At 54.5% G+C, this 113350-nt stretch overlaps 4 protein-coding genes across 10 annotated transcripts; 2 read left to right on the top strand and 2 right to left on the bottom strand.

Moving 5' to 3' along the window:
• Positions 1 to 655: 655 nt before the first annotated feature.
• LOC101937019 (serine/threonine-protein kinase SBK2) lies at positions 656 to 4532 on the bottom strand. Of its 4 annotated transcripts, XM_005280756.4 has the most exons (4): positions 4384 to 4532; positions 2648 to 2815; positions 2004 to 2206; positions 656 to 1437 (listed from the first exon to the last, which is right to left on the bottom strand). In XM_005280756.4, the coding sequence occupies exons 2-4, from the start codon at positions 2811 to 2813 to the stop codon at positions 844 to 846; spliced, it is 963 nt and encodes a 320-aa protein (XP_005280813.2). In that variant the 5' UTR covers positions 2814 to 2815; positions 4384 to 4532; the 3' UTR covers positions 656 to 843. The 4 variants fall into 4 exon arrangements, with proteins under 4 accessions (XP_005280813.2, XP_042703057.2, XP_042703058.2 ...); XM_042847123.2 differs by lacking the exon at positions 2648 to 2815 and having other exon boundaries at positions 4384 to 4520; XM_042847124.2 differs by having other exon boundaries at positions 2730 to 4479.
• A 32712-nt stretch (positions 4533 to 37244) lies between these two features.
• ZSWIM9 (zinc finger SWIM-type containing 9) lies at positions 37245 to 58760 on the top strand. The gene is made up of 5 exons (XM_065571826.1): positions 37245 to 37387; positions 38788 to 39069; positions 39721 to 41076; positions 53961 to 54227; positions 56304 to 58760. The coding sequence occupies exons 1-5, from the start codon at positions 37260 to 37262 to the stop codon at positions 57655 to 57657; spliced, it is 3387 nt and encodes a 1128-aa protein (XP_065427898.1). The 5' UTR covers positions 37245 to 37259; the 3' UTR covers positions 57658 to 58760.
• Positions 58761 to 59749: 989 nt separating this feature from the next.
• Positions 59750 to 82032, top strand: LIG1 (DNA ligase 1). Of its 3 annotated transcripts, none has more exons than XM_008175713.4 (27): positions 59750 to 59903; positions 60459 to 60605; positions 61359 to 61436; positions 61543 to 61735; positions 62239 to 62374; positions 63765 to 63863; positions 64569 to 64769; positions 65305 to 65428; positions 66062 to 66160; positions 66718 to 66774; positions 66865 to 67037; positions 67873 to 68039; positions 68623 to 68699; positions 69132 to 69223; positions 74052 to 74151; positions 75897 to 75982; positions 76581 to 76696; positions 76785 to 76880; positions 77083 to 77193; positions 77359 to 77430; positions 77577 to 77721; positions 77852 to 77934; positions 79091 to 79243; positions 79934 to 79987; positions 80472 to 80615; positions 80917 to 81009; positions 81711 to 82032. In XM_008175713.4, the coding sequence occupies exons 2-27, from the start codon at positions 60589 to 60591 to the stop codon at positions 81789 to 81791; spliced, it is 2847 nt and encodes a 948-aa protein (XP_008173935.2). In that variant the 5' UTR covers positions 59750 to 59903; positions 60459 to 60588; the 3' UTR covers positions 81792 to 82032. The 3 variants fall into 3 exon arrangements, with proteins under 3 accessions (XP_008173935.2, XP_065426825.1, XP_065426824.1); XM_065570752.1 differs by having other exon boundaries at positions 59772 to 59903; positions 60401 to 60605; XM_065570753.1 differs by lacking the exon at positions 62239 to 62374.
• A 188-nt stretch (positions 82033 to 82220) lies between these two features.
• ATF5 (activating transcription factor 5) lies at positions 82221 to 85554 on the bottom strand. Of its 2 annotated transcripts, none has more exons than XM_005280759.4 (3): positions 85259 to 85554; positions 83887 to 84183; positions 82221 to 83461 (listed from the first exon to the last, which is right to left on the bottom strand). In XM_005280759.4, the coding sequence occupies exons 2-3, from the start codon at positions 84050 to 84052 to the stop codon at positions 82746 to 82748; spliced, it is 882 nt and encodes a 293-aa protein (XP_005280816.2). In that variant the 5' UTR covers positions 84053 to 84183; positions 85259 to 85554; the 3' UTR covers positions 82221 to 82745. The 2 variants fall into 2 exon arrangements, with proteins under 2 accessions (XP_005280816.2, XP_042703056.2); XM_042847122.2 differs by having other exon boundaries at positions 83887 to 84132; positions 85259 to 85456.
• Positions 85555 to 113350: the final 27796 nt, after the last annotated feature.

Here is a 113350-nt window from a genome sequence, read left to right on the forward strand (position 1 = left end):
CAGCCCCTGCCCGCCTGCCCCATACGGCCCCGGGTCTCAGTCCCTGTCCTCCTGCCCCATACGGCCCCGGGTCTCAGCCCCTGCCCGCCTGCCCCATACGGCCCCGGGTCTCAGCCCCTGCCCGCCTGCCCACTACAGCCCTGGGTCTCAGTCCCTGCCCTCCTGCCCCATACGGCCCCGGGTCTCAGCCCCTGCCCGCCTGCCCCAGGTCTCAGCCCCTGCCCGCCTGCCCCAGGTCTCAGCCCCTGCCCGCCTGCCCCAAACAACCCCGGGTCTCAGCCCCTGCCCGCCTGTCCCATACGGCCCCGGGTCTCAGCCCCTGCCCGCCTGCCCCAAACAACCCTGGGTCTCAGCCCCTGCCCGCCTGCCCCATACGGCCCCGGGTCTCAGCCCCTGTGCGCCTGCCCCATACAGCCCTGGGTCTCAGTCCCTGCCCTCCTGCCCCATACACTCCCATAGTGGGCAGCTGGCCCAGCTCAGAGAGTCCATGGCGGCTGGGCCAATAACATCAGCCTGGGGCCCGTGGGACAAACGCAGCAGCTGAGGAGCGGGGATGGGCCATGGGTCTGATCTGGGGCTTTGTGGGTCGTGGGGGGCGGTGTCAGGCAGGTGGCCCCATTGCTCTGATATGGTGAAGGAAGCTCTGAGCCGTTAGTGTTAGGATCGTGATTTTATTACCCCCCTCCTCCCTCGCCTTCTCTGCAATCTCCCAGGCCAGGCCCCCAGCACCAGCCTCTGGCCATGGTCCCTGTTAAGCAACGTGTCCTGCAAGTCCTTGGTCCCTGCGTCCCCTTGGCCATGGTGGGTGCCTGTGCCTGGCGGCAGTGCCCACGGGGCTGGGGCTCAGCGGCAATGGCTGCTCCCCAGCAGAGTCCTGTCTGCACGGGCAGCGCCCGGCTCCTTGGGCTCCAGCCAGGGGCACTTGACCTGGGCCATGGCAACGCTGGCTGGGCTGCGCCGGATGGGGTCGGGGTCCAGCAGCCCTCGCAGCATCTCCCGGGCCTCGTAGGTGAAGCGCCCCCAGTGGGGTGGGCGCGGGCGGACGCGGGGGCTGCGATGCCAGCGCTCAAAGTCCCGGTAGTGCCGGTCGGTGGCCGTGTGCCAGGGGAAGAAGCCGGTCAGCACACAGAAGAGCAGCACGCCCAGCGCCCAGGCGTCCAGGCTGGGCTGGGCCGGTAGGCGGGCCAAGGGCCCCAGGCGGCACAGCTCGGGTGCTGTGTAGGGCAAGTTCTCAGGCAGGGCCTCGATGGCAGTGCCCTGTGGGCAGCTCAGCCCGAAGTCGGTCAGCTTGACACGCCGGCACTCAAGGTCGAGCAGCAGCACGTTCTCAGGCTTGACATCTCGGTGAACCAGCCCTTTGGTCCCCATGTACTCCAGGGCGCTGGCGAGCTGCAGAGCACAGCGCTTGACCTGCAGCTCCGCGATCCCGAACCCCACCTAGGGAGAGAGGTTACACACAGTGCCCTGGAGGGGAAGGGCTCCGGGTCCCACTGCCCACCTCCGGGCCAGCCAGTCCCTGCCCTGGGGTGGATGGGAGCCGCCCCCCCTAGTGGGGAAAGGCCCCCTGTCGCATTCCCTGTGCCTGCCCTGGGGCTGGATCTGAGTTGGTGCCCCATAAAGGGGAAAGGGCCCATGTCCCAATCCCCACCCTTGAGCCAGCCAGTCCCCGCCCTGGGGCTGGGTGGGAACTAGCATCTCACAGAAGGGAAAGGGCCTGTGTCCCATTCCCTGCCCCCTGGGCCAGCCAATTCCCATCCTGGGGCTGGGTGAGAGCTAGCGCCCCCTAGAGGGGAAAGGCCCCATGTCCCATTCCCTGCCCCCCTGGGCCAGCCAGTTCCCATCCTGGGGCCGGGTGGGAGCTGGTGCATCCTAGAGGGGACAGGCCCATGTCCCATTCCCTGTTCCCCTGAGCCAGCCAGTCCCCATCCTGGGGCCGGGTGGGAGCCGGCGCCCCCTATGCCCATCCCCAATGTGGCTACGTCGGAGGCTCCGGCTCATAGTACCTGTGGCTGCAGCAGGGAGAAGAGGTCCCTGGCAGGGGCGAGCTCCTGCGCGAAGACATAGTGGTGCTTGGTCTGGAAGGCGATACCCAGGGCGCTGGCGATGCAGGGGTGGGCGGCCAGGGTCAGCGCGATGCAGTACTCGCTCAGGAAGTCCCGCAGCTCAGTGTCCCGCTTCTCAATGAATTTCAGTGCCATCGGGCTGCCTGGGGGGGAAGGGACATGGGGAGGGGTCAGGGCTGCTGTCCCCCCCCACACCAGATCACACCCCTCCCCCATGCTGGATTAGACCCTTCCCCTGCACCCAATCAGACCCACATATTCTCTGCCCCCCCACCTCATGGATCAGCCCTCCCCCCACATTCTAGCTCTGCCCCCCGCTGCCCCATGCTGCTCTGTGGGGCCAAGGGCTGTCAGGCTGTAGGATCCCAGGGCCCAGCAGCTAGCTGGGGTGTGGAGTCTGGGGACAGAGGGGCGCAGTGCTCCATGCCTGGCCCTGGACAGGGCTCGCCCTCCCCAGCCGGTGCCCATCAGTGTGTGAGCGCGGTGCTGGCACTGCTGGGGGAACAGGAGCAGGGGGGTTCTGTGGGAGGTGGGGCCACATGGACACAGACTGCCCCTCCCAGCCCTGGCGGCCCAGGCCCTACCTTGCCGCTGGTGCACAGCCAGCAGCACGTGGCCATAGGAGCCGCTGCCCAGCTCCCTCAGGATGGTGTATGACTGGGTCACCTCCAGCCAGGGCAGGTTCTGCGCCGTCAGCTCCATCATCTCCTCCAGCTGCTGCTCCACGCCCCACGGTGTGGGCAGGGTCATGGCTGCGGGATGGGGAGGGATGGAGTTGTTACCACCGGGAGCAGTGTCCAGATGGCCCCCCGGGGACACGGACATCAGCAGCCCAGCACTGAGACACGGCCCGCGTCGGCACCTTTGCTTTGCCGTGCTGGCCCACGTCTGGTTTTCGACCGGAACACCTGGTGGCTCTGGTCAGCACCACTGACTGGGTCATTGACTGTTCAGTTGGCGACGGAGCCTCAGAGGAGGGGCAGGGCATGGGGCAGGGCAAGGGTGTTCAGTTTTGTGCAAGTAGAAAGTTGGCAACCCTATGCCCATGCCGTGCCCAGCTGGCTAAAGCACCCTGCTCCGTTTGGGGACGGCTGTGAATTCCCACTGGGTGCCTGGGCCCCTGCACAGCGGATAATCTCCCCCAGGGCTCTGGCTCACAGGGAGGAGCAGGAGACTGGAGCCCAGGGGCTCAGTCTTGGGGGAGGTGAGGCCACGTGGCCTGCCCTGAAGGGAGAGTGAGACCCCTCGGGGGTTTGGCACTCAGGGTTCCTCCAAGAGACAATTTAAAAGCTGGGGCCTAGCACTGCCTCTGTGGATCCATGACAGCTGCTTATACAGGGACCCCTCGCCCGGTGCTGAGATGCGACTGCCTCTGGGGAGGGGCATGGGGGCTGTTTATACAGGGACCCCTCGCCCGGTGCTGAGATGTAGCCACCCCTGTGGTAGGGTGCAGGGGCTGTTTCACACAAGGTTACGTCCCATTGAATAACGGCCCCTCCCAAGCCCCATGGTGCCTGACAGCAGCTTCTCCGTCCCTCTCTGCATGGGCCTGGGGCGCCAAGTCATGGCTTCCTGTAGCTGCCCAGTTGTGGACCAAGGGGACGTAGCCCCGCACTGGGCTCTCCTTCCAGCCTGTGGAGGCTGGGCAGACTCCACGTCCCACTGATGCTCTGCCTCTGGGGTAGAACAGCCCCCTTGCCTTAGTGACACCTCTTCCTGCCTCACTGAGCCTGAACTGCCCCAGGCACCTCTACAACGGGGCCAAATTCATACCGGCAGCAAACCGTATATAACTTCCAAGTGAAGGCAAGGCCTTAGTCAGAGGCAGAGCCAGGGATGCAACCCAGGAGTCCTGGCTCCCAGCCCTCCTGCTCTAACCACTAGACCCCACTCCCCTCCCAGAGTTAGGGAATAGAACCCAGGAGTCCTGGCTCCCAGCCCTCCTGCTCTAACCACTAGACTCCACTCCCCTCCCAGAGTTAGGGAATAGAACCCAGGAGTCCTGGCTCCCAGCCCTCCTGCTCTAACCACTAGACTCCACTCCCTTCCCAGAGTTGGGGCGAGAACACAGGAGTCCTGGCTGCTACCTGGACTTGCTCAGGTGAGGAAGTGGCCCTGGTGTCAGTGCCCCCCAGCGCCATGTGCAGTGAATGCGGGACCAGAAGCCATGGACGCCCCTCGGCATCTTCAGGCTGGGAGCTGCCAGCAGCAAGAGAGGGGCAACATCGAGAGGCAAAACCACCCAGATGAATCAATGCAGCCCGTGGGCTTGGGGGGTACCAGGCTGCAGGGGGGCCAGATGGAGAGGGACCCCACTTACCTGCCTCCTGGAGCCGAAGCCCCACAGTATGCACAGGCGAGCCGCTGATTCCAGCCCTCTACCTTCCTGTCTGTCTGTCTGCTGGCCTGGGATGAGCCTTTTATCCAGTCCACCCCGAGCTGAAAAGGGTCCCGTGGTGGCTGGCAGGTCCCAGCTGGCAGTGCGGCCAGAGGTCGGGTGCGGTCAGTGCCGGGGGCTGGCACTCGCTGGGCCAGGATTAGCAGGCACTTATCTGGGTTATTTTTACCAGCTGGCACTGGATACTCCAGCCCCCCAGCCCCCACTCTCATTTACTGCTCCCCTCCCTCTGGCCCCCCAGTACCATCTGTTCAGGATTAGCTTGTCCCAGGTGTTCCTGGAAAGTCAGCTCCTTACGGCAGGGGAGCCCCCCCACCCTGGAACCCCACTGGGGAGCTGGGGAAGGGGGAGCAGGGCAGAGACCCTGCTGGAGTCAAGCTCCAGGGAACACCTTACCCCCAACAGAGCCCAAAGCACTTTCTGCCACTGTATACGGGGATCCCTTGCCTGGCACTGAGATACAGCCACCTCTGGGGTGGGGCATCGGCGCTCTTTATACAGGGACCTCTTGCCAGGCACTGAGATACAGCCCTTCTGGGCTGGGAGCAGGGGCTGTTTATACAGGGACCCTTCACCCAGCACTGAGATGCAGCCCCTCTGGGGTGTGGCGTGGAAGCTGTTTATACAGGGACACCTCACCCAACACTGAGCTTCAGCCACCTCCAGGGTGGGGCATGGGAGCTGTTTCTACAGGGACCTCTCGTCTGGCACTGAGATGCAGCCACCTCTGGGTTGGGTGTGGGAGTGGTGGACTAGCATCCGGACAGGCTACGCGGGCATAAGGAGGTGAAGATGGGGACATTTCTGAACAAGGAAGGTAGCTGGGATTGTCCAGGACATGAGATTCATGCCGAGACATCAGAGAACGTGTCCCCCCAACCCTGCAATGTGGGGACCCCACAAACAGTCTGGGCCTGTGGTGTTACTTTTGGTAAGACAGATATGAGGCCACATGGGGGCATTGGGGGTAAGCACTGACTGCTGGGAATTGCCCCCGGCCAGCCCCCCATCCCAACACTGCGTTGCCCTGGGTAGGATCTATCAAGGGGGATGGGAGCCAGGACTCCTGGGTTCTATCCCTGGCCCTGCTGGTACAAGCTGCCACCCCTGTACCTTCCCCATGCACCCTGCAGATCCTGCCCTGCCTGCCAGGTATGCTTCCTGCTGGAGACTTTGGCTTGTGGGGGGCAGCGTGGGGGCCCTGCCAGTCTGGGGAACTGCAGAGGTTGGGGTCAGGGGAAGCTCTGGGGCTCTCATGAGCAACTGAGCCTTCCCGCCGCCAGGATCAAGTCCCGGGCGGCTGCTCCTGCCTCCCTCGGTTGTTTGCCTGAGTCTCTGAGTGGGAGGAGGGCAAGGGAGGCCTGGGGGCAGGGCAGGGACGGCTCAGGCGGGCAACAGAGTCTTGGCCTGTTCCTGTTCCCCAGAACCACGGCAACATGGCCACAACAAAGGCCTATTCTGGGATCCCCTCAGGGGCTCTGTGCTTGTGCCATGGCGACGGCCCCAGATACAGCATGTGGCATCTGCTCTGGGCGGGGGGTGGTGGCAGGGACAGCATGTGACTCCCCCACCACCAGCCCCCCACCCTCTGGGCCACACGCAACCTCCTCAGCACGGGGCCTTCCCCCTGGGAACAGGTTGGCTCGGGGGCACCATGCCCGGTGGTAACAAGGCCAGACTGGGCCGCACTTTGCAGGCACCACAGGCCAACGAATCGGGGGCTCCAGACCTGGTGAGGCACGGCCACTCTCCCGCCCCCAGCTCCCAGGCATGGCAACCAGGGCCATGCTCCTGCTCTCTGCCCAAGGGCCAGACCCCACGGACACCAAACTGCCTTGGGGTAGCGCAGGGACTTTATACAGGGACCCCTTGCCTGGTCCTGAGATGCAGCCACCTCTGGGGTGAGGCAGCTGTGCATACAGGGACCCCTCGCCCGGCACTGAGATGCAGTTCTACCTGGCCTGTGGAGGTTTGTCCAGGCCCCAAGTTTCACTCCCAGATTCCAGGGGAAAACTCTCTGGGTTAGGTAACCCTCCACAACAGTCAGAGTCCTTAATGTTAGTTTTTCGACACCAGCCATCAGGTCCAAGAGGAGCAGCTGGGGCCAGCAGTGACTGTGAGGGGCGAGTGCCCTGTGACAAAGGTGGGAATTGTCTGTAGCATTTTATGAACTGCCTGTGTGACTCTGTACTGATCACCTTGGACAGTATTCAAGACAGAGAGCCGCCAGGAGGACTGGCTGGGTTGGTGTGGGCCCTGCAAAGGCAGAGCCGGGCTGGCTGGGCTGGCGTGGTGCCAGGGAAGGCAGAGCTGGGTTGGCGTGGGCCCTGTGAAGGCAGAGCCGGGCTGGCTGGGCTGGCATGGTGCCAGGGAAGGCAGAGCCAGGTTGGTGTGGGCCCTGCGAAGGCAGAGCTGGGCTGGCTGGGCTGGCGCGGCACCAGGGAAGGCAGAGCATCAGGACTGGTGTGTGTCTCGGGCAGTATACGACAATTACTGTCACAAGGGTCCCTGATTTCACGAATCCCTCCCATATGTACGGGAACGAGGGGTAATCTGAGATCATGGTGGTGTCCCCCCTTCTGTTCGTACCCCTACCATCCAATGCCTTTCTCGTTTTTCAGGGACAGAAACATTTACTTGTAACCCTAACTCTCCCTCCCCGACATATACATGAGTTTCCCCTAAAAGGGACAGTGTGAGATTAGTACTTAAATCAACCCATCTTAGGTGAATGTTTGGGTCTTGCAGCGGGGTCCGTGGTGTGCTGTCTGTTTCTGAGTTATTGTGTATCCGTAAAGCGATGAGGATTGTCCCAGATATCCTGGAGCATGGCTGTCATTGTCGAGGGGAGGCGTAGATGCATCGCAGCCCAGCATTTTCTCTGAAATCGGTTGCGTTCTCACCACAACGAGGAAGGTGAATAGTTTTAATCCATCTCCCGAACTGCCACGTCTAGTGCAGCTTCGTTCTCCATTTGGGACATCGCCCTGCTCTTCCCTCACTGCCCTTCCGAAAAACCGAAGGTATATTCGGGCCTGGTTGTGCGGTGAGCACCCGCAGCAAGGGAGTAACAGCAACACGATCCTGCCCCTAATAATCCTGTGAGGATGACCATAAAAACACACCACGTCCACGGGTCCTGGTATGCGATTGGCATCAGGGCGTTGTGTCTGAAAATATAATCGTAATAGAATTAGTTCATGCAACCAGCTTGATTTGTGAAACGTGAACGGAGGGCAGGGACTTGGGAAGCAAGGGCAGAGGATCAAACACGTTCTAAATGCGGGTCAGGATTATCCCCGAGGAGTAAATGGCTCTTACCTCCACGAGGGAGCGGGGTCGTCCATCTCAGCCTCTTTGAGACCCAGCACTGCTTGGATTGATAGGACCAAGTGACCTGTCCCCGCTGCTCCCCGAGGTGACTCAGCTGCAGGCTGCACCCGTCTGGGGGGCAGTGACGGATCCCAGGGCCTGAAGACCGCTGGAGAGGAGGCTCCTATTCATTTCCCACTCAGAGACAGGGCCGGCGCTTCCACTAGGCGACCCTAGGCAGTCGCCTAGGGCGGCAGGATTTGGGGGGCAGCATTTTGCCATCCTCAGCAGCGGGGTCCTTCCGCTCCACGTCTTTGGGGTGCTTCGGCGGCAGGTCCTTCACGCGCTCCGGGACCCGCCGCCGAAGTGCCCCGAAGACGCCAAGCGGAAGGACACCCGCCGCCGAATGCTCTGAAGAGGAGCGCTGCCGCCTAGGGAGGCAAAAACCCTGGCGCCGCTCCTGCTCAGAGACCCCGTAGAACGGCCAAAGGGACAATAAAGAGTAGAAGGTGAAGCTAGCCCTGAGCCTCTGTCCCATCCCCATCTTCTCAAAAGTGGAGCTTTCTGAGTATTAGTTGGGCAGACGGGCTGTAGCCCTGACCCAAAGAAGCTTTCTGCACCATATGGGGCAGGTAGAGCTCTGCCTGGGCGCAGGGGGGATGGGATGGGGGTCAGGCCAAGGAAAAGGGGGGGGGAAGAGAGTGAGGGGAATAGCGTGGGGTCCAGCCCCGCCAGCAGCAGGATAAGCTTCCCCCACCCATGCGCCTCAGCCCTGCCTGGTCAGTTGCTGTCACCAGTCAGTCCTTGGCCTCCCAGGCTGCCAGTGATGGAAGCAACTCTGGATGGTGGCTCCGGTGACACGGACACTAGGCCACGGGGAACTGGGTGTGGCCCTGTGGGGCCTGAAGGAAAGGCTCGCAGAGGGCACTTAGGGGACTCTCCTGCCCTTCCCTTGAGCGACAGCACCGTGTCCTAAGATCGTAAGTCCAGGATGAGGTAACGCTTGAAATTTTTTTGCCATGGGGTCAGGGGAGAAAGAATCCCCCACTTTGCTTTCTGTCTGTCCACAAGGCCATGATTTGCAACATTGTGGAATGCTTCTCTATCACTCTTTCATAAATGATTTTACTTTAAATCAACACTAAAAATAAATGAAGAAGCTGGATCTGGCTGATGCAGGGTAGGCTGATGTTGCGTTTTGGGGACATTTACCAATACTGGCTCTGACTTGGTTTGTGACAGGGGAAGCCCTTAATATTTTAGAAATGTTGGAAAACCTAGTAATTTTCCAGGCAAGTGGTGGGATCCCATCAAAGTATGCAGAGGAGCTATTCAGGGAAATGGTGCGTGAACAGCACATCAATGAGTGCAATGGTGTAGTAAGCTACCAGGGACAGGGGGAGGGGGGGTCTACAAAAATTCTCTCTATCCAGAAATCAGAAAAAGTGATCTAGAATTCATGCTCCAGGAAAAACTTCCGAACATCACTTTCCAGGAGAGGAAGGAAATCAGGAAAAAAATTAACAAAGGTTTGGATTAGAATGCAATCTCCTGCAGGCAGCAGAGTGGATTCTCCCCAACCCTCCTTCCGAACCAGGCAACAGAAAAGCCAAGACGATACAGGGCAAAATAATGCCTGCTGCAGGATGCATCATTTAAAGTTGCCTTGCAAAGAAGCCAGGATAAAAAGGGATTCAAAATTCACATTGTTCCTGCTAGGTGGGGTAACAATTTGCTACCCAAAATATGCATCTGAAGCATTAGATCAACGTATCCAATATAACTAAAAGCTCTGGCAGCCCCACCCCAACACCCCTGCATGGGATGCACAGACTAGGGGAGGATTTAAAAGGGAGCAGAACAGCTCACTTGTGGGCAGACCAGGCAAGAGGAAGACCTCTACCTTGCAGGTCCTGAGGGAAGACAGGATCTCCCCTCCTGCAACTGCCTGAGGGAAGGGGGGACCTGTCTCTGTTATACCCGGAGAGGGAGGCATTTCCCCCTCATGCCTACTAACCAGTTGTTGGGTGTTGATTCCCTGGATTTTGTTTATGGACTACCCTGGAAGGGGAGAAGCTTGGAACTGACCTGGCTGGAGGGCCAAGTCCTGAGACGAGGCAGCTGCCACCCCAAAAGGGAGAGAGCTGCTTAGAAAGTTAGCCCTTTCAATGCACCAACTGTAAATATGGCTGGTTGGGGCTGTCCTCTATTGGTCCTTACTGAATACAGTCAAGTCATGATCACTGGCCCCAGGGCAATCACTAATATCCAGTCCAGTCATCTGTTCATCTTTCTCCACCACAATGAGGCCCACAATATAGTCACCCCTAGTTGGATCCAAAACTTTGTGTTAGAAAAGTAGCTATAATTTTTTTTAATTCCCAAGGATGATTTACCACTGGTACGTGAGACCTCCCCCATCTGTCTCCCAATAGGAAGTCCCGCAGGCTAACCCAACTGTCTCCCTACAAGTCACAGACAGGTGCTAAAGGAGAAACATTCCCTGCTCCCTGGTTTGGATTCAGTGAACTGTACCAGCCCCGCACTGGTTCCCCTGCTGGGCTGCGTTAGTTAGCTGATTGACCCCTGTCCATTCAAGGTCCTGGGGTTCTCTATAACCAAGAACTTTAAACAGGTAATGACATGTCTAATGTCAAGTGCCACCGAGCCCACCACTTTTATCCTCTCTCCCCTTCCTTTATGGGTTGTAACCAGCGACACTAACATTCCAGTCATCAGACACATCATCCCACCAGGTTTCCCAGTTCTATCCACTTTCCCCTCCTCCAGCCAGGCAGAGCCGGGCTGGCTGGGCTGGACTCACTACAGGGAGCCACGGGGAGGGACGGGGTTGCGGGTGCCCAAGTCCCAGGCTGGGAATTGTGGAGGACTCCCGGGCCTGCCTCTGTGGAATGGTTTGGGTCCTTGGGGCCTGGCACACTAACAGGGTCACTCCCAGTAGGCTGGTAACAGGACAGGCCCCATGACTCTGTGACCGCTCCCTACAGAGCCTCCCCCCGCGACCCACAGCACAGGCCCACAAGTGCCACACTGGGACATTGGGGACCCGAGAAAGTTGTGGAACTCCGATAGTGGGGTGCAGGATAAGCTGGGCCTAGCTACACCTTCAATCAGACAGACGTGGTGCTGGGTTCCCCCTGCGCAGAGACTGGGTGCTGGGTAGGGTGACCAGGTGTCTGTTTTTTTATCAGAACACCTGGTCGAAAAGGGACCCTGGCGGCTCCGGTCTGCACTGCCAATTGGGCCGTTAAAAGTCCCGTTGGCGGTGCTGGGGAGCTGAGGCAGGCAAGTCCCTACCTATCCTGGCAACGCGGTGCACCCCGGAAGCGGCCAGCAGGTCCGGCTCCTAGGTGGGGAGGGGGGCATGGGGCTCCATGTGCTCCCCCACCCCGAACACCAGCTCCGCACTGCCATTGGCCGGGAACCGCAGCCAATGGGAGATGTGGGGGTGGTGCGTGCAGGCGAGAGCAGCGCGCAGAGCCACCTCCCCCGCCTAGGAGCCAGACCTGCTGGCCGCTTCTGGGGCGCAGCATGGAGTCAGGACAGGCAGGAACCCTGCCTTAGCCCTCCCGCTGCGCCGCTGACTGGGAGCTGCCGGAGGTAAGCCCATGCCCCAACCCCCTGCCCCAGCCCAGAGCCCCCCCCCCCAAACCCGGAGCCTCTCCTGCACCCCAAACCACTCATCTCCGGCCCCACCCCAGAGCCTGCACTCCCAGGGGGAGTCCTCACCCTCCCCTGCACCCCAACCTCCTGCCCCAGCCCAGAGCCCCCTCCTGCACCCTGAATCCTAGAATCCTAGAATATCAGGGTTGGAAGAGACCTCAGGAGGTCATCTAGTCCAACCCCCTGCTCAAAGCAGGACCAACCCCAACCAAACCCCTCATTTCTGGCCCCACCCCAGGGGCCACACCCCCAGTTAGAGCCCTCACCCCCTCCTGCACCCCAGCCTAGTGAAAGTGAGTGAGAGTGGGGGAGAGCAAGCCACTGAGGGAGGGGGAATGTAGTGGGGGGGGCAGGGCTTTGGGGAAGGGGCGGGGTGTTGTAACAACCAGGCAAAGTACTAACAAACTTCAACAGGACTTGATTTTTAAAGTGGGAAACCTCTTTACCAAGCTGCTGCTGCACCCCCTGTAACTCTCACTCAGCCTCCTCAACTCCTCCCTCCTGTTTTCTGTCCTTTCAGACTCCCAACAGCCAGTGCTCCCACTTCTAATAATTACAAGCAGCATCTAAACATCACACTCCTTCCTCTCTTAAGAAACTTTCCCAGTTAAAATAAACATTGTTGTTCTAACCACAGGAACAAATATGAAGCAAGACACCATACTGTTGGCAGAAATATTACACTGAAAACACTGTAGATACTACATAACATAGTCTCTAGTCCAGACAGGTGGTCGTCTGGGTCTGCCAGGCCGTCTCTCATGCCCCGGTTCCAGTGCAATGTCTTGTGGTGGTGGTTCTACGGTGAAGTCATCCAATGCAGACTGGGTGTTGGCATAATCTCCTCTTGGTGCATAGGCAGGTGCAAGATAAGAAGCATTCCATACCCGCCCATCAGAAAGTTGATAGGTGTAAGGTCACTTCTTCTCTATGATTTTAAGAGGAGCTGTGAATTTATGGTCCCCTTTGCGTAAAATTCCAGGTTTTCGTATTCTAACAAAGGAACCACACTCAAACTTTGGTCCCTTAGCACCCCGCTGCTTGTCTGTGAAAGCTTTAGACTTTGTTTGGTTCTGTTCAACGGTCTTTCTCATATCATCCTTGTTTGGGGCATCAGGTCGTGCCTTTAACAATCCAACAATGTTCAGTTTAGTATTCATCTGTTTCCCATGCAGTAACTCTGTGGGTGATCTTTGCGTTGTGGCATGTCGTGTAGCCCAGTATGCTTGCAAGAAATCAGTAGTGAAGGGTATCCACAATCGCCCTTCCAGTTTAGCTGTTTGCAAACTCTCTTTCAAACTTCTGTTAAACCGTTCGATTTCCCCATTGGCTTGAGGGTAATATAGAGATGACCTTCTGTGTAAAATGTTCCTCTATGCTAGAAAAGTTTCAAACTCCAGGGAAGTAAATTGACTACCATTATCTTAAACCAGTTCCCTGCTAAAAACTGAAGAGAGGAACTTAATTACTGTAGCAGAAGAGATTTGTGATGTAAACACTACCTCAGGCCATTTACTGAAATAGTCTATTAAAGTGATGGCATAACAACAGTCAATTGGAGCAGTATCAAAAGGTCCTACCATGTCAATCGCCACTTTTTCCCATGCAGATTCTGGAAGAGGAACAGGCTGTAATGGAGGGGTACATGTCACTGCTGTCCTATCATGCATTTGGCAAGTGACACAGGATTTTATGAGTGCTTCAGTTTGAGAGTCCATCCCTGGCCACCAATACAGATCCCGTAGTCGCTGTTTGGTTCAGACAATTCCTTGATGAGTATCGTGTGCCAGGTGTATGAGTTTTGACTGTAATTCTTCTGGCACAAGGAGCCGGTGTGTACCTCCTAGCACACAGCCATCGAGCAAAGAAAGTTCATCTCGAACTCTAAAATAAGACAGCAAAACTGGATCAAAGTTTTTAGGGTTACTGGGCCATCTCTTTGTCAGAAATTCCCGTAGTTTTTGTTGAATTGGACACACTGAACAAGCAGCTTGGAATTGTTCTCGTGTAACTGCAGTGAGAGTGCTTGTAATAAGCACAACTACTACATCCTCATGCTCTGGTGGACCATCTGGTGAAGGCAAAGGCAGGCGAGAAAGGCAATCAACTACCACATTTTGGTTTCCCGGCTTATATTCCAGTTCATAATTGAAAGAGAGTAGTCTTGCAGACCATCTAGAAATACGGTATCCTGCTCTTCCCAGTCCTTTCGTGGTGAGCAATGTCGTCAAAGGGCTGTGGTCTGTGCGCAACTTGAACGTGCGGCCCCACAGGTAAGTTCTCCATTTTTCAGTAGCCCAGACACAAGCAAGTGCTTCTTTTTCGACTGTAGAATATTTTCTCTCAGCATTACTTAGTGTCCTTGAAGCAAATGCAACAGTCCTCTCAGTGTTGTCCTCATGAAGTTGTGTGAGAATAGCCCCAAGTCCATAATCAGAAGATCAGTAGTTACAATTGTGGTCAATGCAGGACTGAATAGTGCCAGTACTAGACTATGAACTATGAACAATCAAGTCTTTCACCATTTCGAAACTAGCTTGTGCATCCGTTGTCCACACTAAGGTTGAACTTCTCCGTAGTAATTCCTGTAACGGTTCAATGACATATAATTGGGAATGAATTTTGCATACCAGGAGGTAAGACCCAAGAAGGAACATAAGGTTTGCAAATCTGTTGGAGGAGGTGTTGGCGTCACTAGGCATAGCTACCAGGTAACTCAGGGGGGTGGAAGGCCATAAGTGCCGATGAAACCCCCTTGCTCTGGGTCTAAGTGAGCCACAGTGACTCCATCTTGTGAACTTTAACCAGCCTCAATGCTAACCAGCCTAAAAGCAGAATATGTAATGGTCAGCTTTTTTTAGCAGACAGCGGCAGTTTTGCTCACACTAGCAGAAGCAGTAGTGATAAAGAAGGAGGAGAAGGGAAGGGGGAAATCTATTACGTCAGGGCCTACAAGGCCAAAGATAAACATGCGGACGAGAACTTTTCTAACACGCCACAATGTAATGCCTGCTGTAACTGCTGTCAAAAAAAAAAAAGTAAAAAAACAAAACAAAACAAAGGCTTGCTGTAGCAAGGCGGTGGGACACCCCACAGCCCCGCTGAGGGCCGAACCTCCCCTAATCCCAACGTGGGCGGAGCCACCGAGTCCGGCGCCCGCCCCTCTGAGGTCATGGCCCCGACCTGGAAGTATAAAAGCCCGCCGGCAGAGCTCAGTGGAGCCCAGGCCGGCGGAGAGAGCAGACGTCCGTGGCCGAGCTCCCGCTTGGGAAACAGCCGCAGGCCGCGACCGACCTGCTGAGTCACCGGGCCGGTCGAGCCTACTTCTTGCCAGGTACCCTGAGGAGGACTGGCCAAGCCTGCCCCGTGCCAGGTACCCCGAGGAGGACTGGCCAAGCCTGCCCCGTGCCAGCCACCCCGAGGAGGAGCCAAGCCTGCCCTTCGCCACCTACCCAGAGGAGCCAATGCTGGTGGAGAGCACCGACGACAGCAAGATGGCCCAGGTACCATACGAGGGGGAGTGTGGAAGTAGCCCGGGGGCAGCCGACCCCAGTCTGGCTGCTGCACTGCCAGAGCCGATGTCAGTGTGTTGCGGCCAGGATCCCCACTGACAGCAGCGAGTTTCTGTCGCTGCTAGGGCCCCGGGCTAGAACGCAGTGGAGTGGGAGGGCCTACGTCCCCCCTGCCACCCACTCCTTGGGTGGCAGACTCCCCCCTTTTTCCCTGGCCTAGAGAGGCTGGGGGCTGCCCCAAATTGACCCAGACCCTGCTTAAAGGCCTGGGCACCTGACTAACTGTTTGCTTGCTGCCCCGCCCTGACCTGGGGCCTGGGCTGCTATAGACTTTGCCTCAGCCCTTGCTTAAGGGCCTGGGTTTCGGACTGCTGGACTCAGCCCCTGCTTATGGGCCTGAGCCCCTAACTGTGTGCCTGTTGCCCCGGACTATCGCCGGACCAGAGCGAGGCGGTGAGACACCCCACAGCCCCGCTGAGGGCCAAACCTCGGCCCAAACCTACTACACTTGCACACAAACAGCTTAAAATATAAAATAAAAAACTTGCTTGTATTTGCTGCACTTAATTTAAGACATGCTGGTCTCCTAGTGCCTATTCAAAGCTCTTAAATAAACTTGGTTTGCTTCTCCACCCTGGTGTGTCTATTGGTGCGACGCACACCGGGCAACGAACCCTGTTGCCCCCCTCAGGCCCTATGGGCCGGCAACAGAGGGGCTGTTGAAATTGCCAGGATATGATCTCGATCGGGTTTTAGTCCAGCCTGTGAAACTGTATGCCCCAGAAAGAAGAGTTCAGTTTGTCTAAATTTGCATTTGGACCTATTGAGCTTGAGGCCTGCTGTGCAGACTGCAGGTTATTGTCATGCTCCTCAGAAGTATTTCCAAACACGATAATATCATCCAGATAGCACTGAACTCCATGTTGATTCTTTAGAATCAATGACATCATTTTTGGAAGGCACATGCGGCAGATGCGAGACCGTATGGAACACGTGTAAAACGGAATAGTCCCTCATGTGTAATAAATGCTGTGAGGTCTCTGCTATCTTCATGCAACATAACCTGGTGGCATGTGCTCTGCAAATCAAGAGTAGAAAACATCTTTGCTCCACGGAGTTCTGCAAATACTTCTTCTATGTGAGGAAGAGGATGGCTGTCAATCACAATAGCTTTATTTGCCTTCAGCTGTAGCTGACTCAATCTGAGTAGCGATGGTTATTGCTTTTTCTAGTGTCAGTTGTGGTTCTAGAAGTAAGCGTTCTCTTACACGAAGCATGGTTGTTTTCTCAATGAGCTGGTCTCTAATCATCTCATCTGCCATATTCCCAAAGTCACAAGTTACAATCAGACTCCTCAAGGAAGCAATATACTGCATTATAGTCTCCCCTGGTTTCTGCTCACGCTGGCGAAATCTGTAGCGATTAGCTACTACATTCACTTTTGGCACAAAAAAGTTCTTTAATGCAGTGAGTGCAGTCTCATATTTATCATCCGCAAGGGGAAAAGTGTAAAATATACGCTGCCCTTCTGTGCCAAGGCAGTGGATTAGCAGAGCACACTTTCTTACTTCAGAATCACCGTAGCACTGATTGCAAGCAGATAAGTCTCACACATACGGATCCAGGCAGTAAAAGCAATTGGAGGCTCACCTGGGCTTTGCAGAAAGGGTGCAGGTGGGTTCAGAGGCAGAAGATCCATCCTTGTCACCAACCAGGCAAGGTACTAACAAACTTCAACAGGACTTTATTTTTAAAGTGGAAACCTCCTTACCAAGCTGCTACTGCTGCACCCTCTGTAACTCTCACTCAGCCTCCTCAACTCCTCCCCCGTCCTTCCTGTTTCCTGTCCTTTCAGACTCCCAACAGCCAGTGCTCCCAGTTCTAATTTTAAAATTTTATTAAGATGATGTTAAAAAAAAATTGTGAACAGAGTTTGAGCATAGAAGTTTCTGGTTATCAGGGAACAACATACAGATTATCGAGGGTGCAAAGTTTGGCTTAAGATCAGGTGGCATGAGGAATACATAATCTGCAATATCCCCGACTGGGGGTAAAAGGTTGATGGGTCAAAGTACAGACATTGAGATATGAGGGTATGAAGTTCATAGAGTGGTTGTGTTCGGGTGTGGAGTATAATGAGTGGATATGATGATGAGGATGGATTGACCCTCATTTGGTGAGATTTAATGTTTAGGGAGTTAATGGTTCCAGTTCATATGATCCAACGGAGAAGGTCACTTGGGTCCCTTTCTCGTAGTGGGAGAACGATGTCACTCTGGCTCACGCCTCCTGCTACTGTCGGTGGCCGGTGATGTGCTCGATGTAGATGTCCCTGGACCATCGGATGGCGTCTGAGACCATGAGGCGCCACATGAGACGTGCGTAGCATCGACTGATCCCGCAGGTCCGCAGCACACGCTCGTTGCAGGGGTCCCAGGCACCCAGGGCTCCGACAATCAGTGCGTCCATCTGCACCTGATAGCCCTTCGCTCTCAGGGTGTCAGCCAGGGGGGCGTACTTTTCCAGCTTACGAGCTCGGGCTTCGCAAAATTCCGGAGTCCTGTTCTCAAAGGAGACCGTGACGTCGACGAGGATGATCTTTTTCTGCGCCTCATCGGTGTCGACCACGTCAGGTCGTAGCTGGCTGTCGGTACTGGGGATGGTGCAGTTCACGGAGATCTCCTGCAGGCGTGGCGCGATGGCTTTCACCAGGCGGTTCTGGATGGCGTTGTGGCGCAGCTGCCAGGCTCTGGAGTGGGGTTTGCAGCTGCAGAGGACGTGGGGCAGGGTCTCATTGGGGTAGCCGCACTTCCTGCAACGCTTGTCTCAGTTCCCGTGGCGGACAGCTCCGTTGAGCGGGACGCAGTTGAGCCGGGCACGGTGGATGAACCGCCAGTCGGCGAAACGGGTGAAGCCGCCCCCGGCGAGGAAGTGGTTGCTGGCGTCCCACTTGCTGGTCAACTCAAAGGCTTTACCCTGGTCCGGTTTACGCTTCAGGGTTTCCACGTACAGCGCAATTACAAGCAGCATCTAAACACCACACGTGGGTAGGATGTTTGGTTTTGTGTGATTAGAAATTGGCAACCTTAGTGCTGGGATCCCCCTGCTGTCGGGGACTGGGGGCTGGGTTCCTCCCTCCCCCCTTCCCCCCGCTATGCACAGACTGGGTCCTGGGTTCACCCCTCCCCCGCTGCACAGAGTCTGGGTCCCATCCACCCCCCTTCACGGAGATGTGCTGTGCTGTGCAAAGGCGCTGAGATGGGGCGTTGTCGGGGCACAGTGACACCTAGTGGCCGCTGGAGGAAGCACAGAATCAGATGTGGCAAACAATAGGGGGTGGCTTATAAGGTATGAAATTTTATTAAGATGATATTAAAAAAAATAGTGAACAGAGTTTGAGCATAGAAGTTTCTGGTTATCAGGAAATAACATACAGATTATCGAGGGTGCAAAGTTTGGCTTAAGATCAGGTGGCATGAGGAATACATAATCTGCAATATCCCCGATTGGGGGTAAAAGGTTGATGGGTCAAAGTACAGACATTACTAAAACAAACAACAAGGGTAATGTAGAGAATGGTCCCTGTCCCCTTCTCGCTGCCCTTCTTCTCCTCCCAGGTCACGAGGGAGGCGTTCCACCCCCCCACCCCCGTGAGAAGGGCAGCAGGCCACGTGTCTGGACTTCACTGCCATTTCTGCGCGTCTGTCTGTCTAGCTGCGTAATAATAACATGGGGCATTTGTAGAGCACACACTACAGGGCGCACTGGGCACAGGCAGGGCTGGGCAGACACCCAGGCCAGGCACAGCGTGCACCGGGCACAGGCAGGGCTGGGCAGACACCCGGGCCAGGCACAGCGTGCACCGGGCACAGGCAGGGCTGGGCAGACACCCAGGCCAGGCACAGCGTGCACCGGGCACAGGCAGGGCTGGGCAGACATCCAGGCCAGGTACAGCGTGCACCGGGCACAGGCAGGGCTGGGCAGACACCCAGGCCAGGCACAGCATGCTCCGGGCACAGGCAGGGCTGGGCAGACACCCAGGTCAGGCACAGGGCGCACTGTGCACTAGGCAGGGCTGGGCAGACACCCGGGCCAGGCACAGCGTGCACCGGGCACAGGCAGGGCTGGGCAGACACCCAGGCCAGGCACAGCGTGCACCGGGCACAGGCAGGGCTGGGCAGACACCCAGGTCAGGCACAGGGCGCACTGTGCACTAGGCAGGGCTGGGCAGACATCCAGGCCAGGTACAGCGTGCAACAGGCACAGGCAGGGCTGGGCAGACACCCAGGTCAGGCACAGGGCGCACTGTGCACTAGGCAGGGCTGGGCAGACATCCAGGCCAGGTACAGCGTGCAACAGGCACAGGCAGGGCTGGGCAGACATCCAGGCCAGGTACAGCGTGCAACAGGCACAGGCAGGGCTGGGCAGACATCCAGGCCAGGTACAGTGTGCACTGGGCACAGGCAGGGCTGGGCAGACACCCAGGCCAGGCACAGTGTGCACCGGGCACAGGCAGGGCTGGGCAGACACCCAGGCCAGGCACAGCATGCACCGGGCACAGGCAGGGCTGGGCAGACACCCAGGCCAGGCACAGTGTGCACCGGGCACAGGCAGGGCTGGGCAGACACCCAGGCCAGGTACAGCGTGCACCGGGCACAGGCAGGGCTGGGCAGACACCCAGGCCAGGCACAGCGTGCACCAGGCACAGGCAGGGCTGGGCAGACACCCAGGTCAGGCACAGCATGAACTTGGCATGGTCAGGGCTGGGCAGACACCCAGGCCAGGCACAGCGTGCAACAGGCACAGGCAGGGCTGGGCAGACACCCAGGCCAGGCACAGCGTGCACCGGCCACAGGCAGGGCTGGGCAGACACCCAGGCCAGGCACAGCATGAACTTGGCATGGTCAGGGCTGGGCAGACACACACATTGTGCAAGGCACTGGTAAGATCTCATCTGGAGTCCTGTGTGCAGTTCTGGTCCCCCGTGTGCAAGACAGATGGATTGAGATGGGAGCAGGTGCAGAGAAGGGCTGCTAGGGTGGTTGGGGGATGGAGGCTGGTCGTACGAGAGGAGCCTGGAAGAACTTGGCTGGTTTAGCTGGCACAGCACAGGCTGAGCAGGGATCTGATTGCGCTGTATGAATCCATCGGGGGAACGCCGGGGAGGGAGAAGAGCTACTGAAGCCAAAGGCCAGTCATGGAACAAGAACAAGTGGGGATAAACTGGCCTGGAGTCACCTTAGGCTGGAAATGAGAAGGTTTCTACCCCTCACAGCAGGGCAGTTCTGGGACAGCCTCCCCGTAAGAAGTGGGTTGTGGGGGAGGGACACCCTGACTGGTTTTCAGGTGGCGTTTGGTAAGTTTACAGGAGGCTGATATGAAGGGTTGGCTGTGATAGCAGGGACTGGCAGGGCTGGATTATGACATTCTGAGGCCCGAAGCTATGTCAAGTGAAAGAGGCCCCATATCATAAAAAAAAAAAGAATTTATTATTTTCACAGAAAGGACATTGAATATATAAATATAAAGCTTTATATTTGCATATATACAAAGGCAAAGTTGTAGAAATAGAATAATAATCTTCATTTTTCAGCAGCCCTCTCTGTAACGATGGCATCATGACAAAAACAAATTTTAGACAAATTCTTTGAACTAATTTCATATGTAAGTAAAGTAGAAGTAAACAATACAATATAAAAAAAACAGTAAATAATACTGTGACGGGTTGGACCACAGAAACCCCCTTGGGAGCTGCCACCCGATGTGCAAAGACTACCCCTGCTTCTGTTTTCCCTGCCAGCTCAGGACTCTAGCACCCTGTCTTGCTGAGCCAGCCACTCCTGTCTGGCTCTAACAGACCCAGGGTCTGAATCACTTGTCCCAAAGCTGCAGGTTTACCTGAAAACAGCTCACAGTAGTGTGCTTGTCTTTAGCACTCAGATGCCCAACTCCCAATGGGGTCTAAACCCAGATAAATCCGTTTTACCCTGTATAAAGCTTATGCAGGGCAAACTCATAAATTGTTCGCCCTCTATAACACTGATAGAGAGATATGCACAGTTGTTTGCTCCCCCAGGTATTAATACATACTCTGAGTAAATTATACTAAATAAAAAGTGATTTTATTAAATACAGACAGTAGGATTTAAGTGGTTCAAAGTAGTAACAGACAGAACAAAGTAAGTCACCAAGCAAAATAAAATAAAATGCGCAAATCTATGCCTAATCAAACTGAATACAGATAATCTCACCCTCAGAGATGCTTCAGTAAGTTTTTCTCAGACTGGACACCTTCCAGGCCTGGGCACAATTCTTTCCCCTGGTACAGCTCTTGTTCCAGCTCAGGTGATAGCTAGGGGATTCTTCATGATGGCTTCTCTCCCCCTCTGTTCTCTTCCACCCCTTTATATATCTTTTGCATAAGGCGGGAACCCTTTGTCCCTCTGGGTTTCCACCCCCCCCTCACTGGAAAAGCACCAGGTTAAAGATGGATTCCAGTTCAGGTGACATGATCACATGTCACTGCAAGACTTCATTACTCACTTGCCAGCACACACATATACAGGAAGACTCACAGGTAAACACAGTCATCTGTGGATAATGGTCCTGTTAATGGGAGTCATCAAGATTCCAAACCATCATTAATGGCCCACACTTTACATAATTACAATAGGCCCTCAGAGTTATATTTCATATTTCTAGTTTTAGATACAAGAGTGGTACATTTCTACAAATAGGATGATCACACTCAGTAGATTATGAGCTTTGTAATGATACCTTACAAGATACCTTTTGCACAAAGCATATCCCATTTGCACTATAGTCACTTATTATCAAATTTTTATAAAAATATCCCAGTTACATTATATTCACTTATTATCATGTTTTTATAAAACCATATAGACTGCACAACATCACAAATACAATTTACTAGAAGAATTCTCAGGAAATTTTTCTTCTCTGTTGGGGCATCTAAATTGTGGAATTCCTTGTCTGAATTCGCAATGAGACTCTCACAGGATATAAGATGGCAATAGATGATACAGCAGGCAATAGAGGATAGAGGATGCAGATAAACCACAAGCTTAAAACTTGTCGGAGAAAAACAGAGTTCTCACTATTTGTTTAGGTATAGCAAGTCAGATGCTTTATTAACTCTCACAATTGCGCAGAGGGAGAGAGCTAAGCAGGTCTCTCAACAGGTAAACAATTACAGCAAGCATTTATACCTTTTGTTACAGACAATAATGAGCAACAGTTGCATTTTGTTTATACATAGGTCATTCTGATATCTTGTTTTGCTCACTAATGTAGACTCTTAGTCTACATTCCATATTATCTACACAAGGTCGCAGCAATTTCTCACACAGTTCTTTCCCACTTGCCTCACACATTCCTCGCTTCTACAAATCTCGCGTTATTAGGGTTACAGTTAGCCTAACTCTTGCTAACTAACTGTCATGCATTGCATCCCCTTCCTGTCAGTTCTTTCTCTGCTTCCACAACCCCCCCTTTTGTACTACTAGTACAACAAACATTTTCAAATCTCTATTTGCATTAAATCTCGGAATTCAGATTCTACATCAGATGCTTCAACCTTAGGGGTTTTGATTGGATGTAATGACAATGCATGATGAGCATGGACATGAAAGGTATTACTATTATTACATCCTTTACAACAACAATAACATACTCCTGCACAACACAAGCAATAACATTCCCATAGCAATAATATGATGGGGTTGTTGTACAATCTTAGTCATATAACACAATACATCATACTTAGTACATAAGGTGGATACTCTATAAGCTGTCTGAAAGGCATACTTTTTAACTTGATACATATTTTGAAGCATGTGAATTTGCCCTTGTACTTCAGAGATTTTCTGAACCTCTGGTAACAGTGAAAGCAAATTTTGAAATCGATCAGGTACTAAACTAGTCCAATTAAAGGGTATCTGGAACCTAAGGACTACTTGCAAAATTCTATCTGCAGGCCAGTAAATAATATGATTGCCTGCAGTGGTAATGAGATTAAAATGTATGTCTTGCAATGTGGTGGCTTTAACATACACACAGCTATCATTAGCTTAAAAAAATAAGTGTCCTGTCAGGGTAGTTCCTTGTCCCCTACCCTCCCAGCAAATGTAGTCATGAAGAGTAACAACTTCTCCTGGCTTCAGTTTACGGATACATTGAAGCTGTGGGGGTTGTAACGGCCAAAATGTCCATTGACTCCCTAACCCCATCCAAATGTCAGATGTAATCCCAGGAGCACTGACTAAAAATCGATTGGGCATACCAGGAGGTCTAATTTCCCAGATGTCTCGGTGAATTACCCAATCCCACATGCATCCTCCCCATGGACCCGGCAGGATTCGGTATGTGGGAGCCCACACCCCCTGAACCGGTCCATATGCTTGGAAGGAGCACTGAGAACGTCCACACTTCCACCCAGAAAGTTTCCAAGTATGTCTCCATGGCCACAGATCAGATGGTACTCCTGATGTGTCTGTAAGGGCAGTGGGCCAAGCCTGATGCTCTAGATCACATGTGTCAAACTCAAGGCCCGCGGGCCACATCCGGCCCGCCATACAATTATATCCGGCCCGCGAAATCGTTTTATATATCTGTTTTTAATGGCCCTGTGATATGACGCCCCAATAACACACACTACAAATCCCATGATGCAGTGCAATGCCGCCAACGGCAAGCCGCGGTTCAAGTTCGCGGTCTGTTGATGTATACAACGCTAATATCAAATCAAAGCTAGACCCCAACAATGGCCAAGAGAAAAATTGATTCTGAAAACCGAGGCTTTCAAAGCCGGTGGGAGAATGAGTATATGTTTACTGAAATTGCAGGTAAACCAGTGTGTCTCCTTTGCGGGAGTAATATCGCTGTAATGAAGGAGTATAACCTAAGACGGCACTACGAGACGAAACATGAGAACAAATTCAAAAACCTGAGCGCAGGACAGAAGCTACAAAAGGTAGAGGAGTTGAAGAAGAATTTGACATCCCAGCAGACGTTTTTCACCAAAGCAAAATCACAAAGTGAAGCTGCTGTGAAAGCAAGTTTCATTGTGGCCGAAGAGATCGCCAAATCAGGACGGCCGTTTACCGAGGGGGAATTCGTAAAGAATTGTATGATGAAAGTGTGCGACGTCCTTTGTCCAGATAAAACGCGAGCGTTTGCAAATGTAAGCCTCAGCAGAAACACTGTTGCTAATCGGGTTTGTGAGATGGCGACTGATTTGAAAACACAGTTGATTGAAAGAGCAAAAGATTTTGTTGCATACTCCCTTGCCGTGGATGAAACTACTGACGCGACTGACACTGCACAGCTGGCGATATTTATCCGTGGTGTGGATTCCAATTTGTGCGTAACAGAGGAAATACTGGACATTAAATCGATGCACGGGACAACGAAAGGAGAAGACATCTTTGGAAATGTATTTCAAAGTGTAACCGACATGAAACTGCCGTGGGAAAAACTCGTTGGACTTACAACAGATGGCGCACCTGCTATGTGTGGTGAAAAAAATGGACTGGTGGGAAGGATGCGCTCAAAGATGCGGGAGGAGAACTGTGCCGGTGAGTTGACAGTGTATCACTGCATCATACACCAGGAATCGCTGAGTGCTAAAGTCCTAAAAATGGATCATGTGATGAACACTGTAACACAAACCGTCAACTTTATCAGAGCCCACGGTTTAAATCACCGCCAATTCCAGTCTTTTCTGCGGGAAATAGATAGCGAGTTTGGCGATATGCCATATCATACGGAGGTCCGGTGGCTAAGTCGGGGAAAAGTTCTCAAAAGACACTTTGAGCTGCGAGAGGAAATCTGCCAGTTCATGGACAGTAAGGGGAAAGACTGCACAGTTCTGCGGGATGAAAAGTGGAAATGTGAGTTGGCGTTCCTGGCTGACATAACGTCGCATCTTAGCGCTTTAAACCTTCAACTCCAGGGACGGGAGCACATAATAACCGATATGCATGATGCAGTGAAGGCATTTCAAGTGAAGCTGCGCTTATGGGAGACACAAATGCACCAATGCAACTTGTCTCACTTTCCCTGTTGCCAAGTAATACGGAACCAAGAAAGTGCCACAGTTTTCCCAAATGCCACCTTTGCTGAAAAACTCAGCGCGCTGCGCACTGAGTTCGCACGGCGCTTCAGTGACTTTGAGGCACAGAAAAGTAACTTCGAGCTGCTTCGCAACCCATTTGCAGTCGATGTGGAAACCGCACCTGTAGAAATGCAGATGGAGCTGATAGAACTGCAATGTAACGGGACACTGAAGGCAAAGTACGACACTGCGGGGCCAGCACAGTTCCCTCGCTTCATTCCTGAAGCGATGCCGCAGCTCCGCCAACATGCGGCTCGAATCCTGTCCATGTTTGGCAGCACATATCTGTGCGAGCAGCTGTTCTCTGTGATGAAAATTAACAAAACGTCACACAGGAGTCGCCTCACTGATGAACACCTGCAATCGATCCTGAGAATCTTCACAACACAGAACCTAACCCCAAACATAAACGAACTTGTTGCAAAGAAAAGACTCCAAGTATCAGGCTCTGACTAAATAGGACAAGAAAATGGAATGTTATGATTTGTTATGATTATACTTTTGCTTTAAATTCAATTTTTTATTTATATTTTCAGATTTTTTAATATTCCAGCATGTACAGATTTTGAATGTATTGTATTGACAGGATATTTTTTTATGAAGAGCAAAATATTTTAAGTTGAAATGTATTTATTTTGGAATGATATCCTGTATTTTGGTTCATATTAATGGTTAAAAAACATAAATATTTAGTCTGTTAAATAAATGGTTATACTGTTCGGCCCGCGAGTTTTGAGTTTTGGCCCCCTGTGCAATTGAGTTTGACACCCCTGCTCTAGATCATTCCGAATGGCCATTAGCTGGTCATTCAGGAAATCCTGAATCTCTGAGCATGCTAGATCCCACTGCAATGCCTTCCCAGCCTCAGTGATATTCAATACCATCTCTGTCAGCAACTTCTGGGTCATTGAACTAAGGGCAGAAATAACATGTGACTCACCAACTCCAGCCTGTACCTGGGTTAGTTGTGCTCCAGAAACAAGGCCAATGGCCTTCTCTAGTTGCCCCAATTTCTCATCATGTTCTTGGTTCTTAAAAATATTCCAAACTGCTGCTGCATTATTGGCCCCATCCCAAAGGGATCCGGTCAAGTCTCTCTTCTTTCTAGAGGAAATAACCCAAGCCCTCTGTTGTGCTAATCTAATGGCAGCCCCCTGTGAGCAATTATAAATTCTTGGGGTTCACTGGTAGTGATATCATATACTTTTATCTCCACTGATCCATTCAATTGTTCGCTTATATGGGATATCCTGAACCTTAAAAATATATTTTTTCAAACAATATTTAAATAAATCACTAAAGTGTGAAGGCCTTAGTCATTGGTTTGATCAAATATATGGCATTGTCTGTATTTGGATGTGTTACAGGGGTAATAGTGTAATGGAGGAGATGGCAGGGGCAATGGCAACAAGGTGCCTTTGGTACTTATCATTTAAAATCCAATTAGGGAGGGCAATACATGCTGAAGGACTTATCCAAAACACAGGGCGCAGCCTGTAGAATAAACCCCAAAATCCAATCAATACCACGTTCCCAAGCATGGGTCCCACAAGTTTCTTCCTGCCAGTGTATAATTCTTTGTTTCTTCACCAGGGTCAGTTCTTAATGTCTCTTGTAGTCAGGAATCCCTGGACTTTGTGGTTTCAGTGAAGTAAGTGTTCCTTCTTCTCTTTTCCTGAAACAGTGTGGTTTAGCATCATACAGGGGAGAGGTTACTAGCACATCACCCTGTAATGGTTTTGCTTCTTCTAGAAAAATCCAGAGGCACAGTAGGTCTGTCAGTGGACAAGGGAGAGGTTACTAGCACTTCACCTTGTCTTTTTTTTTTTTCTTTCTTTCTTTTTCCTGCTGTCCAGAAGACACAGCAGAGCTAGAAGGAGAAATAGGCTTATCAGTCGGAGAGTCCTCCCGAGGTGGAGGGGTCTTTTTACAGTGAGAAGCATGGGTCCAGGCAGGTAGTCCTTGGCACTTCACAGTGGTGGTGGTTAACAGGACTTGGAAAGGGCCTTTCCAGTGTGGAGCCAAAGCAGTCTTTCGTTGATGGACTTTACGTAGACTCAGTCTCCTTGTTTCAATGAATGGCAGGGCTGCTAGGGTCTTTGGGTAGCAGTTCTTTTATCTGTGAGAAAAGAAACCTAACACATTTCATTAATGCCTGGCAGTGTTTTGCAGATCTCATAGTTGCTTGGGCACATTCAGGCCCCCCTTTTCTTGGCTATCAGCCAAGTCTTAGCTGTGGACAGTGTCCTTGGATGGTGCCAGCATCTTATCTTTGGACTGAGCTTGCTAGCTATTTTTCCTCAGTTAACTCGTTCTGTTCTTTTTCCTTCTCCCCTTCTTGGCTTCTTTTAACCTACAAAGGAAACTTCCACTTTTCACTCATACACCTTTTCCCAACAATGAACACATACACATTGCCATTATACAGTACATTAGTCTTATTATTCAATGTATGCCATGTACACCCTTCCAGTAAAATAACTTTATTACAAAGCTTTGGAGCAACAAACCAGGACAAGCACACCCACTTTTGAGGAGTCCACTCGGTACAACCTCAGGTGTCCAATAGCTTTCCTCCCTCCCCAGCCCTCTGGCTAGAAATCTGAAGTAGCCAGAAGGATCCCATGGGCAATATGGGGAGTGGGTTAACCTTCCATGTCCTTGCTTCCAAAGACTGTTGGTATGCAAATTTTAACAACAATTTTTTTCAATTAAAAAAAATCTGGCCAATGAAGTTTCTTTTTCTTACTTAAGCAACTGTATTAGACTTTAGTATATCACATTTTCCTGATTTATCCAAACACTTTTTGTATTCCAAGTTGAATAAAACAAGTATCTGCTTTTTTGATTTAACCCTTCTATTTAATTTTGAACTAGACGGTCTTATGAAAATATTAAACCCAACAATTTTGGCCACAAGACAAACACCACAAGACAGGACAAAGAACACAAAAATAATTCCTATTGTACCAGTAAATGCATGGTACATTGAATGCTGTTCAGCTGGCATCCGTTTTCTCTGATGATCTGAAAGACAAAAGAACAGAGGTCTACCCCTTCTGGGTAGTCAGTCATTGCTTAAAATATTTCCTTATATACACACATACTCTTGTTGATTTTAGACAAAACAGAGGAATTACCCCATATTTCCTTGTATTTGTTTCATAGACAGCTCAGGTTTCAGTGGCTTCTACCTTATTAGTTAGAAAATTGCATTAATACAGATGCTTTCTGGCTTGCTTCCAGATTCAAAGCTATCCACAGCTTAAAAATTCTTATGTAAAAAGGGACACAATTAACTTTCCCAGACTTTTGATTGCCTTTTACTTCTAACTCCTGCTTTCAAACACCCAGTGATCTGAAAAGAGACAACACAACCTATATTGGTAGGTTTGCATTTCTTTTACCTCTGCTACAATATACACTGCACATGTTCTGGGGAAAATGCACATCCTATCCACAATTCAATTTCCACAATACTAGCCACATCAATTTCTACACAAGGTGTAACTGTTTCTTTTGTGCTTACAAAATCTCCATGCACCCCTAGTAAAGTGACAGCTCGACCACACAGAGCCAGGGGCACTGTCTTTCTCTCTCTTTTTACCAGATCTTTTATCTGCTATTTTGTTACCCAAAAACAAATTCAAATCTTTATTCTTTCCTGAACACTGGGTAAAAGCAATTTATTTAACATATAATTCAAAGGGCTATCCTTAGAGGGTTTTACCAGAGACCCACCCATCTGCCTGCTGATACTCTAACAGAGAATTACACAGAGAACAGAGGGAATTATGGCCTAATAGGATCCTATTACAGGAATTTCTACTAATACTGACCGCTACAGGGGACGGGACAGAAGGATCCCAATTCAACCTCAGAGCTTCATTGCACGCGATGGCTTCCACTCTGAGGAATTACAAATGAGAGGCTCAGTTCCGTCCACACACCTAACACCTAAATGTATGAGACAGAAATTCATTAACCGGAGTCGCCAGTAACTGTCACCAAAATATCGGGTCCACCTAGCTGAGAGCCAATAACAGCCAGACAGGGATAAGGAAGAGTTGCTTTATTCAGCAGAAGAAAGGAGAGCCTGGCACCTTGGTACAAAGACTCTGTCTTACACACATTTTACCATTTCAATTATTATCCTGGGGATTTGAAATCCCCATGCTTATAATTACTTACTCCTTTCCTTCCACTATGCCCTCAAAGTTTCCAACCTCTTCTCCAATCTCTCTATCTATTGCCTGCCCGCTTGGGCCCGATCCTGCTTTTCTCGCTGAACCGTCCCTTCCATGGGCACCGGCTTTTTCACTACCAATTTAGATAGGAGGGTGGGCTTCTCAACTAGCCTCCACCCTTCCTGGTCTCTTCTCTTAAACATTCTTACTCACAAGGCTACCCGAGTCCTCCCTCGTGAGGCTTGCCACTTGGGCAAAACGCATGGCCCATTGGCGTTTAACGATTCAATTTTCTCTTGTGGCAAACACACTGCTCTTACAGCATATGCAAACACAAATGGTTAAATTCTGACAAGTCCCTGAAGGACTGGTACTTGCTTAGCCAGTGCTTCCTTTTCTGCCTGGAAGTCCTGTCTCAAGGCTTGCAACTTGCCCTGGGCGTAGGTTTGAGTTGCTGCCTGGTTCATGATCTATGCTCTTAATTGCTCAATTCTAGTTATCAAGTAAACAACTCTTCCCTTTTCTCCAACTTCTCTATTGCCCAGTCCTGCTACGACTGGGGTAGATCCACCTGACACCCTTCCCGGTCAGCCGGGGTGGAAAGAGGAATGCTAAATCCCTCTCCGGTTCTCAGACTTACTGCGGCTGAGAGTAGGCACACTTTCATACTCACACACGTACGTCCAGACTGGCCACGTCTGTGTATAACGTTCAGAGAAGGTGCTGTGCAATCTCCAACTTGCTTCCTCTCTTGGGAGGGCAGTTCTTTTACACCCTGAGGTCTCCTGGGGCGTCTTTTCAGTGATTCCAGTCCAGGCCGGCTGCCTGTGGCTTCTTCAGCTTCCCCAAACCACGCCGGCTCCAGGGTCGCAAAGGCAGACTGTTGGATCTCACTGGACAGTTAAGCTTTGCAAATGTAATCTCAGCACTGTAACTTGTATTGCCTTTGGTTTGACTATGTCTATATTTTTTCCACAGTCAGCTGGGGCTGAAAGCAGTTTTTCTTTGTACTTAGCCTGGTCTGCATTGATTCTTGACCTTGAACGCAGATTAACTTTCTCTTTATCTCTGGACCAAGCTGAATTTCAAATTAACCCGTTCCTTTCCTCAATAGACAAATTGCTCCCATTGTGTGTCAGAGGCTTTTTTGTGATTAAAAGCTCCTCTGAGATGTATGATCTTATCTAGATTGAAGGTACCTTCTAGTGGGCATTGTTTAGATGAATTTTTCACGCGTGTAATGATTTCAATTCTCTAAATACCTGCAGGTTTTAGTACCATAATGTACGTACATGAAATAAGCTGGGGTACCCTTAGTGGGTGAGAGGGAATCCTTAGACTGTCCCACACCCATTTTCCAATCACACACACAGGGAGGAGGATGCCCTGTCCGCGCTAGCGGCACATAAACTAAGGATCTCTCCCTACAGGGTATTCACACAGGAGAGACTAACGAGGATGGCCACGACCCTCCTACACCTCCCTTCAGCAAAGAGCTTCGGCTAGTCTCAAAGAGACGGCGCCGCTTACTCTGTTGCATCCAGTGAGATGATCAGACTGTCAGTGGCTCACACAGAGAGGAAAAGGGGGAGGGAAGATGGGTTCACACACTCCTAGACCCAGGTAGCCTCCTCGCCGGCCGATGCCAGGCCGAGTTAGCCCACCGTGGGTCGGATCTCCTAAAAGATCCTCTAGTTACCGGGCTTGCGTTAGAGTAGTTCTGGTCACGAGCCAAAAGACTTCGCAGAGTACTCTGGGCGTCTTCCGGTAACACTCAATTCACACTGGTGTACACACACACACACACACACCAAGGCCTTATTCCAGGTACTATTCCCAAGTACCTCCAGGTACTATTCCCAAGTACCTCGATGCATCACTTGAGGCGGTAAAAACCCCTCCTGAGGCGGTAACAACCCCTCAACACAGGTGCAAACCCTATGCACCTAGCATATGCATACAGGGGGCGGCAAACAATTCCCCTATTACGCCGCTCAGCATCTAACCTTGCTGCACAGTCAATAAGTTCGGATGGCGTGAGCCCAACAGGGACAGACAGCCCCACGGACAGTCCTCCTCCGACACCCCAATAGAGATTTCAAAAGGTCTCCTACCTCTATTGTGGCGCCATGGGGTTCAAAGGGGAACGATCCGTAGCAGCTGCCGGTGCCTCTGCGGGCGTTGCCATCCCGGACGAGCCCCCAAATTGTCGGAGAAAAACAGAGTTCTCACTATTTGTTTAGGTATAGCAAGTCAGATGCTTTATTAACTCTCACAATTGCGCAGAGGGAGAGAGCTAAGCAGGTCTCTCAACAGGTAAACAATTACAGCAAGCATTTATACCTTTTGTTACAGACAATAATGAGCAACAGTTGCATTTTGTTTATACATAGGTCATTCTGATATCTTGTTTTGCTCACTAATGTAGACTCTTAGTCTACATTCCATATTATCTACACAAGGTCGCAGCAACTTCTCACACAGTTCTTTCCCACTTGCCTCACACATTCCTCGCTTCTACAAATCTCGCGTTATTAGGGTTACAGTTAGCCTAACTCTTGCTAACTAACTGTCATGCATTGCATCCCCTTCCTGTCAGTTCTTTCTCTGCTTCCACAAACTCAACTATCCGTTATATTGATATGAATTACACCCAGGTAATAAGCAAACCATCAGAAAATTGTATGCAGGTTGTATTTTTCCAATAAATTGATTTGTTTTGTTTTTATAGAAGGTTATGCTGAATTACCTAATATTGGTACTAAAATTAGTAGCAGAAAAGTTTTATTAAAACCAGTAAATATTTAATTTTATATTATAAATATTGAGATTTATATATCTGTACAACAACAAATAATATTTTATTAATATATATATGCCAAAAACCTGTGTTACTTTACCAGGATATTTCTGTGAAAGTTAGTGCTATTTTGTCTATGTTCTCACAGGAAAACAAGAGAGGATATATCATTTTTTTTAAACCACGAATAAGGAAAATTATCGCTCTTTCCATATGAATAAATGAAAAATGTTTGATTAATTTTCTTAGGGAAATACAAAGTTTATCCAGACTATATATAAAATATATTTACAAATGTTTATTCTGATTTTCACTACAAAACAATGAAGTTTTGGGACAACAAGCTATACCTGCGAAAGAGAAAGAAAGACTTTACCAGAAAAAAAAGACTGGTAATCTCTAGACAGGCATTGAGAAAGTCAGAAAAACTAGCCTATATTCAAGCAACTACAATTAATATTAGAGGCTTTAATAGCCTATAAATCATATATGCACGTAGTTTGAAATAACTTGCTCACCAAGTACTCAGAATATTTTGATATATACCTGTATCTTCCTTCACTTCTCTCAAAACCCTCATTTATCCTTCATCAGCGCACACTGATATTTACTGTGTAGGTTCCCGAAACTGATGGAGGGAAGTCAACACAAATTTATCCTCCTCAAGATCCACTTGATCAAAGTCCATAAGACGAGCACCTGCAAACTCAGTCATGTGAAGCATGGATAGCGCATGAGGCAGAAAGTGGCATGCACACTAAAATACACAATTGTATGTACAGATCAAAAGAAAGAAGAACACATTAACATACAAGTACGAATTTAGCAGGATTGCTTCATGACACTGCTGTCTCCAACCTCACATTTTTCCCGATTTTATTGGCAGTGAGATTATGTATTTATTTAAATAATTATGAAGGCACGGTCAGAATTTTACCAGTAGCAGTTGGCCAACAAAACGCTGCTTTAGGAGACTGACAGCAGACTTACTTGTAGAAATACTAATTTTACTAGTGCAGTTATTGTTTTTTTCTCAGCCCTGGCTCCCACCTGTCAATAATGAACAGTCAATGAAGGGTAAGGGTATGGATAGGGTATGTGTAGCCAGATGTGTATATTTGTCATATTTGAACAAAAATGTCTATATTTAGAGAGAATCTTCTTCTTCCCATATCTCCTTTATTTATCAATCAATTTTGATAACACTTGAGATGGAGTAGTCCGTTTTTTATGTTTTAGAGGCCCCTCATATTGTGAGGTCCTAAGCTGTAGCTTAGTTAGCTTATATCTTAATCCGGGACTGGACTCCATGACCCAGGAGGTCCTGTCCAGGACCGTGTTCCTAGGCAGTGACTGACACACTGCGCATCAGCCCAGGAGCCCAGATACGGGAACAGTGTTTTGTGACCGGAGCTGCCAGCTATCTGCAAGGGGAGTGTGTCAAAGCCAAGCTACAGGTGTTGCCTTGGCCCAAACTGAATGCCCCCCATCCCCTGAGGCCTTTTGGCTTTCCTAATATTACCCCTCACTGCAAAGATCCATTGGGACGTGCAGTGCAGTGACAGCCTCTGTGCTTCTCTCCCCCCACACACACACTGCGTCTAGACGAGGAGCTGGCCTGGAACCTTTCACGCATTCAGACAGAGGGCTAGCGCCCTTTTGGCCTCTCATGCATGCAGCTGTTTGGGGGCTCACACTAGGGGACCACAAGGATCCTTCTGGTCATGGAATCGATGAATCGCTAACCTGGGGGTGGGGGCTAGGGAAGAAGCTCACCAGCTGTCTCTTTGGATCAGGAGGCAGCTCGATCTCCCTCTTAGCTGACGTTATGGCTATGATACAAACGGTTCCCATGGAGAGACGAGGTCAGGAACATTCTTCCAAGGGCTAAAGCAAGGCCCCATTAACAGGGTTAGAACCACATGAAGGTCCCAAGCAGGAAGCAGATCCCTGTTGGGAGGGTGGGTATTGACGAGACCCTTCAGGAGCCTTTAGCCACAGCATGGCTAAACACAGGGGTTCTGGACCATGGGGCAGGAATTGCTGCCAGAAGCTAAGTGGCTGAGGAAGAGGAGAGCTCTTGGGGTTTGAGACGTAAGAGAGACTCCAGTATGGGCTGCCCTGGAGCTGCGTTTCATCTGTATTCATGGGGATAGCAGCAGCGTGCTGGTAGTGTCCTGGAGTTCAGTGCTGCTTCTCGCACCCTGCTGCACAGTCCAGCTCTGATGCAGGCAGATTCCCACAGCCCAGGCTGTGAGATGGAGCAGGTCCGAGTCTGGGTGCTGGATGCAACCCCTCCTTGGAGTGAGACGGTCTGGAGGCAGGGAGCTTCCTGAATACCACAGTTGTCTGGCCCAGGAAGGGCTGCTAATATTAGCTAGGAGGGTGATCGAGCTGCCTTCTGACCCAAAAAGACAGCTGACTAGCTTCTTCCCCAGGCCTCCCTCCCTGCCTGGAGAGGCCCCAGGGCAGAGATTCCTAGATCCCAGGGCCAGAAGGACCCTTGTGACCATCTAGCTTCTCTACATTAGGGTGTAAAATGGCTCAGAGCCTACAGAGCCAGACCTAACCTACATGCCTATGCCCTGGTGGGGCGGTGGGTCTGGGCCAGGGTTGGGGTTAGGTTAAGACTTAGGGCTAAAGTTGGGTTAGGATTAAGTTTAAGATTCTGTCCAGGGTAGTTTTAGTAAAAGTCTGGGACGGATCATGGGCAATAAACAAAAAAATCACGGAAGCCCGTGAGCTGTCCCTGACTTTTACTAAAAATACCGGGGGGAGGACAAAAAGACTACTGCCAGGGGGTTGCAATGGGCATGTCGGACAGTATAAAAGTGCCAAATAAAGAGGTAAAATAACTGCTCTACGCCTACTCAAGATTCCCGTTTATGCATCCCAGGATCATATTAGCCTTCTTGACCACAGCGTGGCACTGAGAGCTCATGTTCACCACCACTCCCACACCTTTGTCAATCACTGCTTTCCAGCATAGAGTTCTCCCTCCTGTAAGTACGGCCTGCGTTCTTTGTTCTAGATGTGTACCTTTACACTTAGCCATATGAAAATGCATATTGTTTGCTTGCGCCTAGGTTACAAAGTGTTCCAGATCGCTCTGAATCAGTGACCTGTCCTCTTCATTATTTACCACTCCCCCAATTTGTGTGTCATCTGCAAACTTCATCAGTGAGGATTTCATGTTTTCTTCCAGGTCACTGATAAAAATGCTAAAAAACGTAGAGCCAGAAACCTGTGAGACCCCACTAGAAACACACTCGCTCAATGATTCCCCATTTACAATTATATTTTGAGACCTATCAATTAGCTACCTTTTAATCCACTTAATGGGTGCCACGTTAATTTTATAGCGTTCTAGATTTAAATCAAAATGTGCTCTACCAAGTCAAAGGCCTTAGAGATGTCTAAGTATATTACATCGACACTATTACCTTTATCAATCAAACTTGTAATTGCAACAAAAATGATACCAAATTAGTTTGACAGGATCTATTTTCCATCAATCCATATTGACTGACATCAATTACATTACCCTTGTTTAATTCTTCATTAATCAAATCCCATATCAACCTCTCCCTTATCTACAGGGGGATCTATGTCAGAATGACAGGCCTATAATTACCCAAGTCATCTCTTTTACCCTTTTAAAATATGGTCACACCATTAGCTTTCTTCCAGTCTTCTGGTACTTCCACACTGCTTCAGGCCTTACTGAAAACCAACATTAAGGGTCCAGGAAATTCCTCAGCCAGCTCTTTTAAAACTCTTGGATGCCAGTTACCTGGACCTGCTGATCTTAAATGTCTAATTTTAGTAGTTGCTGTTTAACATCCTCCTGAGATACTAGTGAAATGGAAAGAGTGTTGTCATATGATATGACTTCATTATCTGTTTTTATAACTGGCTTAGGGAAAGGCTAGAATTAGGGTGAAGGGCAGTTTTCATGTTAGATTTAAGTTTAGTTCTCTAAACTGAATGTATTTCCAATATAAAGTTCACTCAATTGTTTAGTTTATTATTTTAAATAGATTTTTGCCTTAAATGGTGAGATTTAGTCACCATTTGCAGATAGTGCACACACACACATAACCATACTCTCTAACACACATCTAGTACACCTATTAACATGTACACAGTCCCACTAACTCTCTCTTACTCCCATTTGACCAGTCCTGGCTCCCTGCCCTTTACAGAGGGTGACCAGACAGCAAATGTGAAAAATTGGGATAGAGGATGGGGGGTAATAGGAGCCTGTATAAGAAAAAGACCCAAAAATCGGGACTGTATCTATAAAAGCGGGACATCTAGTCACCCTACCTTTACATGAGCCAGTTCTGATGCTGTCATGCAACTCCCATCTCTTCCCTGGATCTGCTGCTGCTCAGGGTTTGTACAGGGTGTGGCAGAGTGGGGTCAACCAGAGCCCCCTGGAGCTAACACTAAGCAATGAACAAGGCTTCACATCCAACCACCCTTGTCTATATTAGGTGTGAAATGGGTCACAGCCCCAGTGCCAAACCTAACCTACATCCTCGTGTGCATACCCTGAGGGGTTAGGGCTAGAGCTAGGGCTGGGTTATAGTTCTGGATATGATTTTGTCACGGTAAAATTAAACAAAATTCATGGTACAGTCATGGGGAAACTGTACAAAATCAGGGTTTGGTGATGGCGGGGCTGAAGCCGAAACTAGAGCTTCGCTGCCCAGAGCTGAAGCCCGAGCCCGAGCGGGGCTGAAGCAGACTGAAGAAGTCACAGAGATCTGCAACCAAATCAGATACTTAGCTGTGGTTAGGTCTCGGATATGGTGACCAGATGTTCCGATTGTTGGGTCTTTTTCTTATATAGGCTCCTATTACCCCCCCGCCTCCCGATTTTTCACACTTGCTGTCTGGTCACCCTAGTTTTGGCTGAGCGTTCGAATGGGGTTAGGATTAGTGTGAGGGGCAGGGCGAGGGGCAGGTTTAAGGCTAGAGTTAGTTCTGGATAAACGAAAGGGGTTTCCAAGTGAAAACGTCCCAAACCTAATTTATTAACTAGATTTTGGTTGAAAGGGCCAGTTTTGGCCACCATTGGGTGACAGCACCAGTGACGGCGCTCTCACCCCCACCCATGCTAACGCCCACCCGGCACACCCACTAACACACGCGCGTGCACAATGCACAACCCCGGGCACACGCCTACACAGTCCCACAAACACCCCCCCCTCCCCCCGCAGTCCTGCCTCCCTGCGCCCCCTGGCCTCCGCCCACCGAGTCCTGCTGCGCCCCGCCCGCTCCCCTCCAGGTCAGACCCCCGGAGAGTCCCCCCGCCCCAGGACGGCCACGGGCCTCCCCCGGAGAGACTCCCCCCGCCCCCCGCTACGCGCGGTGCACGCTGGGACACCGAGGCATTGTCCTGTCCCGGCTCCCGGCCGCGGCGCGCGCGGTGCATTGTGGGGGAGGAGCCCCGGTGCCCGGGCCCCCGGGACGGGAGGGAGCTCGGCAGGTACCGGAGGGGGAACTGGGGCGCGTCGCGGGCCGGGCCCATTGCCGGGAGAGCGACATGGGGGGCTGGGCCCGTTGCCCGGAGCGGGGCCCGGGGTGTGTCGGGGGGCTGGGCCCGTTGCCCGGAGGGGGATATGGGGGGCTGGGCCGGTTGCCCGGAGAGGGGTCTGGGTGCGTCGGGGGGCTGGGCCCGTTGCTCGGAGGGGGGCCCGGGGAGCGTCGGGGGGCTGGGCCCGTTGCTCGGAGGGGGGCCCGGGGTGCGTCGGGGGGCTGGGCCCGTTGCTCGGAGGGGGGCCCGGGGTGCGTCGGGGGGCTGGGCCCGTTGCTCGGAGGGGGGCCCGGGGTGCGTCGTTGGGCTGGGCCCGTTGCTCGGAGGGGGGCCCGGGGTGCGTCGGGGGGCTGGGCCCGTTGCTCGGAGGGGGGCCCGGGGTGCGTCGGGGGGCTGGGCCCGTTGCTCGGAGGGAGGCCCGGGGTGCGTCGGGGGGCTGGGCCCGTTGCCCGGAGGGGGGCCCGGGGTGAGTCGTTGGGCTGGGCCCGTTGCTCGGAGGGGGGCCCGGGGTGCGTCAGGGGGCTGGGCCCGTTGCTCAGAGGGGGATATGGGGGGCTGGGCCCGTTGCCCAGAGGGGGATATGGGGGGCTGGGCCCGTTGCTCGGAGGGAGGCCCGGGGTGCGTCGGGGGGCTGGGCCCGTTGCTCGGAGGGGGGCCCGGGGTGCGTCGGGGGGCTGGGCCCGTTGCTCGGAGGGGGGCACGGGGTGCGTCAGGGGGCTGGGCCCGTTGCTCGGAGGGGGGCACGGGGTGCGTCAGGGGGCTGGGCCCGTTGCTCGGAGGGGGGCCCGGGGTGAGTCGTTGGGCTGGGCCCGTTGCTCGGAGGGGGGCCCGGGGTGCGTCAGGGGGCTGGGCCCGTTGCTCAGAGGGGGATATGGGGGGCTGGGCCCGTTGCCCAGAGGGGGATATGGGGGGCTGGGCCCGTTGCTCGGAGGGAGGCCCGGGGTGCGTCGGGGGGCTGGGCCCGTTGCTCGGAGGGGGGCACGGGGTGCGTCAGGGGGCTGGGCCCGTTGCTCGGAGGGGGGCCCGGGGAGCGTCGGGGGGCTGGGACCCGGCAGCATGAGGGGGCCAGGCAGTGACGGCTGGTTCGGGGTGGACAGGAGGCTGCGTTTCCCCCCTGCCCAGCTGACGCTGTCTTGTGTCCCCTGTGGCAGTGGCTCCCCGTGCCCACCCTCCGCCCGCAGGGCCATGGGGGACCTGGGCCTGGGCCAGGAGTTCCACACATGGCATCAGTTCAGCAGCTTCTTCGATGACTGGTGCGAGAAGCACAAGGTGCTATTCATCATCGCCAGCCTCAAGCCGCTGATCTCGCTGCGCCAGAACCCGCTGCACTACCAGCCCAGCCTGGCCGCCACCCTGCGCTTCCGCTTCGTCCGCCTCATCTGCAAGCACAGCGGCACCTACGTGGGCCAGAGCACCGTGCAACGCAACCGGCTGTGAGTGGGACGCCCTAGGGCTCGCTGCAGGGCCGCCCCCCCCTCCCCCCCCCCCCACTAAGTCCACACTCTGCAGCATTTAGTTTCTGCTGGCAGATCTTCCCCCTGCTATCCTGACTCAGCTGTTACATGGCGCACTGCTCTCCCCCGGGTGCGACTGGGGGCCTGTCGTGTTCCCCCGGCTGTGGTGGCGGAGGGGGCCCTGCCTGGGCCTGGGGGAGCTGCCATTAGCCTTGCCAGGGGATTGCTGGGCATTACTGGGTTGCGTTCGGCCTGGCCAGGAGGTTTCCAGGCTGGGCCATGCCCGGCGTTAAATGTGCCAGTGATGGGGCTCCCCCGCATGCCCTGGAGGCAGCAATTTGCAGCCTGAGATCCTCTTCCTGGTTCTGTGTTCTGTGGCACCCGGCAACACCGCCCCATGGGGCCACGGCCCCTCTCCATTTAGTCCCCCCAGGTCAAGGGATGGGTTGGACACCAGGTGCCAAGGTAGGCAGCTTGCCGGAGTGACTTCATCCGTTGCTGCCAGTGATATGGGCAGTGGATGTCTTTATCTGCTTCAGGCTCACTCCTGCCAGATCCTAGAGGCTGTCCCCACCCCCAACCCCTCCCACATGGCTGCCCCATGCTGACCCCTCCGTTTCCCCTCCCCAGCAGCGAGAAGATCGACTGCCCGGCCTCCATCACGCTGCGACTGGGCCCCAAGAAGGACCGGCTGGTGGTGATTGAGGCCAGCCTGGAGCACAACCACAAGTTGTCAGAGGTGGAGTTTGCTCACTACTTCAAGCGTCACCAGCTGGAGGCCAGCATGGGGCTGCCCATCCGCATCACCAACAGCGTGTCCAAGCGGTTCCTGGCACCCGACCTGATCTGGAACCTGGAGGACTACAGCAAGGCCAAGGACAAGGGCATGTGCGAGTTGCTGAGCCAGCTGGACGGCCTATTCAAGAGCGACCCGGCCGCCAAGGTCAAGCTGGTCTTCCAAGAGGACGTGGCCGTGCTCAACAGCATCTTCCTGGCCACGTCGCACATGCGGAGCCTGGTGCAGCGCTTCCCCCGCTGCCTCTACATGGACAAGGCGGCCTGTGTCAACAGCGAGTTCGAGCTCTACTCGGTGCTCTGCCAGGACGGCAACGGGCGGGGCCGCGAGTGCGCCTACTGCGTGGCCCGCCGGGGCGTGCCCGATCTGGTCATCTTCATTGTGGCCTCCCTGGTGCAGAGCGCGCCCGACATCAAGCTGAAGGTGAAGTGCCTGACCGTGGGGGCGGGCATCACGGACGTGGACGCGGTGGAGGAGGTGCTGCCTTGTGCCCGGGTGCAGATCTGCCGGCTGCAGGTGCTGGAGGCGCTGTACCGCAAGGCGCGCGAGCTGGCTGTGCCCAAGGAGGACAAGGTGCGCAACCTGCTGCACAACATGGCCAACGCCAGCTCGCCCCGCGTCTACAGCCAGTACCTCAGCGACCTGGAGGACGTGGCGCCGCTGCCCTTCCTGCAGTACTACCTGGAGCACTGGCACCACAACAAGGGCATGTGGGCGGAGTGCTGGGCCTTCGAGCGCAACTGTGACTGCCCCTTTCTGGAGCACATGAGCTTCCACCAGCAGAAGCTGCGCTCGGCGCTGAGCCCGCCCCTGGGGCTGGCAGCCTGTGTGCGGGGGCTGCTGGAGCTTCAGGCGCTGCGGGTGGAGATGGCGGCGCTCAATGAAGAGCGGGTGTCGGAGCTGTACCGCGCCGTGTGCCCGCCCGACAGCGCTGCGCTCATCGCCGAGGAGCTTGGCCTGGCCAAGCACGCCAACTACCACGTCAAGGAGGTGCCCGAGGGCTTCCTGCTGGATGGCGGCATCTGCTCCTTCCTTGTGAGCCGCGACCTGGCCGCCTGCTCCTGCTCCATATATGTCTCAAGCCGCCGGCCCTGCCGCCACCTCTTCGCCACCCGCCTCTGGACTGGGCAGCCCCTCTACGACCCCGGCTTGCTGCATGCCCCATCGGGCGGTGAGGGGCAGGACACCTAGCACCAGGGGCGCTGCCCAGACTGGCATCTCCTATTGATGGGGCATGGCATGGCCCCACTCGGTTGCCTCCTAGTGCTGGGGGTGCTGCACAGACTGGCACCTTCTAGCACAGGAGTGCTGCACCCCCTGCCAGGCACTAGAGGGGCCAGCCACTTCCTAGCCCCTGGATGCCACGAGGACCGACACAGCCTCAGAGCTGCTCCCACAGCGCCACTCTGGGGGTGGAGAGGAGGAGGTGCCTGGGGGTGGAGGAGAGAACTGCCTGCCAACAGGTCCAGGGTACAGGACTGTGGGGGACGTGTGGGATGGGCAAGTCCCCACAGCACAAAGCTGGGGGTGCATGGCCTCAGGACAGTGAGAAGGGACATGGGGGTGCCTGAGAGGGTCAGGGAATGGGGGGTGGGTCTGGTTGTGGAGGTGACTCTTTATAAAGTTCCCATCAATAAAATGCCTTTGGGAAAGCATTGTCTGTGACACGGCCCAGCCAGGGGTGGGGTGGAGGCTCCCTGCCCTGCCCTGCCCTGCCCTGCCCAGCGAGTCCCAGGGAGACAGACTTCTGGGAGAGAGGGGTTCCCTCTGCAGGGGCAGTGCACCTCAGCCAGGATCGACAGTGACACTGGCCAGCATTGTGAAAGCTGTCGGGTTTGTTACTCAGCCGCACACAGCACAGGCTGTCCTTAGCTCAGAACAGAGAGCTAGAGGTTCAAGCAGAGCCCATTCTGGTCAGCCCAGAGCTCAGCCGAGCTGTAGGGAACCCCATTGTTCCAGCTCTGTCTCCCCCGGTCCGACTGCCTTGGTCAGTTCCCAGGGAGAGTCCTGATTCCTTCCAGCAGCCAGCCCTTATCCCCCACCTCCCCAGTCTGTGCCCAGCTTCCCTGCGGAGAGAGGGGGAATCCATCCCTCTCTGGGGTGTTGGGTGTTAGGTGTCCATGTCCTGGGCATGTGGGTCTGCATGGGCGATTGGCCTTTCAGTGACCCATCCTGGCTCAGACAGCTGGGTGCCATTCCTACCTATGTCTCTTAGGGCATATCTACACTGCAGTTGGACACCCGCAGCTGGCCCGTGCCAGCTGACTCCGGCTACATGCCTGTTCAATTGCAGTGTAGGCTTCTGGGCCCGGGTGAGCTCTGGGCCCGTCCCAGTCACAGAGCCTGTGTGCCAGCCTGAGCCCGGAAGTCTGCGCTGCAGTTCAACAGATGAGTCAGCTGGCAGGGGCCAGCCATGGGTGTCTAGTGTGGACATACCCTTAGCGGGCCCTGAGAACAAACAATCCCCACCATAATAAGGTGATAGAGAGGGGAAACAGAGGCCCACATTGGGGTCAAATATTACAGGACATTCCCACTTCGTCCCAGGGACCTCACCATGGCCCCCTGTCCAGCGAGAGGCCAGCCCCTCATTCAGCCAGTGGTGCCAGCGGGGACAGACTGGTAGCCCCTCAGCATACCCCATGGATGAGCTCTGAGCTCTCATCGTCGCAGCACAGACCCAGGCTTTGCTGTGGTCACAGAGTGCCCTGTGGCCTGCAGAGGGAGCAGGAGCAAGGAGTGGGAGCCCACAGCCAAGTGCTGCGCTGGCCTTGCGGGGGACCCTGGGAATATCAGTTCCTCTGCCTGAGGGAGGAACTGGGCCCCAGTCAAGCGGGGAGGGCAGCAGGGGCGACCCTCCACCCCCAGCCTGGATGCCAGCCCCACCCACACCCAGGCAAGGGCAGGTGGGTTCTGGTCACGGTATTGGCCCGCCTCCCCTCGAGTACAGCCCTTGAGGGTGGTGGTAGCCAAGGGGAGAGCCCCTGCCCACAGGGCCTTCTCCGTTTGTGGCCAGGGAGGGGAACGAGAGGAGCCCCATTTGCCGGAGGGGGAGTGGGATGGGAGCAGGTCACGGGGTCACTATCACTGTGACCTTGAACCCCTCTCACGCCCAAGATCTGCAAGTACCACTCAAGCGTGACCCAAGCCCAACTGTCCCAGTGCCCCCCCACCCCACTAGATAACCACTCCCATTCCACAGCCAGGAATAGAACCCGGGAGTCCTGACGCCCATCCTCCCTGGCTATAACTGACCGCAATGAGCGCAAAGTGATGGTTGTGCTATAGGGACAATTGATAAAGGGGGACTAGTCACCCCTGGGGGTGTCCCGCTGGTCTCTGGTCTCAGCCCAGTGCTGGGCAATGGCTGTATTGATGAGCTGGAAGGAAACATAGGCCCATTGCTGGTGAAGCATACAGGTGTAGAAGTGATGAGTAACGCCGGGGACACACAGTACTGCAGGGCGAGCTGCATCGTTGGTACAGTGCGTGCATCCAAACAGCATGCACCTCAACATGGGCAAGGGCAAAGGAACCAAGAGGAGGGGTTGCGTGCCGGATGTGGGGCCTGTGTCCTGGAGAGCAGAGACGCCGGAAAGAATGGCAAGGTCCCATTGGAATTGAACTGCCCAAGGCTCCCAGCGTGGGGCTGTGGCTAAGAGGGTGAGTGCGTGGCTGGCTGGATCAGCAGGGGGAGGGGATCATGTTCGTGAGACTGGTACTGGGTACGGTGTATATTCATAGTTTCATGCAGTTTAAGGCCAGATGGGCTCATCTGCTCTGATCTTCATGGCCCAGGTTTTACTCTGCACGCAGACACCCCTGGACCGAGCTCAGGGACTTCAGTCAGATGAAAGCATTTCAGTCCTCAAGGCACTGATTTCTGTGTGTCAGGCAGAGAGGCGAGACCGAAGGCGATGGCAGGGAATTGATCAGGTGCGATCTGCCCAACTCTATTCCAGCCAGATAACCCCTGCCTCAGGCTGTAGAAGAGGGTGAAACCCCCCAAAGTCCCTACCAGTCTGATCTGGCGGGAAATTCCCACCGGATCGCAAATCAGGTGACCCACATATGAGAGCGAGCTAGCAGCCAGGCAGCTAGACAGAGGATGTCCTCACTGCAAACAGGACAGGGACAAGTGGGGCGGGGTTGGAGAAGAGCTACAAGAAGGGAGGGCTGGGAACCTGCCGGGCAGGTAGAGGCTGAAGGATCTCAGTGTCTCCACGCCTCTGAGTACCTGCCCGGGGAGGAGATTTCAGAGAGCAGGGGGCTCTGTGCTCCCCCAAAGGCAGAGCCTGGCTGGAGCTGAAGCTGGATAATCCCGGACTAGAAATAAAAGGTCAGTGTTTATCAGTGAAGGGAACTGACAGAACAACTGGCCTGGAACATGGAGGATTCTGCATCCCTGGCAGTCAGTACATCAGGACCACATGTATTTGCTGTAGCCTGGTCAGAGGTCAGTAGGCAGGGCTCACTGGTTGGGTTTGCCCAACCTGGGTGATGCAGACACCAGACTGGGCCCCTTCTGGCCTATTAACTAAAGACACTCACAGGCCGTGTCTAAGACTTTGGTCCACGCACGTTACACAAGGCGTACAACTGCTAAAGTTTGTATATTGCTCGGGCGTGTGTGTACTTGGCTGCTTGTGTTGGTGCTGTATACCCCCCAGGAGTGCGTGTGTCGCTGCACAGTGTGGTGCACCACAGGCAGGTATTCCAATATCCTTTTGGGAATTTTTCACAATGTATTGTGGGACTGGTACGATTTGCCCAGGGATCTGGGAACTAGGGGGTCAAGTTCCCAGCTTGCAATGTTGTCCATCCCATAATGCCATCCATATCCCATAATTTTCATGTCTTTTTTTTTTTTAAATCCCCAAACCCTTTTGTTATTCTTCTGTCTCTGCCGTCCGTGAGAGAAGCACGGAGCCTGCAGCGCTCTGCACTGTTCTCATGAACATTGCAAACCCAGGACGTGCAGTTCTGTATGGGCAGTCCTGCAGGAAGAACCACACCAATGGGGGGGCATGAGATTTCTTTGAGGACACTGCTGAGGGACAGCGACAAACAGTTCAGGATTGTCTGTGGCATTCACACCGGAGCACGGCTGCCAGGCCCGAGAAATGAGCACTGACTGGTGGCATCGCATCGTAATGCAGGTTGGGACGACGAGCAGTGGCTGCAGAACTTTCAGATGTGAAAGGCCACGTTCCTGGATCTACGTGCTGAACTTGCCCCAGCCCTCCAGTGCAGGGACACCAGAATGAGGGCTGCACTGACAATGGAGAAGTGTGTGGACATCACACTCTGGACGCTTGCAATGCAGGATTGCTGCCAGTCAGCAGGAATCATTCTGGAGTTGGAAAATCCACTATGGGGGTGTGATGGGCCTCAGGGTCCTGCCACACCCATCCCAGAAAAGGAGCAGTAGAGGAGTCCTCCAAGCAAGGTACCAGTTCAAAGACTGCAGACGCACCCAACCAGGAAAGGAGGTGGGTGCCGCGCCATTACGTGGGGCCATTGTCATGCAGTGTGTAGGGCTGTTACTTGTCTCCTGCTGCGCAGGACTGTGGCTCTCAGCAGTGTGCAGGACACAGAGGATGGATTTACAGCAATGCGGTTCCCAAACGGCGGTGGGGCGATAAACAACATGCACATCCCTATTTGGGCAGCAGCCCGCCTCGTCACAGAGGACAGCAACAGAAAGGGCTTTTTTATGATGGTGCAAGTGTTGGGTGGATCACCAGGGATGCTTCGCTGACATCAGTGTAGGCTGGTCAGGGATGGTGCATGACGCGTATGTCTTTAAGAACACAGGACTGTGCAGAAAGCTGCGAGCAGGGACTTTCTTTCCTGACTGGCAGATTACCGTTGGCGATCTTGAAATGCCAATAGTGATCCTGGGGGACCAGCCTGTAGGAGAGAGAGAGAGAGAGCCTGAAGTCCTGGGCCTGGTGTAAGATTTTGAGGCCTGAACCGGAGGCTGAGTCAAAGTTAGGCCCTGTGTTAAAGTAGCTGTTTATAAGTTTACTGTATGACCATCGCAAAAATATTGCTAGTGTTGTTAAAATACAGGCCCCCAGGAGACGTGACAGATACGGGGTATGTGTGAAAACACACTCCAGACGATTAGTCCAGGGCTATCCTGAGCTAACACCAGACAGGATGTTTTGCCCCAGGAACCTGGATCATGATACAAGGGGAGGTAGCAAGCAGATGGCATGAACTAGGGAGAGTTGTTTCTCAGTCTATAAATATTGGGGTGCCTCACTTTATCTCTTTGTGTGGCCTGGGGGCCAGCAGAAATTCCTGCGACTCACTGAATCGCTCCTTGCCACAGGGCACTCGTGTTAGCACACCTGTAGCTCCTATGGGGAGCTAGGATTGTGTCTTGAGGGCACTAAACCCGGCCGAGTGCCTTTGTCATAGAGCAGTGCCGGCAGTCGTTCTTGAATAACACCGAGGTCTGTGGAATTAGCAAGGGGCAGTTTATGCTTGCATGGAGAACACTGGTTTTTTTAAGGCAAAGACATGGAGCAGCTGTAACAACTCAAAGCAGCCCTGGACTGTGTCACCGCAGCAACGACACTTCAGCCGTCTGCATTTGACAACACAGCCTAGCCCTGGCTCATGAAGCCATACAGCGGCCACATCGACAGCACCAAGGAAGGGTTCAACTTCTTCCGGCTCAGCAGTTGCAGAATGACAGCTGAATGTGCTTTTGGTAGACAGACAGGGCACTGACATTGTTTACTCAGTAAGTTGGATCTCCGTGCAAAAAATATCCCCATGGGTTACAGCTGCCGGCTGTGTCCTGTGAGGTAAAGGGGGCAAGGGTGAAGCTTGAACAGCCAGACGCAAGGGCCAGTACAAGAGCCCAGCATGGAACTGTGCAGTTGAGGGAGGCTTTTAAAAAGCACCGTAACGGTCGGCCACAGCAGCGTTCTCTGTGGAGCGTTCTCGGGCCTGCCGCTTTGAGTGCTGCCAGGACCTGCGTCGTGCTTGCTGGACACGTAGAGATGTGGCTAGGTGCCTTCCTGGAGCTGTGACCTCGGGGGCGCTTGCTGCATGTGCCCAAGTCCTGCTTGCTTTGAGGGCCGCTCTGCATTCTGCAATATGTGTCATGAACGAATAAAGATAACTTGATCCTCCAAAATTAGAACTTTATCGAATGGGTAAAAAACAGTGCAGAAAATCAATGGGCAAAGAAACCCGCAGGCCATGTTATACTAATTTTTAACATAATTTAATGGGGTGAAAATGTAAAATTAGAAAGGAAGTAAACATTATTGTCCATTTGAGTGCACAAATGCTGCCCGTAGTGGGTCCACATAGAGCAGCTGGGGCTCTCGCAGGTTAGCAGCTGTGACGCTGTGGTTTTGGAGTAGTACGGGTAAGGATGCGGCCTGTGGTGCCCCATGGTATGGTGAGGGGTGTAGGGAGCAGTGATTATGGAGGTCTCCAAGGACTGCAAAGGGTGGAGAGTCTGGGATTGTTGGACCTGTAGGTCCGCCAGGATCTGCAGTGTTTGGTTTGCTACGTACCTGAGAAGTCCCATTATGTCCTGGTGCAGCTCTCTCCCCTTGTCTTGCTGGCACTCCTGGGCCCCTTTTCTGTCTGCTCTTTCCTTCTCCAGGCTGTCTGCCAAGTGGGCCATCCAGGGCCTTTGTTCACAATCCAAGGCAGCAGTAGCTGCAGGGTCTCAGTGAATGTGCCCTCGCTAGTCCTCTTCTTCCTTTGCCTCAAGGATGCAATGGCAGCAGCTGTGATGAAAACATTCACTGTACCCCTGGATTTACAGTCACGAGGGAACTATACGTTTCCAACCTCCCTTCTCTTACTCCCATAAACCCTTTTAACAAGACATGCCTATTGACACTTCAGCTTTGGAGCGCCTCGGCACAGCACTGCTCTCCAGCCCCAGCTGTGGTCCAGGGTGGGGGAGGATTTTCTCTGGCAGATGATGTAAAATTTTGGTCCCTATTCCACAGGTATGAGTACAGGGCAACGGCACTGAATATTGGCACTGTTTTCCACAGGAGGTGGTGAGTTTAGCTGATCTCTCACTCCTGAGGGTCACAAAGCACAGCTGCTGCTGGTGTCCTGAAGCCGCCCAGGCCCGTATGCCAATAGCCTGTGTACTGCGATGGTGCCAGTCGAACGCATTGCAGAGTGGCATGGGATAGTGTCCTACTGTGGGGGAAGAAATAAGGCAGCCCTCTCTACAAACCTTTGGGAGAGGATTGCAGAGAATCTGCATGAACCTTTCCTGGAGATCTCTCAGGAGGATCCAAGGGACATAAAGCGTTCCTCATGCCCCCGCCTCCAACCCAACAGGAGAATGAAAAGCAGATGCCAGCCCTATCTCTGTTTGTTGCACCACTACCTCTTCTTGTAAGAGTCAAACAAGGAAACATCGATACATGTGTCTGGTTAACTTGGGGAAGGGCCAGGTACTATATTTAAATTTAAACACTGTAAGGGAAAATGCATGCACATGCTTCTCTGCGTTCCCTTCCCCTCATCCGTGCTTGACTGGCGGGACTGGCTGACTGTGGTCCTGGCTTGCAGCTTGGCTGGAGTCCTCCGCCACGTCTCCCCCTCCTCCTTGCTCTTCTCTGTAGTGGTCTCTGTCTCGGTCTCCACCATGGTTCCCTACAGAAATGGCGGAGGGCAGCACTAGATCAACTGTTGGCCTCCCTGGTCTTGTGGTATCCCTGGCGAAATTCCTTTGCTTTCATGTTGCAGTGCTGCTGATCCCTGTCATATCCCTGTGCAATCTGGGTGTAGATGTCCATGTTTCTACAGCTGGTCCATAGCTGTGTATGCACAGTCTCTTCTCCCCACGGGCCCAAGAGATCCACTATCTCCTGTCTGCTCCAGGCAGGAGTGTGGAGCTGGTGTAATTCACCTCTGGCACGGCTCGTTGTGCAGCTGCATGTAACAATGGTGATCTGAGAAGTGTGCTTGCCAAACTGGGCTATCAGGAAAAGGCATTTCAAAACCGGGGCGATGGCTTCCGCTGTCTGTGAGCCCATGTCCTGGGCAGTAGAGTTCACAGTTGTGAGCAGGGCAGTCACTGTCCCAGGGAATTGGACATGGTGGGACAGCTGCTAGAGGACTGTTGGATTCAACAGGTGGCATGTAGCGTGTATGTTTGCACTGCATCAGCCTCAGCAGGTCTGCTCCCTGCTGTTTGGGGATGTGGGTTGGCTGCTCCCCATAATGGGGGGCACACGGCAGGGGACACATTGGACTGTAGATGCACGCACAAATGGGGTTGACATAAGGCATCTTCTGTCAGCCTAAACTTCGTAGTGTAGACCAGGCCTCAGAGGGCATGTGCATTTCCTCACTCCACCCCAGCAATCCGTAGCTACGGGATGCCTTCCGCCCAGCCTCAGTGCCCGTATTCCCCAGACAAGGAGAGGTTACAAGCCAGCTGATCTCTACCCACAGGTTTTATGATAGTCTCTAAATCCCAGCTCTGTCTTTGGGCCTTTCCCATGGGTCCCTGGCGCTGCACTCCCAGCATGGCCATATACTTGCTGTGTTGTCACACCTTACAGCAGTGCCCATATGGTGACTATATAGAGCTCCTGGCGTGAGCCCTGCAGCTGGACTGGGAGAACCAGCTTTCTACCCACTAGCTGCTCTCCCCCCAGCACTGGGCCAGTGTCACGACTTATCAGCCAGCCCAGTCCATAGATGCTATGTCTGCTCTGTGCAGGGATGGCAATGCCAGGACACACACCATTACCCCTGTGTGGTGTTGCAGCCACACTAGGACTGGCCTCTCTTTATCAGACAGGGAGGGTAAAAGCTCTGCTGTCTGTGGGCAGAGGTTTCCAACTCCCTAGAGACCCTCCTGCAGCCTTCCTCACCCTGTCATTGCTCCCTAGAGTATGAGGGGGCTGCAGTGCATTGTGGGAGCTGGGGGAACTGGATGACAGCTGCAGTGCATTTCAGGGACTCGCAGGGGGTGAGAACTGCAGTGCATTGTGGGAGCTGAGGGGGTTGAGTGAGGGCTGCAGCAGTGCAATGTGGGGAGGGTTGAGGCTGCAGTGCATTGTGGGAATTGGGGGCTGGGTAAAAGCTGCAGTGCATTGTGGGGAGGCTTAGGGGGCTGGCTTGGCAGTGCAGTGGGGGGACCGGTGGGGGGAGGTGAGGGCTGCGGTGCATTGTGGGAAGCGGGGGCTGGGTGAGGGCTGCAGAGCATTCTGGGGGCTGGGTGAGAGCTGCAGTGCATTGTGGGGAGCTTAGGGGGCTGGGTTGGCAGTGCAGTGGGGGGACCGGTGGGGGGGAGGTGAGGGCTGCGGTGCATTGTGGGAAGCGGGGGCTGGGTGAGGGCTGCAGAGCATTGTGGGGGCTGGGGGGCTCTAGTCCCTGCTATTGCTGCTTGCGGAGCATCCTGGTGCAGCCGGGCTGGTGAGCTGGGCGGGACCCGCCGCGGGCTGCAGCTCGGGGCTGGCCGGGGCGGGGGTTGACCTGCGCGCGGGGCTGGAGCTCAGGGCTGGACCCACCCAGGACACAAGCTGATGCTCGGGGCTGTCGGTGGGTCCCTCCTGCTCCGATCCCAGCTCCGTGCAGGGCTCGGGGTTGCAGGGCTGGGCAGAGGCACTGGGGCTGGGCTGCGGGGTGGGGAATCGATGGGGCTGGGCGAGCCGCTTGCGGTAGTGCAGCACAAGGGGTGGCCAGCTGGGATCGTGTGTGTGACAGGGTGTGTGAGAGAGCTGGCTGAGGACCGTTCATGTTGATTTGTAATACGTCCTGGAGCACTGGGATAGTTCAGAAGGCTGGAAGAAAGCTAACATTGTGCCCGTATTTAAAAAGGGGGTAACCAGGGTAGTTTTAGGCCTGTCAGCCTGACATTAATTCCAGGCAAGATAATGGAGCAGCTGATACAGGACTTGATTAATAAAGAAGTAAAGAAGGGTACTATAATTAATGCCAATCAACATGAAACATTAACTTGATTTTTTTTATGAGATTACAAGTTTGGATGATACAGGGAATAAAGTTGATGTAATAGACTTAGACTTCTGTAAGGGGGTTGACTTGGTACCACACGACCTTTTGATTAAAAAACTAGAACAGTATAAAATTAACATGGTCCACGGTAAATGGCTGATAGGTCTCAAAGTGTAATTGTAAAGGGGGAATGGTCATTGGTTGGGTGTGATTCCAGTGGGTGCCGCAGGGACCAGTTCTTGGCCCTATGCCGTTTAACATTTTTATCAATGACTGGCCAGGGGTTCTCAAACTGGGAGTCGGGACCCCTCAGGGGTCGCGAGCTGTCAACCTCCACCCCAAATCCCACTTTGCCTCCAGCATTTATAATGGTGTTAAATAATATTAAAAAGTGTTTTTAATTTGTAAGGGGAGTCGCACTCAGGGGCTTGCTGTGTGAAAGGGGTCACCAGTAAAAAAGTTTGAGAGCCACTGAGAAGAAAACATATATCACTCATAAAGTTTGCAGATAATACAAAAATTGGGGGAGTGACAAATAATGAAGAGGACAGGTCACTGATACAGAGTGATCTGGTTCGCTTGGTAAACTGGGCACAAGCAAACAATGTGCATTTTAATACAGTTAAATGTATACAGCTAGGAACAAAGAATGCAGGTCATATTTATGTGGTGAACTCTCTCCTGGGAAGCAGTGACTCTGAAAAAGATTTGGGGATCATGGTGGATAGTCAGGTGAATATGAGCTCCCAGTGTGACACTGTGGCTGAAAGAGCTAATGCAATTCTGGGATGCATAAATGGAAGTCTTGAGTAACAGCAGAGAGTATTTTACCTCTATATTTGGCACTGGTGTCCAGTTCTGGTGTCCACCATTCAAGAAAGATATTGATCAATTGCAGAGGGTTCAGAGAAGAGCCACAAGAATGATTAAAAGATTGAGCTCCCTGAGTCTCCCACTATAAGGCAGGTTTTCCAAACTATTTAGTTTTACAAAGAGAAGATTAAGGGGGGGATGATCACAGACTATAAGTGCCTAGGTGGGGGCTCTTCAGTCTAGCAGAGGAAGGTCTAATACGATCCACTGGGTGGAAGTTGAAGCTAGACAAATTCAGACTGGAAATAAGATGTAAATGTTAACAGTGAGATTCTCTATCACTGGCCATTTACCAAAACACCCAATCTTGAGCCAAAAAGATCTGCCCTAGGAATTATTTTGGGGCAGGTCTCTGGCCTGTGTTATACAGGAGGTCAGACTAGATGAACACAATGGTCCCTTCTGGATTTGGAATCTATGGCGTGGAGGAAGGACCGTGTGTGTGGGTGGTAAGGAGGGTGTGACACAGAATAAGGGCTCTGAGTGTGATACAGGGTGTGTGTGACACTAAAAGGGGGCTGAATTTGTGTGACGGGAGCATAAAAATTGGGGACCCATGTATATGACTCAGGGTATATGACAAGGTGTGTGACACACAAGGGGGCAGTGTGATTGTGACATGGGGGGATAGGAAGTTCACTACGACAGTGGCTGTAGGGTACCTGAGAGATTGCACCATAGAAACTTCACACGGGCAGGGAAATGGCGGCCCCGGCCTGTGAAATTGCCAGAGCTGCTAGTCTGTCTGTGGAATTTCATGAGGTGGGGTTATTTCCAGAAAACTTGAGACGCCATCAGCACAGAGCTCAGCCTATGGAAACAATGACAAGTGTCACCTGCCTTCCTGTATAACACAGCCCGAGACTTCAGCCAGTCACCGTTGTCTGTTTGGCCCAATAACTTGTATCTGACTAAAGCAGCTTCCAGAAGACCATTCAGCCTGGACCTGAATCCAGCGAGTGATGGGGAAGCCACCCTCATCTGCGTTATTTCTGGTTGGAATTGGTCTGGCTTTAGTTTCCAACCAGTCACTCTTGTTCTGTCTTTTCTCTGCTAGAGTAAAGGGCCCTTCAGCACCTGGGATTGTCTTTCTGAGACGTGTAACCAAGTCGCCTTTCAACCTTCTTCTTGAGCAGCTAAACAACCTGGGCTCTTTCTGTCTCTCCCTGGCAGGCATTTTCTCCAGCCCACGGATCATTTTTGGGTTGGGTTTTTTTTTGCCTTTTCTCTGCACCCTCAACAATTATTCAACATCCTTTATAAACATGGACACCAGAACAGCAGGCAGGAGTCCAGGGCCTGCCCCACCAACGCCGTCCCCAGAGGGAAAACTGCCTCCTACCTCCCTATCCAGCCAAAGGTCACTTTAGCCCTTGTTGCCACAGCATTGCCTTAGGAGTCCCTGTTGAGGTGTTTGTCCCCTATGCCCCCTAAATCCCTTTCCGCGTCCCTGCTTTCTAGGGTCCAGCCCCTGTGTGGTCGGTGTGACCTGCATCCCTTGTTCCTAGAGGTATGACCTTGCATCAGGCTGCATTAAACACATTCTGTTTGAATGGGCCCAGCTGACCAAGCCGTGCAGCTCGCCCGGTCTGGCCGCCCTGGCCTCGTCGCTAATTACCGCTCGGCTGGTCTGTGTGTCAGCCGTGAATGCTCTTCTCAGCTGGGAGTTTGTATTTCCTACCTGATCGCTGATGAAAATGAAGACTAGCGTCAGGCCGAGAGCTGGTCCCTGCAGAGCCCACTTGACGGGGGGCGCACAGACGACTGCGCTCGGAAAGCTGTCACGTAGCCAGCTGTCAATCCGCTGAACGTGTGTGTGTGAGAGAGAGAGAGAGAGACAATGGGCGTATGTGAGAACAGGCTGCTGGTGTGGGGTGCCCCACGGGCTAAGGGGTTTGTGGAGCTGCATGGGAACGTGATCCATACACAGTGGGGGTTCGATACATACCCCAGCTCCTTCCTGCCCCTCCCTCCGTGTCACACCAGAGCTGCCCTGAGGCTGATACTGGGGAGTCACAGCAGTTACTGGGGGGCAGCGCTGGCTGGGCTGAACAGCAGGGGCACATGCCCAGAGGATGCGGGCTGGGGGGCTGAGTCCGTGCAGCTGTGAGCCTGTTTCTGGTGTTCCTCTGCTCCGTCCCTGGTCAGGAGGCTGTCTGAGGGTTGCCTGTCGTGCTGTGGGTCTCCAGCACTGAGCTCTGTCCCCTGCCCGTCCTGGTGCTGACCCCAGCTGTCCCCAGCAGGCTCAGGCGCCCCGCGGGATGGAGGAGGACGAGCTGCAGGAGAAGGAGTTCTTCTCGTGGGAGGAGTTCAGCGCCTTCTTCGACGCCTGGTGCGAGCGCAGGAAGGTCCTGTTCTTCGTCAAGAACTCGGTGCCGCTCAGCAAGTGCAAGTGGGCAACGGTGCCCCCACGGCCCGACGTGGTGGAGGCCCTCAAGTACAGCTCTGTGCGCCTGGTCTGCAAGGACTTTCGCGGCTCCAGCAAGCCCGACCAGGGGTGAGGACCCACTGTGGGCGGAGCACGGGGGGTGGGCAGTTCGGTGGAGGGGCAGCACACGCAGAAGGGCTGGGGGAGGCACAGGGACACAGCTATGCAGGACGGTTCAGCACCAAACTGGGCATGTACCATGTTCCTCGTGGGACTCCTGTGCATCGTGGTGTTCACCAGAGCCCACCTGCAAAGCAGGGTCTAACTGGGCCAGGGCTTGGAGCCCATATCCTTGCTGTGTGGGTCTCAGGAGGGGGCACTCTCCCCTGGCAGTTAGTGCTGGCCCCAATGCCCAGGTGGTGCTAGGGGGCCTTTGCTGTGGAGAGCATGAAGTGGGGGTTGGTGACTCAGTAGAGGGTGCTGTCCCTTGGCAGTAAGTGCTGTCCCCGATGCCCAGGGCAGCACTAGGGGGCCTGTGCTGAAGGGAGCTGAGTGGCTGATCTAGATGTAAAATTGGAGTCTTCCTCGCTCGTAGTTAAAACGATCCCATGGAGAGTTCCCTTAAGAGCTGGGGTGAGAACCCAGGTATCCTTTTGAAACGCTAAGATGGCTAGTCTGTCTCCCTACAACCCCCATTTCTGTTCTCTGTATGACTCCCCTTCCTGATCTCAACTGTTGTGCATTGGTTCGGTGTGACTTTTAAATGGCCTTCATGTCCCACCCCAGAGGCAGCTGCATCGCAGTACCGGGCAAGGAATCCTGTATAAAGAGTCTCCACACCCCAGGCACGGGATCCCTCTGTAGCCTTTTCCTATGTCCCATTGGGGCTGAGGTGTGTGTGGCTGAAGGGGCAGATGAGTGGCTGTTGTCAGTGCGTGTTACCCTAGGCGGGTGAGGCTGTGATGGGGCAAAGCTTACGTCCCTCGGCACTGCCAGACTGGCTCAGCCCCAGGCTGCCTACCTCCATATCTGAGGGTGGCAGCACCTGCTGCTGCTGAGGGAGCTGCCCGAATCCCTGCAGTGGGGAGTGGTGGCATAACCTGCCCCAGGGAACTCCCCCCGGCTCCTGTCAGTCTGTGGCTGGCTGGGAGGTGGGTTATCTCCCTGCCCCGTTGCGGGGGCTTTAATCCTGACTCTAATAATTAATAACAGTCCCCCGCTCTTATCTAGTCCTTTGCCTCGCAGAGCTCACAGCCCTTTACCCACTGTACAGAGGGGAAACTGAGGCACAGAGAAGGGACAGGACTTGCCCAACGGCCAGGGCCGGCTCCAGGCACCAGCGCAGCAAGCAGGTGCTTGGGGCGGCCAAGGGGAAGGGGCGGCACGTCTGGCAATTCGGCGGCGGGTCCCTCCATCCCTCTCGGAGGGCAGGACCTGCCGCCGAAGAAGAAAGTGGCGTGGTGGAGCTGCCGCCGAAGGGCCGCCGATTGCAATCGTGGCTTTTTTTTCTTTTTCCCCACTGCTTGGGGCGGCAAAAACCCCGGAGCCGGGCCTGCCAAGGGTGCACACCAGGCAGAGCTGGGAACAGAGCCCAGCTTTTTTGTGTCCCAGTGCAGAGCTCTATCCAGTAGGCCACACTCCCTCAGTAATGTTGGGCGTTCTTGTTATCCAGACAAAGGCCCAGCTCGTCTCTGAGCCCTGCTCAGCCCTGGCCCAGCGCTTCCTTGTGGTAGTGAGTTCCCCAGGCTTATAGCACTGTGTGGGAGGGATTTCTGCCTGTCTCATTGCCCATGTCCTGGTTCCTGCCTCATGAGCGAGGGGAGCAGAGGTACCTGTCTCTGTCCCAATCGATGCCATGGGTCCCTCTGTCCCATCCTCTCCATGCAGTAGTAGCTTGGGCTCTTCAGCTCCCCAATTGGAAGCCCCCCTCCCAGCACAATAGCTGAGTTCCAGCTGGCGTGGCTCTGGGGTCTCCCCAGGAGACCTGCAGTGGGGTGCCCTCACCCCAGGGCAGCGAGCCGGTGAGCCAGGCCCCTACTATTAGGGCTGCGTGGAGGCTCCATGCACACAGGTGTATGCCGTGGTACCCGCCAGGCATGGGGTGAGCATAGGCCCCACCCTGCCAGCTCCCACAGCTGCCTCCTGGCTCATGGGTGAGGCGTGTGCTGGGGTCCCAGCCTGCTCAGCCTCTCTCTCTGCCCACAGGGGGCAGCACAAGGGCTGCTGTGCCAGCATTGTGCTGAAGATGAGCCCCAAGAAGGACCGGCTGATCGTCACCGAGTGCCAGCTGGCCCACAACCACGCCCTGTGCCCCATCGAGTTTGCCTACTACTTCAAGAAGGGCTACCTGATGGCCAACTCATGCTTGCCGGTGCGCACCACCAACAAGATCTCCAAGCAGTTTGTGGGGGGGCCAGACGTGCGGCGCCTGCTCTCCTACTGCAAGAGCCGTGACCACGGGGTGCTGGACGTGCTGACCGTGCTGGACGGGCTCTTCGCCAGCGACCCCAGTGCCAAGGTCAAGCTGGTCTTCATGGAGGACAAGGTCATCGTCCAGACCATCTTCTTCCTGAGCTCGCGCATGATGGCGCTGAGCCGGCGCTTCCCGCTCATGTTGTTCTTCGACCGCATGGTGGGGCTGAACGAGGAGTTTGACCTGTATTCGGTGCTGTGCGTGGACGGGGCGGGGCGCGGCCGTGAGGTGGCCTACTGCCTGACGCAGCGGGAGACGCCCGACCTGCTGCGCTTCACACTGGCCTCGCTGGTGCAGAGCGTGCCTGAGGTCAAGCTGCAGGTGCGGTGCATCACGCTGGGCGTGGAGATTGCCCACCTGGAGGCGGTGAAGGAGCTGCTGCCCAATGCCCGCGTGCAGATCTGCCGCTCCCAGGTACTGGAGACGCTCTTCAGCAAGGCTCAGGAGCTGGGTGCCGCCGAAGATGAGCGCATCTGGCCCCTGCTTTGCCGGCTGGCTGCAGCCAAGTCGCCGGCCGCCTACCAGCAGGCGGTGCAGGAGATGAAGACCATTCTCCCCCAGCGCTTCGTGCGCTACTTCCAGCGCCATTGGCAGCCGCGCAGCGAGATGTGGGTGCAGTTCTGGGCCTTTGAGACGGCCCGCAACGTCAACGCCTGCGAGCTGCTCAAGCAGCACCAGCGCCGGCTGCTGGCAGCCCTCAGCCCCTCGCCCACCGTGGCCCAGTGCATGCTGGACCTGCTGGCCATGCAGGTGGGCAGTGAGGCCCACGAGCTGGACGAGGGAGAGCTGGCCACACACTATCGTGCCATCTGCAAGCCAGAGCCGGCTGGACTGATCGAGGAGGAGCTGGGCTTTGCACGGCACGGCCGCTACCGCTTCCAGGAGACGGCCGAGGGCTACCTGCTCCATGACGGCCTGTCCGAGTTCGCCATGGATCAGGCCCTGACGCGCTGCTCCTGTTCCATCTACACCTCCAGCCTGCTCCCCTGCCGCCACCTCTTCGCCACACGCCTGCGCACCGGGCTGGCGCTCTTTGACCCTGGCCTGCTGCACAGGAACCGGGCAGCACTGCTGGGCGCATGCTAGGGCCGTGGGGCAGGGACTCCAGCTGCTCCGGGTGCTTACTGTGTAAGTCAGGGGGCCAGGCACTGGTGCGGGGCCGGCTGCACATCTGCAGCTCGCACAGCAGGGGAGAAGCCAGCCCATTGCCACGATGGGGGTGCCCTGCGATGACGTCAGGATGGAGGGGATACCTGGGTGCTGGTCCTGTTTGACTTGTTTTCACAGAGAAGAGAAAGTGGCAGGTGGTGCTGTCCTGTAGCTGAGAGCACCCACAGCCAGTGCCAGGCAGGGACCTCAGTGGGTTGGGTGCCCATTATGGGCTGGGTGCTGCTGTCCCATAGCTCAGAGCACCTGCAGCCCAGGCCGGGTAGAGATCCCAAGGTGTCTGTGTACCCATGGTGGGCTGGGCACTGCTGGCCCGTAGCTGAGAGCACCCAGAGCCCCTGGCAGAGGTGGGTGAGTGGATGTTGCCATGTGGGGTGTGACACTCTGGGGTGTCTGCGCCTGCCGAGGCGGGTGGGTGGATGATGCCATGCAGGGTGTGACACTCTGGGGTGTCTGCGCTGCAGAGGTGGGTGGGCGGATCATGCCATTTTGGGTGTGACGCTCGGGGGTTTCTGCGCTGAGGAGGTGGGCGGATGATGCCATACGGTGTGTGACGCTCTGGGGTGTCTGTGCTGTCAGAGGTTGGTGGGTAGATGGTGTCATGTGGGGTGTGATGCTCTGTGGTTTTCTGTGCTGGCAGAGGTGGATGGGTGGATGGTGCCATACGGGGTATGACACTCTAGGGGTGTCTGCGCTGGCAGAGGTGGTTGGATGGATGATGCCATGCAGCGTTTGACACTCTAGGGGTGTCTGCACTGGCAGAAGTGGGTGGGCGGATGGTGCCATGCAGGGTGTGATGCTCTGGGGTGTCTGCGCTGGCAGGGGTGGGTGGGCGGATGGTGCCATGTGACGTGTGATACTCTGGGGTGTCCGTGCTGGCAGGGGCAGATGGTGCCATGCGGGGTGTGATGCTCTCGGGTATCTGTGCTGTCAGAGGTTGGTCTGTGGATGATGTGGTGTGACGCTCTCTTTGTACAGAGAATACATTTTATTCAATAAACGTATATTTTCCTTTTTGACCCTTCCTGGCTTACAGCTCCTCCCTCAATTCCCTCATGCTCTGATGGCTCTATGGTTTCCTTCAGGGCCAAATCTGGGGCTGCCCAGCTTGGTGCACATTGCTGTGGTGCCAGGGCTCTGAGTCAACTGGTGCCATGCCCCCACCCCTCTCCAGCTGCTGGCTCTTCTCACAGTCTCAGCTTTCATTGCTTTAAAAAGTCTGTCTCTAGAGGCCTGGGTGTATGGAAAAGATCCCAAAGTGCCCATAGCGTAAGTGCAGGGACATCTGCCTGGGCAGCTGGAGAGCTTGGCCCCACTCAGGTAGGGGAGGTGTGACCTGCCCTGCTCAGCTCCAGGATGTGGTAACAGCTGCTCAGTGCCGATACTAATTTCGATGTCAGCTCTGGCAACTGATTCATGCCATGGGACAGTGGCAGGGTCATGTCTGCGCCTTGTCCTGGCAGTGACGCAGGCCACTGCTCTGTCACCCCCAGGACGGAGGAGCCAGCAGAGTCCCTGGCATCTTCAGTGCCCACCGAGGGGCTGAGCCTGGAGAGCCACACAGTAATGGACTGGACCTCTGCCCTGGGCAGCATGCGCAGGTGGCTTGGCCTGGCGCTAGTCCTGGGCAGAGCGGGAGGGGAGCAGCCCTGGGACCCCTGCCCAGCACTGTGGCCAAGGGGTTCCCAGGCAACAACATGGGGATTTCAGGAGCTGGGCAAATAGGCCATGCGGGCTGGCGGGTGGGGCAGGGACGCCATAGGGCACCATGGGGGAGTGCTCCGGGCTGGGGGCAGGGATGCCATAGGGCACCATGGGGGAGTGCCCCAGGGGCTGTAGATTGGACGGGTGGGGGTTGGAGAGTGGCAGGAGTGAGGCTACATTTCCCACCATGCCCCTGGGTAGGTGAGACATTAGCAGGAGTGAGGCTGCATTTCCCAGCATGCCCCTGGGTCTATTTGGCGAGCCTGGAGATTCTTCTGCTACCAAGACTACATTTCCCAGCGGGCGTAGCGCGCTCGTTTTTTGATTGCGTGCGCAGCGCACGTCGGCTGTTGTGACGTCAGGAGCTCGGTGCCTGTCGGAACGCGACGGGTTGGATTTTCCCCGCGAAAGGGCGGTGGGAGGCGCGAGCCCCGGGTTGGAATTGGGCGTGAGACCCGCAGGTAGCCGCGCGCGCGCGCCGCGAGCCCCCTCCCCCGGCCGCTGGAGTGGGGACTGTTGGGGATAGAACGTTGAGGGCCAACGACCGCGCGCAGCGCCTGTGGGGCAGAAATGGCGGGAAAAGGGGCTGCTGCTCACCTGCCCCATCCCCTCTTCCAACGCCCCCTGCGCTTCTCTCTGCCAACTGCCCCTCCTCCAGCCACCTGCTCCCCCAGCCATGCACCCACACCTGGCCCTCAATCAGGCCACCTGCTCCCCCAGCCATCCCCACCCCCTACACCTGTCTCCCCCCCACTGCCAGGCAGGACTCCCAGTCTGGTCCAGGGAATCCAGTCTGTAGCAATGACCCTGGTGCTTCCCAGGGGGCAGCTGCCCCCTCTGCTCCGTGCCCTGGACCCTGGCTCGGGGCTGAGCAGCGGGAACTGGGCTCAATGCCTAGGCAGGTGGTTTCACCTTCCTGTCAGTGCTGCAGACTAATGCTTGCCCTGCTCTGCCCCAGGTTCAGTTCTTGGGCCAGCTCGGGGGCCTCTCACCTCTGTCCCCTTTTCTGCCTGCAGCTGGAGCCGCCATGGTGGAGGGGCGCTGAGCGATCCCTGGTGCTTGGCTCACAGGTCCCAGAGCAGCTGACGTGTCAGAAGGGCTTTGCATCTGCCTGGCCTGCAGCGACAGCTCCCCCCACACCCCACGATGCAGCGCCCGATCACGTAAGTAATGCCCCCCGGGGGGCTGGAGCCTCGGCACCCCCTTGCTGCCCCACTAGTGACAGGGGAGTGGTGAGAGAGCAGGGGATGGAGAGAGGCTGGTTGTTTCTTGCCAGCCCCCTGCCCTCGCACCTCCATCCCCGTGGCAGCAGAGCCCGCCTGTGCTTCCCTGCCCCCAGTGGCATGTCTCAGCCCACTGGGGAAGGCACAGGCCCTGCCTGCGCTGTTAGGTGCATTGCCTTTCAGAGCTGAGGCTGGTCCCTGGGTCTCCTGGCCTGTCTCTCTTGCTCTTATCCTGTGCTCAGCGCTGTGAGCACAAGTACTCGAGTGTCTCAGAGCGCCTGCCCTGCAGAGACTTCCTGCCCCCCAGAGCTCTGGCCACATGTGCCCCCTGCAAGGTTATAACATGGCTTACAGCTAAGTGAAGCATAGACAAGAGCTGCTTCTCTGCATGTGTGGGGTGATGCAGTGAGCCCATGGGTGGGGCAATGCAGCAGTTGTTCTGGGTATTGCTGGAGCACTGCAGGCCCTTCTGTTGGACCTCCATGCAGTTAGAGAGCCTGGGGCTGCCAATGCAGGGCTTTCTCTCGTTGTACTGCAGCTTGTTACCTGCCTGACTAAATATATCAAGTGGCTGGTGGGAGCCTTGATGGGCTCCTGTGCTGGGCCAAAGGGATTTCCTTTCCTCAAGAGGCTGTCTAGTCTGCCTATGCAGGGGTGCTAGTCAGGCATTTCTGTCTCTGTTGCTTTGGCCAGGTCATTTTTCCAGCCCATGAAGGCAGTGAAGGAGGAGGAGAAGATCAGACCGCCAGCAGAAGAGGACTCAACCAGCCAGTGAGTTACTGCCAGGCTCCGTTACGCACCATGAGGGGCAGTTGGAGTGAGGTCTCGCTGGTGTTGGCTCCGGGGCCATCCTCTCTGACCCACAGCTTCGTTACAGGGTGTCAGAGGCAGCTGTGCCGCAGAGAAATGGCCTAAGCCTCTGTGTGGACTCCCCAGTGAAATCCACTGCCAAGAGGCCCCTGCGTCGGGTCTTGGAGAGCGACAGTGACGAGGAGGAGGCCGTGCTGACAGCCCAAGCAGAGGTTTCTCCCATACAGGACAAAAGCTCAGAGAAAGCTAGCAGCAAGCAGGTATCCTCTGCGCACTCCCAGTCTCTCCCCCTGAACCCCCATGGTGCCCTTCACTTGGCCTGCACCAGCTCAATGCCTCCTCCATGCCTTGCCTTAGTGCCCTTCACTCCAGTGAGGTTCTGGGCTCCCTCTTGTATGTGTCCCCTAATGGTAGTCCTGCAGTGTGTCCTGGGCAGAGTGCCTTCTGCTGGTGGGAGAGGTACATACAGTACAGTGTCCTCTGTGCTGCTACAGAGACCTGTCTGTGTGTGCCCCCTCCCTCCACTTGGAGTTCTCCTGAAGGTGGCTATTGTGCCCCCTGTATCTCTCATAGGCCTCCTTGGAACCCCCACCCAAATTTCTTCCAGGATCCTGTTGAAAGGGCCCATGCTGGCCCCTCTCTTGGGGCTGAGTGCTGCTCCCACCCCACCTTGCCCAGTGCTAGTGATACAGCCAGGTGGGTTGTGGTTTGTGTTCTATGTCTCTGTCCTGCCTGTAGCACTCTTGGGGGGGTTGTCTTTCAGGAGCCTATGCAAACTCCTCAGTCTGATCTCTCTGCGGATAGCCCCTCACCAAGCAGTAGCCACTCCGCTGGAGACAGCCCGGCCCTTTCTGACTCCCCTGCCATCGGCCATGCTGGCATCCCCAGACGCAGGACCGGTAAGGACCCTGCCCGGATGTGATCATGCCCTCACTCTCTTTCCTTGGGCACTCTTTCCAAGTGGCAGGCCTCTACCTGCACTCTCCCAGAGTGGGCCTCCATAGTTCAGCCCACTTTAGGATGGATCACCCGGCTACCAGGGCCTTATTTCCATTGTCAGGGGTCCTGAGCAGGTGTCTTAGGCCCCATGCAATCAGGGAGAATAATAGTCAGTTATAGATGACTCCTTGGTTCTTCTCCAAAGGCTCTGGGTAGGACAGCCACAGGAGACGGGCTGGATCAAATGGGTCACTGCTTCTGTGGGACAGGACGAGTGACCTTGTGCTGGTGCCGGGGCTCTGTCTCCACTCTTGGCCTGACTCTACACCAGCAGGGAGCCTTGCCTGCGTGCACACGAAATGGCCCATAGGGCTCCCCATGTTATTGCCCTGAGCAGACCCTCTTTTGTGTCTCCTGTCACAGTGCCGGGCAACTGTGCCTGTATTCCTCCTTGTGGTCCAGCAAGGGCACTGACTAGGTTCCCAGCTCTCCAGCCATCGCTTTTCTTGGACAGAGACATGCATCTCTCTCCTGCCTGACCAGTGTTTTTCCAAGCTGCACATGATCCCTGCCTGCCCTGTGTTGTTCCCAGAAAATCAGTCTAACCAGTGTCTGTGTTCTGCTTGCTCTTCGAAGGCTATGAACAATATAATTGCCAGCAGTTAATGTGTTGCGCTCCCCCTGGGCCATGCTTTGTTGATCTCTCCTCATTAAATCCCAGCCATGCTGCTGGTTTGCCTTTTCTCCCTTGAGCCCCGACAGAGACCTGCCCATGTGTGCGTTCACGGATGGGGTCCTGGTCTCTAGGAGATGTTTCTCTGGTTGCTGTTCTCCCTTCCTTTTGGCTTTCTGCTGGCTTGGGCTTCTGTCTTTCTGAACTCTAAGTCTTGGGGAAGGTTGGAGCTGGTAGAGCAATGTAGAGTGAGATGCAGTGTTGGTGCCTCTCTGCAGCACAACTGTGTTATGGCTGCCACGTTCACTCTGCCCACTAAATCACTCAGGCCTCAGCGTTCACGAGGGCCTGATCTTGGGTGCCGAGCTGTGCCCCATTCTCAGAGGGGCCGAGCACCCAAACTCCACTGAAGTCAGCTGGAGAATTGAGGGTCACCTAAAGCCAGAGGGGCCTCTGGATGAGTTTGGCCTCACTGGGCGCTGTAGGTGACTGTGCTGGCCTGGCATGCTCTCTGTAACCCAGTGCTGCTCCTGCTTCTGCACCCTGCCACTTGTTCACCTCTGGACTCCGCACCCCCCCCTTTTCCCACAACTTGTCCCGGTCCAAAGGCTTGGGGCAGGCTCCAGAGACCCCTCACAGTAGTTTGCAGGAAGCTGACTCTAACTTCTGCTCCTCAGCTCGCAAGCAGATCCCCAAACGCAAAATAGAGTTGCCAACTAGCAGGGAGAACAACAGGCATGAGGAGCCGAGTGCCAAGAGATGCCGGGAAGAGCAAGGTGAGAGTGTGCCAGCAGCTGCTCTGGGAATGCAGAGCCTCGGGCTTCCCTTCCCTGGATGTCTCCTGCTGCTTCCCAGAGGGTCCTGCTGCCAGTGACACCCCCAAGGGGATCTGTGTCTCCTGGCTGGGGGCTCATTTGCATGGCCTTTCCCTGGGCTGCACCCAGGCCTACGTGCACACCTGGGGTGCTCAAGACCTGAGTACTCCCCTGACTCAGGGGTCTGTATTGCATTACCATACCTGCAACCAGGAGGTGGCAGCAGTGAGCTTGCTGTAGGCATCCTGTGTAGAGCAGTGCACTGCTCCCAACCTTTCCAGACTACTATACCCCTTTCAGGAGTCTGATTTGTCTTGCGTACCCCCAAGTTTCACCTCACTTTAAAACTTCTTGCTTGCAAAATCAGACTTAGAAATACAAAAGTGTCCCAGAACACTATTACTGAAAAATGGCTTCCTTTCTCATTTTTACCATATAATTATAAAATCAATTGGAATACAAACATTGTACTTACATTTCAGTGTATAGTATATAGAGCAGTATAAACAAGTCGTATGAAATTTTAGTTTGTACTGACTTTGCTAGTGTTTTTTATGTAGCCTGTTGTGAAACTAGGCAAATATCTAGATGAGTTGATGTACCCCCTGGGGGTTCCTCCCTGCACCCTGTGTGCCTGATCGGCTGTGGGCTTCTGTTCTGCTGCAGGCCCAGGAGATGAGGCAGGCAGGAGAGCAAAGGAAGAAGACGCCATGGAAATGCAAGCGGTGAAAGGTCAGCATTCGGCTGAAGTTAATGGCGCTTCAGAGGAGGGGGCTGTGAACAAGGGAGAAGAGGACCACGCTGGAGGGGGAGCCCAGGAGAAGCCTGAGCCACCCAAGCCCAGCAGAGCCATCTCCAGCTTCTTTGGTGAGTGTGGGGGCATTGTAGCCCCGCTGGTTCAGGGACCCCTGGGCTGGGGTGGGGGCTGGGCTTGGGGAGCTGGTTTCCAGCATGAGGGATAATCCATTGCTTGTGTGGGGTCAGACTGTCCGCAACTGAGCTCTCCGATCTGGAGCTGCCACGTAGGAAACCACCTCATAAATGTAGCAAATGTGGCCAGCAAGGCTCAGCGTCACTGTTCTTAGCACTCTCCAGAGCAGTGCTGCGCCCAGCTGGAGGGTCACCTCCCAATAGGTGGGAGAGCAGTCCTGGCCCAGGACGGGCAGACCCAGGGAGGGGACGGGAAGCCATCCTGGCCCCCAGCATGGGTGGATTTGGGGGAGGGGCATGGGAGCTGGGTGGATCTGGAGATGGGTATGGAGAGTTGATGTGTGCAGATCCCAGGGAGGGAGGCCTCGCTTTAAAGGCAGTGGGGCTCCCCTGTGGGTATCTTGCAGGCAGGTGGGCCTGCTCTCCCCCAATGAATAAAGTGCTGTGTGTTGGCACCTTGCATCCCACATAGCCCCCAAGAAGGTGCCAGTGGCAAAGGCAGGGAAGGCAGATGAACGTGCAGCAGTGAAAATACCACCTGCCCCAACTGGCTCAGCCACAGTGAGCAGCAATGGGAGTGATGGCACAGCTGGCAGGTAGGGAGCTGTGGGCATGGAGCATCTCCTGTGCCTGGTGCTATGCCCCACCCACGCAGTGGGGGAACAAACACACTCTTGGCCAGTACCTGTGTGGGATGGCACTCCTAGCGGGGGCGGCAGCCTTTCCCTGGCCCCTGCCCCTCTTCCAGGAAAGCATGGCCCTTTTTGGGGATGGCAGGAGGCAGCATCAGTTTAAGTCCTCCCCCCTGCGAGGTACAATTCCTGCAAGGGCAGCACATCCCAGCCAACATATGCCCTGGGCTGCACCCAGGCCTACGTGCACACACAACTTCCTGTGACACTGCAGCTTCCCCCATGGGGGCATTGGTGTGACTGGGTGCCTGTCTCATCCATAAAAAGAACAGGAGTACTTGTGGCACCTTAGAGACTAACAAATTTATTAGAGCATAAGCTTTCGTGGACTACAGCCCACTTCTTCGGATGCATATAGAATGGAACATGTCTCATCCATGTGATAATGGTGCCTGTTGCTACCTGTGCTGGGCTCCCCTCGCTGGGGGTGCTAGTGCAAGCAAATTGTTGGGAGACTCCCAGAAACACTAGTGCGGTGGGGCCTGTGTACTTGGCTTGGTGGCTTCCTATCTCTCTTTGGCTTTGTGATCCCTCCAGTTTCTCCAAGCCAGCTGTGCCACTGGACCCCGTGGAGTACAATCCTTCGAAGAGCAGCTATCACCCTGTCCAGGACGCCTGCTGGGGGCATGGTCAGAGGTGAGGGGGCCATGAAGAGGGCAGTGCTCCCTCCTTCGTGCCACATCTGGTCCCAGAAGAGCAGCAGGGTGCTCTGCACTGGCAGTGGGGGAAAGCATCTCGCCTAAAATGCTTCATTGAGGAGTGATGGGGCAGGGGGGGATTGGGCTGCCCTGGGGATTCATGTGTGAGATTCCCTAGGGCAGACAGAGCTGCAGTGTAGTCTTAGGTGTGGAGCGTCGAGTCTGTTGGCCTGGCCCAAGGCTCTGAGTTTCAGTGGTATGCTTGCAGCTGAAGATACAGCAAGTTCCTTGAGAGGTGCGTGGGGGGGCTGCAGGACTAGGTGATGGGGCTAGGAACATCCAGTGAGCTGGCAGGAGAGCAGGCAATAGAACCCAGGAGTCCTGGCTCCCAGCTGTCCCTGCTCCAACCACTAGAACCCATTCCCCTGCCAGGGTCAGGAATAGACCCCAGGAGTCGTGGATCCTGCCACGCTGCTCTCCCCACTAGCCTGTGGTCGCAGGGCGAGGAAATGTGCTGGGGTGGTGTTTCTGACAGACCTGTGTCTGTCTCTGCAGGGTCCCCTACCTGGCTGTGGCTCGGACATTTGAGCGGATCGAGGAGGTGTCTGCCCGGTAAGGCCCTGTTGTGCTGCTTGCACCTGGACTGCTAGGTTGCGTTAGCGATGGGTGACGCCCTTTCCTCATTCTGTGTGTGTGTTCCAGGCTGAAGAACATTGAGACCCTGAGCAACCTCTTCCGCTCAGTGATCGCCCTGTCACCATCTGACATTCTGCCCTGCATCTACCTCTGTCTGAACCGCCTGGGCCCTGCCTACAAGGGGCTGGAGCTGGGCATCGGCGAGACCATTCTCATGAAGGCTGTTGCACAGGCAACAGGTAGGGACCAGGCAGGAGGCCCCTGGCTGTGCTATGGCCTTCATCCCTGCTGACTCTGGGTGTCGGGTGTGCGGCTCCCAGGCAGTGGGACCCTGGTCATGCTGCAGCTTTCTACCCACTTATAGGCGTGGTGGCGTTGGCATAGGGTGTGCCCACTTTGAGTTACCACAGTAGCCGATAGCGTCCGAGGGCCAAAGCTGTCTCCCTGTGACCAGTGAGCATTCCCCCTCCCAGAGTGCATGACTCCAGGTGCTGGTCTCTGTGTGTCTCCAGGCTCAGTCTCCCCTTGGGGTACTAGGACTGAGCTGCCCAGATTTTCCCAGCATGCACTGGTACATGCACAGGTAGCACTGTAGTTGCAGGTGCACTGACTTGAGTGTTGGGAGAGACACTGGTGTGTGTGACAGGTTTGGGGGTGTCACAGTCTGGGTGAGAAATCCCTGCTGTATTTGCAATTTGGACAAGCCAACCTGCCACCCCAAATGGGGGAGCTGGCCCCAAAAGACAGGGCCCCAAGAGACTGCCCCCATCTCCTAGCACTGCCTGCCTAGCCAGGGTCTGGCCGTTGCCTGCTTTGGGCCCACCCAGAAGGGAATAGCCTTCAGCCCCCAGCAGCAGGGGGATCTGGGCCCTAAGCCTCACAGTGCAATAGCTGATGTGCCCCTCCCTGGTGCCTGGGCACCCTGACTAGCACTGAGCAGCAGGCCCGCTCGTTTGGGGAATGGCAAAGGGGTGGGGGAAGCTGGTCAGGCCAGCCATGTCCTGGGGGCATTGTGGTGTGCTGGGTAAGCTACCAGCTTGGGAACCTCCCTCCCTCCCTCCCTGTTGCCTGCAGGACGCCAGCTGGATCAGATCAAAGCCGAGGCCCAGGAGAAGGGGGATCTGGGCTTGGTAGCTGAGAGCAGCCGCAGCAACCAGCGCACCATGTTCACGCCACCCAAGCTGAGTGCTGCCGGAGTCTTCAGCAAGCTACAAGAGATTGCCAGGATGACAGGCAGTGCTGTGAGTGGGATGGGGCTGCTCGCATAGATGGAGCTGGTGCGCTTGGCCCTGTCTGACCTGGCTCGGAGTCCCTCTGGCAGGGCTGTAGCCAGCTCGGCCCTGGGCATGCAGAGCGTTCAAGCTTTTCACAGCTACTGGCTGCCTAGAGAGGCTGGCCCCCAAGAGGGGTGGAGAAGTGCCCCAGGTGTTCCTGGCCCTGCCAAAGCCTCTGGCTCTGGGGCTGGCATGGCCACCTCTTGGCTGGCTCCTCAGGATAACAGGGCTTTCTGCGCCATTGCTCCTATGCTAGGGTGTTGGCCTGCAGCCCCCTGTAATAATCATGGAAGGGGTGGTGCGGGGAGGGGGGGTTTACATTTGTGATGCAGCCCTTCCCAAGGGCCTAAGCTACTGCATGGGGTCAGGTTGGCCTGGGGAGGAGGGCCTGGGGGCACAGGCAGTGGGAGTGGAGACCATGTGGGAGCAGAAGACAAGGCAGGGGGTGCAGCAGTCAGCCAGGCTGGTGGATGCTGCAGCCCCCTCCTGGCCCAGCGTGTTTGGCCCTGGCTTGGCTCAGCTGGGCTGTCTGTCCTCCCCCCACACACAGTCCATGAACAAGAAGATCGACATCATCAAAGGGCTGTTTGTGGCCTGCCGGCACTCGGAAGCTCGCTACATCACTCGGTGAGTCATGCTATCCTTCCTGCATCCCAGGGCCTGGCGAGGCCTGTCAGTATCACCATGCTGCTCCTCTGGCCAGAGCTGCTCTCCTGCTCCGCCATGGCTCTGCCAGAACCTTCCAGTCCAGCCCTGAGCTCCCCACAGCTCTGCTGCTGCCTCTCGGTCCTGATCTGCAGCATGCTGCTATCCCAGCCCGGGGCTCTGCCCACCTGCAGCTCTGCCGGTGCCCCTCAATCCCCACCTGCAGCCCCTTGCTGTCCCAACCCTGGGCTTCGCACTCCCAGCCGAGCTCTGCTGGGGTCCTCAATCCCCATCCACAACCCACTGCTATCCCAGCTCTGGGCTGCACTCCACCCCCCTGCCAGCTCAGCCAATGCCCCTCAATCCTGACCCACAGCCTTATGATGTCTCTCTGTCTTCCCTTGTGTATTCCAGGTCCCTGGGCGGGAAGCTTCGGATTGGGCTGGCAGAGCAGTCAGTGCTGTCAGCCATTGCCCATGCCGTGTCTCTTACTCCCCCAGGACAAGGTGAGTCCATGGGGCAGGGTGCTGTAGGGCTGGGTGCCCTGTTGGGAATTGTATGTGAATGGGAATGTCACCGAAATATCGGGTCCACCTAGCTGAGAGCTAATAACAGCCAGACAGGGATAAGGAAGAGTTGCTTTATTCTGCAGAAGAAAGGAGAGCTTTGCACCTTAGTGCAAAAACTTTGTCTTACACACATTTTACAGATCCTTTATACACATTCAGACAAAGGCCCTTGCCATGTTAACACTTGATTGGTGGTTGCCAGACCCTGTACTTTTGCTATCTGGTCAGTGAAAACCGGCTTGGGACCAGCTCTAACGACCTTAGGGCCTTGAAAGGGAAGACAGTTGAAAAGTTCAGGCAATTGTGTACTTGAGGTGTCTGCTTCCCCCTAATGGCCGCTGGCTGACATAACGGCTGCTAGCTGTTAAGGGGGGTCACTAGTAACTTTCACAGTCCCCCCTTCAGGCCTGACAAACCCAAAAATTGTCAGGCCCGTTGCACAATTTGCAATTAAGCTGGAGGGAAAGATATTTAGAGCCAAGTGGTTCTGGAGAACCATTTGCCTTAGTTTTTTTTTGTGTGTGTGTGTGCGATTGCCAAGTTTACCAGGGCATCGGCGGTAGTTTAATTTTTTAGATGTTTTGGTGAATTACCCAATTTTACATGCATTTTTTTATGGACCTGGCGGGATTCGGTATGTGGGAGCCCACATCCCCCAATCGGTTTATATGCTTGGAAGGAGCATTGAGAATGTTCGCACTTTTACCCAGAAAGTTTTTAAGTATGTTTTTACGGCCACAGATTAGATGGTACTTTTGATGTGTTTGTAAGGGCAGTGAGCCAAGCCTGAACATGCTAGATTTCACTGCAATGCTTTCCCAGGCTTAGTGATATTTAATACCTTTTTTGTTAGCAACTTTTGGGTTATAGAACTAAGGGCGGAGATAATATGTAACTTACCAATTCCAGCCTGTACCTGGGTTAGCTGTGCCCCAGAAATAAGCCTAGTGGTTTTTTTAGTTGCCCCAATTTTTTATTATGTTTTTGGCTTTTAAAAATATTTTAAACTGCTGCTGCACTATTGGCCCCATCCCAAAGGGATTCGGTTAAGGTTTTTTTTTTTTTTTTTTTTTTTGTTAGAAGAAATAACCTAAGCCCTTTGTTGTGCTAATTTAATGGCAGCCCCCTGTGAGCAATTTGGGTATGTAGAGGTGATTTGGAAACTGGATAAGGGTAATGAAAAATTAACAGTTTTTAGTGTAGTGTTAATTACAGTTTACTGATACGTTTTTTTTTTTTTTTTTTTTTTTTTTTTTGGGTGTAGTACTATACCACATTCCCAAGCATGGGTCCCACAACTTTTTTTTTTTGCCAGTGTATAATTTTGTTTTTTTTACCAGCGTTAGTTTTTAATGTTTTTTGTAGGCAGGAATTCCTGGACTTTGGTGGTTTTAATTGAGCAAGTGTTGTTGGTTTTTTTTTTTAAACAGTTATGGTTTTGCATTATACAGGGGAGAGGTTACCAGCACATTACCCTGTAATGGTTGTGCTTTTTTTTTTTAGAAAAATTTAAAGGCACAGTAGGTCTGTCAGTGGACAAGGGAGAGGTTACTAGCACTTTACCTTGTCTTTTTTTCCTTTTTCCTGCTGTCCAGAAGGCACAGCAGAGCTAGAGGGAGAAATAGGCTTATTAGTCAGCGAGTTTTTCCAAGGTGGAGGGTCTTTTTACAGTGAGAAGCATGGGTCCAGGTAGGCAATCCTTGGCACTTTACAGCGGTGTTGGTGGTTAACAGCACTTGGAAAGGGCCTTTCCAGCATGGAGCCAAAGCAGTCTTTTGTTGGTGGATTTTTACATAGACTTAGTCTCCTTGTTTCAATGAACGGCAGGGCTGCTAGGGTCTTTGGGTAGCACTTCTTTTATCTTTGAGAAAAGAAACCTAACACACTTTATTAATGCCTGGCAGTGTTTTGCAGATTTTATAGTTGCTTGGGCACATTTAGGCCCCCCTTTTCTTGGCTGTTAGCCGAGTCTTAGCTGTGGGCAGTGTCCTTGGATGGGGCCAGCATCTTATTTTTGGACTGAGCTTGCTAGCTATTTTTTTTAGTTGTTTTTGTTTGTTTGTTTGTTTTTTGTTTTTGGCTTTTTTTAACCTACTGTCAAGGCTCCTTCCCCACTCTGATCTTTAGGGTACAGATGTGGGGGCCTGCATGAAAACTTCTAAGCTTAACTATCAGCTTAGATCTGGTCCGCTGCCACCACTCCCAATGTGCTAATTCCCTTCCCTGGGTAGCCATGAGAGACTCTTCACCAATTCCCTGGTGAATACAGATCCACCTTGGATCCTTGGATCTTAAAACAAGGAGAAATTAACCATCCCCCTCCTTTCTCCCACCAACTCCTGGTGGATCAAGATCCAACCCCCTTGGATCTAAAAACAAGGAAAAATCAATCTTTTTCTTAAAAAGAAGGCTTTTAATTAAAGAAAAAGGTAAAAATCATCTCTGTAAAATCAGGATGGAAAATAACTTTACAGGGTAATCAAACTTAAAGAGCCCAGAGGAATCCCCCCCTAAGCCTTAGGTTCAAACAGAGGTAAACACCCTAGTAAAAGGTACATTTACAAGTTGAGAAAACAAAGATAAAACTAACATGCCTTGCCTTGCTGTTTACTTACAAGTTTGAAATATGAGAGACTTGTTCAGAAAGATTTGGAGAGCCTGGATTGATGTCTGGTCCCTCTTAGTCCCAAGAGCGAACTCTCCCCAAACAAAGAGCACAAACAAAAGCCTTCCCCCCACCAAGATTTGATGTCACCTTTGGGTCAGGTGTCAGCCAGGTTATCTGAGCTTCTTAACCCTTTACAGGTAAAAGGATTTTGGAGTCTCTGGCCAGGAGGGATTTTATAGTATTGTACACAGGAGGGTTGTTACTCTTCCCTTTATAGCTATGACACCTACAAAGGAAATTTTTACTTTTTACTTATACACCTTTTCCCAACAATGAACACATACACATTGCCATTATACAGTACATTAGTTTTATTACTTAATGTATGCCATGTACACCCTTTTAGTAAAGTAACTTTATTACGGAGCTTTGGAACAACAAACCAGGACAAGCACACACACTTTTGAAGAGTCCACTTGGTACAACCTTTGGTGTTTAATAGCTTTCCTTCCTCCCCAGCCCTCTGGCTAGAAATTTGAGGTAGCCAGAAGGATCCCATGGGCAATATGGGGAGTGGGTTAACCTTTTATGTTCCTGCTTTTAAAGACTGTTGGTATGCAAATTTTAACAATAATTTTGGCCATAGAACACAAAAATAATTCCTATTGTACCAGTAAATGCATGGTACGTTGAATGCTATTCAACTGGCATCCGTTTTCTCTGATTTGAAAGACAAAAGAACAGAGGTTTACCCCTTCTGGGCAGTTAGTTATTGCTTAAAATATTTTTTTTTATATACACATACTTCTGTTGATTTTAGTCAAAACAGAGGAATTACCCCATATTTCCTTGTATTTGTTTTATAGGTAGCCCAGGTTTTAGTGGCTTTTACCTTTAGTTAGAAAATTGCATTAATACAGATACTTTTTGGCTTGCTTTTAGATTTAAAGCTATTTACAGCTTAAAGATTCTTATTTAAAAAGGGACACTAACTTTTTTAGACTTTTGATTGCCTTTTACTTTTAACTTTTGCTTTTAAACACACAGTAATTTGAAAAAGACAACACAACCTATATTGGTAGATTTGCATTTTTTTTACCTTTACTACAATATACACTGCACGTTTCTGGGGAAAATGCACATTTTCTTCACAATTTAATTTTTACAACACTAGCCACATTAATTTTTACACAAGGTGTAACTATTTTTTTTTTTTTTTGAACATCGGGTAAAGGCCATTTACTTAACATATAATTCAAAGGACTATTTAGAGGGTTTTACCAGAGACCCACCCATTTGCCTGCTGACATTTTAACAGAAAATTACACAGAGAACAGAGGGAATTATGGCCTAATAGGATTTTACTCCAGGAATTTTTACTAATACTGACCGCTACAGGGGACAGGACAGAAGGATCCCAATTCGACCTTAAAGCTTCATCGCACGCAATGGCTTTTACTTTGAGGAATTACGAATGAGAGGCTTAGTTCCGTCCACACACCTAATGCCCAAATGTATAAGACAGAAATTTATTAACCGGTTAACCAGAACAGAACCAGATAGTGTTTTTTTATTCTGTTAGGGCTCACCTTATCGGAACTCGAACCCCAAGGGCTGTGGTGAAGCAGAGGAAAGGGGCGAAACACCCCATTGGCGCCGTTTTCAGTTCGCCGCAGCCGTCCGGAGTTCAATGTCCGAGCTAGGAGGGTCCCGGCGGAGTCGCCAGAAACTGTCACCGAAATATCGGGTCCACCTAGCTGAGAGCTAATAATAGACAGACAGGGATAAGGAAGAGTTGCTTTATTCTGCAGAAGAAAGGACAGCTTTGCACCTTCGTACAAAAACTTTGTCTTACACACATTTTACAGCTCCTTTATACACATTCAGACAAAGGCCCTTGCCGTGTTAACACTTGATTAGTGGTTGCCAGACCCTGTACTTTTGCTACTGGTCAGTGAAAACCGGCTTGGGACCAGCTCTAACTACCTTAAGGCCTTAACTGTTTTTTGTTTTTTTTGTTTTTTTTTTAAGTTCAGGCTACTGTATACTTGAGGTGTCTGCTTCCCCCTAATGGCTGCTGGCTGACATAACGGCTGCTAGCTGTTAAGGGGGGTCACTAATGACTTTCACAGGAAGTAACGTGTGCTTCTCTTGCAGGGTTTCCCCCAGAGGTGCTGGATGCTGGCCAGGGCAAATCTGCAGAGACACGCAAAGCCTGGCTGGAGGAGCAGACCCAGATCCTCAAGCAGACCTTCTGGTGAGTGCTGCCTTTTCCCATACCAGGGTGGGGGCAGAGCCACAGCCATGCAGAGTTCCTTATGCTAGGGCAGCTGCCAGAGCATGACCAGCAAGACCCCCAGCCTTCCATCTCCATCTTCAGGACTCCCCAGAGATGGGGATAGGGGCTGGTATCATGCCCTGGGGATGGCATGCAGGGTGGTCTGGGGGTCTGGCTGTCTGGGGGTTCTGTTGCTCTTGGGGCATTGAGTAGGTCAGCATGGCCTTGCTTGGAGAACTAGTCTGTATCACCAGCACTGTTGGTGTGGGGGCTGTAGCAGAGCAATGTCCTCCTGCCCTTGCAGTGCTATGTAAGATCTGTTGTCTCGGGGCTCAGGTGAGGATCAGTCCCCCTTTCTCCCCAAGATTGGCAGCCACATGCTGTCATCCCGCTCTGATCCCTGCCGGCTGGTTCCCTAGGGCAAAGGCAGTGCCCGAAGAGCAGCATTCTTCCATCTCAGTATTGCTTTGGGCTGACAAATCCTTTTGAATCCCTCCTGGAAGCTGGGCTCTTCCTGGAGTGGCAGGTGATGGGCATGGGATACACACACATCCTTGGCTGGTAGGGTCTGTTCCAGGGAGTGCCAGCTGGTGTCCGAATTCCCTCCAGAAGCGCTAAGTGCACCATCTCCTCTGGCTTTCAGTGCTGAGGGGTGCTTGGCCGCACATGGGGCTCTCTCTGGGGATGGGTTGTATCCTGCCGCATCGTGCTCCCAGCTCCTTTTAGAATACCTTTAGCTCCTGTGTAATTGGCAGCTCATACACCACTCTGATCATCTGTATGTGCAAACTGCTCTCTCCTGTGGCTTTTTTACCATCTCCCAGTGGGTCTGTCCTTGTGAGGGGAGACCAGTGCTGCTTTGCCAAAGGGGCTCATTGTGAGTTTGCTATATGAAACGCACCCTGTTGGGGACTTGAATCCACTCACTGTCGAGAGGTTACGCTCTGCTCCAGTGCCGCTGTGTGTTCATTCTCCTGTGTTACCAACTGGAACCTCATTTCATCCATTCAGAGAAACCCCACGGTGAGCCCTGCTCCATAGCCTCCTCCCTGGGAGCTTCTCCCCTGCACCTGCCTTGCAGTGGAGTTTGTGTTTGTTACCTGGCTGCTTTGAGTGGCATGCAGTACTTCTGCAAAGTGCTTCCTTGGTGTGCTGGCTGACCTCTCTGGATGCCTTTGCATTGGGGGTAGTTGCTTCCACAAACAAACCTGGTCTCCGCTGTTCATTTTCTCTTGTTTTCTCTTTCTCCATGCAGAGTTACTTGCATTCGAGCTTGCTACCTGGCTGTTAGGGGAGCACAGATAAATTGGTCCCCAGCTAGCCTGATTCCCAGGAGTTAGCATTCTCACCTTGCTCTACAGCACAGAGCCTGGCAGCTGGGTCCTGTTGGAGAAAACAGGCCTCTGTGATGCTCCAGGAGAGAGAGCTACAAAGCAGGGAGTCTTCAGAAATGCATGAGCCTGGTGGCCTATCCCAGAAGGGCTGCCCCGGGCTGTCGCAATTCAGGGCTGCCTCACAGTGGTGCCCAAGGGCAGCGCCGGGGCGGTGGGTGAGATAAGGGAAGCTGTTAGAAGCACTATCACCGAGCCATCCAGAGAGCTCTGTTGACCCCAGCTCTGGTGGGCTGGGGCTGTGTGAGGTCCTGGTGCTTCCCTATGGGACAGAGTGCGGGGAGTGAGCGCACTGGAGATTGGCAGGAGGCCTCATCTGTGTTTGTGTTTCAGTGAGTTGCCTAGCTATGACATCATAGTTCCCATCCTGCTGGAGCATGGAGTGGAGAGCCTGCCACAGCACTGCAAGATCACCCCAGGTACCGTCAGCTCCCTGGCACCAGAGGCCCCCATCTGGCGTCTCCTGCACCATGACATAGCCCCCCCTTCCCATCTGCACCCCTCCTTGTGTGTAATGGGCCTGTTTCGATTGTACTCTGGGGCAGGGCCAGGCACTATGATAGTGTGCAGTGCCCATTTGGATTGGGGAGGGGCTGGGTCAGAGTCAGTGTGTACTCTGGGGCAGCACGCAGTTGGCATGTGGGGGGCGAGTCAGACAGACTGCTGTGGGGCAGTGCCCAGTGTTGTGCTGTGGGGGAGCAGGACAGACAGACAGACAGACTGTGCTGTGGGGCAGGGCCTGGCGTGATGTGTATGTGCAGGGCCCACCTGGCGTGGGGGGATGGGGTCAGGCAGACTGCTGTGGGGCAGTGCCCAGTGCGGTGATGTTTGTCTGCAGGGCCCACCTGGCATGGGGAGAGAGGGGGTGGGGTCAGACACTGTGCTGTGGGGCAGTGCCCATCCTGTGATGTGTGTGCAGTGCCTGGTGCAGGGGGTCTGGCTCCTGGCCACGGCCCCTGGATGCTGCTGCCATCCACGTGCTGATGATCCTGATGCCCCAGTGCGTGGCCTCCCTAGGGATCCCGCTGAAGCCCATGCTGGCCCAGCCCACCAAGGGCATTGGGGAGGTGCTGAAGCGCTTTGAGGAGGCTGCCTTCACCTGCGAGTACAAGTATGATGGGGAGCGAGCCCAGGTAACAATGCCATACCCGGAAACCATGGGGGGATCCCCCCTCCCCCCGCAGCCTCCACTGTGTCTCATTGTGCCCCTTCCCTGCCCAGATCCACATCCTGGAGAATGGGGATGTGCACATCTACAGCCGCAACCAGGAGGACAACACCTCCAAATACCCTGACATCATCAGTCGCATCCCCAAGGTAAGGGAGTGGAGGCATACAGTGCTGGGGGGTGCCGACGGGCAGGAACACTTAAAGGGTGGGTGTTGTTCTCCTCCCTCCCTTCCCCCGAGCAGCAGGAAACGGAAGGCGGTGGGGCAGGGATACAGGCTGGGGGCTGCAGTGCTATTGGCACCGTGAGCCAGCCCTCTGTCCTTCCATGCATTGACACCCCCCTGTGCAGGTGAAGAAGGGCAGCGTGCGGTCATGTATCCTGGATGCTGAGGCCGTGGCCTGGGACCCCGAGAAGAGGCAGATTCAACCCTTCCAGGTCCTGACCACGCGGAAACGCAAGGTGAGGGGCAGTTCCTGCGGAGAGGGGCGTGGGGCTGGTCCCTGGGTGGGCAGGTGAAGTGGGGGGAGAGTGGGGCTGGTGGCACAGAGTGGGCGGGGGAAGATAGCAGGGCTCATGAGGAGGACAAAGCAGGGCAGTAACTCCTGCTGCTGGCTGTTTCCTCAGGATGTGGAAGCTGCTGAGATCAAAGTGCAGGTGTGTCTGTATGCCTTCGACATTCTGTACCTCAATGGGGAGGTGAGTGTCCTGCCTCTGCTCCCTAATCCCCTTGGCCTCACCCCTACTGTCTGCACCTCACCGCAACCCCCCACATGATATCTGCCCCATCCCTTATGTCCCCTCACTTGCCTGTGACCGAGCACGGTGCCCCTCTGTCCCTGCAGTCCCTAGTGAAGGAGCCATTCTCCAGGCGCCGTCAGCTGCTGCATGAGTCTTTTGTGGAGACAGAGGGGGAGTTAATGTTTGCCACCTCCATGGACACCTGCAGCCTGGACGAGATCTCTGAATTTCTTGACCAGTCCATTAAAGGTGAGCTGGAGGGGGTGGGGATGCACTGCCCTGCCTGTTAGAGAGAATGGATTAAGCACTGGCAATGGGTGAGGGGAGATGGGGCACGCCACTCTGCCTGCCAGGCCTTGGTAACCAGCCTCTCTTGCAGACTCCTGCGAGGGACTCATGGTCAAGACCCTGGAGGTGGATGCCACGTACGAGATCGCTAAGAGATCCCACAAGTGGCTGAAGGTGAGAAAGCCCTGGCTGGTGGAGTGGGGACCACATGTCTCAGTTTGCTGGCAGTCAAGTCAGTGGCACACAGCACAGGAAGCTCTTAGTGTAACACAGAGAGAAAGCTCAAGTAGAGCCCATTTTGGTCAGCCCTAAGCCCAGCCAAGCTGTGGTGAACGACCTTTTCAGGCTCTGTCTTTTCCATAGTAAGTTCCCAGGAGAGAGCAAGAGAAGCTTCTTCCAGAGCCCACACTTATCCCTGCTGGTCACCTCCTAGTCTCTTGCTGAGCTTGTCAATCTAGGAGTCACTAGAGCTGAGTCTCCTGTCCTTCCCCGCCCTGAGACACCTCTCCCACCCTGTGCAGGTGAAGAAGGGCTCGTTAGGCTGATGCGGTTAAGGCAGGTCAGTTTCTCAGCCAGTGGCACACAAGGGAGTGATGTGGCCAACATCATATCCGACCACCATAGGCAACCCTAACCCAGTGGATCAGGTACCCATTTTGCAGCTGGGTGAACCGGAGGTGGGCTTTCAGAGTGAGATTGAGTGCGACTCAAACCTGAAGGTTTGTAGTTGAGCACCTTAACCACTCAGCCACCACCCCTCTATTGCTACTCCACTGGGGTTTCTGGCACTGGGGAGGAGACATGCTGTTCCAGATGGGGAGGGGGGCTCCAAGAAGCTCTGGCAGTGGGAAGGGGACAGGCTATCCCACAATGTGGATGGGGGGCATTGCTCTGACTCGGCAGTGGGGAGAGGCGTCGGAGTGGGTTGGAGGCAGCTAACCATATTCTGGGCGCCTGGATGCTGCCCGGTGCCAAGGCACATCCATCTAGGACAATGACAGCAGGACGAGGAGCCCCAGCTCTGGGGACACAAGTTGGCATCAACTGAGAGATCCACGTCCTGCCTCCTTCAGTTGCACTTGCTCCAGCTAGAGTTCCCTCTCCCATGATGTAGGGACAGCAAACTATCATTGCATGGAAGTGGCTTTGCGTTATGCTGCTGCCCTGGGGCTGCATGGGAGCTGTTGACCCCTGGAAGAGAGTTCCGTTCCCCACCCTTTTGAACCAGCCAGTCCCCCCACCTGTGGCTGGATTGGAGCAGGCAGCCCTTAGAGGAGAAAGGCCCTGTGTCCCACATATGCTGTTGCTGAGGCTGGCTCTCCTGTTGCAGCTGAAGAAGGATTACCTGGAAGGTGTTGGTGACACTCTGGACTTGGTGGTGATTGGTGCCTATCTGGGCAAGGGCAAGCGAGTAGGCATGTATGGCGGCTTCCTGTTGGCCTGCTATGATGAGGAGAGTGAGGAGTACCAGAGCATCTGCAAGGTAGGGAGCGTGGGCTCCTCGCACAGGGCTGGGAGCCTTCAGGCTGGGATTGCCACGGGGCCCCTGGGAGTTGGGCTCCCACGCTGTTCTGTGCCCCATGGATGGGGCTGTGATTTGGGATTATACTAAGCACTCTTGGTGAGAATGCAGAGCAGCCCTGCCCTCTCTAGTGCCCCCTTCTGGGCTGCTGCCTGTGGGCAGGAGCAGGGGAAGGAAACCAGCTCCCTTCCTGGGTTAGGGGGATGTTAGCAGTTGGGGGATGGCTGTTGGGTGCAGTGCATCAAGCCCATCTGAGGGCAGTGGAACAGGCCAGAGGGAAGAGAATGGCTCTCATGGCGGGGGGAACCCCAGTGGGCCAAGAGTGGGGGAGGTGGGTATGCCAGGGAGAGTAAGGGTGAGCATGCTGGGGCTGGGAGGTGGGAGTGGAGGTGAGCAGGCTGGGGATGAGTGGGCTTGGAGGAGGGGTTTGTGCAGGAGGTGCAAGTGAGCATGTTGAGGGGGAATGAGAGTGTGGGGTTGTGCAGGGGGCAATGGCAGAGGTAAGCAGGTTTGGGGAGAGGAGGGTCATGCGCAGGGGCGGTGGTGAGCAGCCTTGGCAGAAGGGGGTTGTGTGCGGTGGGGTGACGGGTGAGCAGGCCAGGTTGTTGGGGAGGGCTGTTACTATAACAGTAATGCCGTTCTCTTCACCAGATTGGGACTGGCTTCACAGAAGAGAGCCTGGAGAAGCATTACAACTTCCTGAAGGTAGGGGACTTGGCCCAGAGCTAGCTTGCAGGGCTGTTCACAGGGAACTCCCCTATTGCTAGCTCAGCCCAGCTGCTCGGTGCTGTTGAGGGGCATGAACCTTGCCCTCTTGAGCCCTGGCTCCCTGCCCTGAGCCTGCTTCTCAGAACCCCCTGCTGGTTGCTAGAGGTAACTCCCAGGCTTTGGGAAGCTCTTTAACCCCTCTGCATGCAGTGAGAGACTGGTTGAGTGCCTCTAGCCAAATCAGTGGCAGAGCCCTGGGTGGAACCCTGTTCTGGCTCCAACCCAGTTCTGGCTCCCAGCCCCCTGCTCTAACCATCAGACCTCACTCCCCTCCCAGAGCTGGGGCTAGAACCCAGGAGTCCTGGCTCCCAGGGTCTCTTGCAGTTGTGTAGCAGCTGTTTTGGAGTGTGCCTGGAGTTAGAGTTAGATGTGCACCTCTGGTGAACAGCTGGGCCTGTAACCCTTCCCTTCTGACTGGCAGGACCATGTGCTAGAGAAGCCACGGCCCTATTACCGCTGGGACAGCAGCACTGAGCCCAACCACTGGCTGGCAGCTGTGCAGGTGTGGGAAGTGAAGTGTGCTGACCTGTCCATCTCGCCTGTGCACAAGGCAGCTATAGGCCTGGTGAGTCTGGGGCAGGGCCTGTAGTGGGAGGAGGGAGAGGCCAGAGCAGAACTTGCAATCAGCCTGCAGTATGGGACCAGCCTCGGGCCTTCCCTAATGGACCATCTGGGGCTGCTGTCCCTGCATTGTGAGGAGTGGAACCCCTCATCATTAATCCTGGACTGCTGGCCCAGTCAGTTCACAGCACCCCTGTGACCCTGGGCTCTACCCTTTCCCTCACAGCTTGGGAGCATCCTCCCAACCTTCCCCCAGGTGCCCAGCTGGCCCCATCCATGTCTCACAGGCCCTTTCTGGCCCTCAGGTGGATGAGGAGAAGGGCATCTCCCTGCGCTTTCCCCGGTTCCTGCGCGTGCGTGATGACAAGAAGCCTGAGGAAGCCACCACCAGTTCCCAGGTAGCACATGGGGCAGGGGTGAGACAAGTGGCTTAAGTCTGCAGAGTGCCTTCCTCTCTCGTCAGCTGGACTTGAGGCTACTGCTCTGCTGGGAACTAGTGCCAGAGGCCTGTGCCCAGGGCAGCCTAGACTGGCATGCACATTGCACACAGGAGGATGCCTATCACCTTTTCCTTCACAAGCAGTGCCTGGGCGTGACCTCCAGGACAAAGGCTGGGCCCAGCAGAAATTGCTCACTGTGCAGTGTTGACTGACACTGTTCTAGGGGTGCTTTGCTACAGGGAGCAGGGGGCACAGTAAGGGGCATGAGCCCCTCAGTGTTGGCCCTAATGCTCCTGCATGGCACTAAGGGGCTCTTTCCAAGATGGTAAGCCAATGCCCTCACAGCACTTTAGCCCAGTCAGTGTGCTGATCCCAGCATCCTATGGCCAGGCTGCTGTGCCTCACTGCAGGCAGGGGGCTGTCCCTCCCAACAGCAGGGCACATCGCTCAGCTCGGCATAGGCCTATAGGTCATTACTGGCCTTGTCTCTGGGGGCAGCAGGACCGGGCTGAGCTTCTCTGGTGAGGTGATGGGCACAGTTCCAGATGAGCATCTTCCCCTATGTGGGGGCAGCAGTGGAGATGAAGCCTCTCAGAGTTAGGCCCACCTCCTTCTCCAAGCCATGTGGTTGGCAGCTTCCATCCCTCTCTTGGCTGCAGGTGGCTGAGCTCTACAGGCAGCAGCAGCAGATTCAGAACCAGCAGCCTGCAGAGAAAGCTGAGGAGGAGGACTTCTACTAGTGCTGGTGTGGGGAGCCCAGGAAGGGGTAGGAGACCCCTGTGGCTGCCAGGGCATGGATGAGTGAGTGCCATAGACTCCCTGCTTCCTTCTCTGCTCCTGGTGCCAAGGCCCAGAGCTCTTGCTGTCCTTCCCTAGGTGCACGGAGTCCCTGGAGGGAAGGGAAATGTTGGCCTAAGGCAGCGACATCTGTTCAGTTGTAATGAGCATTGTTGTATACAATAAACCTTCATCTCTTTCTTAGCACCCAGCCTTTGTGCAGGGAAAGCCAGGTGTGGACACTATCAGCCCTGTGATGCGATGGAGAGCTCTGCTTCTAGCAGTGATGGCAGAAGTGGGGTGGGGAAGCTTACTCGCTTGAGGCTGAGTGCAGTGGGAGCCCCAACCCCCAAGGAAGAGGGGGTGCTCTCACACACAGTGCACAGCCTGAATGCAGGAATAGTCTTTATTGGCTTTTATGCTCTATAAAGAAAGCTACAGAAAAATCTATACAAGTGGTTTTGTACATGACTCTGCTTGTCTCACATGCACCCTCACTGTATCTCCCCAGCACCCCTACCCCACACCTTTCTTACACATCCCTTCTCTGCCACAGCAGCACCCTTCTCCTGCCATTGTTTCACTCCAGCCCCCTTCCCCCAACATCCCTCCCTGGAGGCAGGGCAGGCTGGCACAGGCAATGCTGGTGCTTGGAGAGCTGACATGCTTGGCAGCCTGGTCTCCCTCACAGGTCAGTGCCACCCAGCCTTCCCCACGTCTAGACACTGCTTCTCTAACCCAGACAGAGCATTGTCTAACTCACTATCCCCTGTACCCCCCTCTACTGCATTAAGGTGTATTGTGCTCCATGCCTGGAGGCCAGGCCTGAAGCTCTGTATCTGTCAGAGCCCCTCCCCCTTTGACTTGCAGGTCATGCTCTAGACCTGGGGTGGAGTTTGGGCTAGGTGACCCTTGCCCTAGCTGGCCCGGAGCCTCTGGCTCCGGGCCTTGTAGACTTCAATGAGCAGGTCCTTGACATACTGGATCTCTCGCTCAATGGAGTCTGCCTTCTCCTTGAGCTCACGGTTCCTGGCCTCCAGGCCCTGGCACTCATCATCCAGTGCCTCGTACTCAGCCCGCTTCCGCTGCCGGTACCGCAGTGCTGCTGTTTTGTTCTGGTCCCGCTTCTTTTGCTTACGGTCCCCCTTTTGCTGGGGCAAGGCTGGCCTACAGGGGGCTGCTGGCTGCTCCAAGGGGCTTGGCCTGCTGCGCTTGGCTGCTGGGCTACTGGCACACTCCTCCAGCAGGCCCTGGCCAGGGCACTCCCCAGGTACCCCTGCCCCATACAGGCTGAGGAGCTCCAGGCAGCCCGAGTCAAGGGTCTGCAGTGGTGTGGGATTGTCAGAGCCGAAGGGTGGGAAGGATCCTGCTGGCCCGCTCTCCTCCCCGAAGGGGAAGGGGAAGGCAGGCTGGTGTGAAGGTGGTGTGCTGGGGGCCACCTGGTCTAAGCCCAGCCCAGGGGACAGTGACTCCTCCAGGAAGTAGTCCTCCATCTGCTCCAGCTCTTTCTTCAGGAGGGAGGCCATGGCCTCCAGGTCGGGCAGTGGGGGTGAGGGCAGCGATGGGTCCCCCGACTCCATCAGGAGAGAGGAGAAGTCCACCCTCTCCGTCATCCAGTCTGAGAAGCCATCGCCTGTGTGGAGAGAACAGGCTGCATGGGGGAGCCTTGTCAGGAACAGAGCAACACCAAGCATGCTGCCCCCCCTTGGAATGAAGGGAACCTGGCTGCAGCTGGCCTGGAGAAGGGAGGGCTAGGTAGGCAGGTACTGGGCCTAGGCAAGCCCCCTTAGGCTTTACAGCTTGCCTTCTGCTGACCTGGCCTCAGCCTCACCTAGGAGCCAGGTGCCCCATGGGCATTGAGACACCTGAGCAAACATCCTAACCCCTCAGCAACCCCATCTCCATCAATGGGGAAGGGCTGGGATCTCCCAGCCTGGCATATGGGAGGGTTCTAATGTCCTAATGAGGCATCCATGAGGCAAACTCACTGGAGGCAGCACACTCAGTATCCCCCATCTCCCCCCACCCCAGTACTTCCCACTCCTGCCAGTACTATACCTGCCAGCATCATTGCCTCTGTGCCATGGGCATAGTGCCCATCCGTGGCCCCTGGCATGGACTCATAGTGGCCAGGGATCTTGAGGAACTCGGCCCTCCAGGAGAGGGCACTAGCTGGGAGCGGAGTCTTCTCCAGGTCCAGGGACAGCACTGCCAGCATTGACATGGTAGGGCAGGTGCGGGTTCACGCAGGCCGCAGCGCAATAGGGCAAGGGGCCAGAGCGTGATGGGCAGGGGCCGCGATTCCTGCTGGCAAGAATGGTGGCAGGTAAGGAGATGGGGGCAGAGCAGGAAGACCTGTGGGGGAGAGAAGAGAGTGAGCAGGTCCCTGGCATGGGGGAGGGCACCCCTACAGCCATGGCAGGACTCAATCCTTCCCCCCATCTTCTGCACAGCAGCACCCCATAACAGCAAAGGGACAACCCTGTCTCGCTTCCCTCCACTCATCAAACCACATCGCCCTGCCCGGGCTGGGGACGCAGCTTCCCCCCCCCTTCGCACAGGCTCGAGTCCCCCCGGGGCTAGGATACCGCGGGTCAGCCCGCCCCGTCCGCTCTACCCGTGGGGTGGGGAGGAGCGAGTCCATGGGGAGACACCGCCAGGCTGCAGCGTGATCCCAGCAGCGCCCCCCCGTGGGAGCCAACCAGCCCCGACTCCCCGGAGACCCCCTGCGTCATTGGCCGTACTACAGTGCGCGCGCCCCGGGGGGTCCCGGCCCCACCAGAGCCCCTGTGCCCACCGCGGGGCTGTATGCGGGCACGCGCCCCCCCCCCCCCGGAACCGTATGCGAGCGCGGGGCTGTACGCGGGTACGCGACCGCACCGTCCCCCCCTCTTCCCCCCGGGTCCCCGTGCCCACCGCGGGGCTGTAGGCGGGCACACTCCCCTGCCCCCCGGGGACCCTATGCGACCGCGGGGCTGTAGGCGTGCACGCGCCCCGCCCCCACCAGGGTCCCCGTGCCCACCGCGGGGCTGTAGGCGTGCACGCGCCCCCGCCCCCCCAGGGTCCCCGTGCCCACCGCGGGGCTGTAGGCGTGCACGCGCCCCCGCCCCCCCAGGGTTCCCCGTGCCCACCGCGGAGCTGTACGCGGGCACGCGCCCCCGCCCCCCCAGGGTCCCCGTGCCCACCGCGGGGCTGTAGGCGGGCACGCGCCCCCGCCCCCCCAGGGTCCCCGTGCCCACCGCGGGGCTGTAGGCGGGCACGCGCCCCCGCCCCCCCAGGGTCCCCGTGCCCACCGCGGGGCTGTAGGCGGGCACGCGCCCCCGCCCCCCCAGGGTCCCCGTGCCCACCGCGGGGCTGCAGGCGGGCACGCGCCCCCGTCTCCGCACAGGCAGCCCCATGCCCCCGCTGGACCCCCGGGCGCAGCACTCACTCCATGGTGGCGGCGGGGGGTGGCGGCGCGGCGCTGCGCACGCTAGTCCGGGGTCGGGCAGGGCTAGAGAGCCATGGCGCGCGGCGCTGGGTGCTGTGTCTGTGTGTGCGGAGAGAGACGGAGTGAGGGGGCGGCGAGGAGGGGCCGCTATCTATACCGCCTACCCCCCTCAGCCGCATTACAGCCCGTGTCCCTCCGCCCCGCCAGCGGGGCCGTGCATCCACCAGCCCCCTCCCCCAAACCCGGCCCGCCCCCGCGCTGTGCCTCGGGGCTGCGCGGCTCCGGCTCCCCGTCACCCCCTGCAGCGCCCCCGGGGCGGGAGCGAGAGGCCTATTTTGCGGGAGGGGGGCAGGACCCAGCGGGCGGTGACTGGCCCGATTGCAGCAGGGTTGCATCAGCTGTGGGGAGAAGGGGGGCAGCGCTCGCCGCTGATTGGCTGCAGTGCGCCGGGAGCGAGGGAGCGATTGGCTGCAGGGAAAGCTGGGCGGACCTCTCCCCCCCCCTTAAGTGCTAGGTGTTGTCAGACGTCACCTGGGCCAACGTGTCTGTCTGGTCCCCCAACCCCCCCCCTTCCCTTTCCTTCCACCAGTGACCAGCTCTTACTATCCCCCGCTTCCCCGAGCAGCCCCCCAAAGCTCATCTCCCTGAGCAGCCAGTTTGCCCCAGTACCCCCCCCCCCGCCCAGCCCCTGAGCACCCAGTTCCCCTCAGCACCTCTCCGGGGCACCCTGTGCTCTCTGTCCAGCTCCCCCAGCACCACTCCCCAAGCACCCAGCAGGATGCTGGGTGTCTGTCTGGTCCCCCAACCCCCATGATGAACACACTGTACCCCTCTCTGGCTCAGGAGAGTTCTGAGTTGAGGCCAGCATCAGCTCTGTGCTGCCAGGGCCCCTATCCCAGTGGGGAGCAGGGCCTGCTAGCTTTGGGCAACCTTGCCCTGCAGCACTGCCAGGAGCTACCCTGCTCTGTGCTCCTGGCCAGTCAGGTGCAGGGCTGCGGGGGGGACACGACGAGGAGTATCCAGCACTGGATCCCCCTCAGGTCCTGGGCTGCTGAGCTGGGCACACGGCACCGAGCAGCCTGTGACCTGAACCAGGGCATCGTGTTTCCACGCAAATACCAGGCTCATGCCCCCACCAAGGATAGGGCTGGAGCTTGCCTGCATGTCCCACCCCACCCCGGGCTGATTCTGGTCTGTGGACTCTCATGTGTCCAGGGGAGCAAAAGTCCAGCTGAGCTTGCGGTGTGATAACACTGATTAGTGTCAGGAGACGGGGGCAGGGATTAGTGCAAACCATTCTCCTCAGCGCATCCCAGCAGTGTGGGGAGAGCGCAATGGGTGAGCAATGAGGCATGGGATCAGAGCATCAATGGGTGTATGGGAAACTAGACCTAATTGGTGGGCAAAATACCAAGTTCCACCTGCCCCGCCTTGGAGGTCCGCAGGAAAATACTTTGGAGGGATCAAAATGGTGAAGTGTGGTCTGCAAGGAGGGAGTTTCCCTATCCTAGCTGCCCCCCACCCATCTCCTGGGACCCCAGGATCCACCGTGGCACCATTGCATCTTCATCATCCTGATCCCAAGAGACACGTCCTGACTGTGCCCCCACTAACATCATTGCTGGCGTGCCGCAGGCGAAATTCTGACTCCCCACTCGGGATGTGAGAGTTGGGTGCCTGCTGACACCCTCCACCCATCCTGTGTCACTTTTCTTTCCCGCTCCCTTCCGGCTTTTCTCCCCACTGTGGGTTTGTCTCGTTTTATCTTCTAGGGATCGGACTTTCACAGCAGCGACGCCGCCAGCCCAGCTCACTGCGTCTCTTCTCCCCGAAAGGGCCGTTAGTGCCATCTTTGGTATAACCCCTGGGGGAGGGGGTCCCTATGAAAACTCTCTCCTGCTAACGGGAAGGAGAACAGGGGCTGTGGGCACCCTGACAGCCCGACTGGTGCGGTGCTTCCCTTCCCTTCTGCGCTGTATCCTCAGGAACAGGTTAAGCAGGTTGTCAGTGCCCGTTCCGGAGGACCAGGCAAGCCAAGGTCTCTCTGCTCTCACCCCATTTATTCCAATGACACTAACCCACCTCCACCTCATGCCCCCCCCATGCAGGGGGAGGGAATTGGGGGAGCAGAGCAGCCCTGGCCATGCTGCCACCTGCCCAGTCTGGCTCAGACCGGCTTCCCTGGCCCCAAGCTGGCGCCGCGGCCCTTGTCCCCTGGCTCTTTCTACCGTGGATCAATAGCCCAGAGGTCGCTGTGTGGCGCCAGCACAGGAGGGAGCAGGGACATCCATCCCTCCCCCGACTCTTCCCCCCAGCTCCTACCTTACCTCCTGCCCCCGCCTGACTAAGCCTGGTGGTGCCCAGCCCAGAGCGAGGTGCCCGCTGGAGTGGGGGGCAGCCCTGCCAGTGATGAGGGCGGGGGGCAGCTGTTACTGCAGGTGTTGGAGAAGTGAGGCAGTGCGGGGTTGGGCTAGGGGGATTCACACTGCCCCCCCATGAGCAGCAGGGTCAGGCGGTGCCTCCTAAGCAGTGGAGCAGTATGGGGAGGTCTCTTTGGCTCTGTGTCCAGGGCCACCTCTGGGTTTGGTGCCCCCCTCTTCCCCTGCTGGGTCCGGCCTGGTCCCTGTGGGAGAAGACAGGCTGGTATCCCTTAGGGATGGGGTGCGGGGCTGAACTGGAGCTGCAGGGCCAGTCCCACCCCCCAGCTGGCCCTGCTCCCCTCACACCAGGACACGGGAGACAGGTGGGTGCTCACTGGCCCTGGCGTGGAGCCCAGCCAGACTTGACATGGCCCCTGCCCCAGAGCCGCCCCTGCAGCCATGGCAGAAGGAGCCAGTGGTGTGTCTCCTGAGGTGGGGGGTGGGTCATGGAGCTTGGGGAGCCTGCCAACCCCACGCCGCTGTCCTGGGGAACATCCAGGAAGGGGAGAGAATCTGCTGACATGGCTGGGTCTGGGCATCGGGAGAGATGCCCCTGCCTGGCTAAGGCCTGCTTAGGGCTGGGGCAGAGCCAGGGTGGAGCCGGGACAGGGCCAGGTCACTGCTGGGGGCCGGGGCAGGGCTGGGGTCACGGATCCACAGGATCGGTGCTACGCCCCCAACTTTGGAATAGTCTCTTGGAGGAACCCTTTAGTGTGCCAGAACCCCGAGGGGTCTCGCTCTTCTCCCAGGCAGGCCACGGGTCCTCACCATCTCCTAGACTGAACCTCTGGGTTCCAGCCTCCTGCTCTACCCCGCAAGCTCTGCCCAGCACGTCCCACGGCGAGAGCCTTCACCACCTTGCAGGGATTCCTGCACCTCAGCCGGGATTGACAGTGACTCCCGGTGGCATTTTCAGAGCAGTCGGGTTTGTTAGGCTCTGGCATGCAGCACAGGGAGTCCTTGGGGCAGCGCAGAGAGAAGAAGGGTCCAGAGGAGCCCGTTCGGGTCAGCCCCGAGCCCAGCCGAGCTGGGGTAAACGCCATTTTCAGGCTCGGTCTCTTCCTTTGTCAGTTCCCAGGAGAGAGCAAGAGAAGCTTCTTCCAGAGTCCACACCTATCCCTGCTGGCCACCTCCTAGTCTCCTGCTGGGGTCTGTGCCCAGCTTCCCTGTTGAGAGCGTTGAGGATGGACTCACTGGAGCTGGTATCTCTCTGGCCCTGGGCTGACCTGGGTCAGTTTCAGCCCATTCCTTAAGGACTCTTCATTCCAACCAGACAGGGAGATGACTGATACACATGGACACGCAGCCACTCCCCCCCACCCCCTGACTCTGTACTGTCCAGGGGTACACTGGCTAGCCATGCAAAGTATAGGGGAAACTGAGGCACACACTGGCCTCAAAAATACTACAAAAAATTCCCACTTCTTCACAGCTGGGTCATTGCTAGATGTGGGGTTGGGGCAGGGGTAGGGATGATTGCCAGCCATAGAGCAGAGCTCAGGAGGGTAACTGTGGAGGGGTGAGAGCCTGCCCTCTCAGACACAACCCCTGCCCAGCCAGACACTGCCAGTTCCCCACCCACAAGGCATCAACCAGGCCCCAGAGGAGGATATGGCCCTGGCTCTAGCCCCCTCCCCTCCCCGCCACACACATACACACTCTGGTCCCTGCTGAGCAGGACACCTGTCCCTAGGGTGTATTGTGTTGCCAAATAACAGCACCGTATCCACAGCAACCTGCTGGTATCCAAGTGTGAGTTCTGGGTGGGGCAGGTTGCCATGGAGACCTCCCTAGGGGGTTCGAGAGTTAACAGGAGCCTGCTCCCCACCCTTCCCTCCCAGGTGCCATAGGGCCAGCACATCAGGGGCCTGGAGACATCACAAAGAGGGCCCCAGTGACTGCCCCAGCATGCACCAGGCTCACAGCATCTCACCCCCCCCCCCCGACCCCGCCATGGGGGTGGATGGGGGCTAGTGGGTTAGAGCAGGGGACCTGGGAGCCAGGATGCCTGGGGTCTGTTCCCAGCCCTGGGACAGAGTGGGGTCTAGTAGTCAGAGCCAGGAGGGGCTGAGAGCCTGGACCCCTGGGTTCTCCCCCCTGACTGGGGCACTCTAGTTGAGCTGCTGACCAGATAGATTGTGAGCTCTGGTGGGCAGGGGCCGTCTCTTGTGTATCTGTTCTGCCTGTCCCAACAGCAGCACAGAGGAGACCTTCCTCATGGGAATGAAGCCCCCTGTCTTGCTCCCTCCCCCCTCAGATCTAGGGGGACACCTGCCCCCCACCCTCTTCAATGGGGGGCCATCCCCATCAGGGACGGCTCCAGCTTTTTTGCCACCCCAAGCAGAAAAAAAAAAAAAGCCGCGATCAGTGACAGCTCTACCGCGCTGCTTCATTCTTCGGCGGCAATTCAGCGGCCGGTCCTTCCCTCCGAGAGGGACTGAGGGACCCACCACCGAATTGCCGCTGAAGAGCCGGATGTGCCGCTCCTTTCCATTGGCCGCCCCAAGCACCTGCTTCCTGCGCTGGTGCCTGGAGCTGGCCCTGATCCCCCCCCCCCCCAATATGGGCCCCGTGGAGGGATAAATCAAGTGATGGCTCGATCCCAGCTGGCAGTAATGGCCCACCCCTCCGCCCCCCGCCTGGCCTGCTGCAGGGTGGTATCTGGGAGTGGCTCGAAGCACCCGCTCCTGGAGCCCTGCAATGGCATGAAGATGCCGGCTAGTGTCACGCTGGTTCAGGACAGAGCTGGGTACTTCAGTCCCATGGCACCGAGGCTGCCCCACAGCCTCCTGCTGGCTGAGCATTTGGGGCAGGTGCTGGTGCTGGGGGGCAGATGCACACTCACCATCCCCCTTCCCTCCCTCCTGCCAGGCACCAGGTGAGTGAGGGGTGCTGGTCACATGCAAGCACAGGCGATGGAAGTGGGGGGTATTTATGGCCCCTCCCCCAGAGGCCCGTCTCACTCGTTACATCAGGCGGGGCTCACTGCATGCCCTGTCCTTGGGGAGGGGGGGTTACTTGCTGGCCAGCCATTCCCATCGCTCCTGGGTAGGGTGACCAGACAGCAAGTGTGAAAAATCAGGACGGGAGTTGGGGGTAATAGGAGCCTATATAAGAAAAAGACGCAAAAATCGGGACTGTCCCTATAAAATTGGGACATCTGGTCACCCTACTCCTGGGACTCTGGCCACATTGCATCACAGTCCCCCTGGGTTGAACTGGGGCCAGCAGCAATGGAGCTGCCCTGCCCCCACCAATGCCCACCCCTCTGCTGAGCTGTGCCATGTCCCATTGGCACTGTAGCCATAGCAACTGCCACAAACTCCACAGCAGCCCCCACCTGGTTTCCATGGAGGCAGCATCGCCAGGGAGGGTTTGGGGTCAAAAGAGGAGTTGGCAGCGGAGCCTGGGGAGCGAGCCGCAGAGCCCAGCTTGGCACCCCCAACAGCCCAGCTTGGCACCCCCAACAGCACCCGCCAAATGAGATTGCCCCGGCAGAGACACAAGACCACCGCCCGGCTCCACAGCGATCGCCCCCTCATCTGCCGGGCAAGAGTGGTGCTGGGTGACGCATGCCACCTCTGCAGTGTCACGATCTGGGCCCGGGGTAGCCATTTGTGATGGTTAGGGGCCCTGTCACCATCTGCTACCCCGTGAAATCTCCCTTTTAATTCTGGACACAAACACAAGCAGATTTCTCCCACTTAGAACATTTATGACTGTAACAAGGTGATGCTGTCTGGGATCCACCGGGGCTGAGCTATGGCTGGCCTGTAACCAACCAGCCCCTTGGGGATGACCGCTGGAGTGTGCCGGACCACGCTATGGGGCAGGCCTGCAGCCTCCAGGACTCCCAGACTGGGCCTTTGGGTGTTCTCCTGCTGTGTGCAGCCCAGCCAGATATCTGTAGGAGGCTGGTCCTGAGCCCCTCTGTGGCATAACCACTGATCAGTGCCGGCAGTCTGGAATCTGACCGTCCTTGGGTTAGCTGAGGTGAGGGTCCCTGGTGATGGAAGCCAGGGCGTTGCCATGTCCTGCTCCCTGAGCTCTACCCCCCCATCCCCTCCGTCCCAACAGAGCCGCTGCATGTGCCTCCGTGACTCCTGCTCTTATCACGGGCTCCTGTCCGCTCCAGGCCACGGCCTCTGCTGCCAGCCACGCAGCGTTCACATGGCCAGAGCCAGTCCTTGGCTCAGCGGGGCTTCCACTGCCTCTCTGGATCTTCCCTTGGTACGTGCTGATCCCAGCCAGCTCCTGCTGGCTCATTGCTGCCGCCGCGGCCAGTCGTGCCCCCGCCCCGCCACACCAGCCCCCTGCCCCATGAGAAGCACTGGAGCCCTTCTGCACAATCCCCAACCTGGCCTATTGGTCACCAATATCACAGCGGATTCGTGCTTCCCTCACGGGGTAAGGAGAGCAACACTCTGGGCACATTTCAAAAACCAGCATCCAGTTCTCATCCTGAAACCAGATTTAACCCTTCGTTATTCTTCGCTCGTCCAACCAGCGCAGGCCGAGGGGCTCAGGAACGTCTGCGGAAGCCACTGCCCTCACTTGCTGTCGTCCTCGGCTATAACCCGACAATTAGTGGGTTAATTAGCACCAGCGCCGGACAGCCCCCTGCCTACAGCTGCTTTTCCGGGGAGCGGGTTGGTTTGTTTCTTTGGATCCACAAAGGGACTTAGGGGCTGTGATGTTCTGTATCCCCCCAACTTTTGGGCACCGAGAACGTCAGCAGACCAACGATGGGATCCAGGCAGCCTGCGTTGGGGGCCCAGCTCCCGGCTCAACGGATGGGGTTATACAGACACTTGCAGACGGGACCCCGAAAGCCAGCACACCAGGCAGGGAGCCACCTACACCAGCCAATGGACAATGCTGAGCCAAGGGAATGCATGTGTAAGCAGAGTCAGGATGAGCTCTACCCTGACATCTGGTGGTGAATGATGGCGAGTGTGGAAAAGAACTCCAGGGGCTGATCTTGTTTGCATAGGCACACCCACTCGCCTGGCATGAAACAACAGCAACTCAAGGTGGTTACTTTGGCTGGTGTGGGATCCCCAGTTTTCTCTGTTATTGGGGCAGGAAGAATAAAGTTTTGTTACCCTGATTCTGTGAATCAAGGCCAGTGGAACTGTTGTATGACAGAAGGACTGAGTGAGTCCTTCACCATTACCTAAGTAGCACTTGCTTGACAAGGGGCATGGGTTACAAAACCCAGTGAATAGAGAGGATGGGGGCAGGTATTTGTATATGATGGTTTGAAACACCAATTGCATTACCTCCTCTCTCCACTGTTGAATATCAGAGCTAACTTTGATTCTATTAGGAGTCTAGTTACAGACTGCTGAGCTGAATTCACTTTGGGCTAATGGTGCATTATCACTGGGGCTCCCCTACTATGAGCTGAAATTGCTAAGAGCTGAAATCACAGAAGAGCTGAAGTTATTAAGAGCTGAGATCACTGAGGCTGTGTTAACTAGTGGGGGAGCCTGAAGCTATATTGCTAAGCGGCTGGCGGAGCAGCTAGCAGCGTGGAGCCGCGTGGGGATGGTTGGAGCGGAGCTGAGCGACTCACAGGTTGGTGAGCAGAGCGGAGCAGCTGCCAGAGCAGTTCGTGGGATGGCAGGAGCGGCTCACGGGATAGCTGGTGGAGTGGAGCGGCTCCTGGTGAAGGCTGCGGTGGAACCCCACGGAGAGGCAGCCGGTCGGTCGGCCTTGGATCAGTCGGCCTTGGATCACGTAAGGTGCCCCTTAACACCCTGTGTTCCCCACCCCCCTTTGAACTCTGGGGCTGCACTGACCAGGGACAGAGACTTTGGGGGGTTGTTGGACTTTTGGGACTTTGGTGATTCTTGGGTTGCTGGTTTCAAGAACCAACGGGAAAGGACACAGCCCAATTTGCTGGGGTGGGTTTTTTTTGCTCATGGTTTGTGTTATGAATCCTGTTTGTGGTGTTTTTCCAATTTAATGCTGATGTCGTTTACCCCCATGTTATTAAACATTTTCTGTTACACTCAGACTCCGTGCTTGCGAGAGGGGAAGTATTGCCTCTTAGAGGCGCCCGGGGGGGGGGGGTATGTAATTGTCCCAGGTCACTGGGTGGGGGCTCGAGCCGGTTTTGCATTGCGTTATTGAAACAGAACCCCTAGATACAGAGCCCGGCCCTTGTTGCTGCCAACTTAGATGGGCAGAAGGGTTACACATGCCTAAGAAGGCACCCAGCTCTGCTTGTGGCCCATGAGCGGGAACCTCTCTCTGGAGCCAGGCAGCTGAGATGAGGGTGTCTTGTGTGAATGAGTGGGGCGCCTGCCTCGTTCCACACAAAAGGGGCTGAGATAGAGGCTGGATAGCGAAGGAATGAGTCTGTGGGACGTACCGGCCCGTTCCTACATGCCACCCCACTGTCATGGGGAAGGCACTTGTACATACAGCTCAGAGCACTTCCGTGGGTCAGACCCAGTTTACAGGGGTCACGCGCAAACCAACGCAGGTGGCTATTCGAAGCTCAGGCTCATTAAAACAGATCTGTGATCGACGCTGGCCAATGAGAGACTGACATTGCTTGTTAATTTATTGCTTGAATGTGCCATTGCCCAGTCTTTGGCTCTCTCTGATACTGTGATTCAGTTCACAAGGGCAAAGGCGAGAAGAGACCTTGTGAACTGAAGGATTAGGGTTAGCATTCTAACACTGTCACCGACTGTAACACGGATCCAGCCAGTGTTGGTGCACAGTTCAATTCATAATGTTAGCACACTTCAGTTATTCTTAAAATTAAGAAGTTTCTATAAGCTTAGAGGAAACAATTTATTTTTATTTGCTTATACATGGCATGAATCAATACAGATTTAAAGAGCGTAGCATGGAAATTTATCATCTTATATCACAGGGATAAATCATGCATGGAAATCGTGCATCGAAGTCGTGAAACGGGCTACAAATGCCATAAAAATAAGGTATTCAAAAGTTTAACAAATGGAGGGAGGCAGAGGCGAAGATGCTGCTTGCCTGGGGCATCATTTGGTCTCAGGCCAGCCCTGTCTACCCTAGACACCTGGGGAAAAATAAATCCACTCTGGTTGCCCTTAACAGGCAAAATTCCCCTCTTCCCAGTGCCGAGACAAGGAGAACTGCATGGAGGGGGAAGGGAAGGCAACATTAACCTAGGAAAGCAACAATAAATCAACCACATCGTCATAGAAACCGTGTGTAAAGTACCCACCCCATAGTGTCTTGGGCAGTGTCCTTTGCCTCAGTTTCCCCACTTGCCATTATAAGCATCCAATGTCCCTGTGACATTTACGAGGGAGTTTAGAGGGGAAGTGTGATGTTTTGCAAGGGAGTTTAGAGTTCAGTGTGTGTGCGTGGAGGGGGGGGAGGGCTAGATACACATAACATTCTGTAAACTTAAAGCCAAAACCACCCCCTGATAAAAACAAAACAACAAAGGAACAAGCGTCAGGAGTATAAAGATAAAGCAGGCAGAAGTCCAGCAACAGAGTGGGGGCTACCCAGTTTATTGCACCCAATGCAGCATGTATGATTACCTGCCCTATGGGCGGGTGGCGTATGTGTGCATTCGGTGCAAGGAGTTCCTGCCCCTCAGAGATTGTATACGGGCTTTGGAGACCAGAGTTGCTGAACTGGTGGAGCTAAAGGAGACAGAGAGGTACATAGATGAGACTTTCTGGGACACAGTAGAACGGTCCCACCCCTGGTTTGACGGCCTCTGTGCTGTTGAGGAGGATGAAAGTCTCAGGAAAGGAGAACATCCAACTGGAGCAGAGGGAAACGACCCCATAGTTGGGACCCTCCTTCCAGATCATGTTGTGGTATCCTCTCGCACTGAGGTTACCTCTCCGGGGGAGGGAACTCCAGTTATTAGGAAGAGACAGGTATTAGTAATGGGCAATTCGATCATTAGAAACATAGATAGCTGGGTTTGCGATGACCAGGAGAACCGCCTGGTGACTTGCCTGCCTGGTGCGAAGGTTGCGGATCTCTCGAGACACCTAGATAGACTTATGTGTAGTGCTGGGGAGGAGCTGGTGGCCGTGGTACATGTAGGTACCAACGACATAGGGAAGGGTAGGAGAGAGATCCTGGAGGCCAAATTTAGGCTGCTAGGTAAGAGATTGAAGTCCAGGACCTCTATGGTGGCATTCTCTGAAATGCTTCCAGTTCCACACGCAGGGCCAGTTAGACAGGCAGAACTGCAGGGTCTCAATGCATGGATGAGATGATGGTGTAGGGAGGAGGGGTTTAGATTTATTAGGAACTGGGGAAACTTTTGGGAAAGTATACAGGAAGGATAGGCTCCACCTAAACCAAAATGGAACCAGATTGCTGGCACTTAACATTAAAAAGGTCATAGAGCAGTTTTTAAACTAAGGGCTGGGGGAAAGCCAACAGGTGCGGAGGAGCACATGGTTCGGACAGAGACATCCCTTAGGGGAGGATCTATTAATGAAGATTCTCTATGTCCTCATAAGGAGGAGAGGAGGGAAGATGATGAAATACAGGTAGGATCTGATGAGAAGCAGTCAAATGAAAAAAGTTCCATTCAATTACACCATGTACGTAAAAAGTGACAATTTTTTAAAGTCTTTATATACCAATGCTAGAAGTCTAAATAATAAGATGGGTGAACTAGAGCGCCTCGCATTAAATGAGGCTATTGATATAATAGGCATCACAGAAACTTGGTGGAATGAGGATAATCAATGGGACACAAGTATCAGGGGGTAGCCGTGTTAGTCTGTATCTACAAAAACAACAAGGAGTCTGGTGGCACCTTAAAGACTAACAGATTTATTTGGGCATGAGTTTTCGTGAGTAAAAACCTCACTTCTTACTCACGAAAGCTCATGCCCAAATAAATCTGTTAGTCTTTAAGGTGCCACCAGACTCCTTGTTGTTTCAATGGGACACAGTAATTCCAGGGTACAAAATTGGAAGGACAGAACAGGTCATGCTGGTGGGGGAGTGGCACTATATGTAAAAGAAAGCATAGAATCAAATGAAGTAAAAATCGCCATTACAAACATTGACTCTATCTCCCCTTGTAAGTATTCTCACACTTCTTATCAAACTGTCTGTACTGGGCTAGCTTGATTATCACTTCGAAAGTTTTTTTTCTCTTACTTAATTGGCCTCTCAGAGTTGGTAAGACAACTCCCACCTGTTTATGCTCTCTGTATGTCTGTATATATATCTCCTCAATATTTATTCCACTCTGTATGCATCCGAAGAAGTGGGCTGTAGTCCACGAAAGCTTATGCTCTAATAAATTTGTTAGTCTCTAAGGTGCCACAAGTACTCCTGTTCTTTTTGCGGATACAGACTAACACGGCTGCTACTCTGAAAAATGAACCAAACTGTACCATAGAATCTCTATGGATAGTAATTCCATGCTCTAATAATAAGAATATAGCAGTAGGGATATATTACCGACCACCTGACCAGGATGGTGATAGTGACTGTAAAATGCTCAGGAAGATTAGAGAGGCTATTAAAATAAAAAACTCTGTAATAATGGGGGATTTCAATTATCCCCATATTGACTGAATACATGTCATCTCAGGACGTGATGCGGAGATAAAATTTCTTGACACCTTAAATGACTGCTTCTTGGAGCAGCTGGTCCTGGAACCCACCAGAGGAGAGTCAATTCTTGATTTAGTCCTAAGTGGAGCTCAGGATCAGGTCCAAGAGGTGAATATAGTTGGACTGCTTCATAATAGTGACCATAATATAATTAAATTTAACATCCCTGTGGCAGGGAAAACACCACAGCAGCCCAACACTGCAGCATTTAATTTCAGAAAGAGGGACTACACGAAAATGAGGAAGTTAGCTAAACAGAAATTAAAAGGTTCTGTGTCAAAAGTGAAATCTCTGCAAGCTGCATGGAAACTTTTTAAAGACATCATAATAGAGGCTCAACTTAAATGTATACCCCAAATTAAAAAACATAGTAAGAGAACTAAAAAAGGGCCACCATGGCTAACCAACAAAGTAAAAGAAGCAGTGAGAGGCAAAAAGTGGAAGTTAAATCCTAGTGAGGAAAATAGAAAGGAGCATACACTCTGGCAAATGAAGTGTAAAAATATTTTGGAAGACCAAAAAAGAATTTGAAGAACAGCTAGCCAAAGACTCAAAAAGTAATAGCAATTTTTTTTTAAAGTACATCAGAAGCAGGAAGCCTGCTAAACAACCAGTGGGGCCACTGGACGATCGAGATGCTAAAGGAGCACTCAAGGATGATAAGGCCATTGTGGAGAAACTAAATGAATTATTTGTATCGGTCTTCCTGGCAGAGGATGTGAGGGAGATTCCCAAACCTGAGCCATTCTTTTTAGGTGACAAATCTGAGGAACTGTCCCAGACTGAGGTGTCATTAGAGGAGGTTTTGGAACAAATTGATAAACTAAACAGTAATAAGTCACCAGGACCAGATGGTATTCACCCAAGAGTTCTGAAGGAACTCAAATGTGAAATTGCAGGATTATTAACTATAGTCCGTAACCTATCGTTTAAATCAGCTTCTGTACCAAATGACTGGAGGATAGCTAACGTGACGCCAATTTTTAAAAAGGGCTCCAGAGGTGATCCCGGCAATTGCAGGCCAGTAAGCCTGACTTCAGTACCGGGCAAACTGGTTGAAACTATATTAAAGAATAGAATTGTCAGACACATAGGTGAACATAATTTGGTGGGGAAGAGTCAGCATGGTTTTTGTAACGGGAAATCATGCCTCACCAATCTACTAGAATTCTTTGAGGGGGTCAACAAGCATGTGGACAATGAGGATCCAGTAGATATAGTGTACTTAGATTTTCAGAAAGCCTTTGACAAGTTCCCTCACCAAAGGCTCTTACGCAAAGTAAGCTGTCATGGGATAAGAGGGAAGGTGCTCTCATGGATTGGTAATGGGTTAAAAGATAGGAAACAAAGCGTAAGAATAAATGGTCTGTTTTCATGGAGAGAGGTAAATTGTGGAGTCCCCCAGGGGTCTGTACTGGGACCAGTCCTATTCAACATATTCATAAATGTTCTGGAAAAAGGGGTAAACAGTGAGGTGGCAAAATTTGCACATGATACAAAACTACTCCAGATGTTTAAGTCTCAGGCAGACTGCGAAGAGCTACAAAGGGATCTCTCAAAACTGGGTGACTGGGCAACAAAATGGCAGATGAAATTCAATGTTGACAAATGCAAAGTAATGTACATTGGAAAACATAATCCCAACTATACATATAAAACAATGGGGTCTGAATTAGTTGTTATCACTCAAGAAAGAGATCTCGGAGTCATTGTGGATAGTTCTCTGAAAACATCCACTCAATGTGCAGTGGCAGTCAAAAAAGCAAACAGAATGTTGGGAATAATTAAGAAAGGGATAAAGACAGAAAATATCATATTACCGCTATATAAATCCATGGTATGCCCACATCTTGAATACTGCATGCAGATCTCAAGAAAGATATATTGGAATTGGAAAAGGTTCAGAAAAGGGCAACAAAAATGATTAGGGGTATGTAATGGCTGCCGTCTGAGCAGAGATTAATAAGACTGGGAGTTTTCAGCTTGGAAAAAAGATGACTAAGGGGGGGATATGCTAGAAGTCTATAAAATCATGACGGGTGTGGAGAAAGTAAATAAGGAAGTGTTATTTACTCCTTCTCATAACACAAGAACTAGGGGTCACCCAATGAAATTAATAGACAGCAAGTTTAAAACAAACAAAAGGAAGTATTTTTTCACACAACGCACAGTCAACGTGTGGAACTCTTTGCCGGAGGATGTTGTGAAGGCCAAGACTATAACAGGGTTCAAAAAAGAACTAGATAAATTCATGGAGGATAGCTCCATCAATGGTTATTAGCCAGGATGGGCAGGGATGGTGTCCCTGGGAATGGGTGGCAGGGCATGGATCACTTGATTATTACCTGTTTTGTTCATTCCCTCAGGGGCACCTGGCATTGGCCACTGTCAGAAGACAGGATACTGGGCTAGATGGACCTTTGGTCGGACCCAGTGTGGCCGCTCTTATGACCCCTCACTATCCTCCTTTCTCCTCTGGTGCCCCAGTGTCATGATTCATTGTCTGCAGCTGGTGAAGTCCCAAAGTCCAGGAGTGCACTCGGGTAGGTCCATCTCCAGCCGTGGGGTGAAGGAGGCAGATGGGGGAGGGGGAGGCAGAACATGGGTAGGCAGGGTGAGGGACAGAGGAGCCAGCGAATGAATCGTCTCCTCTCGCTGCACCACCACCCATAGCCACAGTGCCATCTCTGCACCATCACCCCCATCCACCCACATGCCGGTCTCACCCGCCCCTGGCTCTGCACCGTCTCTGGCTGCTCTGTCACCTCTCACCTCGGCACTGGTCTGGGCTCTCGCCTATTAACGCAGCTTCAGCAATGACAGCTCTGGGGTGCTGGGCAGCTGCCAGACCCCGTCCCTGCCACAGCTCACTGAGCAGCGTCCTTGCCCCCAAGCCCTCGCTCCTCCCCACAGGAAGTCACCCCATCCTCCTCTGGCCAAAGTTCATTAGCCAGGCAGAGGTTGTGGGGGACTCTTCACTCGGGGTGTGTCAAGTCCAGTCCTGTTGGCCTTTAGCCCCCACCAAGGATCACGACATTTCACTGCTCCGACACTCTCCTTCTTCTTCCCGGGGGTCAGGCCAGCTTCATCTGTCCGAGGCGGCACTGAGGTCCACCTGCCTTCGATGCAATCCTGTCATCGCTTCCTCAGCTTTCCTCAGGTCTCCTCTGCCGGCCTCTCCAGCCAGGCTATCATCACCAGCTCCCTTTCCCCCACCTGCGTGCGTGTGCGACCCAGCGACGTCGCGCTGCCTGGAGTTTGTCAGCCATCCTACTCCTTTCGTTTCACAATCTGTCTCTTCATGGAGCTCCTCTTCTGGCGCAAAGATGACTCAGCTCAATCCCCATTGGCACCGAACCTGCCATCTTGATACTGTCCATGCCACTGTCCCTGGGGCTGTTGGTCTCAGGAGCATCCAGTTGTTGTATACAGCACCTGAGACGTCAGCCTCCCCTCTCCCAGCGCCCCCACTGAGCTCACCCTCCAACTCGCTGGCTTCTATGGCCCAGCTGGTCAGTCTGGTTTAACTTCACTTGTTAATCTCTGGGTCCGGTTTCCCTGGGAACCCCGGACTGGCCCCCCCGACTTCAGTCTTAGTTGTGCTTGTTTTTATCCCATGCCAGCGCACGGGTCATACCACCGCTGTATCATTTCCTCTTGGGCTTATTGCCGAGGTGTCTGCGCCCCGAAACCCAAAGCTTAAAGGAGGTTTAACCAAATGGCTCTCCCCAGGAGAGCTCTTTCCCGATGCCGGATCACAGTTATCACTGGCATTGGGGCTGCCCTCATCTGACTCAGGACAGCCTCTGAAGGCTGCAGTCTCATTGTGCAGGGTATGTCCCTGCTTCCCCCCGCCCCCCGCCAGCTCACAGCCTGCACATCAAGCTGTATCCCTGGGGGCTGAAATTTGAAACACCAGGGCTTAGCTCCGAGATCAGGTTTTCAAGCCCGCTTGGCTCAGCTGTTTCACGGTGAATTAAGACATTTCTCCTGTCACAGCCCCAAGGACCCAAGGGGGTCCCATGGAGAGGGCAGATCAGCATTGTATGTGACTAACACTGTTGCAAGCATCACAAAGCATGCTGGGAAGGGTTAAAGGTGTGAGTGGAGAGTGGAAGATTCCTTTGCAGGTTTACGAGAGGCTGAGAAGGGGGGAGGAGAAAGAAGAAAGCAGAGAACGGGTTAACTCAACATTGCAGCTAGCAAGCTCAGTCCGAAGCTAAGCTCAAGGCCACAGCACACATCTGACTCTCGGCTGCTGGCCAAGAAAGAGGGGGGCCCAGAATCCACAGACCAACCATGAGAAAGGAAGATTCAACTGAATAGACACCAACCTGTAGAGCCAGCCCATAACAAGCGAGGCAAGCGAAGGCCAGCACAGAGGAAAACAAAGAGCACAACAGAGTCTAGCCGGTGTGTTTTGGAGAAAGTCGAGGAGACCACAGAAAGCCGGTTTGGACTGGGATAAAGAGCACCAGGAACAGAGGTCGCAGAATGGAACACCCCCAAAGGATCCCAGGACTTAAAACCCTCCTGAAAGCTGGAGCAATTCGGAGAGCACAGCAGATTCTTGGACAACCTGGGCCCAGGACAGCACTCCCATCCACCTTCCCCACCCCCTTCTTCTGACGTTACACCCAGACTTGGCCAGTCTGGGTCGTGCGTGTGTGAGCATGAAAGTGGGTTAGGGCTTGGGGCGCTAACACTTTCTTTCTTCCCCTGAGTGATGTGGGAGCGTTCCCAGCATTCTCTGCTGTGATTTTATTATTTTATCAATAAAGCTTTAAAATTTAGACACTTGGTGTGCCTCGTCATCTCCTCCCCCCGCTCAAAAAAAAAAAAAGATCCCGTGGCCCCACCTCTCCCCAGTTCAAGTCTGAACTGAGCGGGGTCACTCCAGCCAGTGACCTGGGGAAGTTCAGGCCCCCCTCTCCGGGACCCAGCATCAGCTATAACAGTTGCGCTCCTCTTAACATGGACACCCCCATCTGATCACCCTTGGAGTTTGGCATTAGCCCCTTTCATCCGGTGCAGCCACGTCAGGGCGAGTGGTCAGTGTACACCATAAAGCGTCGCCCAAAGAGATACGGCTGCAGCTTTTTAAGATCCCATCCCAGGGCCAGGCATTCCTTCTCTATTGCCGTGTAGTTCTGCTCCTGGAGGAGCAGCTTCTTGCTCAGGTACACAATGGACTGGCCTTCGGATTGGCCTGCATCAGCACTGCGCCCAGCCCTGCGTCTGAGGGTGTGTCGGTGAACACTATAAAGGGTTTGTCAAAGTCTGGGTTTACCAGCACCAGCCCCTGGGTTAGAGCCTCCTTCAGTGCACAGAGCACCCCCTTGGCACTGCTCGGTCCAGACCATCTTGTCTGGCTTGTCCAATTTACCAATCTTTGTAATGGGAGCTAAAGTGGGGTACAAACCTTCAGTAGTACCCTGCCATCCCATTAGAGGCCTGGGCCTGTGTCTTGGATTGAGGAATGGGCCAATCTCTGGCTACCTTCACCTTGGCTGGCTCTGGCTTTAGGCAGCTGCTTCTCACCTTGTGGCCCAGGTATGACACCTCTGCCATCCTCATTTTACCCTTTCCGGCCTCTATCATCTGTCCTGCATCCTGGAGGCATCCCAGCCCCCTCTTCACTGGGACACAGTTCTCCCAGGTCAGGTTGAAGACACAGATATCATAAATGTAGCCAGGCACAGTCCTCCACCGCCCTCAGTAACTGATTCCCCAGGCACTGGGAGGTGGCAGGTGCCCCCTTGAGGCCGAAAGGTAGGACCAGGAACTCAGAGCCCTGTGGGGCGATGGGAGCAGATTTCAACCTGGCAACTGGGTCCAAAGCCACCTGCCAGTAGGCCCTGGTGAGATTCACAGTAGTGAGGTAACGCCCCCTCCCCCCCTTGTCTAGGATTTTGTTAGTCCTGGGCATGGGGCAGGCGTCAAACATGGTGACGGCATTGAGCTTCAATAGTGCACACCGGGTCTGATTGACTCATCTTACTTGGGGACCAGCACCACGGGTGAGTCCCAGGGGCTGGATCACCCCTAATGCCAGCATGTCACTGTCCTCTCTCTCCGGATCCCGGGCTGTTTCCCCAGTGACTGTGAATGGGGAACACCTCCCCTCCCCCCAGGGACAGCTCGATTAGTGAGCCCAGGCCAGTTGGTGCCTGGCTGCGGGTACCAACGCAGCCCCTCTGATCTCAGCCGGGGGGCAGGGGTTAGCTGGTCAGAAAGGGGAAGTTATTTCAGCAGGAGGTCGGCTCCTGGCTCAGGAGAGAGATTCCCTTTCCCCTTCTCCTTCCCCTGCCCACACACACGGCCGCACCAACAGTCTCCCTGGCAAAGTACAGCTTCATTATGTCGACATGGTACAATTGCCCAATTGGGCATCTCCAGCACATAACTCACCTCCTTCAGCTGGTGGCTGATTTCACAGGGCTCTTTGCACTGAGTGGAGACCCCTCTTTTGCTCTCCGATCAGGCACATTGTCGTACCAGCTCGTTTACAGTTCCTGGGCCCCGGCTATGTTCTTCCTGGCCAACCCGTGAGCTCAGAGAGCTTTCCCCAGAACGATAGTTCAGAATCCACCACCAATTCCCCATTTGTTTCTCATCAAGTCCAGGGGTCCCCTCCTTTTCCTTCCATATGTAAGCAGCGGAATGGTCCCGCTATTGCGGGAACTTTCCTGGCTTATACACTACCCTGGTGAAATGGGCTAGCGAAAGGATCTGAGTCCTCGCTCCCACTTCCTTTACCCTCTGATTCCCCAAGTTCAGTTTTCTCTTAGGGAGCCCTTTCCTGGTACTGGGTCCCTTCTCTCACTTGGATCCTTTCCCTGCATCTTGCAACACCGGGGCCCACCGCTTCTTCCAGGAGGGATCCTTCTGTGGCTAGGTCTAGAATTCAGCTGCTGGGTTCGGGGCCCAGACCTCATTGCTGTGCATTAGTTTTCCCACCTCGGGACAAGGCCTTGGTCTCAGCCCTGTTAAGCGCTGTCCCTGTTTGACGTTATTGACACGAACTATGACCATATAGACCATTGTTGTAACCAAGGTCCTATAGTGGCACCAAATCTTGTACAAAGGAGGTCAAGTAAGGTGTCTATGAAAAGGTTCTGATTTGCTGGTTCTGATTATGCTATCTATATGCATGTATCATTTTTGTATTTAAAGTTATAAATATTGGTTCTATACTGTCTGTATTTCAAACTTCTGCTATGCTTCTGGGTGACACCCCAGACAATTTGGTATCAGCACTGTCTAGCCTACTTGATGGCCCATTAAAGACCATCAGCTGTACAACTGACCGATTGAGAGAAAGCAGATACAACTTGTGACTCCGCAAGGCATGCAGGGACATGTCTATGGACAGAACTCTAAGGTTTTTCCATGCCATGTGCTGGGCAGCTTGTGTTTGGAACAAAGGAAGCACAAGCCACATGGCAAAAGGACTATAAAAGGCAGCTGCATCATCTCCATTTTGTCTTCAATCCTGCTTCTTACCTCTGGAGGAACTTTGCTACAAACTGAAGCTCTGAACAAAGGACTGAATGACCCATCCCAGCTGGGGATGTACTCCAGAGACTTGATTTGAACCTGCAGTTTATTCCATCACTGCCACAAGCCTGAACCAAGAACTTTGCCATTACTGTATGTAATTGATTCCATTGAACCAATTTTAGCTCTCGTCTGTATTTCTTTCTTTTTGTGAATAAACCTTTACATTTTAGATTCTAAAGGACTGGCAACAGCATTAATTGGGGGGTAAGATCTGACTTGTATATTGGCCTGGGTCTGGGGCTTGGTCCTTTGGGATCGAGAGAACCTTTTTTCTTTTACTGGGGTATTGGTGTTCATAACCATTCATCCCCATAAGGAGCAGTGCTGGTGGTGATACAAGGGAACTGGAGTATCTGAGGGAATTGCTTATATACCTTCTGGTTAGCCAGTGGGGTAAAACCGAAGTCCCTTGGGCTGTGACTGCCCTGCTCTAAGCAATTTGTCCTTAATTGATACTCTCAGTTGTGTCCCGCCAGAGGCTGTGTCATTACACCCTGGCAACTCACTTCCCCAATCAGAGGCTCCACGCCCCTGTGATGAGTGGATTGTCGGTTCCAGGCCAAGTGGCCCTCCCTGACCTCAGCCACAGGCAGGGACCAGGGCACTGTCTGGCCAGTTCTTCAGTCCATCTCCCATCAGCACCTCTGCAGAGAGCTGATCATGCACCCCAAACTCTTTGGGGGGCCTATTGAGATGTGTTCTTGCTACAGGATCTTAACTGGGGGTCCGGCCACCCCCAGCACCCGTGTCCCAGTGAGGGTAGGGAGCGAGCCCACTGTTTTGGTTGCCGCATCAGAGTCCGTGTGAGCCACCTCTCCCCTGTGCAGGGCTGTTGTCCCATTCAGCTCCAGGGGCTGGGTACAGACAGGCAGGTAACCGGAGCTTCGCAGTTCTTCCCTGGTGCTACTAGCTGGGGGGGAAGTACCCCCCTCCCTTCGGCTGGGCCATTTATGGGCCATTCACATGCTCACTGGCTCCTGCCCTTTCCACCTTCTGATCTCTGGGTTCAGCTCTTTGGCCATTACTGGCACAGGGTCCGGATCTTGTCTTAAAGAGACACAGTCACTTCCCAAGAATACATCAAAGCTCATGTGCTGAAGGACCCCAGCTAACAGCCCTGCACGCTGATCCTTCCTGTGCCTGTACAGGAACCCCAGGTGAACGGCTACCATCTGGGAGCCTCCCCCCAAGTTACACGGCCCCTCCGCAGCTGGTGAGGTTGCATCACACCCACAAGAGTCTCGGTCCCAGAATCGCTTCACTCCGTGAATGTCTCCCCAATGACCCACACCTGCCACTCCCACTGGGGATCAGAGGGGCCTGAGTCTAGGAGTCACAAGCAGACATATCTGCTGGGCTTGGAGGGAAAGCCCGTCTGCCTTCCCCCCTCCCCTGGACAGCTCTGCCCCCCGTGGGTGACGGGTTCCCAGCTCACTCTGTCAACTTGTGTCACAGGCTGTCTCCCCTTCGCCTGTTAACCCTTCAAGGGTTCTCCTGGGTGAAAATTTCCTGTGTCTTTGGGCATGACACCACCCTTGGTCCTTCTTAGCCACAGTAATTACATTTCAGGTCCCTCAAGTCCCGCGAGGCGGCTCGGCCCGCCCTGGCCTTCACGGGCACCCCTGAGTTGGGCTTCCTGGAGTCCCACCTTTGAGAGGTCTCTGGGTGACTCCCCTTCTGAGTCCCCAGTGTGGGTCTCCCTCCTCCCCTCCCCGCTGATTTGCTGTCCACAAACTCATCCACTGTGCGCAGATTTTTGGGCTTCTGGTCCACTAACCACATCTTAAGGTTTGGAGGGTAGATGTCATACAGCTACTGCAACCCCACCAGGTCATACACGTCCTCAACAGTAGTGGCTCCTGCGCCCTTTCCCCACTTGCAGAGATATTCCCCCAGCAGGTTGGCGACCTCCTTGTAGGTGACGCTTGAGGTTTTGTGTACGCCCCGGAATCATTTCCTGTATGCCTTGGGGGTCAGTTCAAACTTCAGTGGCAAAGCCTGTTTGAACAGGTCATAATCCCCCATCTCAGTACCATCCATTTGGCTGAACACCTCTATGGCCTTGGGACCCAGCAGGGGGGTTTGACAGCAGGGCCTGTCTGTGGGGTCAATGTAGTTCAGATCACAAGCCTTCTCAAAGGCTGCAAGGTAGGAATCAATATCCCCCCCACCCTCCTTAAACTGGGGCAGCAGTTTGGTGTCTAGATTCCCTGCAGAACTGGCATCTCGGGGCACTTCCCCACTTACCCCCCACCCCGGCAGGCCCTCTTGGCTGGCCTCTCCTCCAGCTCATGTTTTCACTGCTCCGAGTGGTCAGCTAGCCTCCGGCTCCAGCTCCTTCACTCTCCGCTCCAGTTTCCATCTCTTCTCATCCACTGGGGGGTACCCAGGTGGGAAGATCCCCTCCTGGCTGGGGAACTGGGTCCAGTGGACCCCCTGCCACTACCCCAACTGCCCCCTCCTACTCCCAGGTTCTCCGGGCATCCCGGAAGCCCCGCTGAGTTCTGGAATTTGGTCATCAGACTGGTCACTCTCTACCAGCTGAGCAATCAACTGCTCCTGGGTGAGCCTCCCAGTGCTCAGCCCTCTCTCCCTGCACAGGTCCCTCTTACGGAGCTGGTTATAGGCTATTTCCGCGCTGGTTCCTTCAATTCCCTCATTTTATCGCTTGCAGACACTCACTGCAAAGTGCCTGCGCTCGCAGCCCATTGTCTACAGGGTACATCCACAAACCATCCTCTGCCACCATGTTGTCACTGGCTCACAGGTTGTGCCCACTCTGGGCCCCGTGCAGTCCCTGGGGGGAAACCCTTTTCAGTGTGACAGCCCTTTTGGGGGTCCACTCTCTCTCGGGGGTTAAGCTCCTCCGCCTCCTGGAACTGCACCTCTCTGAGTCTTAGCATGCCTGTCTTTCGCTGTGGGCCCCCTCAGGGAGTCCACTCGCTCTGGACCCCCGGGGCCTCCACTCCCAGAGGGAATAATGCAACCCTGTTCTCTAGACAGGAGGGACTCTTGGCCAGTGTAAAACAGGAGGGTTTATTGAGCATCTGAACACAGCATAGGAAACTCTCAGGGCCCTCAGGCCTGGCCTCCCTCAGCACAGTACATCTAAGTCTCTCCTACATCATAGAATCATAGAATATTAGGGTTGGAAGAGACCTCAGGAGGTCATCTAGTCCAATCCCCTAGTCAAAACAGGACCAGGACCAACCCCAACTAAATCATCCCAGCCAGGGCTTCGTCAAGCCTGACCTTAAAAATCTCTAAGGAAGGAGATTCCATCACCTCCCTAGGTAACCCATTTCAGTGCTTCACCACCCTCCTAGTGAAAAAGTCTTTCCTAATATCCAACCTAAACCTCCCCCACTGCAACTTGAGATCATTGCTCCTTGTTCTGTCATCTGCCACCATCCAGGTGGGCTCTGCCTGATCTCTCTCTCAAGGCCAGAGACCCTGCGCTTTCCAGCTGGGCATCAGATATCACAAGGCCCCAACAGCTCCTCCCCTGTCCTTTGTCTTCCGTCCCAGGTAAACAGGTCGCTGGGGCCCTCTCTCTTCAGTTCTTTGTTCCCCTCTAGCTAGAACTGGTTGGTCAGGTCACTGGAGTCCTCTCTCTTCAGCCCATTGTCCTCCCACTGGCCAGAACCGGCTGACTGCCAAGCTGGGGTGGGCCTCTTAGTCTCCAGGTCACCATTGTTAGGGTTCCCCATCTCCAGGCCGTTGTCCAGGGGTCCTGGCTACTAGGTGAGGTCACACCTGGTCCTCTGCAACAATAACTCTCCCACCACCTCGTTAAACATGCAGCACACAGGGAAACTGAGAAGCACACACGCTCTTCATGTAAAACTCTACAAAAATCCCCAACTTAGTCACACCTCTATATCTCAGGGTCAAGCTCAGTTTGCAGATCTGGGCAGTAGCTCTTAAATGCTTAATTGCATCAATCTCCCTGCCCCCAGCAGTTCCGCTCTGGCTTTGTGTGGGTAGCTCGGAGTGTGTGAGCCGCGGGTAGTTTTATGGTCATGGCACACACAGAGGCATTAGAGCAAACAGAACGACTCTGGCTGGAAGGTGGCAGCATAACACGGCTTTCTGGCTCAGCGTCCAGAACAGTGGAACAGAGTGCGACAAAGCAGGCTGCTCCCTAAGGCGGAGAGGCAAAACTCACCCCACCTTGTCTAGGCTGCTCTCTGCAGACCGGTTGCACCAGAACCAGATCCATGCTTCCCTGCAGAGCCCCCTGCCAGCCAGCAGGACCAGGAAAAAACCCTCAAATATACAGCAACAGCCACAATTTGAATGCAGTTTTCACTACACCACATGCACCTGAGTGTAGCTATGCGGTGTTACTGTGTGCAGGTCACTGGGCACGTGTGTGTCTGTCACTGTGTGTGTGCCACTGTGTGGGGGTGATGTGGGGGGGCCAGGAGTGTCTCTGGGAGAGGGGAGTTCAGACCTGTCCCCGTGGACTCTGTGCAGGGTCTGTGGGTCCCATTCTTGCTGTGGGTCCATTTCTCTCTTGTGCTCAGAGTTACAGATCATGCCAAGGTCACCACACCCCATCGTTATTCAGCGCCCAAACGGGAGCTCCAGGAATGACCCCTCCCATCTCCACCCTGAACCACATCAGGGGCTCGAGTCCTGCTTCCCTGTCTGACACTAGCTGGGGCAGGTGTGCTCTGGAGTACGTCTACGCAGCCCGCAGCAGCGAGCTTCCCAGGCTGGATCTACAGCCTCGGGCTTGTGGCGTTGGGATTCCCTCCGAAACCTCTTTCCACTCAGTGTCCGGAGAGCTCAATTCGACTCCAGCCTTCGTCCCTCGGGGATCTTTGTTTGGCATGCCGCCGTGCCACTGTGTTGATCAGAGTCTAATGCAGGTGGGTGGATGCAGGGTACTTCACAGCTCCGAAGTGACACAGAAACCCTCTCCCTTCATATCCCCGCACATCTCATTGCATTTACTGTACACCACATCACACATTTTGGGATTGGCTTGGGATCCCCATTGTGGGATTGGCTTGGTTACTTTGCAGGGATCTCCCTGTGCTGCATGCCCTGTCCCCGCATTGTCCATGCTTGTCTTCACCTCATCTCTACACCCCTAACTCAGCTTGTTCATTGTAATCTTGTTTGTAGTAAATGGTTCCCGGGGTGTTCTCCCTCTTATCTTAGCTGGCTCACACATTCTGTCTTTTAGCCTCCTGACCTATTGACTTACCTTATGTAGCACAAACATCCTGTTTTCAGCCTGATGACTTGTTTACCTCCCTAATCCTGTCTTCCAAGGAACGAGGCCTCCCCACATGTGTTTAAACACTCAGGTCAGGCCAGGCCTACCTGCATGTAGGACTCACGCTCTGCGCAAGAAATAACGGTGTCGACGTTGGAGCTGGGGCTGGAGCGCAGACTCTGGAGCCGAGGGAGAGGGAGGGAGAGGAGGACGGGGGGTTTCAGAGCATGAGCTCCCGACCGACCCACAGTGTCAAAGCTCTGGTTCCACAGCTATTTGAATGCCATAGGGTGAGCCCCACTGAGCCCGAGTCTGTCAGCGCAGGCCGGGGGGCTCAAGGCAGTGGGCTGCTACATTCCACGAGGGGCTGGATGCTCCGGGGTCACTGGCCCAGGAGCTCTGGCTTGGTTCCCTGAGATTCACTGGCTCATGTTCTGGGGGGAGGGAGGAAGCTCTGGCTGGGGTCTGGGGGCTCTGGGGTCACCAGCTTAGTCTATGGGGGGCTCTGCAGAGAGTGGAGCCGGGGGGACGTTGGCTGCTCAGGTTCCCATGGAGAAAGAAGCTGTCAGATTGGGGCGGGGGGAGCTGCCTCACAGCAACAGGAGGGGTCACAGGGGTAGGTGGCCTTACAAGGGTCACACAAAGGTGCTCCAGGCCAGAGGGGACTCTCCATACTCTGCTGCTTCTACAGGGATTGCACCCTGTAGAAAAGCTGTGGGATTGCTGTGAGGCAGCTTCCTCTGGGGTGGGGCACAGGGGTTGTTTGCCCCCCAGTTTTCAGTGGCCTTCAATCTGCTTTCGCAGGGGGCTCTGGCTGCCCCGCGTCCCTGAGGAGCACAGTGGCATAGATCCCAAGGCCAGCACGGATCGTTGGGTCCATCCAGTCTGACCCCCTAGAGCGCCCAGGCCCGAGAACCCCCCCAGTGCTCCCTGCCCCGGCCCGTCTCTCCTGGCCCAGCTAGAGCGGAGCTGTCAGAGACGTCCATGGTGCTGTGCAGACTCCCCAGAATGGAGAATCCCCCCCACCCCTAGGCCAGATGTTCCATGTCCCCAAAACATCTGTCCCTTCTTCCCAGCCTGCATCTGTCTGGGGTAAGCTCCAGCCAGTGGGTCCGGCTCTGCCTTTGCCGGGAGAGCACAGAGCCCCCTGCTCTCTGAAATCTCCTTTCCAGGCAGGTACCCAGAGGCTGGGATTGCGGCTCCTCTGACCCTCTTCTGGGCAGAGACACTGAGTCCACTGAGCTCCTTCAGCCTCTCCCTGCCCAGCAGGTTCCCACCCCCCAAATCCTTCTTGTAGCTCTTTGACCCCTCCCCGCTTGTCCCTGTCCTGTTTGCAGTGAGGACACCTGAGCTGGGCCATTACTGGTCTCACTAACACCAGATACAGAGGTGATCCCCGCTTCCCTGGCCCTGCTGATCCAGCCCAGCTGTGCACCCACATGGGGAACCCCTCGGCCCCTGGCTGCCCCTGCTCTCCAGCACACAGCCTGTCCTGTCTGGAGAGCAGCAACGCAGGTGGGGGCAGGAGCGCAGCGCGGGAGGGACTGGGGGTTTCACACTCTCCCCTGCTGGCCGGGGCGTCATGGCAGAGAGAGGGGGGCGGGGGGAGGACAGGATAGGATGCTCCCACCCCTGGTGTGAAAAGGAGAAGAAGTCCCTGTCACGCACAGACACGGGAGCTTCACTTCTGCCTCAGCCCCTGGCACAGACACCACACAGGATCCCTCGATGGCGCTCTGGCTCTGGCTGTGTCTGCTCGGTGAGTGTGCGGCCAACACGCACCTTCACGGGGGTCGGGGGAGCTGTGCGTGTCCATGTGTGTGTGTCCCTGTGTGTGTTGTGTACGTATGTTGCATGTATACTGTGTGTGCATGCATGTCCATGTGCGTGTGTGTGCGTGTCCCTGTGTGTGTGTCCCTGCGTGTTTGTGTATGTGTGTGTGTGTGTCCCCGCGTGTTTGTGTATGTGTGTGTGTGTACACTGTCTGTGTGTGCATGTCCTTGTGTGTGTGTGTGCGTGCATGTTTGTATCCCTGCGTTTGTGTGTGTGTGCATGTCCCTGTATGTGTCCGTGTGTCCCTGTGTGTGTTTGTGTCCCTGTGTTTATGTGTACACTCTATGTGTGTGCATGTCCATATGTGTGTGTGTATGTGTGTCCCTGTGTGTGTCCCCCTGTGTCTGTGTGCAAGTTTGTGTCTCCCTGCATGTGTGTGTGCATGTCCCTGTGTGTGTACACTATGTGTGTGCGTGTCCGTGTGTGCACGTTTGTGTGTGTGCGCATGTCCATGTGTGCACGTCTGTGTCCCTGTGTGTGTGCATGTCCCTGTCTGTGTGTGCATGTACGAGTGAGCGTCTGTGAATCTCTGCATGTCTGTGTGTGTCTGTGTGTGTGAGTTCTACATATATGTGTGGGAGAACCTGGGGGAGTTGGAGTGATGGGAAAGATCCATGTGGCATGACAGAACCCTACTCTGCCTGGGGAGAGAAAGCAAAAGGGGGAGTGTATGGGGTCAGATAGATAGATAGATAGAGGGGGTATGGGGATAGATAGAGGGGGTGTGGGGATGGATAGATAGATAGATAGGGTGTATGGGGATAGATGGATAGATAGATAGATAGATAGATAGATATTTGCAGTGTCGTTGTAGCCATATGGATCCCAGGATATTAGTGAGATGAGGTGGGTGAGGTAATGTCTTTGATCGGACCAGCGTCTATTGGTGAGAGAGACAAGGATTGGCACTTACACAGAGCTCTCCTTCAGGGCTGGGAAATGTACTCCCAGCGTCACAGCTAAATAAAGGTGGCGCAGATTGTTTACCATAAAGAGTTAACCCAGATTGCCAGGGACGATTCGAGGTTACGTGGCCCATTAACACCCCTCCAGTCATGGGACCAAAAGTTCTGAAGCCGACTTTGCTAGGCTCCAGAAATCATGGTCTTCATAAAGACACTGGATTTATGGCTTATTCCAACGATCTGTAACCCATAACCTGCCTTTTGTCCAATGGCTGCAGGGTGTTAACGGGCCACTTCACCCCGCATGGTCCCTTACAGTCTGTGTATCTCCTTCGGTGACACAATCGGCTGCACCTTGCGTTTAGCTGTGACACTCAGTACCTTTCCCAGCCCTGCAGACGAGCTCTGTGGGGCCCAAGGGGGGAGGGATAGCTCAGTGGTTTGAGTGTTGGCCTGCTAAACCCAGGGTTGTGAGTTCAATCCTTGAGGGGGCCATTTAGGGATCTGGGGCAAAACTCTGTCTGGGGATAGG

Source organism: Chrysemys picta, chromosome 17 (genome assembly GCF_011386835.1).
Source record: "Chrysemys picta bellii isolate R12L10 chromosome 17, ASM1138683v2, whole genome shotgun sequence".
NCBI classification, from domain to species: domain Eukaryota; kingdom Metazoa; phylum Chordata; order Testudines; family Emydidae; genus Chrysemys; species Chrysemys picta.

Coding starts and splice junctions, on each gene's coding strand:
- LIG1 (XM_008175713.4), top strand. Junction 63,864..64,568: donor GAGATGCCGGGAAGAGCAAG/GTGAGAGTGTGC, acceptor GTTCTGCTGCAG/GCCCAGGAGATGAGGCAGGC. Junction 77,194..77,358: donor TGACCACGCGGAAACGCAAG/GTGAGGGGCAGT, acceptor CTGTTTCCTCAG/GATGTGGAAGCTGCTGAGAT.
- ZSWIM9 (XM_065571826.1), top strand. CDS start 37,260: ATGCACAACCCCGGGCACACGCCTACACAGTCCCACAAACACCCCCCC. Junction 41,077..53,960: donor GGTGAGGGGCAGGACACCTA/GCACCAGGGGCG, acceptor TGCTGACCCCAG/CTGTCCCCAGCAGGCTCAGG. Junction 54,228..56,303: donor TCCAGCAAGCCCGACCAGGG/GTGAGGACCCAC, acceptor CTCTGCCCACAG/GGGGCAGCACAAGGGCTGCT.
- ATF5 (XM_005280759.4), bottom strand. CDS start 84,052: ATGTCAATGCTGGCAGTGCTGTCCCTGGACCTGGAGAAGACTCCGCTC. Junction 83,462..83,886: donor AGAGGCAATGATGCTGGCAG/GTATAGTACTGG, acceptor CTCTCCACACAG/GCGATGGCTTCTCAGACTGG.
- LOC101937019 (XM_008175712.3), bottom strand. CDS start 2,888: ATGTCCGTGTCCCCGGGGGGCCATCTGGACACTGCTCCCGGTGGTAAC. Junction 2,207..2,647: donor GGCTGTGCACCAGCGGCAAG/GTAGGGCCTGGG, acceptor CTTCCCCCCCAG/GCAGCCCGATGGCACTGAAA. Junction 1,438..2,003: donor TCTCCCTGCTGCAGCCACAG/GTACTATGAGCC, acceptor CTCTCTCCCTAG/GTGGGGTTCGGGATCGCGGA.